The following is a 144,179-nucleotide window of genomic DNA, read 5'->3' as shown; positions in this document are numbered from 1 at the left end:
TATTCATCATAGACATCGCATTGCTGGTTTGGGTATATGCATTTATAGAGAATAAATCTTAAACAGATCATTTTCTCACACTGAAATCTGTGTCATCTGTCAACTGCTAGATGTCATTATAGTATTTTTACACATATGTCATGTACAGATGTAACACATTTTGAGAGCATTCACAGATGCAGTCAGAAGGGATTCTGCTGCAGCTGCAGGTAGAAATAAATGTGTCTTTTTTTAAACAGGCTGACAGGAAAGATGGAGTAATGCATAATTATAAAGACAAAGTAAAGAGAGGACCGAGGCGACAGTAAACCACATAAAAGTCAAGCTCTTTCACAGGTATTACAACATTCAACACATATTTCAAATACACGAGTTCCAGCACATCATGCTGAAACTCCACTGACTGATTCTGTACTTGATATGGCTGGCATACCAGGAAGCACCTGGCAAGTCACAGAGTAACATTAACATTCATTCGGTGACCAGTTTTCTCTCTTTTAGCTCTGTCGTGCTCTCCAGCACGTCCTGGGAGGGAATAGCTGTCTGGTGCTGAGCAGGTAGTGTATGTTGGGTTTCTAGAGGCAGGAAACAAGACGTGAGAGCGGTGAGATTGAACCAAAACAGCACAGTTGCAGCCATAAAACCGAAACAACAAGCTGAAAGATGCTAAAGCGCTGGTTAGAACTGCAGAGTTGGATGATAATTCTGTGTGTGTTCATCACTAGCTGCACAACACACAACACTGTTATTTGTTCTATTATGAAAATCATAGTTTAATGCAGCTTTAATGGTTTTCCTTTTATGTCTGAGAGCTTTAGCTGCAAATTCTTTCATCATTGCTTTTGTGGGATAAATCCTTTGTAGGGGCAGACATTGTGTTATATAAACTTGTCGTAGCTTGACATTTGTTTAAGGTTTTACCTAAAATGACAGAAGCTCAGGTTATATGTATTTTTAATGAAAGTCTTCAAGGTTGCAGCCTTTTCTCCTGTTATCGCTATAGAACAGGGAGTTGACAAATGTTTTCTATATTCAACCAGCCATGACCTTTATAATCATCCTTACCGGTGTGTGAACACTCAGTAGTAAGTAGTGCTGCAATGAAAGAAAACTTTTTGAAATATCAATTTTAATTAACCGCAGCTACACAGCTTGATGTGGTTGACTTTGAAATGCATAATGGCCATTTCTGTCTTACACCTCTAATTGAATGCCTTCCTACACCTGAGGGTTCCCGCCTCTGCAGGTACAGCAGCTGCAGCTTTAATGGCAACCACTTCTCTCTCAAACGTGTCAGGAGTGTCAGCCAGGCTAAGAAAGCCTTCTTCTTCAACTTGACATCTTCCTTTTCTGCTGGTTCCGACCTGGAAATAATGGGGTGACAAGAAGCACGGAGCTCCTTTTTTTCACACAGCCCTATCAAAAAACACATTTGAAAATACCATCCTGTGTAACCTTGGGTCCAGATTTATTTCTATCACACTTGTCTTAGCACATTTTAAACAGTCCTTAACGCAGTAATGTGCAGTATCCTTTTTTTCAGGTCAAACTCTTCATATCATATTGTCAGTTTATACTGACTTGTATAAAGCTGGCAAGAACCCAAAAACCAAAAAAATGCACCCATAAAAATGTGCAAATCCTTAGTGATAGACACTCAAAATATAATTATTGTTATTAAAAAACATATAATTCCACTTTTCATACGCAAAAATACTGCAGAAAAATCTAAGAAATAAAACTAAAACCACAACAGTGATTTTAATCCCACTCATTCTTGTGCTTTTTCATTGAAAGTCTCTGCCTGTAAATCCCTGGAAATAATGGCCCACACCAGCACTTTACATTTCTCTCTACATGAGGTAAAAATCAAGTTATGTTATGATAAGTAAAACATGCTCAGTGTATGGACACGATGAAAAAGGTCAAATGAAAATAAGAGAAAATTAATAAGAAAAATTTTCAAAAGCTTTCAACATCCCCTGAATAAAACTGCGTTACACATTACTGATACGTGCACAGTGCACAGTCCACTCTATGACAAAATGGATGAAAAAGAGGTAAAATGGCATGTCCCCCTGCCTTGGGCACTGATACTTCACACAGTCACTGTGTGACATGTCACTGTGTGAAGTGTCAGTCAAAAGGTCTACATTTAAGAGAATAAAACGTTTGTCATGAGCAGAGAGCAGTTCTGTCTTTGTACTCACTGATTGAGATATTTTATTTACAGCTGGTAGATCTAAGTCTCGATTTCCACTCAGTTCCACTTAAAATGTTTTTTTTCTGTGTCTTCCATCACGTTGAGATTGAAATTACCCCAAAATGTCAAGAGGAAAGATGCCTGACAAACATTTGTTCCCCCATTTTGCCCTCCTTTAGGTAAGGGTAGGAAATGCTCCCAGTATGAAGAGTATCCCTCAATAGCAGCTCTGCAGAGATATTGTCATCACAAGTCTTTTAACTGGGGCCAGATGAAGGGACATCATTACTGATTCATCATCACAAAAACGTGGAGGAGCACTCAGAGGAAAACTGAACAGCTCAAAGACACTTTCTTTCCAAGAAACTTTCTTAATTTTCTTCATTTTATCGACTCCACGCTGTCATTTTCTCAGGGTCCATGCGTTCACCCACTCATGCTAATCGAGGATTGTTATGGCAACACTGTGACCGACATTCAAATTCCTCCTTTCTTTTCACATTACTCTCGTCTTTGTTCGCTCACATCTTGTATATTACATCCATGGCACCTCAAAAAGGAAAAGACGGCAAGAGAAGACGACGTGCTAACGTGGAGCTGAATGCTCCCTCTGTTCTCTGGGCTCTCAGTCTAGCTGTGAAATCAGCAAGTGATTACAGCGAAGCGTGAATGCTACTATTTGGAGAGACAGGAAGAAGCAAACTGGAATAGCAGGATTGAGGACCACTGATATAAGGATCTATTTGTGTCAGAAACAAGGAAGACGACTATCTTAATCCAAGTCATTTGCAGCTCATGAAAGTGGGGATAAAGTGTGATCTGCTGCAGAAACTGTACACCAAGTGCTTTTCAATGTCACACTAATCTCTGGGTACAAGGAACAAAAACAGCTCTGGAAAAAGTAGTGACAGAAAGAAAAGCTTTTAAGCACTCAAGTCACAGTAACTTCACAATAAAATCAAAATGTACAAAACAGTCCTGAGGCCACACAATGATTGTGTACAAAAAGACACTGTTGTCTGTCCTGCAGCCATTACATCTTGTTTGGGGGGCTTTTGGCCTAAAGTGTGGTCTTCATTGAGTGAAATAAGCGATGTGCTCATTTGCATAACTGTCTCATCATAAAATCTCCTTGGGTGCCTTGTCTGTTGCATTGTCCTATAAATACATAAAAGGGCAGATCTTACACTGTTTGGGACACCCTCTTATTAAAACTGAAAGTCAGTGCCAAAACCTCAAAGTCAATATTTTCATTTAAATATCCATTTTCCGAGAGAGGTAACAGGTCTAACATTTATGCAAGTCACAATTGGAAGAAATATATTTTATTATTATTTTTTTTTTTATAAGTTTTTTCTTATCTTTTTTCTTTGTATTTCAATTAATTTATAATAATTTAATAATTTAATTAATTCATGTTATTTCATAATATCCAGCAGTTACTGAGCAACATTATCATTCAATTAGAGTTGTGTTTCTGGCCATTTAATAGCTGTAACAGCTATTCTCTCTCTTTAGCTGCTAAATGCTCAACTATGTTCACCAGCTAGTCACCACCAGTGTCTGTCTGCTGTTTGGAGCACAGCACGTATCGTGCAGTAGGTTTTTTTCCACTGAAACAGCTGCCTGCTGCAGCTGAAAACAACATGAGAGCGTGAGAGTGAAACAACAGCAAAATAAACAGACGGATAAACAATGAAGCTCGACATTAAGCGTATTGCTTCTTAAAGTGGTGATTTGTACAGGAGCCAGAAATTGTGACATCAGAGGGATAAGAATGAAATTTGGGTCAGCTGTTGTTTTGTTATCTCCCCTGTTTATATCAATATAAATACAACACAATATCACTGCAGATCACAGCCTCCAAATGATCATGAAGGTGAATTATGTAAAACCGAACATTAGGAAGGGAGGATTTATTGCAAGGCTGTTGTATTAAACTTACTTGGCTATTGGTGCACCTGATAATGACCAGAGAGTATATTTTAGCACATAATATATTATCATCAGCATAACAATAAACACCATTACTGTTATTACCAAAAAAAGTTAAGGACATGTAATGTGAAAAGAGAATCTGACCTAGGAGAAGGCTCTGAGGGACCCAAAAACCTTGCCTGTTGTCCTTTGAACGAGCTTGAAGAAAGAGAGGAACTAAACTACGCATGTCAGGATTGCTGGTATCGGTCCAACCAAACACTATCCATAGTCTGTAAATAAAGATGGACAGAGCCTCCGTGATGTCACCCATAGGTTTCTGAAATTTTAGAGTGAGCTATTCTGCCGTCGCCACCTACGTGGCCACTGCCAGATATAAGGGATTTGCCTCTCCATCATTACATGCACCAGATCCCCCAGATCACCTTCGATACCACAATGGCTATTGCGGTGGATACAATCGAAATCACCGTCCCCAACACTTTGCAGATGCTGGTAATCCGTCTCCATGTGTAATTGAAATTATATCATGAGAGGAGAAAACACAGCTTTATTTGCATAACATCACTCAGTGGAAAAACAGGCAATTCGCAATGTTTTGTTGACTTTTCAAAAGAAAAAAAAAAAAAGTCACTTCTATTTTGCACAAAACTGCGATGGAAAGGCTGGTAATGGCAGGTTCACCGAGATGGTGATGAGGGAGCTGCAATCAGGTGTGTGGGCAGGGGAGGGAAACTCAGGTGAAATGTGGAACATGTGAGCAAGTGGAATTGTAGACAGGAGAGAAATGCTGGTACATCTGGAGGACGGCTGGAGAATGGCAGATCTGTGGAGATGAAGGTGAGAACGTGGCTTAGGAGAAGTGAGCAGGTGTTTGGAGATGGGGGCTGAGGGAAAGTGAGAAGCAGACTACGACAATGTTACCTGATATTTAAGTAGTACTCAGTTTGCATTCCCGTGAGCCAGTGCTTTACAGTCCAGCACTCGGAAACCTGACTGTTTTTATATCCCAGCGCATCTAATCAGGGTCTGATTACAGCTGGGGTATTGAGTGAATGCAATTAGCAGAAAGGAAGAGAAAGCCTGCAGCCCTGTAGATCAGTGTACTGCTGCTGACTGGGAGCTTCAGTTAGTTAACAACAAATACCCGAGATAGAGATGACTAATTCAATACAGAGGCCATTACAGTGTGAAAGTGTGTGTGTGTGTGTGTGTGTGTGTGTGTGTGTGTGTGTGTGTGTGTGTGTGTGTGTGTGTGTGTGTGTGGGACGAAGAGAGAACTGCTTTAAAGAAATGAGCATATTCTAGTTTTTCTTTTCTTATTCCATTTCATGTTCTCTATGAAATACTGTTCAACACCTAATATTTACATTCACATAAATTTACCAGATTCATTTTTACTGTTCCATATTTATTATCATTGGATCATTATTGGAAATCAGCTGATCAATCCATCATCTGAACTGTGAATTGAAGGTGGGAGACATGACATTGTGGTTCAACTGTAGGAGGTCAGGAAAGAGGGAGAGAGAAGGAAGGCTTGGTGCTGAGTATAGTAGAGAGGGCTGAGAAGAGAACTGAAGAGATGAGAGAGGACCAGCAGAGAGTGTTAAGAGGAGGCAGGGGAGAGAGAGACAGAGAGGCTGGTGCTGTAGAGCTGCGATAAATGCAGACCCCCGACAGCGTGGCCTTTCATATTTCAACACCCCTGCTCCTCAGCTCGCTCCCTGGCGGACCTCGCTGTCTGGCCCAAAAGTCTCATAATCTCACCAGGGGGTCTTCTTCCTTTAAACAAACAAAGACACATACTAACATACACATAAACAGGATTTCCACACAGGCTTTTTCTCCTCCAGACATATTAGACTGTTCTAATAATATAAGAGTGCAAATTCCACAATGGCTGTGTTGGCAGTGACTTTTACTGTAATCACAACAATCACAAGAAATCTTGGCGCACAGGGTGTCACTCATTCTGGTCCTTTGATTGCAGAGCTCATATCATTACCTACTTCTTTGAATCTCTCCCTTTCCTCCGCCTCTTCTTAATCCTACACTGTCACTCAAGCTGACTCCACAGCTCTAAAGGTTTTACCCAGCAGGGCCTCCTCCTTTCAGTCTTTCAAACATGCGGCATACAAAGGGATGTTTTGTCCCTATTTAAACGTCTGGTTACATCAGAAATTGTCACTGCAACGTTTATTCATATGTCCTCACAGAAATAAGCGTTGCTAGAGGCTTGTTGATGTGGCGACCACTTGCACAGCTAGCAGAGGAACTACTCTACCTGGTGAGCCAATGGCTAACACATTAGCAAGCTGGCAACATGCTAGCACTATTCAGTCATAACAGTTCTCCATGCTGCTCTCTGTTTTCCCTGCACTGTGCCCCTTACCAGTCCTTGGAAAGGAGTGCCGGGGGGGGGGCAGCATCTGTGCCAGAGATGCCAGCAGGATCAATAAACTCTTTGGCAAGGCTGGGATCATTATTGCTCAGCACCTGGAGATGTTTCAGTGTTTCAGTCACTGAACAAACTGCTCTCCATTATGAACAATACATCCCCTCCGCTCATGACGCACTGCAGAGACAGTGGAGCTCGTTTTCTAACAGACTACTTCAGCTCCACTGTCACAAAAGAACATTTCAGAACATCTTTCTTACCATTCACTATTCACACACAGCTCACGCCTGTGAAGGTGAACACACCTTCCGACCATAGACAATAAATAAAGATGGACATAGCGTGGGTTACGTCACCATGTGTTTCTGAAGAGTGGTTTTGAAGCTCGGAGTGGGACGCCTAGCAGACAGCTAGCTGAACGTGACAGCACCTACTTGTCACTCAAAGGGGCCACGGCCCTTGATTATGCAAACTGAATAAAATATCAACGGGTGACTTATATTAAAATTCACCCCCCGTACAGTTGTCATGATGAGGGAAATCAGTTATAGAGATTATTTTTTCCTATCAGCTGTAAACATGTTTTTCAGTCTAGGCGGTTGCTGCCTGGGTGTTCACAAAAAAATGAGTGAGGGCTGTCTGTCAGGACTGCAGTTTTTCCATCATATGTGATATCATTTTGACAAAATCTCATATCATGGTCGCCTCAACATTTTACTGATTAATCCAGTTGATGCTTTATTGATGTTTTTTTTCATCTGACCATGACAGCCAATCAGTATCTCTGAAACCACTGATTGGACATCAATGAATCTTGAGAAAATCACACAGCTCATCATTGTAGCCGAGCAGTTTTAAAATTACACTGATTGGCTCAATAGCGGCTCTACCGTCACAGGTCAGAAAGAAGATGACTAGTTTATTGATTGGCAGGAAGGTGGACACCATCATCTGTAGAGGAAGACTACAAAGGGATGTGTTCTGTCAGTCAGCAAACATGAAGAAAGGAGAAATGAGGCCACAGGAGATGACTGGAGCAAATTCCCTGCCCTCTGTCTCCTCTCTGACAACTGCATACTCCCTTTGTGCAACTCGCTGCACACAGTATATCTTCATGATTATTCTTTTAGTGTCAGGAGAAGTGAACTGCATGAATAACACGGCCAAGTGAAGAGGTGGAGAGCGCAGGAAATGGAGAAAGGAAAAGCAAATAGTATAAGACAAGCTGATAAATGTGGGTTGGAAAATTGGCAAAGCTTTGAACTGAGAGAATAAAGGAGAGGAGAAAGGTAGAGATGGAAAGAGATGCAGTAGGTGTGTGAATCGGGAGATGACAGAGCAGAACCTTCCAAATAATACGACTCAATTGAAAACATAAAAGGAGGAGTAAATGGAGAGTTAAAATCAGGAGCAGAACAAACACAAATGACTGTGGCTGCCAAAGCATCCATAATACTGGCCAGATTCAGACGCACATGCAAGCTGCACCTGGCTGCCTGTGTTTCTCATTTCTCGTGTGGGTGAGTGTGTGTGTGTGTGTGTGTGGGTGTGTGTGTGTGTGTGTGTGTGTGTGCGTGTGTGCGTGCGTGCGTGTGTTTGCACAATGTTTACCTGCTGATAATGCACCGATCAATGGTTTATCAGCCCGTGAAGAGCCAAGCACAAATGGTCACTGCATCACTTCCTTGTCTCAGTCTGTTGTTTATACTCAGGAATAATATGTCTTATATAGATTCCTCTCACTGCTTTCTCTGTTGAAATTCATATATGCAGCCTTTTTATCTCTTACAGATGTCTCTCTCTCTCTTTCTCTTTCTCTCTCTCACACACATTTCATTCTCTCTCTGTCTGTCACCACATGTCTACAGGCAGCCTCAAGGAGCACAGTAACAGGTATAAAAGTATCAGTGTTACTATATGAGGAGGAGTCGTCCAGTGTGTGACCTGCCTCTCCTGCTTTGTGTGCATGCCTGTGCCTGCATGCATGTGTGGGTGTCTAAGCTTGTTTTTTAGAAAAAGCAGAGCCAAAGGTCAAGCGAGCCCAGCCCACAAAACAACTCATGGCGAGAGTCTACAAATTGGCCCTGCTTTGTATGAGATATTGATGAGACAAGAGAAGCAACCCGGACTGACATCGGTGAGATAATGTTTATCAGCAACAACACTGATTAGATTCTGTTTAGGTGACTGTTAGTCCAATTTTATCCTGTGGATGGGGTGTGTCATTATGGAAATACATTGTGATATCTCTTTTTGCCATGCTATTAAGTTGTTTTGTTTTCTCCAATTGCTAACTCACATATCTATATTTACTTACCTTCATACTATACTTCAGCTCACTTTTCACACAGTTCTCGTTCTTGCAGGTCAGTCAGCACAACAGTTAACCTCACCTCAACACTTCATCCATATTTAAAGATCAACTCTAACAACATGTACCATCACAATATGTGCCAGTGCCAGTGTTTATTTATTCATTCATTTGGCATAAACCAAGATTCCAATACAACTAAAATGTCATTTCTTTATTGCATGGATTGTGCTACCTTACACTGTATGTCAGAGTACTAAATCAGAAATGCTGCAATGTGATTCTGCAATTCAATGAGACACAAAGCCATATATACTATATACACTATACATACATGTACAGGAACAGCCATAGATATAGACATAAACCAGCGTTTGTCTCAGCTCCGTTTCCTTCATTTGGCCACGTGTTCTCATCCATATCACACCTTTTTCCCTCTCTTTAATACACCTGGCAGTCTGATCCATCCTTTGCAATCTTCTGCAGGTACTGTACATGGAGACATCCAGCATTCATTGTGTCCAAGAGAGACATCCGATCATGTGGCTGGCGGTCATAAACTTTTCACCTCCATGAGGAAAAGGAATTCCTGTGTGATGTTGAGGAATGGAGAGTAAAGTGAAAGGAAAAGAAATGGGCTGTATTGTGATTGGGAGAGAATGGTGAAATGCCACATTGTCTCACACAATAACAAAATTCTGCCTCGCCCACCCTGTTTTTTCTTCACCTGGTACAAGTTGTTCAACACTTGCTGGATCAGTCCAGTTCCATGACAACAGGACAACTCCATCTGTTGATGAAGCTCATGTCGTATGATCAAAAGCTCTGTAACAACTATGGACCTTGTAGTGAGATCTGGTTGTTGTTTCCAAGGTGAGGAATGAACTTCAAAGTTCAATATTTATGGACAATGTTTTATGATGTATCACAATAAACCTTCGATATGTCACATCTCGTAGTATCACCTGTTTGTTGATGCAACTGTTATATTTGAATGCTGTCTATGACTGAAATTATATGGTTTTAACTGACAGAGAATTGGAAACTATTTTGAAGCTCCACGTTTCTAAGACTAATGTTATTATTATAAAATATTGATTTCTGTTTTTTTTCAGCCTGTTATGAATTGAAAATATCTGTCTTTGGTGCTCCCCAGTGGCAGTGTCAAATAATTTGAAAGATGCGATCCCTATTCTACACACAAGGGCATTAACCTTAAAAGGTAAATTTGCAAGTCATTATCTATATTTATATATTTCCTGCTTTCTCTATAATCTCTTAATTCTCTCCTTCAGCCTTTTTCCTTTGCTCCTACTTAAGATAATGTCCATGGGGCATCGTCTGTCACTCAGGCAGTTAGCCAGTGAGTCTGTAGACAGATACACTGAGTGACAGTCCAACCCCAGGTGATTAACTTCATGTCTTAATCCAAAGAGAAAGCTTTCTGGAGAGGAGTATATAACAAGCTTTGATGGTCACTTGACTGACATATCTTTTATGTCAATCATAATCTTACACAGAAGGAACACAGACACTGAACTGATGGCCGGGTGCAAATGTGAGTTATTTGAACTGGAAGCTTGGTGATGAGTAGGATTCATCAGTTAGTATTTGTGAAGTACTTTCAGATGTAAATGTATCACAATGTAATAAGAACTGGTTTGGTTTGTGTGGGTGGGGATCTGCCATAATTAATGTGAGTAAGAACAACCTCTAAAGTGTGTCTGAAGTGTTAATTGTGTTGATGATCAGCAGGAGGAGTTTATAATTAGTCACTGTGTTGCAGTCTGGAAGGAACACAAAAGATCAATGTTAAACTCTCAAAAGAATCATTTGGGTCTCGGGCAGGATTGTGACTCAATACAAAATTTAAAAGTGGTATACTCGCCAAATAATTTTGTTGTAAACACTTCAAGACCACAGATAATTTAACATTTGAGAAGACAGGTTGTCGTTTCTTTTCCCTGTTTCAAATGTTAGGAGCCTATACACAGAATTTTACATTCAACTTTAATTAATAAGATTTGAGTAATACAACTGACCTCTGATACTGTCCTTGGTTGGGAGATACATCATGGATGGATTACTGAACAGTGCTAATGGGCGCAGGCACAGGGGTCCAAAAGATCTGGGAATCACAGCCTTTGTTTGAAGTGAGTGTTATCATCGTTTTCTGGGAAGTCAATTAAATAAACAACTGACAACAAAAAGATGCAAAACAACCACAAATGCAATACCAGAAAGGGGCAAAATTAAACCACAAAGAGACGCAAAGCGATAACAAGAGACATAGATGGACTACAAACAGAGGCAAGAGTATTAAACAGAGATGCAAAACCAACACAAAAAGCATCTAAACAACACAAAACTACTCTTTCACTTCTGGGGATTTGGCTCAGTAACACTTTATTTGGTAGTCTGCCTACAGAGAGGCTTGTAGAGTATTTCAAATGACTGAACTGTTTCGCTAACCCTCACCCTAACCATGAAATGGTTTATTAACTGTTGGTTGAACATTTGTATATGCAATGTTGAACATTAGTAGAGCATTTAAATGTTCAACAAAGATGAATGAAATGGTTGAATAATTGTTTACTGAATGTTTGTATATATGTTGTTGAACATTACAATGTTTGACAAAGATTAGTCAAATGTTCAAAAAACTGTGTAAACTCCCTGAAGGTAAAAAACATGTGACCTCTGGAACTATGCAGGAGGAATGCAATGGCCTTTTTCATTTTTGCCAGCATCACCACAAAGACATACTGTATATGAAATAAACACAAAGTCATGAAAGACATTCTGCATCACTTCTGACTACATGTCCCTTGCTGGGCCCAGATGACCACCACAATCTTACGAATTATTTCATGGTCAAGGGCCAGTGTGTCCACCAAATTTCATGTAAATGTATTACAGACTAATTAACCAAGATGGAAACCTTCTCAGCATAGGTACTTCATGCATCTGCTTGATGTTGCACAAAATATAGGTTTATGAATAAAGACAGTGGCCCGCTGCATGCTTTCCCTACATCTCTTTCTCCTCAAAGCTGTGTGTTTAAGATAAGGACGCGTACAAAGATAAAAAATCCATGTTCTGCTCAGAAAGTACACGTATGCACGTCTGTGATGTCAGTCTTAAGAGGATGAAATGATATGAATTATTTCATGAAATAATGTATCATTTATTACATTATGCTATTAACAGTGTGTACATTGCCTGTGTTAGTGTGTGTGAGGCTACATAAGCAATGAGGGAGAGTCAACCTGACATCCAGTCTGTGGTCATTACAGAGATGGGCCGTCTCTAAAGACCTTTCTGGGAAAGAAGACACACACAAGGACACACAGAGTCAGATAATGACACAGTATATGGATATGATTTCTGCCATTTCTCTCCTCTGAGTTAAATTATTGATGACTAAAGTTAAAATGGTGGTGCAACACATACCAATTTTCTCTCTCCTGTAGTTTTGTGCTTTCTCATCCCTCCGCTCTCTCCTCCTGTCACTTTATGCAGGTATTTCTGCCTCCGGAGCTAGAGTCTGGATCTGTGACTGCAAGCATACCGCCCCCTGATCCTGCTCAACACCTGCTACTACAACTATTATTATCATTATTGTTATCATTATTATTATACATTTCTATATGCAACTTGCATTGTGGTATGTTCTCTTCCCTCCTGCTCCCTCTCTCTCCCCTTCTATCTCCCTCCTCCAGCTTTCAATGGGTTCTTCCTGATAACCTAGGTTGAGATTTGGCTCTATATGAGCCCAGCCGCCCTGCAGAGGAAGCTCATTTCAAAATTTTGTATCTGTGATCTCGTTCCTTTGGTCACTACCCAAAGCTCACGACCATAGGCAAGGGTCAGAACGAAGATCGACTGGTAAAGGAAAATTGGTTGCAGGGGAGAGGCCAAATAGCGACCAGATGGAAGGCAATTTTCAAGACGGTGTCATCTATCCGAGATAAGGGAAACTGGGGCATCCTCCTGGAGCCAGACCTGGGAGGGGAGCCCGCTGGTGTGCATCTGGTGATTGGGCCTTGGCCCATGCAGTCCAGTGGGGTCACAGCCCAAAGAAATGACATGGAGCCACCTTCCTTTGGGCCCACCACCAGCAGGGACAGGCATCAGGTCAGGGTGCAATGTAAGCTGGGCGGCAGGCTGGATCAGGTGACTCTTGACCTTGGAGACATATCTGTGATAAAATATTGGAATGTGGTATTTGATATCAAATATACAGTAAATGACCTCCATGATCTTGCTACAGACTCCTGGGTGATAAAATAAAAAAGGTGACTGGGATATGATGACTGTCTTTTGGTCAAAAGTGTTACTTGATTTTAGAATATTTGTTTAAATGAAAATGTGCTCAGTATAATGTACTTCTTTACACTCTGAGACCCACATTAAGACTTTTCTGTTTTTGACTTTTCTTTGACTTAAAGTTGTAACTTGGTTTTACCAAGTACTACACAGATTCAGACACAACCTCAGCTAATAATAAGCATCAATAAAGACTTCTGCACGGTATAATAGAGGATAGTAGCCCATAAAACAGAAAAACAAAACAAAAAAAGAAAAAAGAAACCCTTGATTTTTTTCATGATATTACAGGTAAAATCAGTGCAAAACATAATAAAAGAAAACTTCAACACAGAAAGTTGCACACATTTGTTTGGATTGTGCTTGTGGTTATTTGAAGTTTCTGTCTTTATCTGTTCATGAGTTATGGTCATTCTTTTGAGCCTCTGCTGCTCTAAGTATCTAACTGGCCATATCTTTCTGTCTTTTTTCTGTCTCTACAATAAACTTACACCAACTCCCCCTCACTTTGAGCTCAGAGTATATTGCTTTCATTTAGTTTGGGTATACAAGCAGCTGACAGCCAAGCCTCTGAATCAGACGCTGATTGGCTGTGACAGCACCCCCCGGAGCCAATAGGAGTGTCAAATTCAGTGACATACCTCTAGACGTCACTAGCAAAGATGGCGGATGAGAATCGATCCTAAACTTAAGAGAAAGAAATCGGCAATGCCCCAGGCAAACGGTAAGACTATGTTTCGTAACTTTTCATAGCAGTTTGTAGACCGAAGTGACTCACATGGAAAGCGTTGATTTTCTAGTTTAAGTTGAAAAAAACGGCATGTCTCTAGCTCAAACCATGGCGGAGTTATGAAGCTCTAAAGACAATGTGATATTTGGGAGCTATATACACTCCCGTGCTGCTTAGCCCCTGAGAACTTCGTATGTGTGAATCAGTCAATCAATAGTTTTATTTCTCATTGTTTGCGTCACACAACTGAATCCCTGCCTAGTAATGTGACTGGCTGCTATGCACATAAATTGCTTCATATAGCGAGACATGACAGGATTGTTGACATGTGAGTTAAAGAAATGAGGTTATATCATCATGGTTATATCATTGTCTGACCGCAGCTCGGAGGAAGCGTTCCTCACAGAGCATACAGAGCTGGCACTGTCTGTCGCTCAGCCTGCTTAAAAGTGCAGACTGCTCATGTGTCTATAAATTTCCACAGAATGACAGTGACAGTTCGCGGCTGTCCGGGTGTGTTTGTGTGACAACAGCAAGCAGAAATGTTTGGTTTATGATCACACCATTTTATTCCAATATAACCCAACAAACATACAGCACTGAAGCATCTGAACAACTATAAATAATCTAGTAAAGTATACAACATAGTCTCTGTATTTGCACGAAAAAGCCTTTATTATTAAAAGCCTTGTTTTTTTTTTCTTGACAGCTTCCATTAGTTTCGCTGACATCGCCTCCACTCATTATATTCACCGGGTCAGCTTACTCGTGCCGCTGATGAGTTTTTCTTTCTCTACACATATGACAAGTGGCTGAAAAAAAGTATAACCTGAACTCATACTCACTCTATTACAGTATGTGCTACTACAATAAACACATTGTTTGATTCTAATTAGCTTTTACTGAATAGCCTTAATCACAATGACTGGTTTTATAAAGGGACTGGTTGTGTGGTGACAATATGGAGACCAGAAAATAGAAACATAAGCGATACTACTGGAATGCTTTAGGTTCACTAAAATACAAAAATAACAGACGAATGTGTTTTTCTGCTCCGTCACTTACTGTACCACAAAAGGAGAAGCTGTGCTCAGATTGCCATTAATTTATTGTGGGTTTATAGTTTTTAGTCTTTGTTTAGGTCTGTTTCACTTGTCAGTGTTAAATGGTGACGTAGCATAAAGCAGAAATACTGTTTCTATAGTTGCCTGCGTTGCTCAGTATGACTGACCAGAAATATGTCTGAGGTGTCCTGTTATATGATTTTAAAGGGTATCTCCCAAACATTCAGAAACAAGTATTTTCTGTGCCTGTGGTATAATCCTCTCCATCCTGTCACAACACAGGATCTTTGATAATAAAATCTCAAGGGCTGACACGGTTGCAATACAAGCAGTTCAAAGGCCAAAGCTAACAGAGGCTGTGAGAGCTGATAATGTGCTGCCAGTCTGATCACAAATAGCATCTACTGTACAATAAACATGGCGCTCATACAGTAACACTTGCAACAATACGTGCTGCTGTAAACCCTGGATTTAGCAGCATCGCGGCTTCTGCAGAGAAAACATATACACATATTCTGTACATATGCCACAAATGTACATGTACACACACACACACACACCTACATGACACACAAGTTTATAAAGACACAAAGTAAGAGGCGTATATACAAAGAGGTCAGAGGTTTTGTTTTCAGAGCTGGCTACATGTTTGCAGAAGGTCACTGAGCAGGCGCAGAGTCACATTTCCTGTGACTGGGAAGCTGACAAACAGCAAGCAAGCTATTTTTTACCAAATACAAACAATAAACAAAAAGGATTACAGAAGACTGTTTCCACAAAGCCGTACAGATGTCAAGTTCATTGATCACAATACGCCCATTTAATTTGAGTAAAGTGAACAGCAGTGAGTGGGAGCTTGAAACAGAAAAATGCACTTTTAACACAGAAAAAAACTTGATACTGAATTAGTGCATTGTGCTGTTTAGCAGTTTCATTCAAGCTGTAGTAGGCCAAGATTTTTATCTGAAAATACCTTCATCTTTCCAGCCTGAATCACGTATGTCTATAATAAAAGAACCCTGTAATGCCCAGTTTACCAAAATAAAGATATCAGGTACCTGCGGGAAGTCTTCTCCACTGGCTTTAAATATGTCCTTGATGGCATTTTTGGTTCTTTAAAGTTAATACATTCTTACATGTTATCTGACAGACTAACAGGAAGTGAGAGAAGTAAGGTGTGAATGTTTGTGTGTCTTTAGGAGTCGTGGTGATTGCTGAGAGTGGCTGAAAAGGCACTTATGTCAGATGGCTGGATGGAGAGAAACCCAGGGCTTGGTGATTCATACAGGTGATTCATACATCGAGGCATGAAAAATATTCATCAGGTTGTTTCACTGATAGGGCCCATCAATGCTACAATGCATTTAGAATGAGTGTGCATGTTTTACATTGTTACTGCTGAGAAGCATCAGTGTTTTCCATTTTTCATCAGCTAATCCAACTGTGCTCCCTCCTCTATAGTCTCACATCATCACGTTTTTTTTCCTCCTCAGCTCCTCTTTTCATTTCCTAAAACACCTGACATCCAGAGTTTATTGGCTAGTGTTCCTGTGGAGCTATGGTGGCTGAGGAGGCGGGCGTAGTCAGGGCAGTGGTGGTGGGAGGTTCAGCAGTGGTTACAATGTTGGTTACCATGGAGGCTGCTGTGGAGGTTATCGTGGTAGTGGTGGATCCGATCCCTGGACAAGTGGAGGGAGATTGATAGGTAGGGCTGAAGCGGTGCAGGTCTGCTGCTGTGTGCGAGGCAGGCGAGTCTGGAGCCTGAGGAGAGATCTTCATAGAGGAAGAAGAGAGCCAGAATCATAGGAAAGCAGAGGGAGGAAGCATCAAAAGCAATATATTGAAGCAAGAGAGAGGCGAGGTTAAAAGTACGAATGAATGTAATCCAGTGTAATTTTATTTCACTGATACCAGACTTACTATTTACCTTTTCAGTAAATAATTTACAATTCTCTGACCTGTACAATTAAATGCACTTGCTGTTAAAACCCAGGTTTAAAATACAAATGCGAGTTAGTAGTAATTTGCCTCTCATTGCATTTCTGGTCACATGAAGATGAAGAGATATGACTTGAACTTACATAAATTCTGAGAATAACCAGCAGATCCATACATGAATAATTGAGCATTTGGACTCTAACATATTCTCTGTGACTTACCGGGGAAGTTTTGATAGTTTGGATAACCTTGATCCAGCTGAAGGGGCCGTGGGAGAGTCTCATCAGAGCTGCTCTGTCAGTCTAATGCACCTCGCTGCTTTTGTACAAGTTATCTAATTGGACACTATGAAGCCCCCATGCTGCAAAGACTGAGTCAAAGCTTTTTCATTCCCTGACCACCCTCCTGTTTCTAACGCAGACACACACACACACACACACACACACACGCTCAAACTCACACAGAACTAATAATCTCATAATCTTGCACTCCCGCCTTCAGAGTTTTTCCTAATCATTGCCTCCACAGCAGCATTAATCTACCATCCTTCTTCAATTAGCTGCTACACACACACACACACACACACACACACACACACACACACACACACACACACACCTGCCTGTTGATTAATTCAGATGTGTTGGGCTGCCAAAGACTCATTGGTGATGCAGAGAGTTGGTGTGTGTGTGTGTGTGTGTGTGTGTGTGTGTGTGTGTGTGTGTGTGTGTGTGTGTGTGTGTGTGTGTGTGTGTGTCAACACACCTCTATCATTTTTTTCTGTAATGATTTTGTTTTTCCTTGTCACTTCATTTCCCATTTTTTGCCCCAAAAAACCCTCTGCCTACACACAACAACAGCAGGACCAACAACAACAACAACACACACAGAAAGAGAGAGAGTACCTGGCTGCTCTGGGGATCATGGTAGACTTGGTTTCGAGGGGAGAGCAGGACAAGGTCATGTGCTGTGGTTTTCTCAGTACGTGGGGCACTGGGGTCACCATCATCTACACCATTGGCCTTGCACCTCATACTCTTCACACACAGCACCTGCAGGACCACAACAACAATTATCTGTGGATGCTTTCAAGCTACATCAGAAATCTCCAGGAAGCAACAGTAGCTACTTACTCGACTCGTGTAGAAGTGGAGCATTGTCTGCCACACTGTAATACTTGATACTATCACCAGATGGCGCCAAAGTAAAGACTTTTCAGATCCTACACATCGTGGCTTTAAGTTAACCTAAAATAAAAAGAGGCTGACTGTGGCTAATAAACAACAAGGCAAGATAATTTAGCAAGTGAGTCGTGCTATTCAGATGATTTAAATTTGAGGCGGTTACTACTTAAACTCGGGGTTTGATACAAAAGAACTAGATTGTACGACGTGACTCTGACCACATCGGAAGGCACACCAGAAGGCTGAGTGAAAAGCCATGTCATAATAGCGAGGAGGGAAATGTGATAATCATTTAAATAGAGGGATAACAGCATACAGTTTAGGACAGTCTTGTGGAAGTCACGTGAAAGGAATTCATAGTTTTGCACATAGTTGTTCGCATGAAAAGTGACAGAAAAAGGTGTTTGAAGAACAAAAACGAGCTTGAGAGAAACCAAACTAACTCCACCAACGCTGCAGAGCTGGCCAACTGCTGTGAGGAGTGGGTGTGAATGTCAGATTGTCAGTTTTGGAAAGTTGGAATGCATAAAAAGTCACAAAGCTTTGTAAGTTATAAGTGTAGGAGTGGCATTTGGGACCCTGATTATAATATTTGAGCAGAGCAAATGAAAATTGATAGATATGCTTGCAGAAAAAAAATGCATCTTTTAGTTTGTGAGGTAAGTAAGTAAATTAACCCAAACCAAACCTCCCTTTAACTATACTAACTTTTAAATTAAGTATGAGGTTTTTGCAATGTGGATCATGTTTACTCACTACCACTCATTGTCAGATGTATTATTGATCAAGTGATCAGTCAGAACCTAGGCAGAAATTAAATATTTTCACACTTTGACATGAGTCATGAGTTTACAAACTCAATCAGCTGCTCTCAACTGGGGCCTAGTTGCCAGAGGAAATATTTCACCATCTGTTCATTTGTCCTATATGTAGATGCTCTGCGATCCCTCTGACTTGTAGTAGAAAAAATATAAATATATATATATATTGTATATAGATACAGACGGGTGTCAAATTAAAGGGAAAACTTCCCCCATCTATAGGAGACAATAAGTGTGAGGAGTCTGAAAAACATGTGAATCATATGCTGTGAACTTAAAAGTCACCAGAACTCAACCCAGTTGAACACCTATGGGAGATTTAGGACCTTTAGACAGCACTCATCACCATCAAAACAATAATGAGGGAATATCTTTTGGAAAAATGGTTTATCCCTCCAGTAGAGTTCAGGGTCTTGTAGAATCAATGCCAAGGTGCATTGAAACTATTCTGGTGGCACAGGGTGGCCCAACACCTTACTAAGACACTTTATGTTGGTTTTCCCTTTAATTTGTCACCCGTCTATAATGTTTAAAGATGTCTGAAAACTCAAAATATATGCATATATTCTGATCTTTAGATGTCATAATGTACTGTCAAGCATGGAAGAGGCAACCATGTCTAGACTGTATGCCCTTCTTCCAGTACAGAACAAAGAGGGAGGAGAGTGTTTCAAACTAATGCAGTTTACTTTGACATTTTACCTTCACCTTCAGTTAAGTCACTGCTTGCAGCCAAGAAATAGCCTGGCACATGATGTAGAACCACAACTTGTTGTTTTTTGCACTTATGTATTTGTAAGGTTTAAACAAGTACTCCTGTGCCTTTAGGCAGAGTCAGGCTAGCTGTTCCCCCTTGTTTCCAGTCTTTATGCTAAGCTAGGCTAACTGGCTGCTTCATACTGAACACATGATGAGACGTGGGAGTGGTTTTAATCTGTTGATGTAACTCTTGGATTAAAGCAAATACTTGTATTTCTCAAAATGTGTAATTATTTCTTTACGCCTTGCCTGTACACAGCGTTGATAGCCAGACAATATTCAACTTACTTTTCTGAAACTCTGTTTGAAGTTGTCTGACAGGAAGCCGTAGAGCACCGGGTTGGCGCAGGAGTTGGCGTAGGACAGGATGACAGCAAAGAAGTAGATGCCGGCAGTGACGCTGGACTCTGGGATGATGACAACCAGGTTGACCATGTTGATGATGAAGAACGGCAGCCAGCAGAGCACAAACACCACCACGATCACCACCACCATCCGCGTCACCTTACGCTCCGAACGACGACGCTTGGTGAAGCCCGCCCGCGCCCCCGAGGACTTCACCTGCAGGGAAAACACCAATGATAGTTTGATTATGATGATGGTAAGGAGGATGAATATGAGAGTGATAATGATGATGATGATGAAAATGAGGGAGAGGGTGTTGAGGATGATGGAAATTATCCTGATGTGGAAGCAGATTACAGTATGAATTTATACATGAGCTTTTTTAATCAGCTTCATATACACACTTACACACCTTGATGACGATAAGTAGGTAGCAGAGGCAAATGATGAGCAGCGGTCCAAAGAAGCCCACCGTGGCAGTGTAGAGGATGAAGGCTGTCGACCACACGTCATTCGGCTCTGGCCAGATCATGTTGCAGGAGTTGAATGTTTCCTAAAGAGAGAGGAAATAAGCTGATTGAAATTTAAATATTAAAGGAAACCACAGCAAATTAAAAATCCAATCGTCATCTGCTCAGTCTGACAGTGAGTAGAATACAAGAGGTAAACATTGCACTTTGAAGAGTTTAATTGCAAAGCCCATAAATTATGCAGAGAGGATGTTTGGAGAAATGCAAATGACATTATCTGCTTCTTGGGGTTTTTTAAGAAGCATGTTTTGCATTGTGGAAGACATTTCCAGACATTAATGTGTTTAGTTTGTGTCAAACCGACAATTCACTTTAACCCAGCACAGCTGCCTTGCCTCCTGTTGTTATCAAACCGATGTCCTTCACCAGCAAAACTGCCGCATTTGTCAGAAGTTAAATTTTCCTCTTACCTTTTATCTATTCAAAAGCTTTGCTGTTTTCTTGCTGTTACAGAAATTTCTGCAATACTTTTCTTTCCATGCACATATAAAAGCCTCTGCTAAACTTCTGAACAAAAGACACTGAACAGTGTGTTTTAACTCAGTTTGCATGTCTAGCATCTCAGCAACAACTTGCCTGTTTTTTCCATTACAGCCCTTCAAGTTCCGTAAATACCAAGAGATACTATAGAGAGGAAAAAGGCATTCTTTCCATCTAGACACATACTTCTGAAGTTTTAAACCTGCTTTATATTTCATTTATTTGCTTGGCCACTTTTGGACAGCACAACAAGCTGTAAACCCAACACACACACATCCAGCAGGCACAGAGCAAGATTAATATTAATTTGGAGTTGTGTTTCTGGCCACCCAACAAATCTAAGTCTAATTCACTCTCCTCTTAGTTCTGCTTTTGGTTTCCACCAACTTCTCAGAGAAACAGCTGCTGCTAAATGGTCCATTATGTTCAACAGCTAGTCGCGAGCTTTGTCTATTTGTTGTTCGGTGTTGGGCAACTAGCGTACGGTGAGTCTGTCAGAGCTTTTCCACTGAAAACAGTTCCCTGCTGTTACTGGACAATAGGTTTTGAGAACAGTGACAGTGAACATAAGGTTTCAGGTTGTAAATCCAAAACAGTCAGCTGAAAGAAGGTAAATCAAGGGTAACTGCAGAGTAGGTTTGACACTAGAAGTGAGCGCTTTCGCATTAGTCATGATTTATCCATTGGTAATAACAAAAGTATTGATTAGAGCAGCTTAAGAGTTCTAAAGAGAAGAGTCTGACACTTCGGTCTGGTGCCTTCATCCGGTAACATCATTCCTGATTGTTTTTGGCAAGAATTTGGTTGTTTGTTGTGGTATTATGCCATTTGGCAGGTTACTGTATAAATCAATATTGACAGTTTCTTTTGGCTACACTAACAATTGTAAGGACAGGTTTTTAAAACACTAAATGATTTTCGAACACATCCAGGCTATCCTATTTATGGATCTTTGTGCTAAGATAAGCTAACTGGCTTTAGCGTCATGTTTAGCATACAGCTGAGTGGTGGGTCTTCATGTCCTCATTTTCTGACATGATGTATTATCTTTTTTGTTGTTAGTTCTTATCTTGTTTACGATATGACCTGTTTTGGCAAAGATCCACTTTTTCATCTTAATAAAGCCTGTTTAAACAAAATGTAATTTTGAAATGATATAATGACATAATGAATAAATGTAGGTACTGATACAGACAATTTGTCATTAATGAATTAAAATGCAGAACCACCACTGTGGCTCTTTGAATAGTTGCCTTATTAAATGTAAATTTAAGAGGGACCTGCAGGGGTCACCTCGCTGTGTTTTGTGGTCCTATCTAACGTTTTGACCTCTGGCACTGGGACATAGGCCTTCAAAGACATAACGTTAACCAGGACTGGGTTTTCTACCTGGACATCAGAGAAGATGACCACCGGCAGGACCACCACAAAGGACACGGCCCACACAGCTGCGCTCACCACCTTGGCCACGCGGGGGTGTCTCCACTTGGTGCTGCGGATGGGATGAACCACAGCCAGGTAACGATCGATGGACATGACCGTCAGGCAGAAAATAGACGTAAACTGGTTCATAGAGTCTGCAGTCATGACCACGCGGCACAGGAAGGAGCCAAAGGGCCAATAGGAGAGCACATTCTGTGTGGTGAGGAAGGGGAGCCCGATGATGTAGAGCTCATCAGCCACAGCCAGGTTCAGGATGTAGATGTTGGTGACAGTCTTCATCTTGGCGTAGCGCAGCAACACGTAGATGGCCAGAGTGTTGCCAGTGAGACCCACCATGAAGACCGTGAGAGAGATGACCGCTGTCACCAGAGTGCTGCTGCCCTGAAAGGGGACACTCTGAGTGGACAGGTTGGAGGAGATGTTGAAGAGGCGGGGGTAAGAAAAGAGGAATGATGAGGGAGTTGCTGCAGAGGAGGAATCGAGGTCTGATGAGAGGGGAATCCATTGGGTCTGGTCTAGAGGCTCCATTATAGTTGAATAGGGAAGATCGTGCCACACGATCCAGATGTAATTTTGTTTCCTCCTGTTTCCAAAGATTTAGAAAAAAGTATTCTCTTCTACCCTGTTGGTTTCCATGCTTTCTTTGGAACAGATCAGGAAGAGGAGAGAGTCAGCAGCCACCACACTATAGGATATCGGCTAAAAATGAAGAAAAGTGGTTTAATGTGTCTGATTTACAGTTTAGTTTGTCTCAAATTTAAGTTTGATTGTGTGCACCAACTCCAAAGAGGAAAGTTGTGAAGCTATTCATCCTACATTCTAACATAACATTGAAGTAGTTTTCGCAAGGAGTCGTATCAGTATTTACGCAATACAAGCCGCTGAGCTTTAGTATTGTCGTTGTCACCTCTCCGGTGTCTCTGGGTTTGTCACAGCCCTAAATTATTTGCCTTCTCCTTCTGCCTGACATCGCAAACACATAGCCTTACAAGTCATCCGTCGTGCGTCGAGGGAGAGTCATTTGGAACAGCGCCACTGCTTTTACGCACGGCAGATCTACTGGACTATAATCTCTGTAATATTGACTGAGTATGTGCTATAACCTTTAAGTAGGTTATGTGGTGCCATAACGTCATGCACTCCGAATGCAACGACACAGTTTTAAACCACCCATTTAGTACACTCGTGATTTATCAAGAGCAGACTTACTTTGGCGAGCAGTGAAAAAAGTCCAAGTATGCGTGAATTCAAATTCAAATGAACAGATCCCCCAAACCAAACTTCTGGTGTTAATTCAGTCCTCTGATTTTCCAATAATGCAATATCGATGGATAGCTTGTGTCCGATTTTCCGATCGATCGCTGTCCGTGGTGCTGAGCAGAGTGTGTCGGCAGCAGCTCCGCCGCCTCTCCTTTAACTTTCTGCCCACACAGCTCTGCTGTTTCTTTGATATGATTTGTTAAGAGATAGAGAGGGAGGGCGAGCAAGAGAAAGAGAGAGAGTATAACACTCCTTCATGAGACTCAGCAGACACAAGGAACTGAGGGATCTTCAGTCTGATCATGGGTGAATTCAGTACAGAAGAGAACAGATTTACTGTTGCTGTACAATTTTAGTACAATTTTAAGGTGCTTAGGCTACTTAAGTAAAGTACTTGAGTATTTTCATTTCATGCTATTATATACTTCTACTCCACTAGATTGTAGAGGAAAACTTACACCAACAATTATCTGACAGCTATGCAGATTGAGATACATAAATATGTGAATAGTGTCTAAATCATGATGTAGTGCTACTTAACTAGATCTGCCTCAACCATCCACAACAAAAAAAGGCTGCTTACATGTTGATGTGCCAGTGCTAATGTAATACTATTAATTATACAATGTGACACACTGAAAGGGGGGATTCTGCCAAGTTTTACTCATATATTTTTTCGTACGTAAGATTTTGAACGCATGTTTACTTGGAACATTTTTCTATTGTGGTATTACTGCTTTTATTATAGTAAAATGTGTGAGTATTTCTTCCTCATACAGTAGCCTTGGCTGTTTCTGATTGATGATTTAAGGTTCTTTGTATTATTTTTGCAGCGATACAGAAATCTAACAGTGACAATATATTTCCATGGCCATGTTTGAATCATAGTTTTTTGCAATAGTGGTTCTGGTTTAAAACTAAAATGAAAAAATATTGTTATGTTATGTTAATATCATATTGAAGGGTACACGCCTGCTATTACAGCCTGTGTGATACAGACCATCTGTCAGTTCACCACATACTGCTCAGTGTCACCCTGATTAAGATGAAGGTGCCACAGACAGAAGGCCATTTTCACTAAGAACGTTCTTGTCCATATATTTTTTGCTAAATTGAAACATCTCTTTCTCCACACACAGGTGAAATCAGCTCTATCAGGTATGCAAGGTGTGTCTGTTTAGTATCACATGCTAACACTGGCTAGTATCACACATCAGAGTCCGTTACAACTTCATGACTTCAAAACACCAGGCTGGGCATCAGAGCAGTCTGTCATGTGGGCATGACAGAGAAGTCAAGTCAAGTCAAATTTTATTTATAAATCACAAACCACAATTTTCCTCAAGGGGCTTAAAAATCTGTACGGCATTACAACACCCTCTGTCTTTAGACTCGGACAAGGAAAAATATGGAAGAAACTTCATGAGGAGCAACAGAGGAGGAATTCCTCTTTCAGGATGGACATGCAATAGATGTTGTATAATAGAGCACCAAATACTGTAAGCATTAATGAAGAATATGGTCTGGGAGGAGCAGCTTCCAGGTGCAACCAATAGATAAGACCTGAGACACACAACCTCCTCCACCGTGAAGAACTAGAAAAAGGACTACATAAACATGCAAGAGGTGAAACCAAGCACGTCATTCACACGTCTAGGAAAAGGAAACAAACACAGAGAGACAGCGAGAGAGGGAGAAGCCAGGGAATGAGGGAGTGAGGTCCCAGAACGGCAGATGATCCAGAAAAGAGAGCCTGAGTGAAAAGAGAGGACAGGGAGGAGGAAGTAGGGGTTGGGGGGGGTGTGTTCCTAAATTCGAGGGAATAAACAGTGGGTTAGAGAGATGCAGTGGTTTCAGAAAGTTTACAGCAACCTCATCAGCAGGACACCATCGACTATGATGGAAGTCCTAGGTTTAATGGAATAATCAAGAGTTTTAAGTTTGGATTTAAATGCAGTCAGAAAGTCTGATGTCAGCAGGGAGGTTGTTCCAGAGGGAGGGGGCACGATAGGAAAAGGCTCTGCAGCTTGCTGACATCTTTTTAAGTCCAGGGACAGACAGGGCCCCTGCACTCTGAGAGCAAAGAGCATAGGATAGAATATAAAGTTTAAGGAGATCAGACAGGTTGGAAAGGGAGCCAATGAAGGGAATGTAAAATCTGTGTAATGTGGTCAAATATTCTGGATTCAGTTAAACTTCTAGCTGTAGCCCTCCGAACGATTTAGTTCTACTATCTGGCAGGCCAGAAAACAAAATGTTACAATAATCCAGTCTGGATGACACAAAGATGTGGATTAGAGTCTCAGCATCTGCAATAGACAGAGAGAAAAGATAGAATCAGGCGGTCTCAGTGATTTCCTTAATGTGCTGATGAAAGATGAGGGAAGGATCAAAAGTAACATCATGGTTCTTGGCTGTCATATTCTGGGAAATTACATAGTTGTTGAATTTACTGTGCGTCTGTGTCGGGCCAAGCCAATAACCAGCATCTCAGTTTTATCGGAAATTCGGTGCAGGACATTTTTTGACCTTTAGCTTTTGCCAGCAGACAAATGACTAATTTGATCAGGGTCACCTTTGAGAAGGGTCACCAGCTTTGACAGTAAGATACAGCTAAGTATCATCAGTGTAGCAGTGGAAATTAATTACATGAATTTGTATAATTTGGCCAAGAGGTGAAATATATAGATTGAAAAGTGACACCAAATTGGTTTTACAATTGGTCAAGGACTATGCAGTGATCTATCATATAAAAAGCTGCAGCTGAGATTGAGTAAGAGTACACAGGTAGAATCTGAATCCATAGTGAGCAAATAATAATTTTACCACTTTGGTAACTGCAGTTTCAGTGGAGTCAGCAGACTGAAAAGGTTCAAAAAGACTACTGTTAGATATGTGTGTCTGACAGCTGCTTAGACACAACTGTTTCCAGCACTGAAAAGAATGAAAGGTTAGAGACTGGTCGACAGTTCTGAAGAGACCCTGAATCAAAGTGTGGTGTCTCAAGTAGCAGTTTAACCACAAATGTTTTTTAACTAGCGGCCACAATGCCAGATGCAAGTGACAAATGAAGAATATTTAGGATTGTAGGTCCCATAACTGGCCAGAATCCTTCGGAAAGTTTTGCTAGAGGGTCGAAGAGGCAGGTTAAGAAGCTCACACCATCTTAGATAATGATTCCAGATATATAGTCACAGAATTTGTTAAAGCAGAGATTATCTGGGATTCAGCACGATGCTCAAATGATTCTGCAGAAAATGCTGGAGTTGAGGAACTAATTTCGTATCTAATCTCATATATTTTACTGCAGAACAAGTGTAAAAAACCATGGGAAGTAAAGGAAGAGACAGCTGCTTTCTAATATGTTTGCCTAAAGGAATATAGGATTATGTATATTGTTACTGATTAAGTGAGAGAAATATGCTGCTCTAGTAGTGGAGATTGAGTGCTTGTAATTCAAAACACACTCATGCCATTGGAGCTAGAAGACATTTGCGCTCTCTTCTTAATTCTTCTATAAATTGTGAATAAGGGCTCAGGTGGTCTGTAGAGTACCACAAGTTGGGATGGTCGGAGTCTGTTGTCCTAGACAAAGCTATTTATAGCTGATGGAGATGGTTTTAGTGCATGAGCCTCAAAAGAGTTCAAATTGATATAGACTTGCAGATTAAGGCATCACCCCCACTTTGTTTAGTAGGCCAAGCAACATGGGCATTGACATACTCAGGTAGGGAAGTTTCACTCAGTGGTAAGAAAACATTTGGTTTAAGTCATGTTTCACATAAACCAATCATATCCAGATTATGCTGAACAATAATATCATTTATATTCATTATCTGATATTTATAATACCAAATTTGAGGGTCTTGTTGGGGTTGGCATTTTCAGTTATTGGCCAATCTGTAGAGCTGCTAGTAGATTATGTATTTTTTAGAATGAGATATTTTCTGTTTTTAGTAGAAGATTTTGGTGCCCTGCACTCATGGCGGTGTTGAGAGGGATTTTATCAGGTGTTTTGTGGCACACGTCACCACCACCAGTGGTAGGGCTAAACCAGTCTATGATACAATCAGACTTATTTTTGCAACCAGTGGAGTCGCCCCCTGATGGTCACTAGATAGTATGCAGATTTAACACAATTCCGCATTGGCTTTACTTTTCAGACCTGGAGTCTACGACCATTTTTATATACAGTCTATGGGCTAAAATAACAGGACAGGAACAGGCTACCTGCTAACACCAAGACTGTTTTAAAGTAAAGAGTAGTAAGTCGAGAGAGTAAAGTAAGAGAAGGAGCAGACAGCAGGTGTCGTTATCACGGAAAATCGCCATAAATCTTACAAAGCATCACCAGTGTGTCCTTGAGTCCTTAAGTTCTTATTTGTGTGTTCGCTTTCAATCAGTCGTATATGCAGGCAAGGCATCTGAGGATAGACCACAAGGTAAACCTCAGTATCCCACAGAAAATGTCTGGTGGATGAGTGTGATGGAAACAGACAGAGCATCCAGACTCTACAATAATTCCACTCAATCCCACAATCTCATATGAGCTTCACACTCAGCATAAACACACTGAAACAGGAACAATATATATATATATTATATCTGGCTCCATTGAAATACTGTAAGACACTGAGAATACTATAGCCTGTGAAAAATGCAAAATATGCAGAGCTGCATACATCAGGCAGTATTATTTTAAATGTCAGTCCATGAACTCATCTCAAATTGCTGTACATACAGGTTAAAAGTCAAGACTGCTTCAGAGGATCATTAAGCAAACATAAACACACTTTCACAAAAAAGAGTAATTTCTTCTCAATGTGTTGTTTTATGTTTCTCAAATGCAATACATTTTCCAGTGCAGTCTGAGCCAGACAGATGAAAGGTTAGGAAGTATTCATCTGTTTAGCTCCATGACATCCAACACAGTACAAGGCAACATCAAGTACTGGTACCATGTTCTTGAGACTGTCATAACTGACGTCTCAGATGTAGTGCAAACCCCTAAGTGTGGTTCTTCATGCCCTGCGTGGCCTGACTGACACCTCTATTCATGCCTTAAGGCAGATGACCTGTGACAGTGAATGTGAGGCCCTTCCTGCACATATATACATCCATCAACATGGTCATCCCTCAGTGCCACAGCCACTCTTCACCGAGCCCAGCTGCGCAGCAGGGTGATCAAGTGTTGTACCTGGTTCCTCACCTTCAGGTAACAGAAGTTATGGTCCTAACAATTTGTTCCCTTATCAAAGCTAAAAGCAGTGCATTCTTGTAAATTTCATATCCACAGATTCAATAGGCTCAATAGGGGACCACATAAAGCCTCAAGAACCAAAGCAAAATCCTATGAAGGGACACTGGATTTAACTAGGCTCCTCAGCTGATGGACCCCATTTAAAAAAAATGAATGGCAATAAAGTGAAATCTTAATCATGGAAAAGGAGAGACCCTTAGCCAACAGCTCCTGAAGAAACATAAAAACATCAACAATAGAGCATTGAAATGGGAGTACATTTTAGTCTTGTCACCACTGCTGAGACGCCCGCCATTTATAGGCCTCGAGTGGATAACGCCCTTGCACTCTGGATTGTTAGGCCATTACTACTACATACACTAGTGTATCCATTCCTAGAACACACTGGCCTGTCAGAACCAGACAGAAATGCTTCAGAGAAAAGAAAGTTGCTAGCAGCTCCAGGTAGTTGATGTGAAGCTTGCATTGTGCAAATGTCAAGACCCTTACATAGCAAACAGGGTTCCCTCTAAGGGAAGAGAGCTAACGTGCAGGAAGGGTTTATTGTCAGCCCCCTCTGGAAGTGACACAACACACACAGCTGGTGATACCAAAGGTTCACTTCTGTAACAGCCTGAGCGGCACTACATCAATCATAGAAGCCATCATACCTATTAGCTGTATAGTCATCCAGAAACATGGCCTGTGTCTCAATTAAAATTGAGCAAGGCAGCGGAGAAATGCAGCTGACTCTGGGGTCGCAAACTCTTCTGAAAGTTCACTGCTTGAATGTGCAACGGTTGAATAAATTGTTAACCACTTTTCCTTGACCTCAGTGTTATGAGGTCAAGGAAAGATTTGAATGAGAATTCATAAGGATTTAGGAAGACACAACCGTTGTGCAGAGAGTGCACTTGCACTAGAACTGTAACCTGTAACCCATAGCAATGGTTCTCTTCACCCACTGAGAGGGAGCACATGCACAACATTGAGGGAGTTGAACCACTATATGACCGACTTGCAGCAGTGTAGGGGAGGGGCTGTTGCCCTTTGGTGTGCTAGAACAGAACTTCTCAGGCTCATGGGCGGCAACAGATAAGGGGAAGCAGTGTGTCCCTGCTGCTGCTCAGTCCTACAATTACGAGTGTGTTTTCTTCATCCTAGGCATTGAATCCTTTTGGAGGCTTGGAGGTGGAGTGGCCAGCTCAAGCTGAGGCTGGTTAGTGCTCTCAAAGGCCTCAGACTCAAAGTTAGCTAACCCCTCAACATACTCTATGTGGTCAGCCGAGTTACCAGCGGGAACTTTGATTGAAAACTCCCCAACTCAGACAAAGCCAGGTCCCTCAAACCAGAGAGGAGGGAGTCATGCCGTACAGCAGTAGACTGTCCCACCGCTTTCTCCACAAACATTACCCACCTTTCCAATGTTGAACGCCGTAGCTGGTGACAACACACACAGGCCTTGGGCTCGGTCAACACTCCTGGTGTGGACAATGCCCAGACAGACGGGACATGCCCTATATCGGTCCTTGTTGTGCAAAGAGAGGCCACATTCCTAAGGACATGGGTAGACAGAAGACTTCTTCTTCGGGTGCTTAGGCTTGGTGCTCATTCCGAAACAAAACGAAAACTCAAATATAGCACTCCCCGGACAGCCACACTCATCAGTTGAGGCAGGACCTGGCTGTAGCTTGCTAGCCCAACTCAGTGGACGTGTTCTTAGGGAGGTGAAGAGCACAAGAACTGAGGGATGACCTTGTTGACGGATGTATACTGATCAGCCACAACAGGTAACTGGTTGTAATGTTGTGAGTGGTTGGTGTGTTTCTTTTACTTTGTCAAGCCATGAAAGAGCTTTTAGCTTTAAGCCATGATAATTGAAACAACGAGTTTTAAATTCAAATTACTGATGGTTCAGAAAGAATCAAAACCAGCTAATGTTTAAATGTTTTTGCTGATCAGTGTATATGTGCAGCCTCACATAATCTGTCACAGGTCATCTGCCTTAAGGCGAGAATAGAGGCAACATCAGTAAGGCTATGCAGGGTGTGATATCCCATACTTTATGTGTTGTATGGAGTGAATCAACTGAAAGGAAACAGATGAAATACATTCATTCTATTACAAGCATTATCAAAGAGGATGCATATGTTTCACGGAAAGCTAGATGGAGAACTTTTCAGAAGAGTGGATGCCATGAATATGAGTCAAGAGCTCCATTTCACATCTGTCCCTCTGAAAGGCTTTGGTCAAGGGTTGTTTAACATCACACATCATGCAGTATATATACAGTATACTTACAGGCAGTAGAGAGATATAAGTAGAACCAAGAAAGAATCAGAAAAATTGTTCAATAGGAAAAATAAACACAGTACTCATATGTTAATAAAGAGAGCAATCAATACTATAAACAGATTGCCAGTGGCTGTGGTAAATCATTGGTTTTGACAAACACATCTCAGCATAGGAATGTAATTATGGAAATATGGGTAGAGGCTTACACATGTTTTATTCAAGCACATTCGTGAGAAAATCTCAAAGTAAACACAAGGAAAAAATGAACTCCCCTGACTATCTTCACCACTGAGATGAAACACGATAACAAAATTGCTTCAGTTTCAGAAAAAAAAAACGAGATGTTATCAGAATGGAACAGAGCTGCACTACAGGTTTGTGTACATGTTTGTATGTTCAAGGGCAGCTATATTTGTAAGGGTCAACAGATTGAGAGCCTATTCTTTTGAGAACATTTCAATCTGTGGCTGCCGGTCTGGATGAAAAAGCTGGTTTTGACGTCAGCTGTTAAGGTTAGGATCAACAAAAGTGTTATGGATGTGGTAAATGCCCCATAACCTCATCACCTCTCCAGAGTTTTCTTGTAAACAAACAAAAACTTATGTTTACATTCAGTGGAGCGTGTACAAACCTCCACGCACATGTGGACTATATTAAAAAAAAACAAAAAAAAAACAGGGGGACCCACTCCTCAAAACATTGCTCCATAACACTGCTCATGGTTAAATACCTTTAATTATGTATGTGACAGGTAAGTGTTTTTAAGAGGATACATCGTCAGATGTAAACCACAGCTGATCCAGCACAATTATGCACTTGGATGAGCTTGGATAAACCTGAATATAAGTGGATGTTCCACTGTAGCTGCTCCCATATCCAGACAAAACTGGCTGCTTATGTACAATATTATTCAAGTCAGACATTTCTCTGCACAAACATCGATATAAAATCATTACTGTGACTTTTTACCTTCACATCTACATTATACCTCTCTTCCCTGCTTAACTATGATTCCTCATTGCTATTTGCCTAAACAAGACACATGCCTGCAGTCTTTGTGTGAATGAATGTTGTCATCTAAATACAGACAACCACATATACCATAAGGTAGCTGCTGTAGTAGTAATTTTCAAAATTCTATTGTGTTGAGGATATTAACTGTTGTAATATTAGGAGCATATCAGCAAGTCAATACGTATATTTATGCATTTTGCATTTATTAGACCACAATAGGGAGAAATAGAGGAAATGACATAGAACAAAGGATTGCTGGCTGTAGGACATTGAAGTTGATTATCAAAACACCCCAGTTTAATGTGTTGTGACCTTTACTCATACTCCACCCTGACCTGAGAAATAAGAGGGTTATGGCAGGTAGATGAGGGCAGCCCTTGCTTTATTTCCTAGATAGTGATATAGTGGTTATCTAGAAATTGGCTGAATTCCAGAGGGGCCCCTCAGGAAGGCTGCAGGGACCTTCCAGGACAGACCACATGACCACATCACTGGTTTAAAGAAATAAAAGGAAGAAAGAAGGAAGTGGAGAGGAAGATGAGGTAAACAGTCCAAGCCTGCAAATGTTGCAAATTCTAATTTTTTTGTATCCTTGGTTGTCACTGGTCTCAGAGTCAGTTTCCAGAAAATACGGTTTACCCCTGCTGGCTGTGTCGAGGGTTGGCTCTAGTCTATTATGTCAAGCCGCAAAGTCCATGGACAGACCTACAGACTTTGGCCTTCAAGTGAAAGCAAAGGTAATCCAGCAGTAAGTACTTGAACCTTATTATGAGCATCTTATCCTTGACAATGGTATGTTTGTCACGACTGAAAACAGGGAAAAGGACCCAAATGCTGTCACACAAAAGGCAGGCTGATGCAGTGAAGATGCTTTAGTAATGAAAAAACAGGCTTACAGGTAGATGGTGGCTAACCAGGACGATGACTTGCAAGGCAGGTAGACAAACAAAAAGGAACAAACAACAAGTGACTGGCAATCACAAAGGTGGGAAAACACAAGGGCAGGAAGTAAAATAACCATGGACACATAAGCTTAAGTAATTTCAGAGTCCAGATAGGAAGGCATGCAGAGGGGCAGATCATGACAAGCTGAAATCAAGTTTACAGGGAATTCGTGGGAAAGTCTGAGTGGGAAGGATACAGAGGGGCAGAGTCCATGTAAGGTTGGTAAAAAGGCTAACCCTCAGCTACTTTGTTTAGAGTTGTCTTCGCCTTCATGAGAGGCAGATATCCTGAGATGAGGGCATGTGAAGTCCTTTGAGAAAGCTATTAGGGTAAACGCTAAAGAAATCAACTTTGTTACTTTCTTATTTAGTATTTGAATCCCCTTTAGATGGCCGATTCTTTCTGGTGTCTGTGCTTAAAAAAAAAAGAAAAGAAAAAAGAAGTAAATAACTGGCAAAAATCACAAGAAAAGTGAAACAAGAAAAACACACAAACCAACTGATACTGCAAATAAACATAATCCTGTCTATCCATTATGACTATTACTTTGTCAGCTGGTTTGCTGATAATACAGTTGTATATATATGTAAGTATATGTTTGTGCTTGTGGAGTTACAGAAGGTCCTCATGAATGAAAAGATTTGATTTGAAATGAACTTTGTTTAACTGCACAAAGCTTGAGTTGTTAGTTTTGAGTTGTAATATGTGCCCCGCAGTGACACGCAGTGTCCAGCTGATGCAAGGTTGAATTGCTTTGAATGATGCCTCATGAATAGCGAATAAGATTTCTAGCACATTCACACAGTCTCTCCTGTAAATGGCCTTCCAAGCACAGACACAGAAGCAGACAGACATGTTAAATCCTCAACTTATATTAAGCAATTTTGTACATTACATTGAAAATAGTACATTATGTCCTGTTTGCATGGGTGAACAGTAACAGAGTATATTTACTTAGTACAATAGTATCTGTACTTTATTTGAGTATGATTTTTTTTGGACTATTTGACTTTTACTCCTCTATACTGAAAGACAAATAATATACTTTCAACTCCACGAAATTTCAAGTACAAGTACTCTACAAGTACTCTTGACTTTGAAACCTGTGTTTACTACAACCAAACTTCATCACTGCCTAAAAAAAAAAGAAAACAATAATGGACATTTCCACAGGTTTTGAATCATATTCTCCAAGCTTTTTATTCTACAGGTTCTACAGTCCGTCAGTCAGTAAGTTGTTTCAGAGTCATTAGGTTCTGTAAATGTGGATCATTACAACAATGTGTTGACATAAAAAAAATTACTTTTGAATACTTATTAATTATTTCTTTAACTCAAGTAAAAATCTGACTGAACAACTTTCACTTGTATTGGAGTAATATTTGACCAGATGGGTCTATACTCTGACTCCAGTAATAGAGCTGTGTACTTTGTCCACCTGTTTATGATATTGTCACATAATTCAGTTCATGGGGACGTGGTGTAACATTCACATAACTCTTTCCACAACATAGAATCTACATCCTAAAGCTCATTGTCATTTGTGTGCACGTCATGTGTGTCTGCATGAGAAGTGTTTATCTGCGTAAGATGATTCAGTATTGTATGTCATTTTACGTCATTTCTCAAAAGCATTTCACACACATTCACACAACAGTAGAGTAGTAGCAGACAAAGCATCATAATGTTTATGTGCTTCTGTAACCATTACATTTATCCCTGACTTCCACTGTTTCATAGTCTTCCATGTTACATCCTTTTCTATGTATTTCTTCCTTCTCTGCAGGGAATGTAGTTGCAGGAAGAGGAGGACCCTACCCCCCCCCAACCCCACCCCCACCCCACCCCACACCCCCATCTACAACACACACACACACACACACACACACACACACACACAAGCAGCCTTTAGTTAATATCAGGTTGGGTAAAAAGGAAAGAGTTTATGCCCATCTCCACAGCAATGCCCTGGAGTGAAGCTATCACGCAGCCCGAGGGTTGACCTTACCAGCCTGTCAAAGGACATTATTGTCCTGTGGGCAGTGTGTATGTGAGAGAGATAAGTGGAAAACAGGAAAACATGGCTGCCCAGAAAACAAAGCATGAATTACAATACAAGAAGACAAGGAACTCTATACTATTCTACTCAAAACATTAACATAAAAGAGAAATATTATTAAAATAAATGCAACCATCTTATTTTCGCCAAGAGGCTAATTCACTGAAGTTAATTGACAGTTAATGACAGCAGCAAAATCCTGATGGGAATTATAGCCTATTGATTAAAGGTAATCAAGAAAGGAGTTTGTACTTGTCTTCCAAAATTTGAGATGACGAGATTTATGAATCAATCTGGAAAAAAGACTGTGTGAGCTGTGTGATCCGTGAGAACAGGAAAGTGAGTCCCATTTCCACTACATTGTGTATGCTATTGGAAATGTTTTAAAACTCTAGTAACTACTAAAGGAATAATTTGACACTATAGAGTCTCCTTGGAGTCCCTGCATCCAGCCAAAGAAGTAGACACATAATCCCTCAACTTGTCGTTTTCACCCTTATGTGCGGCTTAAAGAAACAAGATATAACATGTTAATTAGTGTGCTTAAGAGGTGCAAGTGGGTTGTGTTACCTTTGGACAGAGCCTAGCTTAGCTGTTTCAAGCCTAGGCTAAGATAAGATAGACTCTTTTAATTCTTTTGGCTCTGTTTTTGGTCTCCTTCAACCCCTGAGGAAAATACCTGGCTTTTTAGCTGATACATGCTCCACTATAGTCACCAGCTAGTCTCTAACAGTGTCTGCCTGCAGTTTGGTGCAGAGCAGGTACTATACTGTAGGTTTTAGAGCTTTTTCACTGAAAACAGCTGCCTGCTGCAGCAGGAAACACTATGAGTGCAGAGTGAACCAAAACAGTGATGTTGTAGCCAAATGGCTAATCAATTAGCTGCAACTCTATGAAGCTCCTTGAGGCCATTGAGCGCTGTTGGGTCAGGTGACAATTATAGTTTCATTAGTATGACTGACCCTTTTCACATTGTCATTTGATACATTTTTATTGTAACAATATCAATTTCAGACACTTTAAGTATATAAATATAATGAGTAGAGATGGCTGCAAATGTAACGGTTGTTTAATGTCGATGTTTAGCTAACTGTATCTCAAATGCCTGGAAAAGGAGGCAAGATGAAGTATAAACATGGTCTTAAACCTGATGCTGCTCATATGTTTTATTTATATGCAAACCTGATGTTATTTTGCGTGAAAATCTGTATTATTTATTCCTTTGAGGACTGTTGTATCATGTGTGATGTCTTGTACACCTACAGCAGCTGGGTATAGGCTATTTGTATAAACTTCATCAAACTATTACAAAAGTCATCAATACTATTAATGCTATCAATAAGTACAGTATCAAGCAGTTTTCAGAAAAAGGAGTGCAGTTCAATGTTCTTGCCACAAGAGGCTCACTAAGTATTGAAACATCTGTATTTCTGCAGTATCACTGAAGCCGGATGATGAGCAAATATTATTCTCTACCTTCCCTTTCTTAAAAACTACTGTCAGACTTTCAGCATGGCACAGAATCCTGGACTGTGACTTACATTTACTTCCTCCTATATACACACACACACACAGTGTCTTTGCATAAGCACACTTCAACAGGAATAACTGGGGATTAAACCTCTAACCCTGCAATTAATGTCCAACCTGCTCGAACACCTGATCCACAGCCACCCCTGCATCTGTAGATGAGCTGACATTCATAGGCGTGGCTGTGTGAGGGATTAGCAACTGAGCACCTAGTTAAAGAGAGCTGTGTGCTGTTTAAGGAGACAGGTAAGAAAAAAAGAAAAAAGGAACCACAGCAGGCAAGTTGAGAGGGCTATACATGCAGGTTCCTGGCAGAGCAAAGAAGTGTGTCCTCATTTAAACACAACACAGTGTGACAAGGAGCACAGAGAGAGGGTAAGAGCTATATTTGGTCTTTGGTGTTAATTAATGTCACAGAGAAACCACTGTGTCACTTACTAAAAAAATAAACTGCCTCTCTGCTTCTCTCTTTTCTTAAAACTCAAAACCAAAAATAAGCTGCTGATAGTTCCTCCTTTATCCTTTCACCAAACCCAGCCTTGATTAGACTAAAAAGATTTTTCCATTTGTGTTTTCTCTTTTTACCATCATTGGGCATGTCAGCATTGTTGTCTATCGTTATGTGTATTCTGATGCATGCTTTGGACCCAGGTGCAAGTATCTAAATAATTTTCTATCATTACAATAACTCTTTAGATGATGGTCTTGGTGAAAGTATGTGCTCTCGGAGTGATTTCTGGCTGACTCTTCTTATTTGAGTCTCCATATTTCTCAAGGCTGGACATGAGTGCTGGCTGATTGGATGTACTGTAAGGCACATGAAGAACATTGTTGTCTGGAACACAATACGTCCAAGTGTCTGAATGAATCAGAACTGCTTTCTCTTCTTTTCCTCATGTTCACTATTTTGTTTGTGCAGCAGAAACTGGCAATATTCTCACAGCCAACATTTGAGAAAAAATGCCCTGTAAAGTTTTACATTACAGTCAATACTGTAGCACCTTTTCAACCTTCAAATATTTTTTTGTTGAGATTTTTCTGTTGAGAAATATCAATTAGTGGTTAGTGCAGGTTAGCAAAAGTAATAGGCCTTACTATGTATAAAATAAAACTATATTCATCACATACACTGAGTGATCCTGAAAACAGAACCTTCTGTACTGTAATGTAAAATTCCAGTTTTAAATTAAAAAAAAATTGTAATTATTGTTGATACTGTGTCAAATAAGGACTCATTCAACTCTATGGTGTAAGTGGTGAGGCTGTACTTCTTCTGCTTAACTTGTATATCTCTGGAACGTATGAATAGCTGTGGATAATGTAATGTGTTGAACAGATATTGGATCACTGTGATTTCATGGTGATCAGCTGGATAGATGTTGAAGGATCAGTCGATCCAAAAGTGGCATAGACAGCTCCAAAATATATAAGTATAAGTATATGTTCATGTTGATTTTAAACAGGAAGTTAGATTGTGAAAGTATCATTGCATGAAAACAGAAATTATAGACGGTTTATTAGTAACTTAGAAACACCAGAATTCACAGAGTGATTAAAAGCACTGCTTACACACAGATTAATGCATTGTCTTTAGTGCTACTAATACTTCTCACAAATGATTACTACTAATACTGACGAATGATTGTCACTCACAAATTGCAGGTAAATTTGTGAGTTCTACAGGGATCTTGAGCATGGGCTGCAATGATGCTGTATGATTAGTGCAATGTGTCAAAATTAAGGTAAGAAAAAATTATCTTCATGCTTTATATTATGTATTATGTGTATGTCTCATGTAAATCACAGCTTGCAAGGCCAAAATACCATTTAAGCCATCCATAAATAATATGTTTAAGTTTAACTTTATTCCAGTTCGATCAAACAAAAGTTATTTGAATTAAGTGTCCTCTTGAATGTTTTACCTTTGTTCAAAGAATTAATGTTGCATCTCATTTCAGCCACATGCCATTGTTCTGTCACTACTGCGTATTTTGTTTTTACTGTACTGTTACTACTTTGCTGCAGGTTTTTCTAAATGTAATAATCCAATTCACAAGATTAGTGGTGGAAGAAGTAATCATTCATTTTACTTAAATAAGAGGAGACAGAGAGTATGAAAACAAGGTGCTCTTTACTTTTAGGCATTTCCTCAGTTTCCAGTATAATCTTACTGTCATGCATTTCCTGTCTTCTTCCTCTTACCCTCTCCTGGTTTCTATCACTACGATCATTTCTGCCACATCCTCAACTCTCTATCCTTCAGCCTTTGACAACAACTCTCATCCATTCCTCTTTACTATGTGCTCTCGTCTCCCTCTCCAGAACCTCCTCGCTCTCTCCTTCTGCATTCTCTCCTCATCCCTCTCCTTCCTCTCCCCTCATCTCCCCCTTTCTTCCTGTAGCCCTACAATAACACAGACAGAGGCCTTAGTAAGTGCTGTTTTCCTGGCTGGGCTGGAGGACCCTCCCCATAACTAAACAGAGCCAAGCTCATTTTATCTTCACCCAGACCAGACTGGACCAGTCGAAGCCAGACGAATACAAAATACCACTACTATTTCATACATCAGGACAAACTGGTTCAGTGGGACAGCTGAAATGTTCAGGTCAACCCAATGTCCTGTCCATCCATCACCACGTCAAAATCTTTTTTTTCTCTAATGCCAAATGCAAAACTACAGTAGTTGCCTTAATTTCCTTGAAAATAATTGATATATATTTTTAAATTCACTTGTTACTTTCAGTTAATTCTCTATAATTTGTGTCAAACATTTTTCTTTCTAGGAAAGTTCTTTGTTAATGATTAGGAAATTGCAGTAAAATAGTGTTAGGTTCATACCCATGATCCTCAGCTGTACCCTGTGTTTAGTGCTGATTAGCAAATGTTAGCATCCTAAGATACTAAGCTAAGACATTGAACATGCGTTGTCAACATTATACCTTCATTGTGCTTTGTAAACGATGCTGATGCTTGTATTTAACTAAAACCACTGCTGTGCCTGTGTACAGCCACACAGAGCCACTAGCATGGCTGTAAACTGTTTGGTACAAAACAAAAGGAGGCAAAACATCATTCATTTGACGGAGTTCTGCAAAAAATAACGTGATTCCCAGAACACCAGATTATTCCATTAGATCCATTAACCAAGGCAAACTAACTAACGTTTCCTCTTCAGGGAGCGCCCTGATGGCTCACCAGTCTGAGGTTTTCTGTTTGCTTGACTCAGGTGATAGTCCCTGTGCGTCTTTGTATAATGTGGGTCTGTAGTCCTTTGAGACTCTAATTGTAAATTCCCTCCCTGCTTGTCTCTGTTCACTGTAAAAACACAAGAATATTTGAAAAGTTCCCTGTGTAAATGTGTCTCTGTATCTTTCTGCAAGGCTGCACTTCAGCTTCACATGGGTTCAAGAGCTCAAGTTAAAATGTAGGACTGTCTGATGAGAAAGTATCTAGCATTTGTGTGAAACAATTGCCACCAAATAAAAAGACAAGCTCCAAAATGAAATGTGCACGTCATGGTAATCATTACTGGCATCAGAGTAAAACTCATTACCAATGTTATATTCATTTTTTTAATAAGAACTATTTTAGGATGTCAGATTTTACGATTTTTATATTGAACAAGAGACATGAATTTTTAAGCTACTATGAATATTTTCTCTGTAATGTTTGTCTATCTTTATCGTTTTTTGTTTTTTTTATATTCTCTTGAAATATTTAACATTTCTTTGTTCAAAGCCATGAAACTTTATTTTTTAATTGCAGTACAGATCTGAAAGTTTACAAAGATATGAAATATACCGACCTGAGTTTTGCGGAAATGGAGATAAATTATGCACAAGACATACATGGAGTCTTGGGTTTCAATTTTCACTCTCACTCTCTCACTAAACATCCTACAGCTTCACAAAAGACTAATGCAGAATATATAGGCTACGGCAGTGTGAAATAAGTCGATTTTAATGACCTTAAAGAAGAAACAAAAGAGAAAAACTATATATCAATAATTTAACATTGTTATGTACTCTTGCATAGTATTTTTGATCATTGTAGAAATCATTGGCAGGGCTGTTATTCGTTTTGAAATGTAAGCATTTGGGTTATTTGGCCTGATCTCTTCCACTTGCACATATTTTGCTTCTCAAATATGAACTCGGCAGTGAAATGCTGCCAATGAGGATAAGAGAGTCTGAGGGTCGTTGTGGAACTCTTCTTTTCTTTGTACAGAGCTCCAGATGCCTGCAGGGAGGATGGGTGGGCCTCGGCCAAATCAAATACCCAGGAAACACCTCTAACACGTGCCCTGCACTGCCTCAGGAAATACCGCAGAGAGATGGAGGGGTGAGGGGGTGTTCACCATATTCTTTTTTTTTTTTTTTTTCCAAAAACGCCATAAAATATCAAGTTTTGCAGCTGTCATTTCACAAACAAATCATAGCAAAGCTGTGTCATTTCAGTACCTCAGTGAGATGACAAGTTTCTGCAGGTGAAGGAGGCCAAACAGCATCATATCAAGAAGAAGCCTCAAGAAGAAGGAATCCTGAGTAGTGACTTCTTACTATTTCAGCGAATTTATACTTTTTCTGTATTTTGTACTGTGATACTTTTTTTTTTTTACCTTTTAAATAATTTCAGAACCTGTGCATGCATAGTGGAGGTTTTGGTAATACTGTACAGCTTTCCTCAGCCGACACACAGCTTCTCCTCTGCAGAGATAGACAAACATGTATGAACTGGGGTTCTTCATGCTGCTTTGGCAAAATTAAAGCATTAGTGTGCTTAACTGATTTAATTTGATGTAAATTGAGTTTAAAGGGATTTTGTGTTCGCTTGGCTCAACCTCATGCTGAGCCTTTTAAGTAACACTGGCTGCCCAGAGATAGACTTTCTGAGAAACATCAAAAGAGGCCTGCCAAGTGAAAAACCTCCATCACCTCTCCAAGACACTTCTGAAGATGAGCTGAGAAGAAAGAGCTGAACTAAATTGTTGAAATATACATATAAGCCCTGGATATGTCCCCTCATCTGGCCCCTGCACCAACCTCAGAAAGACTTATAGTATATAAAGACATCAACAGTGTCTTTATATGACAACAAAGCTTGTGATTATAACCAGTGAAAAATATTTCATTTTATTTCCATGTCCATTATCATCTTGGTTGAGCATTGATATTTCCATGATTTAATGGACCAGACCCTCAGGGCCCCAGGAGCCCATCAGTTGGATGTCACTTTCTAAAGTAATCAGTTTGTTATTACCTAGAAATGTGTTTGGGAACATTAACACTAAAGCAGATCATCAACTGAAATGGGCCTTCGCATCATTGTCTGTCTTACCAGACAAATTTAAATGATAGCCTATATATTCCTAAATAAATGTGTGTGTTTTATCCCCTAGCAGGTTAATCCAACCCCGACTATGATGACAGAAAGAAGACCACAAATATTATTATGTAGACTTGATTAAATATGGATATTTTTTTAATTTTCCTCTTTGGAATTATTTCTATTTCAACAGAAATAGAAATAATTAATACTTTTTATTTAATACAAGAACAAATTTCATTTCCGATAATTATCTATCGTTTAGGCTATTTGATATTTAATGCAAATGCAGTAGAGGATAATATTGGGATATTTAATGCCCTAATAAAGCAACAAAGCTGTGTGCCAGGTCTCAGCGGTGGTTCAGGGAACTGCATGAAGTAGAAGGAGGAGGAGAGAGGAAGTTCTCCAAAACTTTTTTTCCCCTGAAAAGGATTCTGGAGAAGCTCCGTTAGATTTTCAGAGGAAGGGGACCCGACCATAAGACTGAGGAAAACACAGGGGACATAACGGTGTCAAAAAGTCCGTCCCTTCTTCTGTGTTTGTCTCCTCACATGAAAGCCGTGAAAAAAGGACGCGTGTTGTTTCTGTGTATTTTGTGCCTTCCCAGACTGAGAGGACTTACACCATCAGAGGCGATGAGATGTGAGTGAGCTATGCCTTGTGGAAATGGACAGACTTTATCCAAGCGAAAACATGGCGTCTGCGTACCGAGGTATAGCTTCTTTTCCAGTCTGCTTGTGGCGCTCTGCTGCCTGGAGGCATGGGGCTCCGGGCCGCAGGGAGACGGCGGCAGGAGCTGCAGCCCCTGTCCCGTTAACTGCAGCTGTGCGCTGGCAGGGCCCCAGCCGTCCTGCGTCGTCAACTGCTCCAACATCGGGCTGGAGAGGGCCCCAGCGGCGGCAGACATCCCGCTGGCCACCAGCGTGCTGTAAGTAAAACAGGTTGGGAAGGAGAGGATGTACAGTGGAGAGTGCATTAACTCCGTTTAACTAGGTTTTAATGCTTGGAAAAGATTCAACACACACTACTGAGGATATAAAACACAACAATTTCTTCTACTTTTTCTTTTTTTTTTTTCTTTCTTAATTGTCATTTCATTTGTTTTCATGGTGGAGTACAGGCTGGTTTACCATGTTGTTATTTACAACACATCCCTATAGGCCTATTTGTTTGCATCATCCAGAATTGAGAGAATACTCTCAGCCCATCTATTGTTTTTGTTGTTGTCATGCATGGACCTGAAACAATTAGTAGAGGTATGGATGGATCCAATTACAGAAAGTCCATGCAACTATTTAATCATTTTAGTCACGGATGAAGCAAAAAAAAGTGCCATTTTAAATAACTGGAAATTGATCATCCTTGTGTTCAGCAAACTGAGTGTGTCCCCTTTGGTTCTGGGAGTGATTAGGTTTTTTTCACAATTTTCTGACATTAGACATTATGATTAATCGATAAAAATAAGTCCTGGTAATGCTTAAACAATGACAGGTGTGGTGTTTGGATTACTATAGCCGTGAAAACATAACATCAAGCCTGCACTGTGGCCTAGTTGTTAAAAACAAAAGATAGATAAAATAAACAAAAATATTTCAAGAAAACCCATCAAAATTTGAATATGCATAATGCAAAAACAGCATTTTCTCTTTACTTCAAGGTTACCTTTTTTTGTGGCCCAGGCCTGCATCAGAGGCCATACTGCTAGGGACTCTGTTTGTGTTTGTGTGTGCATTTGTGTATCTCAGTTTGGTAGTTTAAATGGAGCTGGTCACCAAAGAACCAATGAACCTGGTGTTTGAAGTGCAGATCAGTCTTTCGCCTCTGGTTCTGCTGCAGCGAGAACATTCTGTTCTGCCCCGACGGAAGCCATATGTTATCAGTTATTTGTTTCCCCTCTAAGTACCCTCTTTTATTTAACTTAAAGATTTACCCTGTTTACAAGGCCAGCTATCAATGCACATTATTTTGTAACTTTCTTATTGTAGAGACGTGAGTTAATTATCATATAAATGTTGTTTTATGAGGTTTTCGGAAGCAGGGTAAACATGTTTCAGCTGAAATTCCTCTCAACTAAAAGCAGCACGCTTATTGAGAATATTTGTTAACCTACCCTCTCATCTCAACAGCTTTCCTTAATATCGCTTGACATTTATAGTGATTGTATTTGCATAAGAGAGGAAAAGTGCTCTCGTAGGTGCGACCCAAATTAGAGACAGATCTTGTTGCAGGATCTGTCTCTAATCATGTCCGACTCTTTTGGAGCCCTAATTGCATCAGTCTAGATAAACCTCCGTGGTCCTACTGTACCAGCAGAAGCCATATGTAGATGTGACCGGCTGTTGATATACAATTCTCGCTAATTTGGCCTCTTGGTTCCTGTTCCCACCCTATGAGCAGAAGTATGGAATTAAAATCAGATATTTTGCTTTTAATTAACTCTGATTTCATGGCTGACTGTGGCAGGGCGAGACATCCAGCCTAGATCCAGTGGAGAACTTAACAATATTCATTTTAAAATGCTGCAGGCAGTGCTTGGCCTGTTACCTATCCACTGATTATTTAAAGAATAAAAAAGAAAAGATCATATACCTGCATGGACTTGTCTGGGTAATGGCCTTCAGACTGCCTGAGGCAGAGAGAGATGAGAGTGTAGGACTCAGAGATGTAATGTATTAGATAGTTAGCCCTCCTGAAGTCACCTTGATCCCTGTCTCATCAAAGAACTTAGTTTGCCTGATCATCAAGACTACCATAAATCTTTACAAGGTGTATTCACAGCATGTCTTGCAGTAAATAATGTCAAACTGTTGTTGTTGGTATGAGAGGAGGGAATATCATCCATCAATATTTTTTATACTGGTAATTATATAAAAAGTTGATCCATGTCAATGGATATGTCATGACTATAAAATGTTTACAGACATGGCTTAGAACCTTTGGAAAGGTCACTTCAATCTTCCTTTCCTGTCTCTTTCGCTTCCCTCCAGTTTGTTATTGGCACTGTTGTGTGTGAATTTGAGACCTTGGAGGACTAAACAAACCCTGGATCGCAACTTGATTAGTTGTTAACGAATTGCTCACAGAACAGGGCTGTCCTTTAATCATCAACTAGGAAAGATGTAAATGAATAACAGGCCAAAGGGGGTGTCCATGGCGTGGCCTGAGCATTATCAGTTCTGCATTTATTGCTTTCATTTCATTCTGAGGGGATGGCAGACAAAGCAAATAGGCTACTTTATAGTGTATTCAGTTATCCTGCTATGTTATGTTGTTTTGGCTGACCACCACTCCAAAACACAAAGATATCATATACATATATTTAAAAAGTAGCGGCAAATTGCTGGAACTAACAAATGTTTTCTCGAAAATTTACTTAAACAATTAGTTATTAAAATATTTTATTTAAATAATTGACTAATTGTTTCAGCGCTATTGCACACATAAAATGAAACATAGGCATTCAGATTCTAATGCATCTCACCTTGACAGATAGAGGATGGTTTAAGCAATCACCTCACTCATTAAATACTTGGTCTACCATGTAATGTAACTTCACTGCTCATTTCCCCTGAAGTTTAACAAACCATTTCTTCAGGGTTCCTCCACTGTAAAACAGGAAAACCTGGTATTGCTGTCAATATCACAACCATTTGAATAATTTTAATGCAGATTTATTTTGTCATTATTTTTGCAACAAATGGACAAAAGGAAACCAGCATGGTGCTGTGAAACGTGTATCTGGCATTAGTGTGGCATTTCTTCAGATGCATTAGCTCTGGCAAAATGATGGAAGCTAAACAGAAGCTATGGGATGTGACCTTTATCTGTTGCTATGACTGGCTTCTATTGTCTGTATGAGAGAGACAGAGAGGCATAAGAGGATGAGGCATGGCTGAGTTACTGCTGAATATTCTTGACCTTGTTGTTGTTTTTATAAAGACATTTAGACCACTACAGTGAAAGCTGTTTTGGCAAGGCAGACAGTTCTGACTCTGAATTTTTGTTCTAAGTGAAATAATTAGTTTAAGTTTTCATGGTGGTTGTGAATTTAGTGTCATTTATTACAGCTGTCAATCTAAATAACTGTTCTGATTAGGAAAATCTTGACTAGAACATTTGATCAAGGCTTCAGCATACTAAGATACATACTGTATATTGAAATGAAAATTGTTCTAAATAATACTGTGAAAACATGCTGTCGGCCTCGATGGATTTTGTGCTTGTTTGCTGTTTAATGTCAAGTCTGTTGCCAACCACAAAATCATTGCACTTTTCTTTCAGTAAAAAGCAACAGATTTTAATTTGAAGGATAGATGGCAGTGCATTTTTGCCTTCAACTGCTCCCCTGATTTCTCATAGGACAGACACAGCATTATTACTGAAGCAAGAACATGTCACCTTATAGGAAAATAACTAAATTTAAATGACACCAATGTTGAATCCTCTGTTAAATACCAGCTCCTCTCCTCTCAGTCTGTGCCCCTGTTTGGCCCCAGATCTAAATGCCATGGACTTGCCCCTGAAAAAGAAAGTCATCCAGTGGTAGTGGAGCATTTTAACATATTGCAGTGTGCCTTTGGAGAAAAGCATTCCCGTTACACACCAGTCCATCTGTTCCAACCCACACACACACAATAAAAATCTCTTAACACTTCATTCAGACAGTTTATGCAACTCTGAAGTCACTTATGGGAAATGCTTGTGGAATAGGTGCAGGTTTTTTAAAGTCTCTATAGCTTTTGTTTAGTATGCAAATTGCTGTGACACAAATCTTCTCTGCACTGTGTGTTCTGGGACACTCAACAGAGAAAGTCAATAAGAAATTCAGTCAACATCTGTTTAAAAGTACCGCACACTGAGATGAGTTCACAGTGGAAGACGAGTGGCTGGTGTGACACAGCACAGTGCACAGATTTCTTTGGCCACATTTTATTTAATGTATTGCTTCTTTACTTAATGTGGCCACTTAGTATTTCAAATGTCAATTTTTTTTTCACTTCTTTTGTAAGCTTGGTCACCATTGTCAGTAGGGTATAAAAGCAAATGTCCTTACATACAGTGGAGTTGTTTTATTTGCTGAATCATTTGACCCTTCACATAAACAGTACTTTCCACAAGTCTCAGGTCAGCATGCTTTGCATGTGATTTGGAAACTCAAAACTGAAAAATGTTTGATTTTATTTTATTTCATATCAACAGTACAGCAGATAGGAATTATTTTTATTATTCGATTCGGTATTTAAGTCATAGCTATACAGATAACCATACATCTGCAGCCATACATGCTGTTTAGCATGCTAAAGTTAGCATTTAGGACAAAGAAATGCTGTGCCTAAGTACAGTTCAACAGAGCTCCTGTTCCTGTTAGATGTAGGGAAATGGAAAAATACATAACTTACCAGTAGTAAAGAACTTTGTTATTATTCATGTCAAGTAACAAAGAGGAGTAAGTATTTAGTTTCAAAATGAACTTTCCGTAACTTTGTTGAACACTGAGGCTGTCTTGGACAGTACACCGTTTACCTGAACTGTAAACACACTCATGGTCTCACAGTTTCTGGTCCTATCTGCCCCGCTCAGGAGAATTTTGTGGTGTTACCATGGCAGCGGGATGCATATATATACACACACACAGAGACACACTGCAGGCATGGAGATGTGCTTTTGTGCTATTTACAACAAGCAGTTTTGGCTTCACACTGGGTCATGAGGCTTCACAGCTGTCAGACACACAAGACTCAATCTGAATTTCTGCCTTTTTCTCGATCACTCTCTGTCTGTACTCTTCTCCTCCTGCAGAGGTGGTTATCATCCACACACACACACACACACACACACACACACACACACACACACACACACACACACTGACTTTAATGAAGTGGGAAAGGAAAGATTGAATGTACGGACCATATGTGAGGGGGAATTTGTTGTGTTACCATGGCGATAGTTACTAGTGACATCACTCACAGAAGCACAGACATTCCAGAAAGTCATAAATAAGAGGAGGGAAGAAACAGGAAGAAGAAGAAGAATACTAGATAGCTCCCATCGTCTCCTCCTCTCTCTCTCCCTCTGTGTGTGTGTGTGTGTGTGTGTTGCTTACAGAACTTTCTTGGTTCATTATTAACTCACTGAAGTTTGTTGGTGGTGTCGGTGGTTACATGGCAGACTGAAGACGGGTCTCATTTTTGTGTTGGTTGGTGTGTGCGCGCATGTAGGTGATGCAACATTCACTACACTGGAGTTATCCTTTGTCTTTGAAGCATTCTTACACTCTTGTTTAAAGTTTGTAGCACTGCAGCTCTTTTTTAACTAACAACTTCCAAACAAAATACACATGCTGTGTCATACTCAGAGACTCATATAGTTAGCTGTAATCCTTCCTGCCAGACCTCTGCCAGATGTGTTGTATTCACAGATGGAAGAGCCAAAAAAAGAAACAGATAAACAGACTGGTAACTAATAGGGTAACACAGAGGATAAAATACAAGTGTTTATTTTTGATTTTATTTATGTGCCAGTTGTCTTGGCTTAACCATGCTGGAGATATGAGGGTTCGTTTTCATATCTACACAGGAAAGTCTTATTTTTAAACTGTATGAAACTAAGTATGAAACTTCATACTTGAAACTTGCCTACACTGCTTTTCCATCACGGTAACTATCAAGCATCACTTTTCAAGAGTCTGTTATATTACAAGTTTATTGAATTGTCTGTTTTTGTATCTGTCCTCTAATTATATTACTCTCTGTGTGCCATCAATCAGCCTATGCAGGAATAAATTTTAAGCTTAGGTTTGACAGCGAGAAATTGACACAATTTAATTGCCCTAAAACACATAGACGAAATGTGTAGTCACATCAATCATGCTGTCCATGCTCTGCAATATGCCAAGAAGGTTTGACAGAAATAACAGAGCTAAAAATAAAAAAAATGACACTGATGCTTTATAAAGTAATTGTCCGCTCAAAATGTATTCTTTGAGTATTAAACACTTAAGCACTGTGGATGGAAAACGTTTGGCGATTGTTCATGACAGAGAACAGCAGTTTGAATTCGGTCAGTAGAGTGGCTCTCAGTGGTGACAAGTAAAACAGCAAAAAATGTCCATAGAAACTAAAACAAGACAAAGATAAGTTTTGCAGCATAATCCACCACTCTGAAGTCCATCCAACACTCAGTATGTATAAAACAGCCAAATATACGAGCTTTGAGGATTTTGCTGCATTTTGGAAAAACTGGACGGTGAAGAAGGGGATTATGCTGCACTGAAACTGACTGAGGTCAAGCTACTTTTACAGCCAGCCACCATTTACAGCTGCCTCCAGAGTGTGAGTGTTTGACACTCAAAACATAGCTTTTGGGTGGAGGTAAATGGACCTTTGATTTGTACAGAGGGACAGTGTGACCCACATGCAGACTCGAATAGAATAGACAATACATATTACTCTTTGAGCGCATTCAGGCACGTGTGCTAGGTTGAGTCTTGTTATGCGATAGAGAAACATACTGTGATAGAGCAGAGCGACATGTGTTAAGTTCAAAAACATGTAAGATGGTGCTGGGAAAAAGGGAGGGAGAATCTGAGACCGACTCCACAAATGCTGTAAAATACCCTTAATACCATCGACATGACCACTTAATTAAAGTAATTCATGATGACAGCTGTGAATGATGTATGTGGCTGTGCTCAGTACAGCTAATGTTTGTCTTCTGAACTGAGGGCTTTATGATAATGAAGTGGTCCAGGGCTTTTTACATTAGACCTGCATTAGTGATTCATCTAGTAGATTGGCAAGCGTAGCAGACTGGTGGATCTTCCTGAGGAGAACACAAACAAGTGTGCTCACAGTTGCAAAGACTGGCTGGCATATTTTAAGAAGCTTACCCTTACTCCCCTGTGTCAAGTCTAATCAATTCAGTCCATTATACTTTATTGGCATGTCAGGTGAGCAATATTGCCAAAGCGTCAAGGATAATTCTATTCGATTATGACTTGAGAAGAAAAGAATATAATTCATTTAGTAAAATGTAATTAATAAATAGAAAAGAAAACAGTAAGCTGTGTGTTTGTGTGTGTGTGTGTGTGTGTGTGTGTTTGTGTTTGTGTGTTTGACATAGCCTATGTCTAATAGGCTGTGTCAAGATATGCCATATTCAGTGATGTTGTTTTAATTATGTGTCCCTCGGTTGTGACACGCAGTCACATATCGTGCAGCTAGGTTTGCTGCATGTCCCTCCCCTAACAGAATATGATGCTTTTCACTGTCATCTGGCTCTGTGAACGTTGGAATTAACAAATCAGATTGCTTTAAGTATGCCACTCTGATAATATTATATTTGTCACATTTTAAGAGGAAGTGCATCTCTGTCTCTACGTCACCCGTTGTGCAATGAGCACAGACTCTTTCCTCTGCTGGTATCCAGAACTTCTGTGATCCCTGTAATTTATATTCTTGGTTTAGGGCCAGGTAGGAATTGAGTTTAGTTTGAGTTTCGGTTTGATTCATCCAATGTTCCAGATAGACATCTTTTGTTAATTTAATAAACCTCCCCAGGTATACTAAGATAAGTGGCTGGAAAGCAGTGCTGGTCTGAGGTTGAACAGTATTGGGCGTTATTTGATCAATAAGTCTTCAGACTCTTTTAGAGGTTCAGCTTTTGGGTTTGTAGTGCCTGAAATCTTAGTGTGCCTTGAGGGCTCAATTTGAGATGTAACCAAAGTATTCTTTTTTTCATGCATTGGTTGGTGTTTTTTATTTGGATGCTTAATGCTTGCTGGACCTGCAGTATTCTGCATGCAGTGCCTCTATGGGATATTTGTCCCATTTTGTGTGGTCCTGATGACTGAGCAGACGTCTCTACCACAGATGGTCATCAGTTGGATAACACTGTCAAACACTTTAGGACAAATTTTAATTGGTATGTCTAGTTTGTAAAATAGTCTTCTAATAGCATAAAATGTTCTACATGCTTTTTGTCCACTGCCACACCAAAGTTACCTGAGGTACAGATTTTGAGCCCCAGGTAATCATGATATAGGATGTGATCTAGGTGGATTAATTTTAATTGATACTTGGTTTCCTGAGATCTGGGCATCTTTTCTGACAGTACTGCTCCAGGAGATCCAGGTGCTGCTGAAGTCCTTGTTGTGAGGGTGACGGGAACCATACGTCATCAGCGTGGAGCAGGAATGAATCCCTCTACACCCATTTGGAGAATTTTATAATATTACCCCTCTTACCAAAGAGAATCAAAAGCCTTTTTAGTAAAATCAATAAACATGCAAAAGCATTAGTTTTAATTTTTAGTTGTTTTGGGGTACGTAATGATTAGAGTGTAAACATGGTCAGTAGTGCGGTGATTTGGTAAAAAGCCAATTTGACCTGCAGGGCATTACGTTACATAAGGAAGGCCAGCATTCGGGCATGGATAATGCTGCAATAAACCCTCCACAGGTTACTGCTCACACAAATGCCTCGGCAAATGTTAGACTCTAATTTATCTCCACTCTCATGTATTGGGAAAATAAGCCCCCGGCTCCAGATCTCAGGAACGCAGTCTGACTGAAGAACGAGCTTGAACAGCTGAAGCAGGGCCTGTCTCAGCTCGGGGCTGCTGTGTTTTTGCATCTCTGTCCTGATGCCGTCAGGTCCACATGCTTTAGAAGATTTTAGTTTTTTGTGCTTTTTTTCTAATACTTTCATAGTGATTAGACAATCAGTGGGGTTCTGGATCTTTAATTGTCGATTCAAGGATTGTCAAGTGTTTGTTTTTTTTTTTTTTTTATTTCTGTTCGTGATTGAGCTTGTTAGCTAAAATTTGCTCATTTAGTTTTTCAACATGATCTTTCCAAATGTTACCATTTGTTATTTAAGTCGTTCCGTTGCTCCCAGGCCTGATTTTGATCAGTGGACTCCTCAATTTCTCTTAGTTTCTAATTATGAAGTAGATTTTTCTTTTGTCTTATTATCTGGATGTATTCTCTCACATGTTTGCAGTCCTTGTTGTATCACTTTAAATTTTTCAATTCATAGTAAGACCAGCTTTACTGGCGGATTTATGATAAATATAATGTCTTTTTCAACATGTTTAATTGGTTTGATTGAAACTGCACTGAGAGGAATGTATTCATTAGATCAGTGATTTCAGGTGATACAATTACATTCTTACGTTTAACTTCACTCTCAGGAGTACAATGATATTGATCATTTTATGTCATTTACAGGGCTCAGGTTATGCTACTGTGTGACATACAGTTGGTTTTTTATATATACAATATATATATATATATATTTTTTTTTTTTTTTTTTTTTGGCAGTGATCTGATACTGGGGTCTATGGTTTGACAGTGAATGCACTAATGAGAGAGGGGTCCATGTCAGTGATGGCATAGTTGACTACACTAATCCCAAGAGCTGAACAATATGTGACCCTCCCCTAGTCTCTGCTTTGTATTTTGATGTGAAGATGAAGAAGAATAGAAAAGGTTCAAGGACGAGAGCGGAAACCTGTAGAGATTCAATCTTGATTATAAAAGCTCAAGACATTTTTTTTACTTGTTAAAATTCTAAATAATCAATGCCCTGTACAGGAGCTTCAGCCAATTTAAAACTGTATCCTTTGGACTGGGTTCTGTTAGGCAGTGAGAGAGAGCAAGACAAAGTGAAACAAACTATGGCTGGTGTTCACTGCAGAGGAAACATTTGACTTTTGCTCCAGCACGACAAAACAACTTAATCTGTTGTCTCCCCGTTGTTACTTTATCTACAGAAAGAACTGGAGAGAATAATAATTGGATTTTGTTCCCTGCATTTAGATATAAACAGCCAAGACTACAAACTTGCAGTGTCTGTTTGTGTAGCCTGTTCACTGGGTACAGAGAGTCGCAGACATAAAGATATTCCAGAATAACACTCTGTCCTGCTTGGGCTAAATGTTAACATGGGTTTTTGAGGGTGAAAATGGAAAACTGGATTGTTAGCCTCTAAACTGTGGAATTACAACCTTGCCAAAATTCTAATGACATGTAAATCAGAAGTATGTAAAATTTTCATTCAATGTCATGATACCATTTATATTCATAACAAAAAGCCTGTTTTGCATCTCAGTTTTCAAGTTAAGGAATGCATATTTGGCAGCCAATACTAAACAGGGAATGTACATGCAGTCCATGTCCCTTGTCATTTTCTGATGCACAATTAAAAGAAAAATGGAACTCAATCCTCCCATTTGTAAGTCTACAGAGGATCCATGTCTCTGGATCTGTGAGGGAGGGAAGCCAAAAAAAAGTCTCATTTATTTCATGCCAGTGAACCTGAAAGCCACAGAAGAAACTGATGCAACAAGGAACACAAGCAGAACGAGCAGAGAGCACAGTGAACTGATGAAGTGCTGCATGCTGTCTCCGAGCTCATGGTGTGGAGGAAGCTGAACAAGTCCTCATCTTCACTACGGATTTTGCCGGCAGCAGCAGCAGACCTCTGTGCTTCCAGGGTGAATGACGCTCTGCTTGTCTCGATGATGTTGGAGGCTTATTTAACTCCTATATGACACACTTCATTAATGTGCTCTCTGCTTGCTCTGCCCTTTCTATTTCACTTGTTCATTGCATCAGTTTATGTTAAGCTTCCCACTTTTGCAAACATAAGATAAATTAGATTATATAGTGCTGTTTTCTACAACTCCCTGCACACGCAGTATGATTGCTTGGGGCCTTTATGCTTATACTCTCCTAATGCAATTCGTCGCATTTTATAGTCATGAAAACTTGTGCAACACTTGTCTGCGAAGTTGCAAAATGATGACGATATATAAGTGTTTGAAATCTAAATGTACTCCTTACTATAAACTACTGAATGTCTTTTGAGTAATGACTATGGGAATTAGGAAGTGATTTCAGACATGACCCTGGTAAACATCTAGCTGCCTACATGTTTTAAACTGTTCTTGCAAGCAGCTGAGTTACTATGGCACAAAGGTGACAATCAAATTCAGGAGGATTGGCACTGTTTTGCATTATCATTTTTCAGACAGTCACATATCTCTCCAGCCAAAGATCAAATGCAAATAGCAGCCCTCCCCTAACATTTTTATTTTTCAATTCAAATGACCATGGGACAGATGTATAAACATTACAAACACATAAAAACCAAGCATATATAATTTTCTGCTCCAAACCGGTATTTATAAAAAACAAAACATAGGGTGAGTATGAGTGCAGCTCGTACAGTGCTTTGACAAGGTGAACATATGATTTTGAAGAGGAGAATGACAGAGAGAAGCTAATAACCATCAATATTCTATTTTGTTATTAGCTGATTTAGATAAGTACCGGTAGCCTATGTGTGGCTTTTTTCTACACACTTAATTACAAAGTGCTTTTGTGTGCTCAATTTTACTGTCCTACTTATTTGTGCTATCTATATATATATACTGTATATTATTATTATTTTAGTCAGCTTTTGGTGTTTTCCTTTTAACAGAATATTATTACCCAGTCTATGTCTTATTTTCACTTTTATCTTTTATTGTGAAGCACTTTGTGACTTCTGTTTCAATATGATGGTTGATATTGATCGAGAAATCTCAGGTGATGACAGCTTACTGGTGCTTGTTATATTCTGTTACAGTTTTTGGGAGACACTTTTGTTGTTGTTGAGTGCCTTCAGTAGACTGCAGCAATGTGCGGATGATGCATCCACGCCGTCAGAAATAAAACAAGACAAGTAGGAGTAGAAGCAGGTCCCACTACGCCATTGTTTATTCAAAACATTTGTTTCCATTTGCTGCCAAGTTGTGAGGGATCTTTACCAGTTTTTTTTTCCTGGTATTAACATTCAGTTGTATTGTGTGTAAATTGATAAAAACAAGTGGGAAAGAAATGTCAAACTTGACTTTGGTATTTGATTTTGAGTTATGTTAAGAGTTCTTCCAGTTTAACGTCAATGAAATATAGTTACTGATTTCCATTTTCACTGAAATTATGCTTCACTGAAATAATAACAAGTTGTTTTTTTTCCTTTTTGTAATCACACCCCAGAAGTGCTTCAGGCCTAAGACCCATTTTGGTTTAAGCCCACAGTTTATGACTTCAAGATAAGTGAAACTCACACAAAGTAGTTTACCAGAAAAAGAGTGAGCAATGAGTGTATGACAGCATCACAGATTTTTTGTTTTTCCTTTATGCATTGACAGCATGTAAAAGTGTGTATATGTGAGTGCGTCGTTCTTTGAGCAAGTGTGTTAAACCGCTGCACACAGCTGCCCTTCACTTGCCAGCTGGACACCAGACAACCCAGGCAGCAGCAGCTGGAAAAATGGACAGAATGTTCTAAAGAGGAGAGGAGAGGAGTGTTTGTGACCCAGCCAGCCAGACTGTGTAGCAAAATGTTAGGCTTTTTAGACCAAATCTCTTCAATCAACAACCCCGTTCTCCCTAGCTCCTCGCCCCATTCCCCTAATTTCATTCTGCCTCTCTCCTTGCAGTAGGGAAAGTACCCAGCTACTCCTGAGATTTTGTCCACCCCCTCACCACTGTCTCAGGCATGAGGTGCTGGCTGGCAGCCCACAGTAGGGTGATTGTTCTCCAGTCTTGGCCTGTGTCACTCACTCCCGGTCCCCCCCAATTTCTCCTCTGCTTCCTTTTCACACCTGTGTTCTCCTCTAACTCCATCATCTTTAACTCCTCTTATACTTTTGCATTGCTCCCCTTCCCGTCAGACTCCTATAGGTCTGCCCAGCCTCTGGATATAAACAAAGCAGCAGAGCAACAGGGAGAAAATAGGAAAGAAATTGAGTGTGTGGGGAAAGGAGGGAATCAGGCAGCGTTGCTGAGGGGGATGAAAGCGACCACAGAGCAGTCTGTGTTTAGTGGGTTAGTGGAGCACTGGCCTTCACTTACAGGGACTTGGACCACCTCACCACCACGATGCAGCAGATACCAATCTGTCCAGATACAATCAGAACTACATCAGAGTTTTCATCACCAAAGTCTCTCCTTTTTTTGTTCTTATTTGGAAATTGGAGACGGATGAAATCAAACAGATATCAGTCTTCTTGAGTGACTTTCTTTGTCTTTTTTTCCCCCCGCAATTTCTGCAGATTTATCTTTTCCTCAATTCATATTTTTTGTCATTCCCTCTGCCCAAGTAGTCAATGAGGACTGTGTGTGTGTGTGTGTGTGTGTGTGTGTGTGTGTGTGTGTGTGTGTGTGTGTGTGTGTGTGTGTGTCGGTGTGTGTGTGTGTGTTGTGTGTGTGTGTGTGTGTGTGTGTGTGTTCTCATCCTCCAGCTCAGAATAAGTGGCACCAGACAGGCCTTATAAGGAGTGGTTAGATCATTGGCCACACCGTCAGTAAAACAGAACCATATGTGTGCTCTGTGTTTGTGTGTGTGTGTGTGTGTGTGTGTGTGTGTGTGTGTGGGTGTGTGTGTGTGTGTGTGTGTGTGTGTGTAAGTAAAACCATGTGTGGCCAGAGGTAGCTGAGAGAACAGGAGCCTGTTGGTAATAGACATGGTGAAGGTCACATTATATTGTCATGTTAAACACACGTACACACACTCTTTCTCTCCCTCTCTCTCGCTCTCTCCTCTCTCTCTCTCAACTTAATATCCTCTGGTCTATGCAGTGTTGCCGATTTGGTCAGAAAGAAAGTTTTCATATACAGTTGAGTAGTACACACACACACACCTGGAATAGATGTGGAGAGCATTACATAAGAAGAGGTGTCACCCTAATGTGTGAATGATCAACTTGTGGGTGGAGCGTCTTTCTGCTGTCCTGTTTCATCTGTTGATGGATTTAGCAGAGGAGGACTCTCTCTCTCTCTCTCTCTCTCTCTCTCTCTCTCTCTCTCTCTCTTACTCTCCATCTTTCTTACACAGCTTGTCTGGAATGTACAGATGTTTCCTTTTGGGAATGGGCGTCCTGCTCTGTTCACACACACACTCACACACAAAGAAAGAGAGAGAGAGAGGAGAGAGAATTGTGTGTGTTGAATTGTGTACTCCCATACACTCAAACTCACATACACATTTCCCCGATGTAAATTGTCGATTTTTAATTAGTTTCTACTGAACACATGCTATAAGTAAAGATATGAATCAGCATGGTTGTACAACTTTTTCAATATTAGATTATTGCTGTTCTTCAGGCACTATCTTGTTGCCTCACACACACAAACACATACACACACACACACACACGCACACACACACATGCACAGTGCTTTTTGTCCTCTCACAACCTCTGGCTTCTTGTCATCTGGCTCCTTGTTTTTTTTTCTTCTTCATTTCTCCTATTGTCTCATCGTTCTCACGTGCAGCTGAGGCTTTGCTGTGAAGGCTCACAGAGGAGACTGAGGCCACTTAACAACGCTCAGCTCTGTCCTACTTCCTCCTCTCCTCTCCTTGTTTGTCTTGGCAACTCATCCACACAGCTCAACCAATTCAGTTTTTCTCACTTCCTGACTCATTTATCTTTTGGTTTCACACTGACTTCAGCTAAACTCTTGTTTAGTTTCTGTATACTCTTCATACTGTTAACACTGTGTATGCAATGTACAGTATGGCAGCATGTATACATATCATTAGAGCCAGACCAATACATCAAGCTCATTTGTCGGCCGATATTAGCTTGTTAAAGATACTGTTTAGTTTTTATGGCATGAATCTTGCCTGATATTAAAGTAAAGCAACAAGGAACTGTTATACAGAGAAACAGAAACAATTTACTTTTCAACCGTAAAATGTCCCACTCAGTACATATGTTGGTCACATTTCTTTACTGATCAGATTTAACGGATCCTTATCAAAGATATTTGTCTTAAACAGGCTGATATCAATTGATCAAGTTCTAATGTGTATTTTTGACATTTTACAGCAATGCTAAAAACAATCCTATATTGGAATTACAGGGCATTACTAAAAAAATAGAAGGCCATAAATGCAGTAGAAAGAAAGTGTCGCACATGAAAACTGTGTGTGTCTATGCAATCGTGCAATAAATGTCCTGAACTTTTACTCCCAAATTTTTACTCACTCTCATCTGCATATTTGTTCCCCAAAGTTTGCATTATAAAAGTAGCTAAAAGTTATACAGAAGATTATTTGGGTAATTCCTGAGATCATGTTGAGTTGCAAAGTAAACCCTGTAATCTGGTTCTCACCGTTCTGCTTGTCTTTCATCTCTTCTTCTCTCCTCTTGTCGCTGTGAAAGGAGGAGGAATGTGTGAAGGTGTGCATGTGAACGATTATACCTACTGTGTGAAAGAGCAGAACTGAAAAGCAGAAGGATGAAAGACAAAAACTTCCGTCATCTTGATGTGTTGTTTCGACTGAATAAGGATGACTGTGATTTCCTGAAGTGCAATACGTGTGTGAACAACATGTGAATCTGACCAAGTGACATTTACGATACAGTTTTCTCATTAGCCGTCCTCTGCTGCCTTTCATTTGCAGCCCGACACACACGGGTTTATTTCATATCGTTTGATTAAAAAATTAATCTCAGTAACTCATAAACTCCCAAATGAAACTACTAATCACATTATTAGCCATTTCACATGTCCTGATTCTAACAGTAGATGTAAAGCTGCGTGGCATCATTTCACATCATGTGCTCCTCATGGGGAGTACTACTAAGCCTGTGACACAATAACATATTGCCCTCTGTGCCTCTGGAGAAGCTTTCTTTCTTAAGTTTGAGAAAATGACATCATCAGGGTTATCTCTGCATTGTGTTGGAGACTTTTAATGTTTAACAGGAAGCTTGAATCATAAACTGGGGGCACGGGGTTTGATTCAGGTGATTTTCATTATTCAATTTTAGTAAAAGAATTACGCATTACTTGGCATGTCCCGGTGGCTTTAGGGTCCATGCGAGTGTCATACCCCTCTTGCTCCACACAGTTGACGTCACTCTCTGCTAGCTGCCATCCAACAAAAGGCAATTTTATAAGTTAGGAAAGTTCACTGAACCTTTGTCAAAAACATTGAGTGGATGAACTGAAAAAGTCAAAGGTCACCTATTTTGAACAAAACTATTTTTGTTCTTCCTAAAACCTTATAATAGTTATGATGTAAGACATTTTTAGCCGACAACAGCAGTTAATGTGTCATCGCAAAGGCAGTATTAACCAGAAAATTCTCCATTGTTTCTTCTTTGGTATTGTGTTGTTTGGCACATCCACTTACATATTTAGAGTGTCTGGTTTTATTTATCTCCTCCCCTTTTCACATGAGCTAAATGTTTCACTTTCTCCCTTCTTTGCTATTATTACATTTGGTTTCCCAGCACTTACCCAATCACATTAACCTTCAATGATACTGTGTGTAAGTCAGTGTATGTGTATGCAATCACCTTGCCCTAGAATTCATTTTAAGTATGGATATGTTTGGTTTGTTTCCACAGAGATCTTTCCAAGAACCACATCTCCTCCCTTGATACCAGCCTGTTAGTTCGTCTCACCGGCCTCCGAGAGCTGTGAGTACACACAGCATTCTGTGTTTGAGTGTTCATACAATTTAATTTATACCCAATCGATCTATCTATCTGCACCTCTGTCAATCCATCTAACTACATATGTACATCTATGTATCATCTATGTGTCAGGTATCTTCAAGGGAATAGGATCAATGTTCTCCCCAGAGGGGTGTTCTGCTGTGGACCACTGTCAGTCCTGTGAGTACAAAGTCTTGAGAAGATGAGGACCTGGCAATGTCAAGGTTGTAAGTGGAGGAAAGGAGAGTAAGGGAGACTGAGGAAGATGAAAAAGAAAGCAGGAGAGAGAACGGCTTGGTTTAGTCTGGATTTAAGTAGGCAGAAATCCCAGGAGTAAGCTAGCTAGGCCAGAGAGCATTCACAAAAAACACACACACACACATACCCACACATGCATGCACGCACACCAATCACTGCACGATTAAGTTCAATTACAGCTTACTGCTCCAGGCTCCCACTACCTCCGTCTATCCCTCTCTCCATCTGTCCATCCCTCCCTTCCTCCATCCATTACCTTATTTCTTCCACCCATTGAATGGGTGTTTAAGCACATGTTTTGTGTGTGTGTGTGTGTGTGTGTGTGTGTGTGTGTGTGTGTGTGTGTGAGATGAGAGAGGACTCTGGTGGTTTCCATCAGTTCCTTCCAAAACCACCACACAACGGCCCCATTATGTAGCCTACTGCATGGAGGAGAGAGGGAGGGAGAAGGAGATCATGAGTGGAGAAGGAAAGGGAGAGGAGGGAGTGAGGAGTAAAGGACAAGAAATAGAAGCATGGAAACAAAGCATGGAGAGCAGAATGGTAGAAGCATCAAACGTTTGAAATGTTATCTGTTACTCTGTACTTCAATTTTTTGGGATATGAATTATGTTTTTATTCAATCATTCAGTCGTGTGTTGTGTTCAGAAAGTGTTCAGACCCCTTACATTTTTTGACAAAAAAGAAAAAAAAAAAGTTTTTTCCTCATCAATCTACACTCAATACCACATAATGACAAAGTGAAAACAGAACTGCAGATTTTTTTCCAAATGTATTACCAAGGAAAAACTAAAATATCACATTGACATAAGTACGCAGACACTTTGCTATGACACTTTAAATTTAGCCCTAACCCTAACCCTATGTATATCAGAGCAAAAACAAAGCCATGAGGAGGAAGGAGCTGCGTACAGAGCTCAGAGACAGGATCGTGTTAAGGCATGGACCTGGGGAAGGTTATAAAAACATTTCTGCTACATTGAAGGTTCTTCCCAAGAGCACAGTGGCCATTCTTGAATGGAAGAAGTGTGGAACAACCAGGATTCTTCCTGAAGCTGGCTACCCCGCCAAACTGAGACAAACTTCCAGAAGGACAACCATCACTGCAGCACTCCACCAATCTGGGCTTTATTGCAGAGTGGCCAGACGGATGCCTCACTTCAGTGAAAGACACATGAAAGCCGCTTAGAGTTTGTAAAATAACCCTAAAGGAGTGAGAAACAAGATCCTCTAGTCTGATGAAACCATGATTGAACTGTTCTGCCTCAATTCTAAGCGTCGTGTTTGGAGGAAACCAGGCAACTCATCACCTGCCCAATACCATCCCACCAGTGAAGCATGGTGGTGGCAGCATCACGCTGTGGGGGAGACTGATCAGGGTTGAGGGAAGGCTGAACAGAGCAAAGTACAGAGATATCCTGAATGAAAACCTGATCCAGAGCGTTCAGGATTTCAGATTGAGCCAATGATTCATCTTCCTACAGGACAATGACCCTGACCACACAGCCAAGACTACACAAGAGGAGCTTAGGAACAACTCTGAGTGTCTTTGAGTGGCCCAGTCAGAGCTCTGACTGGAACCCAATCGAACATTACTGGAGAGACCTGCTGTCCACTGACGGTCCCATTCCAACCTGACTGAGATTGAGAGGATGTGCAGAGAAAAACAGCAGAAAATCCCCAAAATCCAGGTGTGAAAAGCCTGCTGCATCATACCCAAGATGACTTGAGGCTGTAATCGCTGCCAAAGGTGTTTCAACTAAGTCCTGAGTAAAGGGTGTGAATATTTATGCCATTGTCATATTTTAGTTTCTCCTTACATTTGCCAAAATTTTTAAAGTCCTGTTTTCAATTTGTTATTGGGGTATTGAGGGAATTGATGAGGGGAAAAATTATTCTTTTTAAATATTGGCACAAGACTGCAACATAACAAAATGTGTGAAAATGAAAGGGGTCTGAACACTTTCTGAATGTGCTGTATATGCAAGTGATATGAGTCATTTTTGTGTAAAGAGGACGTGAGAATGCATGAATTTCTTTGATAAACACAAATATAAAAGTCATTTTGCATAACTGCATCTATTAACAATTGGATAATTCATTCATCTAATGACTCAGTTATTGGCTTTTTTTAGTCAATGACAAATTCACACTGCATCGATCTTGCCGAAATATGATATGTATCATGGTCATTGTCACAAATTAGCGCATTAAAAAAAAAAGTTTTGTTTTAATGTCAACAGTGATTTGTCTGTTTTGTTTCCATCAGCGATTTGAGCAAAAACCAAATCACCACCATAGAAGAGAGAATATGCGACAATCTATGCAATTTAACTCAAATGTAAGTAATCACCATTCATTGTTAGTCTCCCTGTATCTCTTTGTCTTTCTTCTCCCCAATAGATACACAAATATGAAATGATGAATCAAATATAATTGGAACCTATTTATACACACACACACACACACAGCATATGTACAAACACATACATTCGATCACACATGCTTAAATAAGCAGCATTTTTCCAGTTAGCTCGCCTACACACAAGATGAATGAAGCTTTATTTCAGACTGGAGTGGGAGGTAGTGAGTAGTAATTATCCCTCGCCAGGTCTTTTAGATGAGAAAAGATTTGTTCTTGTGCAAAGTCTGGAGCTGAGCGCAGCTAAACGGGCAAGTCGGTAACAAGCTGTAAGACATGTTATGTAATCTTATTGCTCTCTGTCCTGTCTTCCTTTGCTGCTTCTATCTCTTGTTCCATATATTCACCCCCTAACCCCCTTTCTCCCCATGTTTCCTCAATATTTTTTTTCTCCTTTTCATCTGTCATTCCCATTGCTGCTGCTTCTTCTTATCCCATAATTTCCTTTCATACCTTGTGTCATTTTGCCTCCTTCCCCTGGCTCTTTCTTTCTCTTACATCATTTAAAGGAATACACCTTTTTTATGGCTGACATCTTGATAAATCACAGCAGGAAAAGCACAGGTTTTTGATAATGACTGTTGTCCATCAAGTCATGCAAGTTTCAGAGGGCCAGTAGTGTACATACTTGTCACTGTCATGACTTAGGGACACTTCATTGGAGCAGAGCAATAATTAATGTTATTAATAACACCTGTGTTTTTTTTGCCATGAGAGGTCAAAATGTCTGCTGAGGAAAAAGTCTGTGAGCGAGGGGAGAGAGCTAGCCTAGTTCTGCCAAAGGTGCCATATCTAACTACACTTTCTATCTTCCAGTATTGACATAATGCTTTAAGTAACAGTTTTACACATTTACACATTGGAGCTGTAATGCTGCTTAAAGTAACTACCGCCAGCTGCCTGCCCTCCAGATGTCTGCCGTTATTGTGGCTAGTGTGCTAGCTAAAGAGATACAACATCTATAATTTTATTTTTGTTGAAAGGTATCTTTCAGTCAGCAAACAAGTGCATTTTGTAAGATGTTGGAGTATTATTTTAATGCAAAAGATTTGTAACTTTACTTCATCTCACACACTATTTTATGTCATTTCAGCACTTACAAATTATCTAACAAAGTTAATCACATTTAGACTGCCATCTTTGTTGTGACTAACAGTTCAACTATCATTTGAAGTACCTGATATACCTGTTATTTGCACCTGCTAAAGTGAATCATGTGCTCCAGTATCTTATTTAGGTTTACGTTGTTGACAAGTGGCCAGTTGAGCTGTTTCAAGTACCATTTACCAACATGTTGCTGAAAGTAATGTGAGCTTTAATGGTTTATCACAGTGACATTAGCACATACAGTATTATTAACACTGGTGTCAGTGGGACTCAGCCCCTTGTGTTTCTGTGAGCGCCGCCATATCACACCATTACTCATCCAGTCAATTCTTCCACCTTGTCCCCTCCCCCAGTGACCTGAGCAGTAACCCCTTTGAGTGCGACTGTAAGCTGTTCAGGTTGGTCAGCTGGCTCCAGGAGAAAGGTGTACGAGTTCGGCGTCCGGACGCCATGCTCTGCAAACACCCTCCTGAGCTCCGCCACCAACCCCTGTTGAATGTCAGCCTGCTCACCTGTGGTATGAAACAAATACACACTAACACTTGTAAATTTTCCAAGTCGCAAAAATTCACTTATGTATTCACCAAGGAAGAGATAGTGTGGGAACTTTGTTGCACTAAATGAAGTCTCTTTCGCAGTTATTAGTCCCAATAAGATGTGAGCTGCTTTTGGGCCAGAATATAATCTGATGCCTGAGAGGCTCAACTCGTGGAGAGAAAGACATCAATCAAGTGCATGTTTGATGATAAGCAAGCAGGCTTAATACTTACTAGTTGCTTTTGGGTTTAAAACTCACATCAAAGGACAAAAATAATGTTACTGTATTATGCAATCATTGTGAAATTCAGAAATTAGAAAAATAAACCATTCATTCATCTGTCAGAGATGGTCTGATGCTGGTTAAAGTTATAGATGACATATGAAAAAATGTATGTATGTATAATGTATGTTCTAAAGTTATATTAAGTAAGCCCTTAAATTCTCCGTCTCGTCTTCAGGTCTTAACTATGCAGGTTGTCTTGAGGACAGCAGCAGTGGAGCAGGGGGACGGAGTGAGCTTGTTATCTTCTCTTCCTCCACACCCGGAAATTTTACACGTGAACAGTGTAACAGTGTGTGTTTTGCTGCATCACACCGCTATGGGGGTTTGGGGGCAAGGCATGAGTGTCTCTGCAGCACAAACTCTGAGCCCAATTTCATCAGTGAATCTCAGTGTTCTGCTGCATGCACAAACCCCCATGTTATGAAGGTACGTAGCTCAGCAAGCACACCGTGGACCCAAATAATAATCATTGCAATGCAAGAGCTTCTGATGTTTGGTGTTTGCATCGTAAAGAGCAGCTCGTAATGTAGACCTCCCTTTGTGTAGCCTCTTTCTCTAGGTTTGTTTCTTCGTGTGTAAACACATCATTCAGGATTTCCTCTAAGTCTTCCTATAATCTACCAACAACTTCCCTCTGTGGCTTGAATGACTTTTCTACATCCTCAGATTCAGTTTCCTGCAGGATTGCTTTACAGAGGAACTCAAGAGAAGTTATTCAGTACTCCAACTGAAAATTAAGATTTGTTTATTTTGAATTGGAGCTGTTCATAAGTTTCATTAAAACCACATTTCTATTTAAAACCATAAAAAATAATAGTGAAACCACAAACATCTTAACAATTAACAGTAAAAACCATTTTATTTTACTTTTAAATACTTGTGCATTTTAGCACAAAGGCCTACTCTTCCTCACATGGTTTCCTTCGATTCACAGAAATGTGGGTGGACTCTGGCTCATGATGTGTTTGCGGTGGACTTCTCGATCTCACTGAAGCGTCTCCCAGTGCTCAGTGTTCATGACCACATCAGTCTGGCCGCCACTTCCTCTGTCACTCCGGTGACGCTGTCCTGGGACTTTGGTGACCTTTCATCTCGGGTCAACACTACAGGAACAGGGGTGACCACAGCAGCTCATAAATATGGACTTCCAGGTCATTATCCAGTCAGTGTGATGGCCTGGGCTGGACACAAGGAGGTGAGAGAGAAAAAATAGGAAATCATTTTTTATTCTTCTCAACGATATAAAAGAACAGGTATTTTTCTCAATGTTTGAAGTATTATGTTGTATATATTTGTGACTTCTATGCATGCTCAGGCCTCTGCACGCGGAGAAGTGATCGTGACAGTTCCTCCTAAACTGGAGCTGCGTTGTCCACCTCTCGCTGTGGCCAATAAGAGCCTAGAGTTCACACTTGTCAGCTGGGGCTCTGTTGACATGGCTGTCGACTGGAAGATCACAAAGGATGGTGTCCAAGTTGCCAAAGGTAAGATACATCAACACTCTGAGCTCTGAGCAGCTGATGGTCAGCTCAAGTTTTTTGAAGGTCATCTTTTTAGTAATAAAATAGTAATTGCATCTTTCCGTGATGTTGCAAGTGGGACTTCAAAAGATCTGGGAAATCATGTGACTCATGTCTGTCGTCCACCAGCCTCGCCTCACTGTCCAAAAGACGGGGTGTTCCAAGCCGAGTCCTCACACTGTTTCCAGATAGTTCCAGGGGAGATGAGCTGGACCGACGCTCGACAACAGTGTTCTGACCGCGGCGGGGATCTGGCAACAGTCAGGAGTGATGCACTGCGTAACCTGTTGGCACACAAAGTCACACAGTGAGTGTTTTCTGCCTGTATGGAGAGCAGAAGTGGGGCCCCAGCATCTCTCTGATTTTCTGCTTTACTGTTGTATGTTTATGCATGTTAATGCTCAGTTTTTTTCGTACACTTTTTTCTTACTTTTTTTCTTTTCCTGCTCAACTCATAAATAGGTATACACACATATATATAGATAGATAGTCAATATTCATATGGTATCAGTAGAAGAGACCAGGCCCTGCAAAAAGTTGGCAGGTACAGAACAGATAACCTGCCAGCTCTGTGACACAATGCTTCATCCCTGTTTGCATTACAAAGTTAATAGTTCTCACCATGTTGCAGTCTGTTTGCAGAAGCGACAGCCAAAGAAACACTGAAACAGACAACAAATACTCAAAACAGATGTTGAACTTTCAATCACTGACAATCTCAAAAGTGCATGGTTTGGATAGGGATGTGTTGTTAAAACGTGTTTTTCTTGCTTCTCTCTTCATGTCTGTGTGAACCTTCAGGCTTATTTGATTGAATGTGCCTCTTTTTGTTTGTATGTTTAGGCATGTGTTGTTCAGGCATGAGGCTGTTTTTAAGGGCAGTACTTGTCATTATTTATTATTCACTGTTTATGAATTTCATACCTTGAATTTTGCTGCATGGATTAAGTGAGTTTGTCATCTAATCATTTGTTTTTGTTTATTCTGTGACCGTGTAAAAATGCTTTAACACTTTTTTTCTCACATAGTATAGTGCATATTCACATGCACACAGATCGTGACATCAGGCTTAGCCATAGGGCTTAGCCTTGACTTCCACAAATACTGTAATGTTTCTTTGCTGTATGTACTGCACATCTGTATGATGCACTATATGTGGACGTCACTCTGGCTTTGGCTTTGACTTTGTTACAACAAAAAAGTATCTGACCTTGCGCTGGTCTGCAGACCACCAGTGTTTGGTGTTTAGGTCAGAGAAGGTTGCAAAAAACACATCTGTAAAAGCACAGCTGCATTGTAACTTTAACACCCTGGGAGGAGGAGTCCACAGTTCATGGTGTGTGTGTGTGTGTGTTAATGGGTAGAGACCCTGCCCTCAAAGTGGATGAGGGAAGAAAACACCTGCTGCAGATGGAGCTTATCCCGTCTCTCCTCCTCTGCTCGTGTTTCTCCACCCCCTCACTTATATAAGTATCTTCTTTTTTTTAAATCAGTCCTTGTGGGGGTTTTTTTTGGGGGGGGGGAGGGGGGTTCGCTACAAAGACCCTTTTTCCTGTTCCCCCTCTGCTGGTATTTTTTAACCCTTGTCCACTCTTTTAGATGTCGTTTTCTCAGATATGAGTAGTCGGCCAGTGTAGAAAAGTCTGACAAAAAAGAAAGAAAGAAAACAAGACAGAGAAATAGCTTGTGAATTTTTTGACATGGACTTGATTCCATTTTCTGCCATTTGTTTGTACATCATTGTGCACACACAGCGACTTTCCTTTTGGGGGGGGGGGCATTTTGTTTTCAGTTAACAGCTTATGACAGAAAGAAAAGTGGGAGCAGGGGCAGGGGGTGAGGGGGGGGAGTCCATTAGTGGACTCATGGAGTGAGAATCCAATCTTGCAATCACAGGGACATGCTAAATATCTGACATCGCCTCTGTGACATCCCATTGGGTTCAATCAGATCCCATTTTCATGCTCTCTTTCCTGCAATCATTGATTGTTGAAGGCAAGCTGGCACATAATTCACTCACTTCATTGTCACTTATTGAGACCTAATTCAAATGATTGAAGAAATGATTCAAGCCTGGGTGTTGTGTAAGGGGGTTTGTGTGGAGTGTTGTTCCTTGTCTGACAGGAAGATCATATTCACAAGGACATGCAAGATGTTTTTATTATTATTATTGTTTACCATTGAATTGCTTGTATGTCCTTAGATAGTCTCATGTGGAATTTGTCTTTTCTTACATTTGGTAATGTTTGTTTCTGTGTCTTTCTCTGTATGTTTCAAGTGAAGGTGCTATTTTCCAGATCTCAGCAGCCACAAAGCGAAATGTCAAGCAGTTGTCGTTTTAATCTGTGTGTTACCTGTCCATTGCTGCCGCAGGGAGCGAGGTGTGTGGCTGGGCTTGAGTGATGTCAACTCTTCAGGCAAGTTGCACTGGGTGAACGGCTCAGAGGCACAAGAGGGAGAGGAGGGTCTGCCACATCGCAATGCCAAGCGTGCCTATGTCTGCAAGTACAAGCCTCAAGGTAAGCTCCATACATTCACAGTGACACAGTGACACATGCACACGAAATGTGAAGCTGTTCACATACCTAGAAATCCACACTCAAAACTGAAGAAAACTGAGGCACAGATTCAATGCAAACACTGTGTTCCTTAAATCTCTCTGCGCCTAAGTTGTTTGGGGCAAAGACCTGAGATTTCAGCTTTCTTCACTATCAGTTCTATGTAAATTAACTGGCACAAACAAGCATAGAAACAAAAAGCAAACAGCCTTTTTCATAACTAATCACAAGCACAAGACTGAATCCCTGAAGCACCATTTATAATTGGAGCACACTTGGCATTGATACAAATTGCTCCTTGTGAAAGAAGCATCCAGAGACCGTTCTCCATCATTTTCAGCACTATGATTACATCAGAATAATATTCTGAGACAAATTTGTCTCTGTGATTGATCACATTTTCAGACTAGATGGATAGGGAGGAACAGAATTATTTTTTATCTGTATAAATATACAGCACTTGTCAAGGACTAAAACATTACCATTATTAAAATTTCCATGTGCCATACAATTCTGAAAGCTGTAGAAAATAAGCGCCCTTCATAGCCTAATTCTTTAAAGTATTTATATGTACTGTTGTACTAGAAGTACAAATCATGTTTGATTGCTGCAGTAAAATTGCTGCCATTCTGAATATCCAAACACAAAATAAGTGTTTACCGCATCTAGGTGTTAAGTGGACAACATAATGTTGGTGAGTCGGTGTTAAACACATGTTAAGACATGGGAACAATCTCAGTTTGAATAAGTATTGCTGAATGCAGACAAAATAACCCACTGCAGTGCCAGGAAAATCGAAAGCCAGTGACTTTGTTATCATCTTGGAATAGAACGTGTTCTGCAGTTAACTTAAAACAACATTTGATGTAACACTTCATTTGGTGCTGACGTAGCTCAAGCAGAAGTTAAGCTGGACTGACGACATCAGCCTGCTCCATAGGAAGGGCCTTGATGAGGCCGAACTCCTCTCAAAATATGTACAACAGTCGTCAGAGAAACCAGCACTGTCTAAAACTGCCTTCAAAGCTTAACAGGAATTCAGTGCCATGGCGTTAAATTCATTGTAGATGTGCGGCAAGTTGTAGTTTGTGTGTGTGCGTGCGTGTGTGTGTGAGTGTGAGTACTGCCTGCCTGCCTGCCTGGTGGTTTAATTGCGGTTCTTTGGTCGTGTCCCTCTTTGATTCTGTCTCTGCGTTTGTGTCAGTCTGCAATGAGAAGATACATTCTAGCTCTACCGAGGTGTTCTTCCTTTGGCTTTGTTTGGCTTGTTTCTTCAGAGGGTTGTTCTCTCTCTCACTTCTTCCTCTCTCTACTCTTCTCAAGTCTGTGTCGACTGCAGTTGCTCCATCATTTCTTATAAATTGCCTCTGCTGCCTCTTTCTTCTCTCCTCTTTTTAAATCCCTCAATCTTTCCTCCTCTTTTGTCACCTTGAGTTAATTCTGATTCTGCCACTACAGTTCATGTTCCAGATGCAGGGATCTACATGGTGGGACTGGCTGTGTTTACATCCAATAATCCTTTACTGCGTGCCCCAGCCGCTCTGCTCTCCGCTCCACAACCTCCCAGCAGTGGCATAGAGGTGAGGAGGAATCTCAGCTTGTTCATTTAAGCATCGTATTGTCTTCCTCAAACCTTCTTTAGTCAAATTCTTTATCTGTTTTCTCTATTTTCCCCCAATTTTTTTCTCAACTCAGATGCTGTTGTTCCCATCTCTGAGCTTTGTTCAGGCAGGTCGTCTGTCCTCCCTTGAGTTCGTCACTCAGGAATTCAGCTCACAAATCCACGTCCGATTCCAGACCTACAGGCCTCACTGTCATTATCCCGGCCTGCACCTGCTGCTACCCAGTGAGTCACACACAAAAGCACAGAAACACACTCTCACACACACACTAACACTGACTTGGCATAAAAAAACATCTGCACATTTCTGATGAGTGTCAGCAGGTGTTAAAAAAACGTATAAGCCACCTGCACCCACACCTCCTGTCAGACAAAAACATCCACACACACACACACACACACACACACACAAACATACATACACACACAGACCAACCAGCCTTGTCTAAAGTTGTTAGGTAGGTGAACATGAAAGAAGAGTTTGAATGGAAAGTAGGGCAAAACAGAAGAGGGAAATGAGACCAATCAAGGTCACCTCCCCTCTGAGCTCCTTCCTGTCCTTGTCCAGATACAAACACATTACTGCAACACTGCGTGGCACATGGCACAAAAGACTGAGATGCTTTCTGTGTTTTTTTTTCTGCATCTCCACTGAGACATAGCAGCAAAGATGTGCAGAGAGCAGATGCACGTGAAAGATGTGAGAAACAGAAATCCACAGAGAGGCGAGCAGCTTGTTAAAGATCTGGGTGCACGTTTTCTGTAAACCTTTGTGACTGCAGCAGTAGGAGACAATAAAGATAATGAGATTATGCATCTGGATTATTAATTATACAGAAAGCAAGTTTGCCCTACCCCACTTGGAGGTGGATATCAGCCCAGCACATTAATTATCTTCTGACTACAAACACACAAAACACACACACTCAAATCTTTCACACTCACATTACCCAAGTTACAACTTTTTGGCATTGTTCTGAGGAGATTTGCTTGTTTGATTTAATCTTCATCCAGTAATTCATTGCTTTTATCTGCAGTTTTGCACCATAACTTTGTTAGATGTAAAGTGGCCACATTGACACATCAGCTTTAGATCCAGATTTGTTTGTCTGGTGTTTTTGTACTTTTCCTTAAGGTATCACTGTGTGTTTTAATTCAATTTGTCTCACTTTATTTACAATATAACTATTACTATACATCAAGAAGAATAAGGAATAAGCATATATGAATAGGCTACAGCAGGTGGTGAAAAGAAAAATACTATTATACTTTTACTCCACTAGATTTCAGAGGAAAGTATTGTGCTTTTTGCTCTACTATATTTATTCAACAGCTATAGTTACTTTTACTCACAAAACACATGAAACAATTTCCTAGAGCAAACTACCCAAAAGTGTATGAAATAGTTATCTGCTTATTAAATAGTAATAGTTATCTACATATTAAATGGGTGGAGATAAAATTAGCTCCACTTCCACTAGATACAATATTAAAATCCTGCTACACGGTGATGCATCAGTAATAATCCAGTAATTATAATATGACATTCAGGGTCATTCTGCAGCATAATGAGAAACAGAGAGTCAAGGGAATAGGAAAAGTTAACATTTGGTCTGTTCTGTATTCTTTTGTGTGTTATGTTCTAACTTCAATAAAAAATGAATGATTTAAACAAAAGGCATCTTGTGTCTCAGGCTGTGGAGGTCCAGTGTGCGCTCCAGTGGCCGTTTGTGTCCCAAATGACACCAGGACTGGTGATCCACCCTCTTGTCCCCGAGCAGAGCAGTGGTGTCCTTTCCAACTGCGATGCTTGGCCCTCTCTAGTCCCTGCCAGCCATCCTCCTGTCCTAACTGCACCCACGCTCACCGCCTGCCCCCTGGGGCGCTGAGGCCCCGTTATACCCTACAAAATGAGGTTGTCTTCACTCTACCAGCAGGACCAGCTGCACATGTAGTGGTGAGGAGATTTACTTTTTTGCCTCCACGCAAACAGGGACAGAGTTTTTAGTGTTTTTGCTTTGGAAATACAGAAATCCCAGAAGAAATGTCCGATGACTGTTTGATGATTGCCAGCTTTAGTTTGAGGGTGTTTACAGCCGGATAGGATAAACAATTAACGGACTGCAGCTGTTGTGCAAGGTCTGCCATTTGACTGCAACAAAAAGAAGCAGATTAAGTTTTGATTAAATAAAGAAGACACTTCTTTTTTGCAGACAGAGTTGGTGATGTGCAATATTATGTTCATCTACCTGACTTTCATCTGTAGTTGCCTGTAACTTACACTCTCTCGATCCCTCTTGCTCCCAGCTTCAAGAGCAACTGGAGGACCTTCTGGTTTCCCGTGGTGATGTCATTGCCCTGCAGCACGATGCTGGACCCGCCTCCCTACTCCGCTGCCAGTCCTCCCCACACTCACCGTGGCGACAACCTGTTTTAGCCCTCAACCAGTCGGAGTGGTTTTGGATCAACAACACAAGACAGACAACAGATAGCTTGGCTGACCCTGACGCTGACCCTCTGCCTGACCCGGAGCTTGACATGGAGGTACTGGTGGAGGATGGCGAGGGAGGGTGGCTGGAGGAAGTAGTCTGCCCCGTCAGAGTGCTCTATGTGGGACACAGTGAGACCCAGCTGCAGGGAGCACAGCTGTCTGCTGGTTTATCCCAGCCTGGACTCTACAGCCTGCTGGTAAGACATCAAAGCAGCATGTCATATCCCAGCATGCATCTGGCAGATATCAACATACATGAGGAGGCCACATAAGACTGTAAAACATGTACTGTATCAATTTTTCTGTAAAAGTAAAAATGCAATTAACTTTGCATTTAAAATTTTGCTTTGGAAGAAATTACATGTAATAGGATCTTTCTATGTTTAAATCTGTCTATAGAGATTAATATAATTTGGAGATAAATATTTTATATTTATTTTTATATTTATCTCCATTTATCTCCATAATATTTTTGTCACCACATGCTAATCAATCAACACCCATCAAGTGTCTGTAAAATTATTTGTCCTATATTGGTACATCTGTTGTTTTGACCTAGTAACTGAGACAAAATGTAATTTGATCAAATCCAGGTGACTTCTGCTGAGCCATCATACCCAGCCTCAGCATCATGCCCATTGCGGGTGGTGCCCCCTCTGGGCTTGACGATCCTCCACCCCCTTCCTCAGAATGGCACCCTGTACCTGCAGCCCAACGACACCCGCCTGCTGCTCTGTGTCCAGTCTCGCTACGTAACAAAGGCTTCTCGCCGGGGCAGTAATCGGAGCGTGATCTTCCAGTCAGAATGTCCATCAGAGTTTTCGTCCGGCCCGTTGCTCTGTCGGCCCGGGCCGAGCGCAGGGCCTGGGGTCAAAGCTGCAGAGCCCAGCCTGTATGCAGTGCTGGACCTGAACCTGGGAGTAGAGGAGCAGAGGAGTCCGGTGCAGGTGGAGCTGGAGGCCCACAACAACGTGACAGAGGCCAGCCTGATTATGGTCGTCCACCTGGAGGAGCCCCTCAGAAGACTGGTGGTGCAGCCACACCCTGCACACAGGGTGCTGATGGAGTCAGTTGTGGTAGGTGTTTTCTCCCAAGTACATTTATTTGGTGTGAGGTTATGGTATTAAGAATTCATATTTGATATTGATATGTCTCTTTTTTTTTTTAATCACGTCTTTATATCTAAGTATATATGTTTGTGTGTGTTTTAGAGCTACACAGCATCCGTGCTTGAAGGCTCCAGTCCCACATTTAAATGGACAGTGGATGACAAGCCCTACTTCACCTATTACAACACTGTTCTCAACGTCATCTACCAGCATGCTGCAGTCTATAAACTCACAGTGCGTTTCTGTCAACTCAACTGTGAATTCAACATTAGTCAAATTGCTTTCGTACTTGCAAACTGTCTCCCCTGTTGCATGCAGGAATATTAATTGTTTGGATTAGGTTTATATGTGACAGGTTTGTTTTTAATATCCAGCTTTTTAATGGGACATCCACAAACAGTGACAAATTGTGTGCATATTAAACAACTTCAGCTGTGACTCTGCAGCTTTTTGTTTTGTGCAAAGAATTTGGACAGTAAGGTTTAACTTGAAGGTTTTCCATTTGTAATCAGACAATTTTTAATTTAAGTAATTACAAGATTAGATTTTGTTAATTACATCTGAAAGAAAGAACTCTATTGCACATACAAGCCCGAATTGATTATTCTGTAGTAACACAGTTGTCATATGTTAGAATTGGTCGACACAACACTCTCTGTATTACTCTAAAATCACCAAAGTTATTAGCATTTTGGTTTTCTTGAAGACCTTCCTGGATCATTGATTATGCAATCTGCTGATTATTGTCAATTAACTGTTGGTGTACAAAATGTCAGAAAACTCTGAGAAAGTTCCCAGAGTCGGAGTTGATGTTTTCAAACCTTTTCTATTGTATTAATCAATTATCAAAATAGTTAGTGTGTAATCAACGAGAGACCTCAACACCAACAACACTTTTTCAAGTTTTTATCCACTGCCTTCAGCCATCTTACTGGTTGTGTGTCATGTCTTCCAGGTGACGGCCATGAACCATGTCAGCACCCTCACAGAGCATTTCAACGTGACGGTAGACCGCCTGCAGCCCATGGCCAACCTCACAGTGAAGGGTGTGCCAGATGTGGTCCCTCAGGGCTCCACTCAGACTCTCACCACTTCTGTGCTCGTGGACATGTCTGTGGCTGCCACCTTTCGGTATGAAGACGGGGGGGACAGGGGGGACGGATGGGACGGGGGGGGGGCAGATGGAAAGAAGCATTGAGCAGATAGTGTCTAGTGTTTTTTGAAACAGAAAGTATAATAAAAAGCTGCCTCTTTTTCTCTCTGTCTCCTCTTCTATTTATTTTTAAGACAAAAACAAGCGCTGCATCTGTTTGTGTTTGGCTGCTTGTTTCTTCTCCTCTATCTGTCTCTCTCTCTTTCTCTTTGCTCTTTTCTCTGTTTTCATCTTCCTGTGCGCCATAATAACACTGCAGCAGTCATACCATGCAGAGCCTTGGATTTATAACCGTGTGGTTAAAGCAGATTGCTGACAAGAATTTTCCCTTCTGCTCGGCTGTTTCCCCTGTACTTTTTTTTTTCTTTTTTCTTCCACTCTTTCTCTTTTGCTCTTTTCCCTCCCTCCCTCTTTCGCATTCCCACCCTCCCAACTGTGGTGCACTCTTTCACTTAGTTTCCTCCACTCTCACCATTCTTGGTCCAGAGAGGCTTCCTGAGTTTTGAGTTTCCACTTCTCCTCGTCCAAACCCTCTATTGCCTCGTCAGAGAAGATTCCTAGTGACTGTGTGTGTGTGTGTGTGTGTGTGTGTGTGTGTGTGTGTGTGCGCGTGTGCGTGCATGCGTGCGGGGGTGGCTGGGCGGAAATGGTTATCAGTGCATCTATTGATCTAACCTCCATGTACGGTATTTCTCTGAAGCTCCTCTACTAATGGTTTTACATTGTCTTTGTTACGCTGCAGATGGTCTTTTGGTGACGGAGGATATAAGGAGTTTGAATACAAGCCTCCCTACGACTCCGCCCTCCTCTGCCCAGACTCCTCCAACCAGGTCCTCCTAAGCAACAATGTCACCTATATCTACTCTCAGCCAGGTAACCCCTCACCCATCTACCTATCAGCAGTAGTAGCAATGAGTAATGTAGCGGCAACCCATTTGTTTCAATTTATGCAATGTTGAAATGTCTTAAGAGTGTGGGTAGACAGTGGCATATAAATAATTTTACTTCCTTTTTCTTGCTCTCTCTTCCTTCCCTCTCTGTACAGGAATATACACCGCGCTGGTGTCCGTGTCCAATCGTTATGACAACATTAGTCAGAGCATCAACATGAGTGTCTACAGCATCCTCACTCGTGTTGATATACAAACAGAGCCACGACTCCTCCTTGCTGGCAAATCAGCCGATTTTGAGGCTCACCCTCTGCCCTCACCCTATGGAATTCACTATGACTGGCACTTTGGAGACGGTTCAGCTCCGCTGCAAGGTCGCCGTGTGGCACACACCTATGCACATAGTGGCGTCTTTAATATCTGTGTATCGGTAAACAACACCATCAGTTCTACAGAGGCTTGCGCTGAGATGTTTGTATATGAGGAGATTGAAAAACTAGTAGCCGAAAGCTCTTCTCCCACCGAGCTTCACAGTCCTACTACAGTGTGGGCACGCCTTGCTTCAGGTAATAACATCACATGGACATTCTCCATGGGTGATGGCGCTGTCTACTCTACATCTGAACCTAATGTGTCACACAGCTACAACAAAGATGGCAACTACACAGTGAACGTGACTGCTGCGAACGCTGTGAGCGTTGGTTGGACAATCCTAACGGTGCAGGTGTTTGTGTTCCAAGTTATAAGGATGGAGCCATCCGGGTGTATCCAAGAGCAGACCCCTGTCAACTTTCTAGCCTGGGTTTCCGGTAACGAATCGGCTCATCTCTATGAATGGTGCTTTGGGGACGGAAGCCCCAACGAGACACACCATGGCAACCCCAGGGTCTCACACACCTACTGGACAGTTGGGAACTACCGCCTCTCCCTGCTTCTCTCCAGTGGTGTCAACAGAGCCACCAAGGCCAACCATCTCAGCTGGGTGTGTGTGCAGCCAGCTTTGACCAACATCAGCCTTGCCCTTGAGAAATCACACTACGCTGTTGGAGAAGAGATCCGGTTCCAGGTCAGAGCTGAGCCAGAGTTTAACTACAGCTATCAGTGGGACTTTGGCAGAGAGGAAGAACTTATGCTCATTCATGGTTCTGGGAATATTGAGACAATGTATAAAAACCCAGGTCATTACATGGTGACAGTCACTGTCTTCAATAACATCTCCACCAGTAATACCAGTGTTGTGATTGAGGTTCTGATGCCAGTAGGACCAATTGTTATTCAACATAATGGCACTAAGTTCAACAACTTGACGCTTAAAGCACCATATGCTTTCACAACTTCTTCCTTGGCCTCCAATGTCACTTACACCTGGAACTTTGGGGATGGAAATGTGCTTACAGGCCAGAATACGCACCATACCTACAACATTTCAGGAAACTACAATATCACACTGACAGCAGCCAACACAGTAAGCAGAAACCACACTACTTTACCTGTTGCTGTGCTCGAACCAATCCGTGGGTTAACTGTCAACGCCAGCTTGATAAATGTCCCTCTAAATGCCTCGGTTCACTTTGAGGCCCAAATGGAGGAAGGAGATGGTGTCCGGTTCTCTTGGATCTTGTGCGACCGCTGCACCTCAATACCGGGGACCCACACCATGTTCTACACCTTTCGCTCTGTTGGCACTTTCAACATCATTGTGACAGCGGAGAACGACGTAGGAATAGCACAAGCGAGTATCTTCCTGTTTGTCCAACGTGAGCTTGAGGGACTGCAGATTTTAGCAGAGGACGTCGGAGGAGGTGGAGGCACAGGAGTGGACGGTTGCTGCTTTGCTACAAACCGCGTTCTCCACCTTCAAGCAGGATTAAAGGAAGGAACAAACATGACTTTTACCTGGAACCTCATCAGAGAGCACGACCCAGTCAGCTCAAGCTTCAACATAAGTGGGAAAAGTGTGGAGGTGAATTTCTCTACGCCAGGTCCATGTGACATCTTTCTCCGGGCTGCCAACCTCCTGGGCCAGCTGTCTGTCAACAGAACCATCCACTTCCTGGAACAAGCCAGAGGCGTGTACCTGCAGATCAGCAACAACCCAGTTGCAGTCAATGCTCCAACTAACCTGACAGTCTTGACTATGGAGGGCTCGGACCTGCAGTACCGCTGGTCTGTGAATGGGGATGCTCTGCCGTGGAACAAGCCCTGGAACACCCACACCTTCATCAGTCCTGGCCAAAAACTAGTAACTGTGGAGGTCTTCAATAAAGTTAGCTCAGAGATTGTGTCAGAGATGGTCAGTGTCCAGGAAGTAATTTCTGGACTAAGGTTCACAGCTACCAATGTGACAGAGCAGAGTTACGTGGCAACAGGTGTCAGTGTCTCACTCCAGGGAGAGGTCCTGACAGGAACCAATGTGACGTGGACGTGGCTGTTAGAAGGAAGAACAGACACAGGAAGGAAAACTTCTCTGATTTTCCAGGAGCCAAAGTCAGCCATTGTTACTCTGAATGCCACCAATGATGTCAGTGTGCAAGCGATCTCCAGGGAGTTCTTTGTTCAGGACAAGATTCAGGGGTTGGAGCTGAGGGCAAGTACAAAGATTGCAGGAGTCGGTGAGAAGGTGGAGTTCACCATTTCCATGGCAGCTGGCTCGGACGTTTGTATTATCCTCAGCATCAGTGGAGATGCCACTGTCACCCTTCAGCCCAACCATACTTATGACCACATCTTCACACATGTCCACAATTTCACTCGAGTGGATAACTACATGGTGAATCTCACTGCTCACAACCAGGTAAAGTGAAAGGAAATGGTTAACGTACAATATACAAAATAAGAGAGTACAATATAGATGCTTTGGCTGGTCATTTTTTTGCTGAAGAAAAAAAGATACATTTTACAGCCATTCCTACAAGACTATCACATTAACTATTCCTCAGCTTTCACTCACATGTACAGCTTGTGAGAGCATTTACCAATGAAAAAATCATTTTCTACTTATGCCACTCTCTGTGTTAAAACACGAGGTTTGCTATCACTGCCTAACATGGGCGTGTTTACACATTTATGCTGACAATCCAATGACACTATTCTTGGCACACACAGTAGATCCCTCATAGTCTGTGACTTTAATTATCTGCATTCTGCTCCTCACAAAGGGACCTTGAGTCAGTAGAGCATGTGTAAAATTGAAGGAAAAATGTGTTCTCTGAAACATATGATTGAGCATATTGTTGATGTTTGTTGTCATCCTCCACTCCACTGCGTATTTAAGCCCAATTTCACATGAGGCCTGTATGTTGAGTGTTTGAAAATTGGCGGCAGCAAATTTTCTACAAAAATAAACAGTATGTCATCAGAATAATTAGACAAGTTAATCACGCCTCTACACAAACATTTAATATTTTAAATCAAATCATGACTACATTACTCTCTGATGTCAACAAGATGAAGATAATATAGTCGAACTAATACAGAGCACTTCTCTTTATGTGCTGCAATGTGACAATCCAGGTGAGCTCCAAGAGGCGGCAGGTCCAGGTTAAGGTGATGGAGCCGGTGCGTGGACTTTCCATCTTGGGAAGCTGCACAGCAATCCCTGTTGGTGTGAAGAAATTGTTTGTGGCCAACATCCAGACGGGCAAACCTGTTAGTTTCTTGTGGACTTTTGATCTGCACCACCTCCATCAGGCGTCATGTATCGGCAAAGAGGTCAGCTCACTTAGATATTACAGCCTTTGAATATCACAAAACTGTGTTAAGGTGCACAAGTGGTGATGTATGTCAATGAATCACCCATCCTCAGGTGTCCTACATGCCAGAAGAGGCAGGTTTATTGACCATCTACCTGAAGGCCTTCAACAACCTGCACGGTCAGAACATCACCAAGCACATCCTAGTGCAGAACCGGCTGACGGCTGCCGTCCTGTATGCAGCTCCTCAGGACACTTTCATCAATAAGACCATAACCCTGATGGCCTCTGTCACACCCAGGTCTAATCCTGTGGAGTGTTTGTGGGACTTTGGTGACGGTTCTACTCCAGTTCACACCAACACCACAACTGTGGGTTATAAGTACAGTCACCCAGGACACTACCGGGTCCAAGTATGTTCCTTTGAATCACATTACTCCATGTAGATCCATTATCTATTTGTTGATCCTTGAAACAAGAGATAAATTAATCGGACAGATGCTGTATGTGAAAGCTTTCCAGTTTTGTGATTTCACAAGCTTGATTTTTTCTCCTTGCTAGGGCAACTGCAGTAACCTGGTGAGCTGGGTTTTGGCCCAGGTGGAGGTAAACATCAGTGTATTAGAGTGTGAGGAACCGGAGGTGCAGGTGGTTCAAGCCCCCCGCCTGGCCATCTGGCGATCCCAGCCCACTTTGGTGGAGGCCAGTGTGGATCTGAAAGGCTGTGTACGCTACGGAGCTCAGTACCTCTGGCAGATCCTCTCAACACCCTCCTGTGATAATGACCAACATGGCCGGATTCCCTCTGGAGTGGTGACTCAGCCCGCTCAGTCTTTGCCTGTCCCAGTAATTCGCCTTTCAACTGAGGTGGATGTGCGGCGGCTGCAGCTATCATTGCCTAAGATGGCTCTGGCAACAGGGAACTACAGCTTGGTGTTTTCTCTGTCATATGAAGGTGTGCCACTAAGGAAGGCTGCCTGTCTGCAGCTGAGTGTCATGGCTGCCAGGTCAGTAGAGAAACACAACATTTTCCCTGTAGAGCTGTTGATCACATACTTTCCCCCCTTTATTTTTTTGTGCTAGTGATGCACAGTTTGATGCAGTGTAACATTAAAACAATGATCCACCAATAATCTTTGTTAAAATTGGCCATCACTTTGAATTCATGCCAGTTACAGTGGATTCTAATGGTGAAGTATCAAAACATCCATAGAAACTTCTCAAACCAGTACTACAGCGTAATCCACCTCTGTGGTGTTGGTGCTTACCTTCCATATGTCCCTAACACATGTTTTTCGTCAAGAAGTGCGTAAACTATCATTTCAATCCCAAGATTTATCGTGTCTTCAAGAGGAATTTAGTTTACCATGCTCTGCAAGAAGATCACTCCTCTGTGAGACCATGTAACCTAACTGCACACGTTTGCAAACATTAACTGTGTTGATTTGTTGAATAATACGTTTTTGGGTATAACAAGTTGAATTTGAAATTTGCACTGCTTTTTTATGTTAATTTTAACCGGTTTTCCTTGTCAGGCTGATGCCAATTATAGAAGGGGGCACCTACAGGGTGTGGTCGAGGACTCAGGACCTGCAGCTCAGTGCGGAGCAGTCCTACGACCCTAACTTGGACCCAGACAGCCAGTCACTACTCCACTATCACTGGGAGTGTCAAAGTACTTCAAAGGTAAGGGCAGGCATGAAGCAAAAGATGATTTCACACATTATAACTGAAAAATTGCCTCTTTTTGTTAAATTAGCAGTTTCTGTTGTTCTCACAAACCGTGACATTACACTATATATCGTATAATCAAGCCCTCGCCAGGAGTGTGGATTGTTTCATTCTGTTTTAAGAGGTTTGATTTCAGTGGGTGACCTGTTGAAGGTCATGCTATCATTGGGTGTCTAAAAAGAAAAGAAGTATTACATTAAAATGTGGCTACGTTATGTAGCATACATTATGTAGAATTTACTACTTTACAAAGTCCATATATTCTGAGCAGATTAGTGAATAGTGAATGAACAAGTGGTGTCTTTAAAGTACAAGTACAGTAGAAGCAGAGTACAACAGAGCTCTGTGCTGTTCTGCTTTTGCTCCTGTGGTTAGACAGGATTGTCTCTCTCAGTCTCTCACTGTTTCCTCAATATTTGGCTTGAATCTAGTAGAAATAAAAGAGTGTTGAATTGTCAAACCAAACTCCACTTTCAAACTTTTTAATGGTGAATTCATAAGACAGAGTTTGGAGGACAGACTTGATTCTGCAAAGGAGATTGTGGAAAAATTACGTAATGGTCATCTGGTCCTGACTGAGTACTGTAACTGCCTTCTGAGAGGCTTGGCAGCATTGATGTGAAGAGAACTCAGTTCAGCACAGTTTGTGAGTGTGCCTCTTTAATGTTGAGTGTACGCTTGTGTGTGTGTGTGTGTGTGTGTGTGTGTGTGTGTGTGTGTGTGTGTGTGTGTGTGTGTGTGTGTGTGTGCGCGCGCACGCGCGCATTGGGAACACATTCTGCCTGTACAGCAAAAGACCACAATATAAAATGCAATGGGATGGGTGTGTCCAAAAAGACATTTTTGGTGTGTGTGTGTGTCAGTGTCTGCACATCTAAGCGGAGAGACATTTAAAGGGTTATGTAACTGTTTAGAGATAAACTCAGCATTCCACAGCTGGCGCTTTGCTCTCCACCCTGACAATTACACACTTGAACGTAAACAACATGCACACATTACACACACACAGCTGTGCGAAGCTGCTGATAAAGAGAACTGCTAATGAAGAAAATGTACTGAGACATGTTGAAGGGCGATAAGTTTGACCACAAAGAGTCAAACAGAGTTGTATATTCATTTAGAAGGACTCAAAGTTGAAGAGATAGAAGCAGACAGAAACACAGTTTATCAAATGTCCTACACTGTCCTGACCTTGGATACAAGTACAATTATGAACACAATAGAGTTGGTTAAAAAAAGAAAAAATATTCAATGTTACAAAAGGTTGACGTTTTTCTCTTTTCTCTGAAGGAGAGCTGGGCACTGCCAACAAAATGACATCATTTGTGACAGCCTTAATTTACGACTATCCACCTTCATAAGATCTTCACAAACAAGAAGATTTTAAGAATATTAAGATATTAATAAAAACATTTTGATTTGTTGTGTATAGTATATTTGTGAAGGGGAAGTAAACATTTGTCCTGTACCGTGTACCGTTTTTGAGAAAATAAACATTTCATTTTTAATCTTAGGCTCTCCATTAACATCCAAATGTTCTAAAGTAGTGACTCATTCAACTGCAAATTTTTGCAATTCACAAGTTATGTCGGATAAATAAATTGCTATAATTTGAGAATTAATGATGCCCAGATGTTTGTTTTGTGTGAACAGATGTGCACAAACAATGTACAACAAATGAGACCACTTGGTGTTGTGTTGCTCTTCATGTGGTGCTGAATTGAAAGGACTATGCTTAACACTGTCATATTTAATTTCTCACAAACTTTTATTTTGTGTTAACAAATGTAGTATTCCCTACAGATGTCAATGATTTGTTATACTCCCCTACTAGCTCTTTGATTAGATGCCCAACCTGAGTAGTTAATGTGAAATGAGGTATTGGGGCAGTGTACAGAATAGGCTGCACAAAGGTGTTAATGCATAGCCTAATAGGATTAACGAGTCACCATTTCGCTCTGTTTGGAACAACCACGTTGTAAAAGTATAAAGACTTTATATTAGCAGAGGTTGGGGGTCTACCTTGTCACCGTATCCCACTGAGCCCGAGTGAAGTGGCTGCTGCAGGCGCACTCTGCTCTTGCCTATTCTGGACTGTAAAACAGTGACGTTACTGTACGTGTGTGTATTTGTTTGTGTGTGTGTGTGTGTGGTTTGTTTCATACCAGTCCAGAGAAGGGTCCAGCTGCAGCCTTGCAGACTCTACAAACCACGCCTTCGACAACCACAGCCCCTTCAAACCACACCCATTATCATAATTTCATCGTGGCCCTAACCTTTATGCCTTTACTGAAATGACAAATAAGTGCCTAGTAGTACATAAGTAACAGTCAAATGTAGCCACATGTATGTCTTTTTCTTGTATTAATATCAGTGTTGTGATAATAGTGAAGTTATATCAATATTGATATAACCAGATTAAGTCTCATTAAATCTTATTTCCCATTTCTACAATTATCTGCTACATTTATGGTCTCATTTCTCCCTCCCAATTTCTGCTTGCAGGGTCCAGAGCACTGCTCCAGCCTGAACTTTGGCCTGGGCTCCAGCGGTCCAGTGCTGGGAATCTCCGGCTCAGAGCTTGAGGCAGGTGTCGAATACACTTTCAAACTGACCATCAGCAAGGACGGCATGGCACCAGAGTCCACCACACAGACTGTAAGTGTACATAGGCTTCTCCACACATGAATACATGCATGCTTTAAGTCAGTAGTTTCCAACCTGGGGGGCAGAGGCGCTCCACTAGATCACTATATTAATGTTTAGGCTCACAAACTAATAGATTGTATTAAAAAGAATTAAGAAAATGTTCTGCTACACAAATGTGATTTAACTTTTGGGGATTCATCTGTAGTCGATGTTTTTTTCTTGTGAAATATGAGGTAGTTTTACGTCTTCAGGCTTCTAACAGTTATTCTAATAAGCAATCTGACAAATTTCAAGGTAAGAAATCATTTTATAGTAATCAAGCTGTGATGTCACAAGGAGTCCCTCTTTCATTTAGAGGAATTATAAAACAATTATACTTATCAAACAGCAAATAAGAAATGAAGCCCTGCCTCTGATGAAAGCCAGCCTCAAATAAAGGCCTCTTGCCTTCGGCAGTTGAGGTAAATAAAGGTCTCGGCCACATTTGTGGAGTACAGTATATGATTGTCAATTTTGGGTTAGGGTTACAGGAGAGCTCATATATCATACTGTCAGCAGTGTTGTTGAGCATGTTAGAAGTGATTTGTCATCAGCCTTACACTCATTCTTTGCCCTCAGCTACAACAAGAAACTCTAAAATCGGGAAGTCAACCTCTGCTGTCCATATTAGGGCTCTGTAATTTGTGACTCACACCAAGCAGGATAAAAATCAGAGTGGAAAAAACTGTTCATGGTGGAACACAGGGGAAGATGTAGTTCAAGCAGTGGTCATGGTTGTTATTGATTGTCCCAGTATTAATGTGGTGAGCATTTATCAATTCCACAGTGAGAATGTTAAATATTTTCAACATCTATTCAGTCGTGCTTAATTACAAATGCACACCGATATTAAGCATGTACATGTATTGTCACATACTGCCTGTCTGTCTTATATTTGGAGAGATTTCTCTAGGATGGTTGTGAGTATATCAAAAAGTTTTGCAGAACATTTTTTACTCGTTTCATACTAATCAATCACATTATTCACTGTAATGAAAATAATTAGTCTCTTTCATGAATAATTGCACTCAAAATCTCCAGTTCTCGGCCTTCTCCATTATCTATTTATTCTCCAAAATGTTTGTGATGACATCTCTGGTTTATTGATTAACAATTCAACATCTTGGCACTGAAGCTGCTCCCAGCAAAATACAGTGAGCCTTTAGTCTATTAGATGAGAAGAAACAAAACATAACAGATAAAACAGGAAATGGCAATTAGACTGAGAGAAGAATAGAAAACATAAACCAGAGGCAACCAAATGTGGTGTAAGTAAGCATAACAATGCATGACACATAGTGTGTAGTAGTGGTTTTAATTAATTAGAAACAACACATAGAGCAGATGAATGCTTGCTGTTTGTTTTTAGGTGGTTGGGAAGATTACTTTCTGTTTGGACAGACTTAGCCCCATGCCATTGTTTCACATTGCATGTATGTATATGTGTGACAGGTGCTTGTACAGAGCGGTCACATTCCCATGGTGTATCTGGAGTGTGTGTCCTGTAAGGCCCAGTCGATCTACGAGGTCAGCCAGAACTCGTACGTCTACCTCAGAGGAACCTGCACCAACTGCCAGGGCTTCCACCGTGGGGTAAACACGCACACACGCACACACACACACACACACACACACACACATACACACACACACACACACAAACACACACACATAGAGAGAAAGGCACAAGCACACAACCCAGCTAAATCTGTGTCTCAGCAAAATGAGGTCACTGCACCACAGAAGTGACAGTGGAGTCAACATTTCCAGATCCTTTTCTTCCCTCTCCTCCTCCTGCTCCACCTTCTCTCCTCCTCCCTCCTTTATTCAGACTTTCCCTGGGATTTGTGATGCAGGCAGTGTGTGGGTGTGAGAATGAGGTCATTGTACAAGTGGAGCCAGAGAGAATATGTTATGTCCTTACTAAAACAGGGAAACAATTTAAAAGACAAAACACTTGAGTTGAGTCACTGGTCCTCAATTTGCACATGCCAGCTGACTGACTATGACTCAGCTGTACACTAACCTAGCTTACTTTTTAAAATAATTCCACTAAGTTTCCATACTGGTTCGCTTTGCATACAGTGGAATCCAAAAGCCTGAGACCACTTCATGGGAAAGTGGTCCGCCATGCATATATTTCAACAGAGGAGTCAAAGAAGAGCCTCAACTGGAAACAAGTTCAGTTTCCATCAGGTTTCAGCCTCTTTAATTCCATGTAAAGCTTGTATGGATTCAAACATCCATGAGACACTGGTTAGCCAACCTGTGAGACTTTAAGTTACAATATGAACATATAAACTGGTTATAACCAACGTTTTGTATTGAATCCTAAGATCCACTGACAGCCAATGGAGGGAAGCCAACTGCAGCATTATACAGTATACCCCGCGACAACATAAAAGTTTGGAGTCATTTCTCAACATTATTCAAAACATAACAAGTCTGACCTTAGAAATATTTCTTACTTGGGAAAGTAAGTTTCTTAATATGTATACAAAAGACTCAAATGTGTCAAAATTCTCTGTATACAGCTGCAAGGTCTTTTCAGGTCTCATTGGACCAATAATAATTTTTGTTTCACATTTTAGAAAATACACTCATGTCAGTATGCTAAATTTGAAGCTGCAACCAGCAGCTGGTTAGCTGATCTTAACACAATGACTGGAAATAGGGGGAAACAGCCAGCCTGGCTCTGTCCAAAGAAAAGAAAATCCACTTACCAGCACCTCTAAAGCTCACTTATTAACATGTTATATCTTGTTTGTTTAATCAGGACAAAAGCCAACGTTTCATCTCAACAAGAAAGTGAATATATGTATTTTCCAAAATGTTCATCTATTCCTTTAAAGCTGCTTAGCACCCATTATGTATCTTTCGTTCCCAACCCAACCCCCCCTTTTTCATAACCCGCTACCCAAAAAAATGCACTGATCAAGTTGGATTAATCAAGTTAGGACCAGTATAACCTGGTTTCTGGACCACAGGAACCATTCAGGTATCAAACTGGCACTGCCTTTGAGTTCTGGCTACAGATATTTGGTGCGTATTAAAACAATAGTAGTATTATATTATTGTTTGCCACAGTAAGGCAAATAATAAAACAAATAAAAAAAAGAAACAAGAAGTTGTCCTTACCTTTACTGAAAGTTTTTAAGTTGGCTACTTGACTTTATGCTTCTGAGGAAATTACAAAGTGTATTTTACCAAATCTCTTTCTCTCTTTGTCTCTTAGCGCTGGAGTGCCATGACTCTGCAGAACGAGACTCTGGTCCTGGACTCCTCCTCCACCACCACAGGAAGTGACGGCATGAACCTGGTGCTGCGGCAGGGTGTCCTGCGCCACGGAGACTCTTACATCTTCACCCTGCACGTGACTGATGGCAGTCTGGATGGTGAGGGCGTTGCCTCCATCACGCTGCATCACAATATGCCCCCGGCTGGTGGAGAGTGTCACCTGAGAGGGGGAGGGGAAGCAGGAGTGGAGTATGGGGACGGGGACGCTGAAGGCTGGAGGGTACGCACACTGTTGGACCGGGTACACTTCAACTGTTCAGGTAGGAAGAAGGAAGGTGTGACCTCCCTGCAGAGCCGGCCCAAGCCTTTATGGGGCCCTAAGCAGAATTTAATTTGGCCAAGGGCGTAGGTTTGGTCTCAACATTGGTAGGGATGCAACAACCCCACCACCTCTCCAAAACAAAGAGATTGACTTTTTAATGCCGTCAACCAAACAGTTTATTAACATATAAGATCAGAATTTACATTAAGAAATGCCCATACACAAATGTAATATATGTACACATGTTGAATCTCCATATATGAAATATGTGTACACACATGAAGGAAAATCATGTGTGTATACAGTGAATATATATATATATATATATATATATATATAGACATATGTTACATAAATGTTATATAAATATATATCCATCCTGTCAGTATATGTTCGTTGTTTATGAAAATATAAGAGATAGAAATGTATGATTAAATTTATTAAGAAATTATTGAGAAAATCAAATACAAACATAAAGAATTATTATAAGCATGTTGTTTTAATAAAGTTGCATTTTACTAAGAGTATTTCATATATGTTATGAACTTGTATCTTCATATATACAAAGGTTGTATATATGTCATAGTAATATATCCTCTTATGAATGAGACATCACTCTTGATATAGGGACAATTATGTCATATATGTACATAAAGTATGTAAAAAAGATAAAAAATAAAACGTTATAGTATAGTGAGGCATAAAAATGTCAAATGTCAATTAATCTAATGTGCATTGTGGGTGGTAGCCAGAGTATTCGGAGAAAACCCATGCAGGCTTAGGGAGAACACGCAAACTCCACACAGAAGGCCCCATGCCTGAGATTCCTGGGATGCCTGGGATTCAACCCACGACTTTTTCAGTTTAAGGCAACAGTTCTAACCACTGTACATATGCATAAAAATGTGAAAAACATCATAGTGTAGTATATCAAAATATGTCATAGTATAGTAAGGCATAAAAAATGTCATAGTACAATAAGGTATTAAAATTTCAAAAAAATAAAGCTATTTGCCAGAAATTCAATTCATACTTTGACTCCTGCTAGCAACCTGACTGCTGGCCCATACCTACAGACGCAGCCACATCACAAACTTTATTTAATGACTACAAACTAGATCTTGATCTTGTAAATAGTAAGCCTATAGGCTAATAGCTATAACTAGTAAGCAACAATCACCCTCATTGTTGATAATGAATAAGGATAAAACAGCCTAATAAATCTCAACAGGGCTGCCGGCTGCTGTGCAGTCCAGCCACACCAGTCTCTGAGAACTTGTGCATCATCTCCAGGTACAACAATTGTAAAATACAAACACCAACACACAATAAACAAAAAATAACAATCCAATAAATCTCAGAGAAAACAGCAACAACGGCTCTTGGCATGAGAGTGCGCATTGTCTCCAGATGCAGCTGTGTGCCATAGGTATGGGCGTGTGCAGCAGGTGTGTTGGGCAGTTTTAGCCATCATATATATAAATAAATATTAAAACTACCAAACAGTTTCGAGGCCAAGTACAGTTTCTATTTTTTGCACTGCTTGAGCAGAACTGCTTGAGAGCCCAAACGATGTAATTATATATGACGGTGTGGCGCCTAGGGGTGCTAATATGCTGGTGGTCCTAATGTTAAATAAAATATATGGTGGGGCATTTCAAGAACTCTTGAGGGCCCCCTAGTGGCCACGGGGGCCCTGAGCAGCCGCTTAGTTAGCATATGCCTTGGGCCGGCCTTGCCTCACTGTCATACGCCTGACACAATATGTATGTATGTGTCTGTTTTACATTTTTTGTAAATGTACTATTACTCATCACCTATTTACCATTGTCATTTTTTTCTCTCTATTGTTCTTTTTGTTTTTCTCGCTTTTCTGCCTCCAGGTTACAGTGATCTGGGGGTCTCAGAGACTCCCCTGCTCTACAGTCTGCTGGTGACGCGCTGCAAAGAAGACTACTGCGAGGAATTCTGTGTGTACAAAGGGAGCAGTCCAGAGCACTCGGCCTTCCTGCCCCCGGGCTTCAGCTCAGCCCGACACCGTGTAGCTGTGTCCATCACAGTGGAGGACCATCAGGGAGCTGCCATCACTGCACTCAACAAGTAACCACAATTTACTTTGCTATTTAGTTCAGTTAGGCAGAGAAGTGTGGCCAATTAAATAAGATTCAGACCTTCAACTTTTCTTTGTTTACATCCCAAGCTGCTGCAGTCCGCTAAACCTGCACATTACTGAAGTTTCTCTGAGAGGTACAATAAATCCCCACCATCTCCGAGGTTTTTGTTCTGTTGCTCACTTCTGGCCCAAGAATTTCACCATAGAGCTCAATAAAGTTTAGGCCTTTGGCAACTAATGGCAACAGTTTAGTGCCTTGCATCAGAGGGTGTTGAACCGTGAATTTAGCCACTCTTAGCTGTCATATTATTATGGGATCAGCAGCTCCTGTGAAAGACAGGAATATCTGGACAATATCATACGGCCCCAAAGTTGGATCCTGCTCAAATGTTTCTGTGCATGTGTGTCAGAAAAAGTATTTTAAAACAATATTGTTACAGTAATTAAATTTGGTAGCCCTAGGTTAAAACCCCTTAATATAATACAATTTTTCCCTTATTTTTCCTCAAGTAGTTCTACGGTTGTTGAAATAATTTTTATTTCACACTGACAGACCGTATCACATACCATGTATATTCTGTATTAATTTGCGAGTTAAATAGTCAAAGCCAAAATCACAGTTTTTTTAATGGTTGCACTTTTCCATTAAATAAAAATATTCTACATTTATTCAGCTGCACATTTCAATTAAATTCAACCTGACATATTTGGTATCTTCAGAGACTGACTGGGAGCTTAATTTCACAATTCTAAGCATTTGAACAATGTTTGGCTGCAGCTAAAAATGTGCTGCTCAAGAGTAGCCTCCAGTATTATTTATGTTTGCACTATCTGCAGCAAGTTAAACAGGCCTGCTAGGGAGCAAACCACTCGACAGGATTTCTGAGGTTATGCTTATATTGATTGTCTTTTTTTATATATCTAACTGGAATTGCTTGGAAAGCGGTATTGATTCTCAGTGCATTATCCTCTTAAAATACAGTAAATTGAGCATGATTAGCCCACCAGCCAGTCAGTGCCCTCTAAGGATTAAAAAGCCCAATTTATTTATACGTCAGCACTGGAAAAAGTTTATTTCTCTGCTTTTAAGAGGAGCTGCACAAGATCCAAAAATCTTCATGAAATCAAGCTAAAGAAGGTAATTTCTCAGGCTCAGCAGTGCTTTGAGCTAAATAGTAATTTTAATATGGCAAAATGATCACAATGACAATGCTGATGTTTAGTAGGTGTCATGTTTACCCTGGTGGTAGTCTTTTTATATGGCATTATGTTTTTGGGATGTCCGTACGTCCCATTCTCGTGAACGCGATATCTCAGTAACGCCTTGAGGGAATTTCTATGAATTTGGCACAAACATCCACTTGGACTCAAGGATGTGGCCATTAGTCAATTCTCTAACTCAGGAAGGAGAGGTTGTAACCATTTCCTGTAACTTGGCTGATAGACGGAGGGATACAAGCGTATGGCGGTAATTCTAGTTAGCGTGCTAATGTGAAAATTTAAGGGATGACCAAAGTTATTACAGTTCATCTTGAGAGGTAGCCAATCCAATAGATGTTAAAACATTTCACTGAAAACCACAAATGTGAACATCATGATGTCTTCAGAAGAAAAGTCAGGTGACCATGGAAGTCATCTGGATTTGGGAACCACATATGTCTTCAAGAGAATTTGTGCCAGTCCAGTTACAGTTCACAGTTAATTTCAACAGTTACCGAGATAATTCAGTCTGGACCAAATGGAAGACCAGCCCACAGATGCCATCCAATATTGTTATGTTTGAAACACAATATTCAGTAGCAGTGCATTTTTTGTGTGTTTGTGTCCAGGTCCATGGAAGTTGTGATGCCAGATCCACCTCCTGAGTACAGAAGCCTTCCTCATTGGCTGTCTGAGCTGACAGACAGCAAACTTAAAAAGCTGCTGGAGCAAGGAGACTCCCAGAGGGTCAGAGAGTTATCACTGGCTCTTATTACAGTCCTAAATGAGGTACGAAAGGTCTAATCACCCAACATCAATTGATGCATCGACAGGATCATGAAGCATACTTATACCTGTTTATACTCCCTTTCAGTATGAGCAGAGCAGGGGGTCAGCATGGGTGTCCCGAGAAGAGCGCAGTTACCGAGTCAGAGTCCGCAGCAACATTACCAGAGCTCTGACGGCTCTGGACCTGACGACTGTAAACGACATCCAGCAGACCTCTGCTGGTCTGGCTCAGTGCACGGTGAGTGAGCTGAAGGGAAAGCTAGAAAAGATGGAAACAGTAAGGAAAGCAAAGAAATGATCAATTCTGTTTGTGTTTCCCAGGCGGTGAGTCGTGAGTTCATTTGTGAGGAGTGTCAGAACAGCACTCTGAACAAGCTGGAGTCCATGCTGGAGATTTTGCAGACTGACACCAAGCAGGGCACCGTCACTCCTACTGAGATAGCTGACAACATCCTGAACATCATGGGTAAGAAAGAAAAATTGGCTGTGAATCCATGAGTGTTTCCATCTGTCAGAACAGTGCTGGTCTCAAAATATGAATGAAAGTAAAGTGTAACATTAATTAGGAGCTATCAACCTCTCATTTATTCATGTATGTTTATTGCAAAGTGGAGAACAACGCCCTCTCACTGGTGTTGCTTATCACCAGATAACATATAGAAAAAAACTGAAGACCGAAATAGAGATGCATAGATCAACTGTAATACTTGCTCATGGTGTTACTGTATTTATGCTACTTGTTTTGTACATGATCATTTGGTTAACCTTTGTGTTCTGTAGTTTATCCTTTATTTCCACTAAAGACATTTGTGGACACATATTTAGGAAAACAGTGAAAATCTACAGTAGATCGTTGATCCAAACCAATCATCTAATTACAATCCATCTGTCAGTAATTGGCTCACTAACTCTGTTTCTCAAAAAAGCCTCCTGCACTCCAAGACTGAAAGATTTATTGGCGAAAACAAACTACAGTGAAGGAAACTGGGCAACTGTAACTTTTTCCCCACTTTCTTCTTTTCCTAATCTCAGCTATTAACCTCATCTCATGTCTTCTCCCTCCCTCCAGGTGATCTGATCCATCAGGTCAGCCAGTCAGCCTCCCAGTCTTACCTTCAGACCGCCTATGTCGATTCCCCCTCACCCCCCTCCACCTCTTCCTCCTTTGGTGAGGAGCAAGTTGGCACCCTGTTAGACCCCTCACCCTCTTCACCAGAGCCGCACCCTCTGCGAGTGGCAGCGAAGGCTTACAGCCTGTCCTCGGTCCTCATGATGATCCTGATGCACGCCCGGGTGCTCAACGAGGAGCCACTGATGCTGAGGGGAGCTGAGATCGCTGCCACAGGAAAACTGGCCGACCCCCAGAGCCTGCTCTGCTACCATGACAACAGTCCAGGTGGAGGTGTGTACTTACTGTCTCATGAAAGTTGTGTTTCTGTAGGTGATCATGTTCATCACCTCATAATCTATAGAAAGCTGGACAACAGGACCGTGATGGAACATGTGTTTAATCTTCTCTTCTTCCCTTCCCCTCTCTCTTTCCAGAGTGTCAGCGTTTCTCCATCCCGCGAGCTTTGAACGCCAATCTTGTCAGAGCTGCTGCAGGAAACGGCATCGTGCAGCTCCTGTTTCAGGTAACATCAGAAAACATCTAATCTGACAGAAAACACTCAATCAAGTACAGAATGCTCGTCGTCTTTGGATGTCTGTCAAAAAACTGGGCAGCATGAAAACTGCTGTTGCTAAAGTCTGTCATGAGCAAACACTGAAATGACCTGCCTGAAGTGCACTTGTTTTGTCTTACCTTTTTCTGTTTCACCCTCAGTTTCTATAAGATGTCAATTTATCCACTTCACCTCCTCTTATGATTTTCTCTCCCTTCTTCTTTTTTCCCCAAGGTGGAGTCCAACCCCTTCCCCTTCAACTATGTGGAGAACTACAACGTCTCTACCGAGGTGGCGTCCATGGAGTTTCGCACTGAAAATGGCACCCAGATCCCAATCTCAGGCCTGGATGACAGTCAGGCCATCACTGTTGCCATTAGCAATGGCAACAGTGATGTTGGAGTTGAGGGTTCTGGTAATGGAGGGTTGCCCACAGCTGGAGCCGTTAACATCAGCCACTGTGACTCCGTCATCGTCAGGGTCAGCATGGGAAATACTAACAGACAGGCAGGGCTGTTTGTGCAGCTCAACTTCACCTCTCTGGAGGGTGAGCTCTTGACGTTCATCACATGTCTAATCTAATACAAAACATACTCATTGGCTTACCTTAGAAGTTCAATTTTTGTTGACACTGAGTGAGGAAGGTATTTTGAAGCTGTAATTTAGTAGCAGTGTTATTTTTGGCTTTATTTCAAAATCAGTGGCCCCTTGCAGCCTTTTCCTTTTTGTTTGTACCCTCATCATGTATCCAAGCAGCTGTGATGGTGCAATTTTCTCACAGGGATTAACAAAGAATTATTCTGTTTTGTTTTGGCAACCCTTGCTCTCTTTATAAATGAAAGAACATCGGATGTTATTATATTGTATGATATGTGGTTATGAATCTTTTCAGTATTTAAGTATTTATTCATGAGAAAGTGGCAGTGTGACTTTTGAACTGGCTTGCCAACATAGAGCTATTACATGGACCAACTAGGGAGATAACATACAATCTATAGCTGCATTAACATAACGAGTATAAAGAGGTTAAACAGCACTCATTGATCTACTTTGTTAATTGTATACAGTTTTATAATTTTATTTGTAATTGTATTGACTCAGTTTAAGTATGCTCATTCATCATTATGTCTGAGGGCGACAGTCCATCCCTGTATACGTACATCCCATTCTCGTGAAGGCAATATCTCAGTAACACTTTGAGGGAATTTATTCAGATTTGGCACATACATTCACTTAGACTCAAGGATGAACTGATTAGAAGTTGATGTTCAAAGGTCAGAGGTCACTGGGATCTCACAAGACATGTGTTCGGCCATAACTCACAAATTCATACGCTAATTATGACACAATTTAACACAAACATCTAATAGGATAAAATGAAGTATTGTCATTTCATATCCAAAGGGTTAAAGGTCAAATTCACTGTGTAAAAATGCTATAACTCAGGAAGGAGACATTGTGACCATATTTCCTGCAACTTGGCTGGTTGGTGGTAATTCTAGTTTTCCTTTTCTTTCTCCAGATGCCAGAGAGAAGGATAAAAGAGAAGAGGATGAAGAGGAGCTGTACATCACAGCTTACCTTCATTCCCATGAAGAACCAAACGAGTTCAACTGCACAGACAGAAAACGTATCACACCTAGTATGACCAGGGGGCAAGATATGGACCACAGGGAATACACCTTCTTCCTGTCACCAGAGTACGAGCCCTTGTTCATTCACTGCACTGTAATATGATGTGTACTAAATATGTTAGTTTAGAATTTAATACTCATGTTTGCTGGGGGAGGTCTATAGTGTGGCCATAAAACCTGAGGCATGTTTGTTTTGGATATTGTTTCCTGTCCTGTATGACTACAGCAGACAGTGTCCCCTCTGTCCCGTGTTACACAGGTCCTACGACACCACACTGGACTACTACATCAACGTGAGCACGCCCTGCAGCCCTGGCTCTCAGCCTGGGGGTGTTCGTCTGGAGGTTGCGGTGTTTGCCTCCCTGTGTCAGTATTTCAGTGAGAGTGAGAAGCAGTGGCGGACAGATGGCATGGTGCCCCTGGCAGAAACCAACCCCAGCAGGATTGTTTGCCGCACCAGGCACCTCACAGCCTTCGGTGGAAGCGTGTTTGTACCAATCAATGCCATCAGCTTTAAAGTGCCAGTCAGTATCATACAAAAAAAAACATGCCTTCTTTTTGTGCATATTCGCCAGATGAACACACACTTAAACCGTTTCCCCTCTCCTTCAGGAACGTTCTGGTGCACCAAGCCTGGTTGTGCTGTTGGTGTGTGTATTGGGCTTACTAAGCTATCTTGTAGCAGCAGCCATCTTGCACAAGTTGGACCAGCTGGATCTTCGCCGGGCTGGTGTTGTTCCACTCTGCGGCCAAGACGGACTCTTCAAGTATGAGGTTCAGGTTAAGACTGGCTGGAGTCGAGGGGCAGGTGAGTTAGGGTCACTATTACTCATCTTATGTCAAGATGATAAAAAGTGAGAAAAGGTGTTGTTTATATAGCTTAATGAGTGTGTAACTGTAAATATTAAGGTTCCACTGTACTACTGTAATTATAGGACAGCATTGATTAAAAGCAGCAATTCTAGTATCTGAATAAAACAATCTAGCTAGAAATACATCTTTGATGTTTTATAATGTAGTTACATTTATATTAAATTAAATAAATCAATAGGGTAAATATATATAATAATGATTTTGAAATAGTGCTTCAACTAAAGATTAATTTCATCTTGCCTCATCGATTCATCTGCAGATTATTGTTTCAATAACTTGGTTAACCTGTTTATTTGTAAAGCATCACTAAAACATTCAAATAACAAAAAACAATGAAAAGTGTCCATCGCATTTTCCCAAAGTCCAAGGTGATGTAATTAAACGTCTTACTTTGTACAAAACCCACAGATATAGATAGAGTTTACTATAATAAAACAGCATATTCTCACTTTTTAAAAAGCGGGAACCATCAAATATTAAGCTCTTTGCTTGAAAAAAATACTCAACCAATTTAACAATTATTAAAATAGTTGATTAATGTTGATCAATTTTAAAATTAAGTAGTTTTTTGTAAAGACAGGAAACATGGCAGAGTAGAGAAGAGAGTTTGTAGATGAATGACCCCACTTTTTCAGGGGCAATTTAATGATGAAAATTTCCAAAACTATGTTAATCCAAATTAAATGTCCATTAAAGTTGATATAGTGAGTTTCTGTCTGTCCTTCAGGCACTACAGCCCATGTGGGAATCAATTTGTACGGGCGTGAGAGCCGCAGTGGACACCGCCATCTTGACAGCAGAGGAGCCTTCTCACGCAACGCGCTTGATATCTTCCACATTGCCACAGACACCAGCCTGGGCAGCATCTGGAAAATACAAATTTGGCATGACAACAAGGGTATAGACACATGCACACACACATAACAGAGCCCTGTAATCACAGAGTTTAAGTAGCCGATGTTTGAGTAAACCATCGTTTCATGACCCTCCTTCAGGTCTGTCCCCAGCATGGATGCTGCAGTATGTCTTGGTGAAAGACCTGCACACAGGAAGCAGCTACTACTTCCTGGTTGAGGAGTGGCTGTCAGTCGACAATGAGAGAACTGACGGACGTGTAGAGATTGAGGTGGAGGCATCAGGTAAGAAGCTATAATCCAATCATCCATGATGAATATGGCTGTTGGTTGACGCCAGTCTGATGCCGGTACCACTTTGTTTCTTTCCCTTTCTTTCAGAGGAGGCTGTGCTCCGTCAGCTGCCCCGCCTGGCGCGGTGCGAGCTGCAGAGGGCGCTGTGTGAGAGCCACCTGTGGCTGTCACTCTATGAGAGGCCCCTCCGCAGCCCTTTCACCCGCCTGCAGAGAGCCACTTGCTGCACTTTGTTGCTGCAGCTCTTTCTATTGGCCAACACACTGTGGTACAGCATCGTGGTGGATAAGAGATACAGGTACAGGAATGTGTGTCGTTTGTGTTTTTGTCCTCTCTGCCTGCTGTCTTTGTGAATTTCCACATTGCAATTGGTGATTAGTTCCCACATTTGAATGCTATCCTGTGCTTTAGCCCGCAGGCCGTGTCAAGGCTTTCTTCATTAAATGGAGAGACTGTGGCAGTAGGTGTGGTGACCTGTCTGATTGTCTACCCTCTCTACCTGCTCGTCTTCACGCTCTTCAGAATGAGCCGCAGCAAGGTAACTCAAATCTCCCCAAAACTAAAACATGATCAAGGTTTCAGTGCTTCTCAGAGGCCACTTGAATATTTTCTCTTTGTGTGTGTGTGCGTGCGTGCGTGCGTGCGTGCGTGCGTGCGTGCGTGCGTGCGTGCGTGCGTGTGTGTCTGTGCATGTGTGTGTGAACATTAGTGTGTGTCTGTGGAGCAGGTGCCACAACAAGTGGACCAGGAGTCTGTGGAGATCGATGACTTGGAAAACTCCATGGCTGGAAGTTCCTTCCTCTTCTTTAATGACGAGGTACAGTCTGACGGGAAAAGACAGGGACTTAAAATTGATTGGTGCCTGATATGATTATAGTTAAAGTTCAGATGCCTTTATGTGTTTTTCAGTTTATTATGGAACTCATATTAACTTAAAATCTATCTATCTATCTATCTATCTATCTATCTATCTATCTATCTATCTATCTATCTATCTATCTGTTTCTCAGACCAACTCAGAAGAAACCAATGTGGATTTACCCACTCCATCAACCAAAAGGTGAATTACTCTGTTGCCAAGGCAGTTGTTTTAGATAATGCATGATTTCATTATTGGAATACAAATACCAAGTATAATTGCCAGCTGTCAGATGAAGTGAGAATAATAAAAAGAAAAGGGGAAATTGTTTGTGATTTAGAGAATTGCACTCTGAAAGTGCAAAAATGTCCTCAGTTGAAAATCAAATGAGAAAAAAGGATTTTTCTCATCACTTGTCAAAACTATAAACTCTAATGCCATAATTGTCTCAGCACTGATTCCAGTGTTATAACAACATCATTATTGTTCTCTGAAAAACAACTTGTTGTTTGGTAGAGAGACAGAGAGGAAAAAGACTGTTAAAGTACCTGAATAATTTGCTGAAGTCACACAACATAGTAAACATTTCTCACTGTGTATTTCAGTGTGGAGAGCTGGGGCATGGCAGAGGAGGAGACGGAGGACAGGGATTGGTCAGAGCTGTTGAGTGACGTGTCTGTGGTGGGAGGGGCAGGGCATGGAGCAGGAATGCCAAGGCTGAAAAGGGGTCAGGGGAGCAGGCACTTGGGTGTTGACATGACCTTTAACCCTGATGACGAGGAGGGAACTGACCAACGCAACAAATATTTCACCTCTTCAGGTAACCACAGTAGGAAGCCTTTTTTTCTGCCAGTACCAATAACCTCAGTTCTTTGAGTACATAAACATCTTTTCACTCACAGATGAGGATCTAATCAAACACATCCTGGCAGATAAACAGAACTTCTTTCCTCAGGCTGATGAAAGTGAGATGGCTGACCTGTAAGTTTCACCTCCGACACAAGAAATGCAAAGAATTACCTGCATTACTAGTAACATTTACAGACCTGCTTATGTTTAATTATATGGTGTGTCAGGTCGAGCATTTTGGGAGATAAGACTGAAGTGATTCTCCTCCATGAGCCTCTTCCTCTCGAATCTGACAGAAGGAACCCACCAAAAACTGCTTTCACCTCAAATACAGGTGTGTGTAAAGTGAGTCAGTGTGTGTGTGTGTGTGTGTGTGTGTGTGTGTGTGTGTGTGTGTGTGTGTGTGTGTGCGTGCGTGCGTGCGTGCGTGCGTGTGTGCGCGCGCGCGTGTGCATGTGTTTGGAAGAAAAAGTAATTTATCAAGCAACAAACATCTTACTTAAAGCAATGTGATTGCAAATATTTATACCTATTGTTCCCCTTTAAGATGTCCAGAAGTATGTATGTGTTAATATTGGTTGACTGTTATCAGACCTTTACAAAAACAATTTTCTTTCCTTAATTGAAAAATTTCAACGGGACCTGGTAAGGTCGTATAGTTTGCATATTACCACTGCTTGGTAAATTGCATTGAAATGAATGTGCTCATGCTTTTTGTACCTTTTTGTCTTTTTACCCAAATCTTCTATTCGTGGAATAAAAAAACAAACGGCTTGGCACTTCCTAACCTAAGAAACTATACTATCGGGCAATCAGTATACAAAAAATGGATCCAGAAACCGGCATTAAGTTGATGTGAACTTCTATCTAGACTGACCAGCAAACATGACACACATGTTTTGGTCTGGACTGGTCAGCTCCTTTCAAACACCTTGCTCAGGCTTTAATCATGGCGCTGCAATAATGGCCACACAGCACACAGAAGGATATTGTTGAAGTGGAAGCCACCGCTTACCTCTAAAGACTTCATGATGTTCTTAAACCTGGAGAAAATCAAGCAAAACTTGAGGGGGGCATCTTAAAAATTTGAGTCTGTTTGTCGCCCTATGATTAATTATATTATTAAGTTAAAGACACTACAGGACAAATGAAGCACCAACCACTCTATCAATCCAATCAAATCTCTTACGGTGCAGCTATTTTGCATATTCTTCTAGTCCTTTTTTATCATTGACTTAACCACCATGTGAAAAAAAAGGTTTATTTATTCATTTATTCAAATTTTATGTGGGACCATGTTGGGGTTGGGAGAATGTACAAATGTCAGAAATGAGTCTGTTAATGTTCATTGTACCTGTTAGATGAAGGAATACATTTAACAAAGATAATAATAGTTATACATATTATACATATTGCTTCAGATGGCATATTATTTATTATGACAAATTTTGTCCAAAAACTACAAAACATCAACCTCTGGTGATCCCTTAAATTTAACAGCATTTTAAGTTATAAGAAATTTGATAAGTAACTTTTTAGCTTGTTTGTTACTAGGAGTAAAATCAATGGATTTTTACTTTCATCTTTCGCTTAAGTTTACTGACCCTGGTCCGTATTATTTCCATCAAAACTGGTTGTTCTCTCAGTAGACAAGATAGCTTAGCAGAAAATGTTAGAGAAGTCTATTATGTCCTTGTGTGTGCATTCCTACTACATTGGTTCAGGATTATTTTGTCGAGCAAAATGACAAGGTCCTTTTTGTCGATTGTACAAGAACTTATTTGTGCTGCCTGTTACATAAAATCTGATTTACCATCACAACAACAAAGTCATTGTAAAAGATCTCCAAATTGTACTCCAAAGGTCATCTTAAAGTTATTTGCCTCATGGATCAATTATCTGCAAACCGTTCTGTTGTTACTCTGCTGGTTTACTCTTTGGTCAGATAAGTGATACAGGAAGACATGAACCACCCCAGTTTCTTAGGATAAAAGACAAATTTAAAAGGCACACTTGTTTCAGCATGGGGTCCAAAGATATTGGGACACTATTTATACAGCTTAACCTGATTGTTTTGTTAGTTAGTTATTTAACTTTCAAAGCGTGAAACCTTCCAATCTTATCTTGTATCAAACAATATAATTAAAATGCAAATTCCTTATATTTAAATAGTTGATACTGTTAATTAGAAACATGTATACTCTCAGAAGTCCCTTCCTTTATATTTTAGTTTTTATTGACAATCATTCGTCTTAGTTTCATCTCTAGGGCCTTTGTTTCCTCTTTGGTCTTTTTATTTTTCCTTTTCAGTATTTCCTTTCACAAACCGTTCTTTATGCAGTTCCCTCTCTCCTCTGGCTTTTTCTCTCCACTCTCCAGTTGTGACAGACGTGTGTCGTCCCAGACGGTTCCCTCCCTGGTGTGGGCGTGCCGCCTTGTGGGGCAGCTGGGCGGGGATCGCTCTGGCGAATGGCATTTCGATTTGGGCAGGCCAGGGGTTCAGTCAAAGCATGGCCATGATGTGGCTCATCTCCTGTTTTGCCAGTTTCCTGTGCTCGTGCCTTCTGTTGGAGCCAATTAAGGTAGACACACGAACACACATGTTTATGTTCAGTGATGCTTGTTTTCCACACACTTACTGTTTTCTGCTTTTACATCAAGTTGCATGTTGCATGTTGCTCAATGTTTTGGTTTTACTGTCAGTAACTTTAATGTTTTGGTTCACTCTCACCAGTTTCAGCACCAAACAGCAGGCAGAGTTAGCAACTAGCTGGTGAACACAGTGGAGGAAATTAACAGCTAAAGAGTCAGGTCTTTCCCTCAGGCGTTGGTGGAGCCCAAAAACAGAGCTACAATTGAGTGAATATTGGAAGGCCAAAAATATGACTTTAAATTAATGAGGATTTTTCTGTGTGTGTAGATAAGCAACACAAACTCATTTGCCATAACAGCTTTTATGAGTTGATAATATTGTGCTATGTTTACAGCTTGTTGTGCTAACCCCAGATGGCCCAAAAAATCAGTTGCCTCAACCAGTTGAGGCTGATTTAAATAATTTATGATTCTGCCACTTTGGCACCCTTGAAACAATTAACTAAGTTCCCATATTTTACATTTTACTTGTGATTTGATGATTTGAAGTGTTTCTATCCATAAGAAGATATATTTGTGGTTTTAATAACCAAAAACTCAGTGTAGTTTTACATCTCCTCTCTCAGGCTTCCCTCTGGAGCTCTAGTTACAACAGGTCAGTGAGCCAATCAGAAGAGAGGGGGCTCTGAGAACCAAATATTTGAGAAATATATGAGCTTTGAGCAACCAAATCCTGCAAGGTTTGGATGGTGGGTCCGGGTGGCCAGGTGTCTTTTTTGTGACATCACAAAGTTACAGAAGTCCTGATGGCTCGTTTTTGAATACAGGCTGTGTGCATTTCTCTGTGGACTGAGCACTTTGATACTTTCACAGTATTAATATAGAACCTAGACCTGCTTTATAATCAAACAACACACGGACATCTACCTTTGTACTATATGGGACCTTTAAGGACTCAACACACAGACATCAGGCTGAAAACAATTTTTCTTATTTATTTTTCTTTATTCCGGAAAAGCTGGAGTGCAAGTGCACACACCCAAAATTTCTTTTCACTAAATTCCCATCTGGGTGTGGTCCTGTTAACATTTTGAGGTTTTCGTATTTTTATTTTCACACAATCCTCTGTCCCACAGGTGTTGTGTGAGGCAGTTTACTACGCAGTGTGTGTGCGTCGCCTGCGTCCAGAAGATCAGGATGTGCTTGTGGAGTTCCCCCGTGTGGAGAGAGTGGTCCAGCGGGTCCCTGAGGTGAGACCACCACACGGCTTCGCTCTGTCCCAAGCACGGCACCAGGCCCGCAAGGTCCACATGCTGCACACCATGCTGAAGGTGAGTCAGTAGATATAGATGATGCTGGAGGCTGTTTTTATATTTGTACTGTGTCGTAGATGTTTAAAGCTCTATGTCTCTTGTGATAACAAAATATTTGGTTCCCATTTTCAGAATTTCCTGGTTTACATGTTTTTCCTGTTGGTGGTTTTACTTCTCAACTACTCTGACTCGGCCAAAGACACGCACAGCCTAAGACTGCGCACTCAGCTGCAACAAGCCCTACACACACCTGAGTATCACAACATCAGCAGGTACACACACACACACACACACACACACACACACACACACACACAAACCTCATAAGATACTGTGCTGTTTCCAATAGAAATGTGTTTTTTTTAAATGTTGACCTGGACCTCTTCTATTAGTATGCTCCTGTGAGATTAACATCTCATTTTTCAGTGACCTTCTAATTGTGTGCTTGTAATACTTACTTTCAGAATTTCTTTGGTAAACATACATACAGTGTGTCAAGCTATTAAAAAAGATTTTTTGGCAACTTCCATGACTGAGCACCACAGGAGAAATCCTGTGGGCTTTTGAGACTCGACCTACATGTGCTATTTTATTCAAACCAAGAGAGAACAAATTTTCAAAAAGTGTCTCAAGTGTCCATGAATTTAGTTTATTTTGAAAAGAGCAGAACTAGAGTTTCTTCTAGTCAAATGTATGGTCATCCTGTGCGCACACAAACGTCCTGTATGATTTTCTTTGTATGTTTGACAGCAATGTGTGTGACAAATACCCTGATTTGTCTTTTAGCCGAGATAATGTTTTGATGTGGCTGAATGAGTCCCTGTTGCCACGGCTAGTGGATGACTCTGTCCTCTTGCGAGACACAGGAAGTGTGTTACTCGGCACGCTGAGGCTGCGACAAATCCGCGACACACGGGGTGAGACTGAAATGTGGTCACTGAGGCTTCATTGATCTGACAGAAACTCTCTCTAACTTATTGAACCATACACATGAAAAAAATCTTTTCTTTATTCCTTTATGTTTTTCTTTCAATTCTATTGAGTAAAATGCATCAAATGTTTCATGTGTAGCATCACAGGTACTCCAGTTATTTCTGAGCATCTGTTTACTGAACTCATTCTCTTCCATGTTTGAATGAACTTTTCAGGGGGGTGATTAAGTTGGGCAAATTTGATCTCAGTTTGATCTTGTTGACAATTTCTCCCATTTGCAGGTGGTGCCAGGGCAGGAGGCAGTGTTTGGGGAAAGGGCTGGTTTACCTCTCCAACTAAAGACGCTGAGGATTTCACTGCTTCTGGTGCTAGCGATGCGAACTGGTAAGAAAGGGATTGAACACCTGGCTGTAACAAAGCAGCCGTTAAGTTAACTTTTTGGCCAGATTTAGTGTTTGTTTAACATCTGGTTTTCTTTGATGTGTCATGTTCTCTTCTGCGTATCCTCCCACTCATCTTTCTAGGGTGTGGCGTTTGGGTCAAGCGAGGGTGTATAACAGCATTGACGAGGTCCACCAGCTGAACAGAAGCCTGGAGGAGGCCGCTTCCTCCTTACAGCAGCTGCAGCAGCTGCACTGGCTCGACTACAGGTAGTAAACAAGGAAGGAAAAAAATCTGGAAATAGGAAAAAAAAAACTTTTAGGTTTTAAGAAATTTTAAATTAAAGTAGAAGACAGAACTGAGCATAACAACTTCATAGTGCTCAGCCGGATATTAAATGCATAAGTCAAGGCAATAAAATCATTAAAAACATGATTTAAAAGAGGAGTTGACCAGATTGTTCCACAGTCCAGGGGCCAGAAATAAGGGAGTAGAGATGGGGACTTGATGTGCATGTGCACACAATTTCACAATGATTGGAATAAAACAGAACCATGCATACTCAAGGCTTTATAAATCTGGAATGGAGTTTTAAAGTCCCTGTAGTGCAATTGGCCCTATGACTTAGTCATTAAAAAGTTGCACGAGAAAAATTATAAAACATCAAACATTGAAATGAAAGACAGAAAACAGACAGAAAGAATGTGCTAAGAATGTGGGCCTGATTTCAACAACTGTTCTGAGAATAATAACTGATGGGAGAAACAAACCTCTAATCCTGTTCATACCACAAAACTGAAATAAAACTTCCTGTAATGGAAACACCCATCTTAAATAAGATAAATAAAATATTAAAGTTGGTTCCAAAACAGGAAGTGACTTGGCTCCTGATCTTATCTTTATGCATGTGTTCCCAGGACTCGTGCTGTGTTTGTGGAGTTCTCGCTCTACAACATCAACACAAACCTCCTGGCTGTCTTCTCCTTCCTGTTTGAGTTCCCGGTTTCTGAGCGTGCCCAATCCAGTCTTGACCTCCTTGTCATCACTCTGTGGCCAATCACAGGCCTGGATCTGCAGCTCCTACTCACGGTAACCCCTGGCAACCCCTCTATCACTCCCAATAATTACGATAATAATAACTATTATTACTATTGAGCCCTTTGGTGTAACTGAATCCTTCCCCCTGTCTTTGGCGTCATTGTTTTGCCGACACATCTCCAATGAAACTTTGTGATTCCTTGTTTTCCAGATCGTCCTCCTCGTCTTGGTGTTGTATTTCCTGGTGCGGGGGATCTTGGGATTCCTCAGAGAGGGCTACAGGTACCTGCTGTCAGCCTGGAAACTCCTGGGCATCTGTAAACTGACTCTGGCAGTGTCTGTGTGCGGGCTGCACCTGAGCCGCTGCACCATGGCCACGCAGCAGTGGGCGTCGTATGTGATGCAACCGCGGGACGCCTTCACAGATTTTCACCCCCTGGCCAGGCAGAGTCAAATGTACACAGTCATGTCTGCATTGCTGTTGTTCATACTGGTGCTCAAGGTAAGAGAGAAAGACAGAGGGCTGATTATAAATATATTAAAGGATAGAGCTTGTTTATTACAACTTTGGTTCTGTTTAGTAATTCTGGTCATCAGTTCTGTCAGTAATAATGACAATGTACTTGACAAGTTATCACTAAAAAGAACAACCATAACAGTTTAAAGTATTTATGTCGATATTTCATATTTTTACTATTGTCACTAAATTCCATGAAAAGAAAAAAACCAACAACGAATTGATCCAGCCAGCAGGTTTCATCTGTGTGTCTGCAGCTTGATAGAACTTATTCCTCTGTGCCATAGCGCTCCATTGTTGTCCAAAAGCTGCTGAAAACACATTAGTGAGCCACATAGTTGCACTGCACTTTATTTGAAATACTGCTGGATCAAATGTGTATTAATCCACAGCTGAAACTAGTCCCCAGCAAATATTTACTCTTGTTTGAGTAAGATATTCTTAAAACTACAGTACCCAAATGTTGCTTTCTTTTTAGAAAATAAAACTGTAAATTTGTGAGACATTATTTAAAGATTTGTGTCGTCAGTAGAACCAATGGGCTTGGTGCTGAGAGTCACAGATGAGGGAAGTCGAAGGGTACTGGGTATTATTGAGAGACTCTTACCATTACAGGTGTGCTCAGTTTGAGTTTTAACTCCAGATAAAGTAATTTAGCTAATTTGGCTAAACTGTAAGGTTGGTGGTTTGATACCCAGGCTTTGCTCGTCCTGTCCACGTGTCCAAGTGTCCTTGAGCAAGACACTGAACCCTTAATTGTTCCCAATGTGAGTCTGTGCAGGATTAAAGTCTTTTGACAAAAGCATCTGCTGAATAAATGTTATATAATGTGTACAATGTTATCATTACAGCTAGAGGTGATAGTCATGACTATGAAAATAAAATTTTTCATTTATTACCATTAATACATTTTTTATTTTCTCTCACATATTTTTTTTCTCTCTATCCCCCGTCCCTCTCTCGCTTGCTCTATCTCTCTCTCGCTCGCTCGTTCTCTCTCTCTCTCTCTCTCTCTCTCTCTGTCTCTGTGTGATCATGCAGGCATCCCACCAGTTGCGGTTTCTCAGAGAGTGGGCCGTGTTTGGCAGAGCTCTCCGGCGCTCGTTCTGGGAGCTGCTGGGAGTCGCCCTGGCGTTACTGCTGTTGATGCTGGCTTACTCACACACAGGACACCTGGTCAGACTTTTTCTCATGTCTGTTCCTTCTGTTTCTCTCACTGAGCCTCTCCTACACACACACACCAAACATACTGTAAACTTGTACATTGAATATTATGTACAAGTGTACAATTGTGTACATAACCTTGTGGTTGTTTATCCTTTCATGCAAGGCTGTGTTTGATTCTTATGCCTCCAGTTCACTTTCTTTACAGTAGATGGAATTTCCAATAAGCATTCACTTTAGTACAGACTGAATAACATGGCTTCATCTTTATTACTAGACCACAATAACAGCCTCACTGTTGTGACTGCCAAATATCTTTTCTAAAAGATATGATAATATTTATGCAGTGTTTACCAAGTCTTGTCAAGTTTCTAAGTTTGAAATATATAATACCAGAGGAAGAGTCTCCGCTGTGTACATGATAACACAATAATACCCAACAGCTTGTTTTTTTTTTCTTTTATTGGACCTTTACTTAACTAGCATGTTCCACTGAGATATAATGTGTGTTTTTGAGACAGCCCTGCCAGAATGGAAGCATAACTGTTGTAGTAATAATGTTACATGAACTATGACTAACAGAGGACAGAAGACTAAAAAGCATGTAACAATATAGTGATTTGATAAATAAATAATAATGATAGATGATGGATAATGATAAATAGAAAAGAATATTTCTTCAACAGAGAACTATTGTGTCACTGTGAGCACCTCCTCTTTACCACAGAGTATCACAGGCCTTACTTTGCTCCTGAGTGATTTTAAGCAGGACAGTGTAAAAAATGGTTTCAAAAAGTGGCCTTGATCCATCGATCCACGTCTGTAACAGACCTATTTCCAAGTGTAGCTTTCCAAAATTCAGCTAGATTCGTTCACCGGGAGCTTGAAGAAGAGGTCAATACTGTATCTTTACAATATACCGCCACCATCAGGTCAAAATTTTGTCCATATTAGACGTGGTCACAGAGAGAGTTCTTGCATTTTTGTCTTCGTACCTGACATATCAGTGTTTTGCTTACTTGCTGGAACACACTGTTTTTAGTCCTGGATTTCTGTCAATTTCACAGTTCTTATTTTTTTTTCATTTTATTTCCTACAATTTTTATTATTTATTTTTCCAGTATTTTTTGAAGCACTTTGAGGAGTGATCTGTTTGAAACTTTTTTCTGCTCTCTCTCCTTGACTCCAGCTCTTCCACTCTGTATTGGATGGCTATGGCAGTGTGAGCTCCGCCTGTCTGTCTTTGTTGGGTGCTGGTGGGCTGTTATCGTGGCGTCCCGGCTGGACGATAACCGGTCCCTCTAGCACCATGTCTTCACTGCTGTTCCACGCGAGCTTCTCTGTATTTCGGCTGGTGTTGCTTTGGTTGGTCACTTCTGTGCTACTGAGGAACTACCGCCGTGCACGAGCAGAGCTGTACCGTCCGGCTGTGGATCTTCAAGACTACGAGATGGTCGAGCTGTTCCTCAGACGACTCAAAATGTGGATGGGACTGAGCCGGGCCAAGGAGGTACATTTCCTGTTTCATCTCTATAACAAGTGTTCAGGAAAGAAACACAATGAAGGTTTTAGAGATTCTATTGGGACAAAATATGAAAAGATTGATGGTAGAACACACTCTATTAACGTCTTGAGTTTCTAGTCCTATTTAGAAAGAAACACATCAGTTCCCATACTTTTCCCCTAATCTTCCATCTTCTCTTTCATCCTCTTCTTAGTTTCGTCACAAGGTGCGTTTTGAAGGCATGGAGCTGCCACCATCGCGCTCGTCCTCCACCAGCGACTGTAAGTCCCTGTGCTTGCCACCACTAGACGGTCCGGACTCTCCACCTACACCAGACAGCGTCGATGCCGGCTCCGAGGCCTCATGGCGTCCGGCCTCCTCCAGCCCCTGCAGCCTGACAGAAGCCCCGGGGGTCAGCTTGGGGCTTGGGTTGGGCCTCGGCCCAGGAGTGGTGGTGGGAGGTGCCAGTTGGAGGGAGAGGGAAGAGACTGAAGCCTCGAGGCTGCTTCCTACTCTTGATGCCCTGCTGCAACAGATTGACCGTGTCACCATGGCAACAGAGGATCTGTACCACATCGAGTGTAGACTGGAGCAAGCCCAGAGGAAAAGGTGTAGAGGGAGAGAGAGAGCAGGCGGTGGTCAGGCAGGGAGGAGTGAGGCAGGACAGAGGGGAAAGGGGGACGACAAGGACTCTGCTGGATGGAGAGAGCGAAAGAGTGGCAAAGAAAAACACAAAGGGATCAAGAAGGTGAAAAAGGTGGCTAAAAGTGAACTTTCAAAGGACTGTGGAAAGACTGCTGCCAACCCCAAAAAGACTCCTGTAGCCACACCTATTCCCTTTTTAAAGCCCAGACCCGTCTCTGCCTCTACACTCACGCCCGCTCCTCAGTCATCAGCCAAGTCTTCAGTCAGTGCACCTCCACCCACACCAGTCAACAATAAGTCTGCTTGTGATTCCTCTCTCCCTGTCTCATCAGCAAACACTCCCCCTACCCATGTCCCACTGCCCAAAACACCCACCGCACCTTCTTTGCCTTCCACTCCTGCCCCTCCCACAGAGAGAGACACCCTCCCCTCCTCCAGCCTGTTTAACCACCCTGCTCACACAACCACCATTCCCACACGCAAGCGAAAACGCAAGCCCCCACCCCTCAAAAATAAGGTGCACCCCAACTTAGACAGGCACGGCACTGGACACCCCAAATCCTGAGGACTCTGCATGGAGAGAAAAACAGAAGTGAAAGGCGGAAGAAAAGAATGTGGGAGTGAATGTTGGGTTAAGGACGAGAGGAGGACGGGGACAGCAGGTTTTGTCCCCAGGTGCCCCTCTCTAAACCCAGGGGAAAGGAAGAAAACAAGAACAATCACAGAGACTAAGTTTGGGGAAATGAAAGCTGAACAGAAAGCAATAAAATAAGACTTTGCAAGTTTACAAGAAGTGATCCGTCCAAATCCCAGTTCAGTTCTCTCAGAAACAAGGTGCAGGCCACCGGATGCTAAGTGAGCTGGTTTAAACACCCATGTAAAGGTCAACATTTAAACCAAGAAATACACTTATTCTTTATTTCCCACAGACCCAAACTGACCCCTGACCCCACACGACCCTGGAGGTCGCGTGGGGTCGCTGACAGGAACACATGAGCGTGTTCACCAGAGGACTTAACGAACTGAAAGCAGACAATGCAGTCAGTCTTTTTGTATATCTCAGAAAAAAAATTGTTGATTTCTCAGTTATGTTGTTTGTCCACATATTTTTATATTTTATATTTCGGTTACCATGGGTACTTGTGGCCTGTCTGAAAACAGTCATGTTTTATGGTTTTGAACACGAATTTGCATATGGGCACACACAGATATATACGCACATGCAGGTTAACATGCATAGAAATAACACTGTAGTTGCAGACACGCTAATGGTAATGTGTCGTACACTTCAGCCCACTGAGCAAGAGGAAACAAACACACACACACACACACACACACACAAACACAAGACTGTTGGGATCCCAGCAGCTAGTTCTTCAGGGTGCAGATATAACCACCTTCTCCATACTGATCCAGGTGAAAGGCAGATAAAAGGTGACGGGAAGCCATGAGTAGTGACAAGAGGGAGTAGCAAGTGGTCGTAGCACAGAACAAAGTAGCGTATAGTGTTCGAAATAGGGAATAAAGAAGAAAAGAAGAATGGTGCTCAGTGGAGAAGTTTGGTTATAGATAAAAGTTAAGGAAAAAATAGGGTTTTGCCTTCACTTATTAACAGTACTGAACATTTACACAAGTTCTCCCATCATAAAGCTATATTGACTCCCAGTCTGAGTGTCTTCTAGAAATGTTTTTTATTGTGTTGTGTTCGATATGGTTGATTTAAAAGCACTTTTGTTCAGAAGTAGATTGTTTTCTAATGGGGTGTGGTGTAAAGTAATAAGCTTGGTATCCAAACCAATAGAAAAAGCTTCACTCATACTGTATCTTGACTATAAACGTTGCCAAAGCTTTTGCATCATTTATGCATCCTGAATTGTTACCATGCCGAGTAATTCATTCATTCATTTTGTACTTAGCACTTTATTTTCCAATGGAGCTGATATCCAACGCCATATTTAACTCTTGTGTCAAGTTTTCATTTAATACCTTAACAGCTACATTATAGAAACACTCTAGTAAGTATTATCAAGGTATTAATAGTTTGTAGTTGTCTTGTGCTTTTGTCTGGTCTTTGTAGTGTTGTTGTTTTTGTCTTATTTTGATCAACGTACATATGTACTTCCTGTGTGCAGTGGGCAGATCTCAGGGAACCCACCCTTTCCCCGAAACCTGGAAAGATAACCAGGAAAACCAAAAGGAAATGATGTATTTTGTGGTTAAATTCTGCCACTGACGATGACTTCTAGCCTGTTCTAGACTTCAGCACCCTTCTTCTCTCAGCCAAAAAGTGGGACGTTACGTGTCAGCTCCATTTTCATGGGATTTTAAAGGATATGAAAGAGGACTGATTTTGCAGAGGTACTCATAGGTTTACTAAAGTGTGATTGAGGCTCTTTTTTCTCCCTATTCCAAACAGACCCCATCATTACACAGCACAAAGCATAAAAGGGTTTGATTTTGAATCTTAATCTCACCTATTTCTTGGCAAATAAGTTGCACAAGATTTTCAGAGTTTCAGGATCTCACTTAAAGGAATGAAAAAAAGGCCCATCTTCTTCTGTGTGTGTATATTTCTGTATATATTGGTGCTTTGTTTTGTATATATTTTTGCTTTTCATGAGCAGTATTGTTTATGTGCTGCAGCGGCGTATTCATAGGTCAAGCACTGGTGTTGCAAACCCAAACGTTTTACATTTCTCCAGTTTAACTGAAGCACTACAGCCAAAGCTATCAATGTATTTAATATAAATCTTTGTTCACAATTTGCCAACTAGAAACAGGAAGCTCAGCAGTGAACAAATAATGCCTCCACTGGCCTTCATAGTCCTGCTCTGTGTGTACCATATGTAACAATATAGTGCCAAAGCTCACCTGTGTGTCTTCTAGCTGCCTTTGTGTTGTACAATGCATTTTGTTATAAAGCAGTGTTACATATTTGTCTACGCCCTTTTTTGTATCTTATATCTGTATTTTGCAGTTGTAGCACTTCTCATGCTTTTGCACTTGACAAAGTCAAATAAAGAGTTTGACAGCTGAACTGTGCATAATGAAATGGTTCTGGTGCTAATTACAAACATCACTAATACTTATTCTCCTGCCCAGTGCTAAAGGTTTATGGTCTGTTATTGAGTGGCCACTAAATGTTACATAAACATCAACATTATATCATGAGCTTTTAGTTGATATGGTGAACGGTTGCTTATTTACACATCCAACAGTTATGGAACAACAATATCATTCATGTGGAGTCATGTTTCTGTCCACCTGATTAATCTCAGTCCAACATTCACTCTCATTCAGCTCTGTTTGTGGTCTCCACCAACTCCTGAGGGAAATGTAATAAAAAATAAAAAAAGTTGCTAACTGTGTCTGTCTGCTGTTAAACACTGATCTGGAACTTGGTGTGAAGCTGCAAATTTAGGTGACAGTTCAACGCAGTTTCATACTGTCACATTGTTATCACATCGTCATGATCAATTGTTCTAAAAACAATAACAATTACAGCTGCTTTAACCAAACATAGCACAACCCCACATTTCCAATCTTTTTCATGACCACTTTTTATTCCTCACACATTAACACACAAACACGCCGTGTGTGTGTGTGTGTGTGTGTGTGTGTGTGTCCCGTCTGTCGGGATAAGAAATGTAATCAAACAAAATCAGTGAAATCATCCACTGTTGATACAAGTCTTTTCCTCTGCCCAGACGCTTCTGGGTTTGAAGCAGGAGTGCTCTGCTGAAACGACTTGTTCTGCTGAGTGTGTCCTTGGGTCAGCGAGATGCCAGGAGTCGAGCGAGACTGAATGTCTTCTTGAGCCTTTGAGTCAGAGCAGAGTCAACAAGATGGATGAAATTACGTGAGGAAATTGAAAACATCAATAAGAGTGACAGTGATGGATTAGAGCCATCTCTTATGTTTTTGTGTGCATTGTTCTTACCCTGGTCCTGATCCTCTTAATGTGTCGTAATCTCGCAAGCCACTTAGAGGCATAAGCATCAGAGGGGTTTGCTCTGTACTGATGCACCAAAGAGGCCATCTACGGAAAAACAAAGAGTGAACTAAGTGTGTGTATGTGTGACTAGTTGGGAGAGACAGAGGTAAGGGGAAGACTTACATTGGCATGCAGAGCCATCTGTCTGACTAAGAGTGGAAGGTTGCGGTCTGAAACGATTTTTGCCACCGTTGTGTCAACTAACCCCTCCAGGTCTGAAAGAGAGAGCAAGAGAAGGAATAAAAGTAAAACAAAACTGACAGCAACAAAGAGCAAGAGCAAAAAAAACACAGTGATCAGCTCACCTTTGCGGCACTGGAGGGTGACCAGGTTACATTCATAATCCAGCGGTTTTATAATGACTTCTACAAAGTTAAACTGACCCTAAAAAAGACAAAAGATTGGAGCTGAAGCACAAATATGTCCTGCAGATTTCAGATTTTATTTTTTTGCTTGTGTGTGTGCATATACCTTAATGGTGCCCAGTTTGTATTCCTCTCCAGAGTCATTGTACACCACCATGACAAAATCGTTGCCAATGTGACGCTTTTTGTTGCAGCAGCCCTTGTCACTCTCCCTGTTTGGCATCAGTGTGGCTATGTGGAAGATAGCTGCAGAGACACGATTTCATTAATAACAAGCAGAGCAGACCGGCTGTGGAAAACAAATAATTACCATAAATGTCACTCTTCTCTCTCTCTGTCTCTCTCACACACACACACACACACACACACCCACACACACACACACACACACACACCCACACACACACACACACACACACACAAACCCTGCATGATGTCGTCGTGCCAGCAGTAGGTGAACTCTCCGTCATCTCCGTACTGGTCGAGACCTCCAAGGAAGATCTGGTCGGGGTCGCAGTCTTTCAGATGGATTAATTTTCCGAGGCCTGTTAGGAAGGCAGCGTAGCGGTTCGAACCGTACTCATTTGACAGGATGGAAACCTCATTGTTAACCTGAAGAGAGTGAAAGTCAGAGAGCAGGCTATAGGAATTATCTGGCAGTAATTATCAATGAAGACAGAAATCAAGGTGAATGTCTTCTCACCTGACCAGCTCCAACAAACACCACTCCAATCTTGTGGGTGTCATAAGGAGGCATCTGGTCGAGAACCTTCACAGCGCGGTCGATCACCTACCAGAGAGAGAAAACATTGTAAACACCACTGTGCATGGCCCTGGGGCAGAGTACAGGTCAGCCAGGCATAGAGGTCAACTTACCTGAGTCTTGGGCAACAGCAGCGGCTTGTTGGCTTCATTCCCAAAGAAAGGAGAGTGGTACAGCTGGAGGAAGACGAAGCTAGAGGAGACAAGGAGACAGTGACAGAATGAGAGAAAAAAAAATGTTGGGCACAAGCCCAAGAATTTTAAAAAGGCTCATAAACCACATGTTGATATTTTCCCTTGTCTATATGAGTCATTTAAAACACAAGAGATGTGTGATTCATAGTCTGGGTATTCATGAAGATCTATTTTGTATAAAAATACAAATAAAGAAATGCAATGAAAATGTAAATTGAGGTTTTTATAAGAAATATTAGCCAACTATGCATTGATTATATTCTAGGAAGAAGTTTATAACCTCTCACTGTAACAGATTTCAACCTGCAATTTTTCATCATCTCAAATAATATTTTCGATTTAAATGTGGGATATAGAATGTCATTAAACTTTTCTGCACTGGCAGGCTGCCACTTGCTGCCACTGGATCTTGCCAGTGGAGCAGAGATTAGTTCACTGACTTGATACACTGCATCATTGACCTGGCAGAGAGAGAAGACAGACGCTGCGGTAGTTTCTTGTGTAAATTGTCGTGTACCTGGGACTAAGTCCAGAAATCTTCTCCGTGTTACCGGGTCCAGGCCGACTGTGGTACGAGTCCCTCTCTGTCCTCCTCTCCCTCCTGGAGGAGGGGGCCGATACCGAGATAGTGTGACCCCGGGGTCGGTGGCCTCCGCTGGGAGAGATGGGTCCAGGTTGTGCTGCCGCCGCTGGAAACTCCAACCTCATCCTCGCCCCTCCACTTTGAGATGATGCTACACCTGGGCCTTCACCCCCTTGACTTTGACCCCCTGGTCCATTAACGTCCCCTCCTGTGCTTCCCTCCACCTTCTCTTTCTCAAAATGAGGCTGCTGGGGCTGAGGCTTGCCATCTGAAGGCGCTCGGGGCCTTGATGTGTCTGCCAGCACAGTCTCTGACTCCATAGCAGCCTTGGTGAAGGCTTCAGGTAAGGTCTGGAGCTCCGGAGAGGAACTGGACTTGTTAAGCCCATGGCCCTGGGACTGAGAGTGAGTCTGAAAGGGAAGCTCAGGCCCCTGGCTGCCTGGAGTGGAGGGTCCCATGGTCGGCTGATCGATGGGAATGGCTCCCTCACTTACTTCCTCCAGAGTTGACTTTTCATCATCTTGACTGGAGGTGGAGGAGGACTGCAGGGGAAAGATAAGTGGAGCTGATTTCAAGCCCTTTAAATGACCATTCCAGTGGGTTTAGCATGTTTTAGCAGATTAGCTTGTTCCTAAAGCATGCAAATCCACAGTATGGTCCTGTGAGGACAGAATACAAACACTGGTAGGTGTGCCATCAATGGCTGTGCTGGCATGCTGCTTGTTGTGCAGCAGCAAAGGTGGGGAAACCTGCAGGCGACATTGACTCTATCAGCTGATAATCAAACAGCAACAGGTGGTGGAGATGCTGTGATAAATTTCAATTTAAAGCTTTTAAATGTTGGCAGGAACAATGCAGGAACAAGGCAGCACAACAAGCCACGTTGAACATGTATTGAATATGTTGAATATGTATTTATTAGTCTGTTACAGCTACCATGCTGTAGTTCATGTGGTATTTTCTTTATTTGCCGCACAAGCCACCAAGTCCAGTGGACATACGCATCGTGTCTTATTTTGTGTGTGCAAGCTACCCACCCTGCTGAGTGTTCCAGGAGGCGGAGTCTTTGTGAACTTGTCAGCTGACATGAAGATGGGATCAGAGGTCGTTGGCTCAAACTCCTCACTCTCCAGCCAATCAGACGGGGTGTGTGCCGCACTGACCCCTGACCCCTCCTCCAGTACCACCACAGAGTCTACAGCAGGACACAGCAACAACCGTGGGTTATAGGTGGATATATACACAAACAAAAACTGAAGAAACACACACATCCCAGTGCTGCCCGCTATTAGTTGCACAATCAGAGAAACAGAGAAGCATACGCAGGTGTAAGACTCCCGACAAACATCAAAGATTTCAGCACAGTCGTGAGTAGCGAATTTGACTTCAACAAATCACACACATTCTCTCTAAAATCTAAACTCTAGTAGATAACAAGTCAAATGAATCATTGCCACATGAAACAGAATCTGATGCAGCCACATGATCAAACAAACTCAGAGGCAGTCAGGCAAACACACACACACACACACACACACACACACACACACACACACACACACACACACACACACAGACACGTGCGTATGGACAGAGATTAAGATCATGACCTTGAGTGAATCAGACCTACAAACACTGAGATCAGAGACACAGACAGATCAATTCAGTAAGCAGCATCTATCCATCACTGCTTCTTCTACTGATTTCCATCAAAACACATGCATCTGTTTGGTTCAGCTTGTTGGTTATAGATAGATAGATAGAGCTCTATATTAATCCCAAAGGGAAATTGCAGGTAAAACACGCTGCAGCTACTACAACAGCATCCCAGACCAGGCCCTCCAGTCCTGTATCTCCCCTATAACACTCTCCCTACATTCAAAAAGGAAGAAGAAGCAGCAGCAGCCAACACAGTCAGGTCTGACACCTGAGTGTTGGCCTTCAAAACTGCAGCGCTGAAAATGTCTTCATCGTCCTACTGGTCTACCAGTAAGGCTAGGAAGAGTGTAATAGTTGGATGAGGTCTGGGCTTTCCTGTTGACAACATCAGAGAGTCAAAGGTTAAATGGTCAACCTGGGAGTACATTTCAAAAACACAAGAGTTAGAGAAGATGATTAGAAAACAAATCATGGAGGGGGTCAAAAAATCTTTGGTGTCATTGGACTGATTGATCCGAGTGCAGGCATGTTTTCAGCATCACTTGTAGAGGACCCTCCCTCCCTCCCGTGTTAATAGAAGACTGATGGGTAAAGCAGAAATGTTGAATTCCTTCACTTGCACAGTTTTTGAGCATAACAGTAAAAAAAAAAATAACAAAGAAATTCCTACACACCATCTTTAACATTTAACATTTTGGAGAATAATAAATTATTCTATTTATTCACTTCCCTGCTGAGAGTTAGATGAGAGGCTCAATACAACTCTCATATCTGTATGGAAAATATGAAGCAGGAACCAGGAGACAGTTAGCTTAGCATAGCACAGCACCACATAGCATCCCAGCCAATAAATAGCCCCGTACACAATCCTCTGTAAAACTGCAACCTGTCATTTTTACACTTCGATTTTTGGATTTTAAAAAAACAAAACAAGCGATAACGTATTAATTTGAACTTTAGAAGAACTGGTAGACAAACTTTATTAACTTTGTACAGAGCCAGTTTAACTGTTTCCCCCTGTTTCAAGTCTTTATGTTAAGCTAAGTTATCTGTCTTCTGGCTGTAGCTTTATAAAGAACAGAAGTATTAGAGTGGTATCGATCATCTCATTTAACTGTCCTCAGAAAACAAATAATCAGGTTTTTCCAAAATGTCAAACTAGTCTCATCATTTTATTATGAAAATAATGTTTTGATCGTTCAATCTTAGACTTTTAGCAGCAATGTAAAATAAAATGTTTAACTTTCATATAATATAGATATAATGAAAGTCATGTGATGATCAAATGTCACTACAGTTTGTGTCAGCAGACTACTGTATTGCACTGTACAAGTGAGAAGAACTACACTAAACCAGGGGTTTTCTGGAGGGGGTGGGGGAGATGTGGGGTCACACATGTGGTGGACAGTACCTGCCCAGGAAATGCTCCTGTGCAACCTGCCAGGGGCTGGAGGGCCTGAGGGGGCAGAGCCCAGACCCAGAGACCAGAGAGAGCCGCCCACTGCAGGTGGGACGCCAGAGGATAGGTAGGTGGCGCATGACGCCACATAACAGACCGCAGCCAATCACAAACCATCATGGTGGTGAAGATGAAAAAAACATGAAAACAAACCAATCAGAATGAGGGGAAAAAATCTCAGAAGGCAATGAGAAAAGAAAAAAAAGAAAAGAAAAATAAAGAATGAAGAAAAAAGATGAGTCCAGTGAGTAACTGAAGCAGGTCGAGACCCAGACTGAGAGAGAAAATGAACAAATGCACAGGACTCTGAGCACCACTGAAAATGCGACTTCTGCAAAAAAAAAAAAAAAAAAAAAAAAAAAAAAAAAAAGACATTTGACTTCTAAAACAAGAACATGTCAAAGCAGTCATCTTTGATGATCACTGACCCGAGCAAATCCATACTTGCTCATTGATCACCGTCTGGTTCAAATAAAGTATTTACAGGCAATTTGGCACTTAGCTCAGTCAATTAAAGGGGACCTAGGACAAGCAGTCAGGCGGACAGGAGGGATGCGTTCATGCGTAGCATTCAATTTCCTAGTACATTATGATTCTCTGTTCTGTAGCTAACTATTCTGGATGTGACGTTGTATTTATTTTACGGATGTCACAATGACATTTTTATGATCCTTAAATTTTGGGACACATAACTCACCTGCACAGATCAATTACAACCACCAACAGGATAAAAACAAACCACAAACTTCCTGATCTTTCAAGCTTTTTCTGCCCAGACTCCTCAGACTGTTCCTCACCAGTGTTGGAGCGCTGGATCAGGTTTGCCTTGCCTCCGACACTGCTGTGTGTTTGGGTCAGGGGCTCGGAGACGGACGACGGTGCAGGAGCAGCAGTGCTGGCAGGAGCACTGGCTGTCTGGGTAGGAGGCTCCTTCACTCCCTCCATCGCCATCAGGACACTAGAAAGCTCCTGCAGCGGCATGTTGCCAAGCTCAGAGGAGAAGGGACTGGGTGGGTTCTCCAGACACATCAGCCAGCTCGTGTTACCTGTGACAACAGACAGAGACAGTCACTAATCTACTGTAAAAGGACCTTAACAGGGATTTTTTACTGTTTCATCACATTAACGACAATGAAAACACATTTGCTTTAAATTAGTGTTGACCATTTAACAAAGCACGTTGTAGGGTTTTAGATGAATTTCCTCCAGGCCCCCACTCACAGTAGTTCAAGTCATTAGTACAGTATAAAAATCAAAAAACAATAAACATGCTTGAGATAGACAATCCACTACAGTAAACACCAAGTTGCCTTAAAGTTTTTTTCTTGTATTTTTTTGTGGTACCAGAGCTGCAAGCAGGGACCCTTGAGGGACCCCCTCACCAGAGATCCAATTTCTGTGACTCCTCTGCTAAAAAACAGCCCATCTATTGTGAAACGGGGTGTTACTTGGTTTTTAAAAAAAAAAAAAAATATTGCTACAATCTCAGATCCAACAAAGCTTAACAAGTTTGTTCCTATATTACCACACAACAGTAACAATAACAAAAAATAAGGCAGACAACATGTTCACTGTGATGGAGTAGTAATCATCTGCAGGATTCAAGTCTCTGCAAATAGATTTTCCTTTTCTCCTGAAACTTAAAAGACATGCCTGAGAGAATCTATTGAGAGGTATCTGGTCTGCTTTAGAGAATGGCCTGATGTACTGTTTTATATAACTAATAAGTAGTTAAATGACCAACATGTGCTAAACCACTGCTGTGGTCTGGTGTTAATTATAATTAAAAAAAAAAAAAATGAAATGAAGTCATCATCATCAACCACGCAGCTACCAAATACCAAGCCTCACAGACTTGGTACTCATTCACTTGTGGCTAAGTGTGTTCTGCATACCAGACGGCCTCCGGATGAAGATCTCTGCCCAGCCCTGTGTGAGTATGGGAACAAACTCAGCCAGACTGGGGTTGTCTTTGAGAGGTGGGGGAGCAGACGGGGTGGCAGAGGTGGAGGAGGGAGGACCCAGGCTGTCCAGGGTGGGACCAGAGGAGGGCGAGAGAGGAGCGGCTAACTCGCCCTCAGAAGGGGACACGAGAGGACTGAGACTCTGAGCAGGACCGGCACGTAAAGCGTGGCCACCTGGAATATAAAGTCAGACAGTCAGAGGAAGGTCATCATGATTATTTATTAGCTCTTCTCATTGCATTACTCACATTATGTTCAGGACAGTTTGAAACAGAAAGCTTATCTGATAAGATATTAAGATTCAATGGGGGAAAAAAAAAAAAATCACAAAGGTCAGCTATAATAAGACATCAGACACAACATAATAACACACAATGCACTGGGCAGAAAAAAACGGAAGGAAAACATATTTAAGTAGACTGACAAAGCCATCAATGTTAACATGAAAATATACACTTGAATAATATACAGGCAGCTACATCTTGTGATGACATTTCGTATCTGGCAGATCCGCCAACACGTATTCAAAAGCACACCGAGTACAGACGGATGTTAATGCGTGAAGGATCACAGCAATGAAGTCTAATTTTGCATCCCATTTTCCTTTGAATGTACTACAACCCGATAAAGAGTAATGATAAATAATGTCACTGATCTTCATTTACATAACATGTATCAAGAGTAGACAGGGGGAAGAGAGGGTTGCCGTTTAAAAGGGATGTGATAACACAGGCAGGCAGAGATAAAAGTGTGGCTGCAAATCTGAGGAGGATAAAAGCTACTTGATTATTTCTCAATTCAAGACAGCAGGAAGGATCACGACTCATTTTACCTGCTCTATAAAAGCTGTCTCAAAATGCATTTTTGGAAAATAGCACTAAACAAATGATGGTAGATCTTGGCCACAATTATTATGAAAGAGTGGTATTTTAGCATATCCCGCTAACATTAGAAAGTTCTCTTCAATATAATCAGTTGTATTCTAATAATGAGGGAGAGGTTGCTCTATCATGGAACGTACTGAAGTGTTTACCTGTCAAGCACCTTAATATTTATTACCTGACATAGAGCGGACCCGTATGCGTGTGGCTCTATTGTGTTGCTGGCTTGACTGTGACTCCAGTTTGGCCGGAGCCTCTTTGGTTATTCGGGTGTGTAGTGATGGATCTGATCTGCAGGATCAGGAGATGGAAACAATGATTTAACAAAAAAATTATAATAATTCAGAGGATTCATCCTTTTTCAGTGTGTGTATGTGTGAATGTGCTTCACCTGGTCATTTCCCCTCCTCCTCCCAGACGTTCAGCCATGTCCAGGCCTAACAGTGCTTGTGTCCTGACCCCTCCGCTGGTTGTTATGGTCACCAGCTTGTTGCCAACAAGCCAGGTCATACTGCGACCCCCTGCCAACAGGAATTCTGCGATGGGAGACCTAAGAGGGCAGTCACAGGCCAAATTCATAACTGCTATAGCCTCTCTCCATTCTTTTTCCAAAACTTTACCACTGTTAAGTGCCACCCACACACACACATACAGAGAAGAAATTTCTTGCCAACCTCTTGGGCAGTGCAGAGAAGTTGGAAAACACGTATCGTGCCATCATGTCCAGACAGGTCTCAGTGAGCTCCAGGTGAACAGTCTTCAACCCCTCGTCTGCCTGAGTCACCGCATTTTCATCAGCGGAGCCAAGGCTGCAGGTGGTGGTCGAGGTGTGCATCCTACAGCAGGAAACAGGGAGAAGGTTAAACAACAGCGAGACGGGCAGAGGAGCGAGAGGAGAGCACACAGGCTCCTGCTATTTTTTTTAACATGTAATCAGTGCAAACAGAAACATGCAAGTACTGATATACAGGTGAAGTATAGGAAATGCACAATATCATTAAAAAAAATGTTTTAAATCACACAAACACACCTGTGCACATCTCTGTTTATATCACATGCAAAACAAACATTTATATGCACACATACATCCACATGTGTGTGTATATAAGAAAACGCACCATAAGATAATCACATTTTCCCTAGCACACAAACAGACACACACTGGGACATGGCATAAGTGGCTGTGATATCACATTGGTTATCTCCTATAATGTCAATCAGCTCTGTGAAGGAGGCTGAAGGGATCTGTGGTGTAGCATGTTTTATGCTCACTAAGCCACAGGGATGCACAAAAACATCTCAGCTTAAACAAAATCTCTCAATTAGTATTCACTGAAGAGTGAGCAGCGTCTCTTTCTATCCACAACAACCATTAGTGCTTGTTCTATAGCCAAGTCAGGTTAAAAGCACATTTACAGATGTTGACATCACTCTCAGTCGGGATATAGAGATTCCCAGATTTGAACTGAAAGCAACGCTACCTGGTTGCCCAAAAGTAAACACACTCAAAATGAGCGATTCACAACAACACTCTGAGGATGACTGTGCCCAACTGAGATATCTGTTTATCCCAATGGGGAGTATTGAAGGCAGGCACTGTTTTCATGAATCATCCTGACAGGAACATAAATAAAAGTGAAATAAAGGATAAATATTAAAACAAATTGGGGAGAAAACAATTATGGGAAGAATAAAAAAAAGAGAGAAATACAAAAGGAGCATCTGTCCTTGGTGGATCCATCGTGGTAACTGCTTTAGCTTCATTTTATTGTTTCAGCTTCAAAGACGCTACAATGGTTCAGAGGAGCCTATCTTGACAGGGATGCATCTCAGCTGACAAGATGACTATTGTCAAGGTTTCTGTATCTACAAGATTATATCCTTGGTATAAAACCCAATTCAGGTATCTGTAGAAATGCAAAGTAAAATGTTTCAAAATGTAAATTTTGGCACACAGTTAGAAAAATCTGTGTGAAAAAGTCTGAGAGGTTTGCGCATAAATCTTTAATACTTCCATCAGGGGGAAAAATGTCTTTCACTCAGACCAAGTCCCAGTATGTGAATAAACAACTCTTCCACACATATTTATACTTACCATTCTTCTATTGACAATTATTAATTTTTCACTTCAATGTCTAGTGGACACGTACTCCAGACAACATGACCATGAAATGCTCACAACTGAAACAGAGTGCACTGTCTTCACTGCTTCCTAATATTACTTACCACATCGCTATCCATTGTACTTCATTTCTAACTAAAGATGAATTTTATGGCATTTATAAAAATTGAAGGCTTTGCTTTTTTAGTGTAGATACAACGGTCAATACCTTTGAATGAGTGGCAAAAGCTGAATCATTTTAAATCCTATGTGTATGTGTCACTTTAACATCTAAAATACAGCTTAAAACACAGTCATGTTGTCTGAGGTGAAACCAGTCTCCATCACGAGGCAGGCTTCAATCTAACATGTCACTCAGGTGTTACCATTCAAGAGACAGAGACAGAGAACACACTGGTTGAGAAAGAAGCAGATTTGGCAGCTGAAGCAGGTTAAACAGATCTACACTGCAGTTGTTCAGCCTCATTAAGTTCCATGCTTCACTATGAAATTAAATGCAATACAAAGTGATTTCAAACTTTCCAGTGCAGGACTTTTACTGCCATCTGTTGGGCATGAGGTGGTATGACATATTTACGAGTGTGGCAACAGAGCCACATCTGCCAACTGCAGTGATGGATCATACATCTGTCAGTCACTCAAGCAGGTCAGCCAAGCAAAGATAAGCATAAAGGTATGAACATAAGTGAGGCAAGGAGTGTGTATATGTGTGTGTGGTGATATGAATGGTTTGAGTCTGTAATCAAACTGTATCAAAGTTCACACCAGCCCAGCTAATCCTAAAATCCCACACTAGGAGATTGCCATGGTCATAGCAGCACAGTGTATGTTTGTGAGTGGAGCAAAACAAAAACAAAAATATGTCAAGCAAGCAAACAAAGCTGTTGTGCTGCTGTGGTCCCTGTCACTGGCAGAGGAAACAGTAGTGCCCTCCCACCAGGAAGAGGGAGGCAGAGTTGTTGGTTGCAGTTGTTGTCAATCAAGACACCATCACTTTGGATACATATGCTTTGCACCGGCCCCGCCTGCCATTCATTTCTTGTTAGGCCAATCAAAACTTGTCAGCAAAACACACAAACAAACAAAAACAAAATCAAAGTCAAACCACAGACAAATAAAAATAAAATCAGTGTGTTAGAGCAAATCAAAAAGAAAAACATCAACATGGATCAAGATGTTTTCAGAAGTCTTCTGCAAACACTGCATGCAAAAGCAAATCAGAAAACAAAATCTAGAAATAGCACGTGTATGATCGCAGCCCAAAACAAACCAAAAAGGTTGACACACAAACCTTCCTCCAGCATGCACCACCCACTCCAGGTATCCCTGGCAACAAGCCACCCAACGCCCGCCCAACGTACCCGCATGACAATGAACCTACACCCCATCAACCATCCCATGGAGGAAGCAACAAGTGTTTGGGTTGTTTTTGTTTTTTGTTTGGTTACCCAGAAGGCTCTTCTCTAACCTGCGGACCGCATGTTCGGAGACACTGATGCTGCGGGAGCGGAAAGCGTCCATGGCTGACAGGTCCCTCAGCTCTTTAACAGGAGAGCTGCTGCTATTGGCTACCGCCGCTGCTGCCTTCGCCACTTTTGCCGCCCGCAGACTGGGCGGTGATGAGTACCCATGGCGAAGGGTGAGGGGAACGGGCCCGGGTTGGCAATACAGTGGCAGTGGGCAGTAAGGGGGTGGGTCATCGTGACGGTGGAAGTAGTTTGGTAGTGTAGGGGGAGAGTGTGGTGTGAGGAGGTATATCAGGAGACAGCAGGAATCGTCACGAGCATCAGAGCAACATGAGCAGGTCACCACGGGGCGCACACCACGCAGAGGGGAGGGGAGAGGGAAGGGAGGAGTAGGGGGTGGGCGCAGGGTGCAGAGGACAGGGCCACAAAGGTCAAAAGGGCAGAGGTCACAGGAGGAGGAGAGGGGTCAGGAGCAATGTAGGATGGATCCAGGATGACACGACCACCCCCCAAAACCACAACCACAACGCAGCACCCAATCGCAGGAGGCAGGGGAGGGGTCAAATGAAGAATTGAAAGAAAAACAAAACAAGGTGAAAATTAACAGCAGTGAACACTATGAATCAGATTACAGGAGAGCGGAGTAAGAAAAAAAGGCTAAACATCAACTAAAAAGGAAAACAGACAAGCTACAGCAGAGGGTAAAACAGCTTCTGCTATTCAGAAAAAAAAATACGCACAGAAAGTATTCAGGAGAGCAACAAAATGACATTATTTCACACAGCAGGTACATAGTGAAGCCAAGAACTAGTACAGGAGAAGTAAAATAGTAGGGATGGACTCAGCACAGGCCTGACATAATGGAAGTTAAAAAACAAGAAAAAACACAAATCCAACTGAAAATGAAATGCTGGGTTAAACCTGAGGGTTGGAGCACAGCAAGTCTGGATGTAATACTACAGATTAGATACATCTCTAAATATTGTTCTTCTTATAGTGTACTTTTGGAGACCTCTGAATTTAATCTTGACATCATATCCCATAGTGTTATGCCTATGACATATGACCAAACCTTTTGACCTACATGAAATAACCCATGTGGACTCTGACATGCAGAGCTCCAACCCAACAGTGGGCAATGAGCAGCACAAGGACAGATGACTGGGTGAATGATAACACAATATGGAACACTGAAAGTGGGTTCATACAGAAGATCAGTAGAAACTGATGTTAGCAGAGGCACTGCTGTAACAGGGAGTATGTTTGATTGCAACGGCAGCAAGAGCGTTATGAGGTTTTTTTTAAATAAATCATGAAGTGTGGGACTTAAAAGAAGACGTGTGTACAGAGGCTGCACTATTTCCTCAAACATATTTAATTGAGCAACAGGGGAGGAGAGGGAGATTTAATAAAAAGCTACAATGAATCTCAAAAATCAAAAAAATAAGAAATCATATGAGGGAGGATTGAATTATTTTTTAGAAAGTGGCAGCTTGGTCTCAAACAGTATTGGTTACTTTTAATAGTTATTTTGGGTCTTCAGAATATTCACTGTGAAACACTATGGAAATACTGGCTTACCTAGGAGATGCAGACACAGCCCAGTTAATAGCTGGTTAAACCTCTGTTCAGTTACCCCTCCTCTCTGTGATCATCTATACTGTGTTTTAATTAGTAACTTTGGATGCTTTTTACCATACGATGTTCACGCAATTAAAACACGGACAACCGACAGACATTCACAGCATGTACAGATGAGCGTGACGCCTTGCTGAGAAAAGCTTCCTTAAACCTCTGTGTGAAAGACCGTCTGTATTTCTCTTTGTGTACATGTAAGGCCTGTATTTTTTGTGCTCATAAATAACAGATGGAAAGATGTGACAGTGGAGAAAGAAAAACAAACTCTTCTTTCCCCATGCTATCACTCTATGTGCACCATTATAAGCTAAAAGTGGTGGGCACAGTAACACAAACATCTGGACAATGTAATACAATCCTCTACAAAAAATAAATTTAAAAAATTCAACAGCCTCAAATATTAACAGAGTTGAATCTAAATCTCGTTTTAGAATAAACTGCAGGGCTGTTAGCTTAGATGACATAATAATATACAGGTGTTCATGTTATTTTGTCCACCCTGTGTGCCATTAATATGAGAAGTGGATTTAAAAATAAACATAAATCGTGGCAGAAAGAGAACAAATTTTAAGACGTGAAAAAGCATAAACAATAAATAAAATGAACTAATGATCACCATGGCAACCTGAGAGGAGTCATTGCAACGATCACGCCACATTACCAGTCATGCTGAGTCCCCTGCTACCTTGGCAACCCCAAGCCTCTTACACAACAATGGCCACATGGGCAGTGTGTGGTGCTGCTGGGTTGGTCGTCAGCATTTTTGCAGCTGTGTATGAATGGATGCTTTACCTCTTGGGTCTTTCGTTGAGGCTGGTGCTTCGGGCGCGAAATGGACTCTGCTCATGACCATCATCGAATGGCAGCAGGGCGTTGGAACGCAAACCCTGGAGAAAGAGACAAAGACGTGAATATAAAGGCACAAAAACACCAAACTGAAGAATGCTGTAGTTAAGAGTGAATACAGGGTCTGCAGCAAATCTCAAATAAAGTTAAAACATTTAAGCATAAGGCTCAGGTAATTTAAAATTTTACATCACATAGACTAGGTCATAAAGACCTTAAAAGATTCTGGGCCTGATGGAGATGTAGGGGAAATGAGGGTATGTTAGCATTGTACATGCACTGTGGACAAGCCCAAAAAGTCACTGAAAGTCACAGTTTGTATTCTGTCAAAAATGTTTTGGTTTTCTAAAATGTGTATTGCTCATGTGTTTGGGTGGGTGGGAATGAAGAGCTGAGGAAGTTGTGAGTTTGGCTGCATTTTTTTTCCAGAGATACAGTGGTAATGTTATATTTCAGAATGAAAATGACAAGTCCTAAAACAGTCAGTAAAAGGTAGAAAGGCAAACCAGCACGAACCTTTGTGATGTACTGAACAAAGTCTTTGCGGAAGGGGAGTCTGCAGCGTATAAACCACATAGCAATTACATGGTGGGCCAGGGACACGATGTACTGGTTGAACCTGATGGGAATGGAAGAAACAAAAAGGTCAGAGTGTGTCTGTGCATCTGACAATACCCATGTTTTTGTGTGTGTGTGAGCACTCACTTGGAGGGATTGGTGTAGGGTAGAGAGATGGCAAACACACTGACATACTGCTCAGCTACAAAGTTGGCATACAGATGGGGCAGGCGCACCAGAGCTACGAAACAGAAATGAAGAAAGAGCAGATCAATCAAACAGTCTCTTATTTTGGCCTTTCTCTGTGAAAAAAAAATCCAATGTGACTAACTGACCTTGAACATTCAACAATATCAAAGAAACAATAAACTGAATACATTTTGAGAAAAGCTTTTGGGACTCACTGGACAGGAATTCAAGCATAGGTGATGCCATGGCAACAGTGGCAGAGATGTGGGTGAGCTTGACGATAAGAGCGGGTAGGAGCTTGATCATGATGTCAGGCATCTCCACCGTGCACATTGTAAGGGCCACAACACACTGCTTGGCACAGCGGTAAATGAGGCCAGTCTCAAGGCACTGAACCAGCTCTCTCTGCAGAGGGGAAAGGAGAATAACTAATGTTGATTTAGTTGTATAGGCTGATTCTGTGTGTCTGTCTCCATGTATGTGTGTAGGGTGGCTAGTAAATCTGAGAAATAAGGTTATGCTTGGTATACAGAAATCAGTCACAAATGGGATGATGTTGGCCAAATGTAGATCTTCTTGCTGCAAACTTGATGGTCAGTAAACCAAACCAAATCAAGCTTTAGAACATCCAATTTTCTTACTTTCTACACACTATGCTTTGTACCTGTCTCGACTGCTCCAGGTAATTGTGGTAGGAGGTGATCGCTGTGAGGACAGGAACCACCGCCAGCTGGACATCAGTGCGGGAAAACCCCTCTGGGGTCTTCTTCAAGCGCTCTGAGATCAGCCGATCTGTCACCTACAAGCACAGAGACAAAGAAATGAGCAACATATAGTGGCATTTAATTATATGCACAGTACAGACTTTTAATTATAGATTTGTATGCATGTGTTTTTGTTTGTGGTACCATGCAGCAGAGTGTAGAACAGAGCTGGTCCAAGCTGCACGGCGATGTCAGCAGCAGCACTTTGTACTGCAGCGTCCACGGCAGCTTGTCGAGAACGAGCTTTAGCACCTTCCAATCTGTTTCCTGCCAGAGAAAATCAGAAAATCAAGCCAACAACTGTCTGATATCTTTAAGGACAGCAGGAATCTGTGTGTGTGTGTGTGTGTGTGTGTGTGTGTGTGTGTGTGTGTGTGTATGTACCATCTTGAGGCACTGCAGGAGGACACTGAAGGCAGGTGCGTAGGGCAGGTAGGCTGAGCGTATTGAGGCCGTTGAAGGGGGAGGAGCAGCGGGGGGAGCTGGGCTACCAGCAGGAGGAGATGTTGAACCTGTTGGCTTCTTTTCACTGACTCGCTTCTCTGGCTCCCTGCAACCATGAAACACACATAAACAATTTTCTTATCATTTAGTTGACTGAACTATAATGAGCAAAGCAGCTGCAGGTAAGAGCTGTGGCAAGAGCGCTATGTGTGTGTCCTCACCCTGCGTCACAGTAGCAGTAAGGGCTGAACCTCATGGCTCCGTCTTTGTTAGGGACTCCGAGACGGTGAAGAGAGTCTGCACGCATCATCAGGAAGAAGTCAAACACCTGAGAGAGACAGAAAGTTAATAGGAAATAAGGCAGACCGTATACATTACAAATGCAGTAAGAGATACACACATATGCACAGAAAAATGAATTACCCCTACCTGTAGTCTAATACTGGAAGCAATAGATGAACAGTACTTGTTCTTGTAGTGAAGCTGCAGGTGGCTGATAAGCAACTCATAAACACGACTAGCATGGGTGGCTGGTAGGCTGTAAAGCTTGCTCTGCCAGGAGGAAAAAACAGGAAGGTTAATACCAGATTCAATTGACTTACGTCAGACTCACTATAAACATCTTTAATTGCTTTTTTTTCCCATAACTTGATAATCTCAAGTTAAAAGTTAAAATTCAAGAAGAGAAGTTGACAATCATCAATAGTTAAAGATATAGTTTATAAGAGAATATAAGAAGGTTTATAAGTGTTTAAACCTTAGATCCTTCTTACAAAATTAAATTAAATTATTCTGAAATAACATCCCCTCATCATCAACTTTAAAGAATAGCAAAACCAGGCTCTAGATTTTCAGCTCATGTTACATTGCTCTTTAATGTCACTTAGGTGATTCTAGCCCTAGTATGTACTCCACCTGCAAGATTTCCAGCAAGCCCAGTATAGCAGTCCTGACGTCCTCCATAGGAGACTCTGCTGTGGGGTCTCTCTCAGAAAGCTCCAGGGGCCCTGAACAAACCAGAGAGCGACTGGCCACCTATAAAGAAAACAAACACTGGAATCATCTCATCTCGGCTAAAATGGAGAGAACTTGAGGGTAGAAGTGAGATTGTGTACCCGCTCAATGATGTCCAGCAGACTGGTGAAGTGGTGTGTGTTGCAGCCCTCAGCGAGGTCAACAAGTAGCTGGGTGGCCTGCTTTCTGACGGCCAGGTCCCGGTCTTCAGCTATCCCACTGAGCTGGGGGATCACCACCATTTCAATCAACTCATCCTGGAACAAATCAAAGAAACAAAGAAAACCACAGAAAGAATTTCGATGTGAGGAATTTTAATGATCTATTCACCAAAAATGCATCAAAACAAACAACACAAACATTGTACACAGTGCTCGACAGGAATTTTCCAGACAGATAAGACAGACATACAAAACAATTATGTTTATGATGACTTCAGTGGTCAGTAGTTTAATAAACACGTCTTTAGCTATTGCATGACTGATAAAACAGGAAATTTAATAGGCCTGTATCTCAACCGTAGAATGTGCATACAGACTGGCTAACAGCAGACTTGACAGTAAGGATGCAAATGTGTGTGTGTGAATGTGTGTGAGTGTACAGACCTCGTACAGCTGTCGGTTGGTACTGAGAACGAAGGAAAGAATGTGAAGCACTTTGATCCTTATTACACTGCGAGTCTCGTTCCTTTCAGAGAGACAGTGGGATACCAGAGATGGACAGGAAAGATTCCAACACAGCGAGGATGGGAGGAGACAGAGATCAAGGTTATGACTAACAAAGTGGAACGCAAAGAAAATACCAAAACCTGCCCACTGAGTTATTAGATATCATCACCACTGTGTGTGTGTGTGTGTGTGTGTGTGTGTGTGTGTGTGTGTGTGTGTGTGTGTGTGTGCATCCTACCTGAAGAATTTCTCCATGAGGCGGTGAAGGCTCTGAATCCAGCTGTCCTTGGCTGGCTGGATAGACTGGGCCCTGTATGAGATGAGGGTCAGCACTGATGCATCCTGTCACACACAGAAGAGCAGGATTAAAACAGAAGCAGCAGAATGTACAAGGACTAAATGTCAAGACAGGATGGCATAGAGAGAGACAGATACTCAGAAGAACTAACAGGTCTCTTGTCAGCACATTTCTCCACCAGACTGAAGAACTTCTCTGTGGAGCCGTGGTAACCGTTCTGCTCATACAGCTCCTCTACTGTGGTCAACAGCTCATAGACGATGGCCTTCAACTCCGCACTGCCTATTGTCTGTAAAGACAAATGAGAAAGGCCACAAGGTCAAAAAAGAATTGCTATTTTACTCTATGTGTGTGTGCATGTGCAATATGTATTTGTGTGTACCTGGATCTGCTGCAACAATCGCTCTATGATACCCAGCAGGATGTCCCAGGTGACCACCTGCAGCTCCTTGCCGTACTTCTTGATCAGTCTTGTGATGGAGAGGACGATTTCATAGGACACCACCTCATTGGCACATGACATAGCCTGAGGGGCAGAGGTCAGACACCAACAGTCACCGTAACTAATTGTTTACATTCACAGCATCAAGTATAGTCTTGCTTTTTCAAACGACCCTCTATTTAGTCATTTCTCATGCATCTTTACTCATCAGTTGTAAGTCTCAGCTTTTCTAAATACAGAGCTGGAGACGGGGCAACAACTGTTCCACTCGATACTGCTAGACAGAAAATACATATAGCATTACTTACTGTAATAAAACAAATGTGCATCCAGCCTACTTTTCAGTGACAATATTAGAGGTAAACAATTAATCACTAAATCATTAAGTTGCTCGAGGTGCCAAAACCCTCTGGCTTGAAATGTATTGTTTTGAAATTTTTTTCTGTGGTAGTAAGTTGAATATCTTTTGGTTTGGACAAAACTACAAGTTTTAATATGTCAGCTTTGGCTTTAGAAAGGTGTGACGGACATCTGCTTTGGGATATTTTGTCAACCAAATGTTTAATCAAGAAAAATAATAATCAGATTATATGACAATGAAACTAATCATTAATGCAGCCCCAGACAATGCAGGGGGTTGTATATAAAAACAAAAATGTTATTTGTGGCTTTTTCTGCCAATTGTGCATTACTTCTGTTTTCATGTAAGTACTAAGAAACCTTTTTGACCAAGATATCTATATTAGAGAGAAAGAAAACTGTGTCCCTCGCTTTGTCTGTCTGACTAACTGGACCATGATGGAGACATTTTGGTGTGTGTGTTTTACCTTGTAGAAAGATGGCAGAACCAATGTGGGTGTGTTTTTGAGGGCGGGGAGTCTGTGTGCACCCCACAATGCCATTCCAACAAAAAATACAGCTCCTCTCAGCAATGGTGCATCCTCCATGTACACCCTGGTGAAGAGTGCACGTAGTTAGAGAGACACACAAATAGGGACCAACAGCCCCTCCACAATAGTATATGTTTATTAATGCACCACATGGTCAGAAATGTGCTGAAACCTGGGACAATACCTCTCCTCCATGATGCGGCACATGGTGTAAATAGCACTGTGGCCAAGGTGAGTCCCCAACACCTTCCTCATTAACTGCAGAGGCAGACCGCACCACAAGAGAGAGTATCAACAGAGGGGAAAAAGATCAGAAGATGCAAATATGAATTATGCTCAATCAAAGCAGAGACTTCAGACAAAAGGCAAACATGCGTATGTAAAATGTGTTTTTGTGTGTGTGTGTGTGTGTGTGTGTGTGTGTGTGTGTGTGTGTGTGTGTGTGTGTGTGTGTGTATATATGTTCTTCTCCCACCTTCCAGCAGGATTCACAAAACTCCTTGACATTGACTGTACGACAGAGTGTGATGATGAAGACAGTGAGAGAGTCTGAGGGCAGGCAGTTGTAACACACCACTGCATCCAGGACTTGTAGTGCTACCTGGACACACAGACCACACACACAAGTAGGTGTCACTAAAGTGTTAATTATGTAGTTAATGGGTATTGATGATGTTTAGATAATCTTTGTTTGTTGCATTTTTCAAGGTCGTAACAAGAGGAAATTACAAACCTCTTACACCAGACTGTCAGTTGATTGTTAAACATTAAGCATCACATATTCACTTTAAAAACTTTTTATGTCGTCTTGTTTATTATTTTTATGTGGATGTAAAATGCAAGTTCCTGTTTTCCTCCTCCATGGTTAAATGTATAGGTTCTCCACTTTAGCATACATATAGGAAGAACTATATGAGTCTGTAATGCTGTTGCCAATTATAAAACACAGTGTAACTTCAATATTTCTGCACAGTTCCCATTGGTAAAGTGTTCTCTAAGCTTGGCAGTTAAAAGCATGTTACTGTACATTCATAAATGAAGGCCCACAACTAACTCTCTCCTAACATTTGAGAATCAGAGAAACACTGGTGAAATAGGACTTCTTCCCTCTGCGCCTGCAGGTTTCTTAAAAGGACAGTCTGCTAAGGCAACATGGTGCCTATAAATACACATTTAGCAAACACTATATACATGCTGATAAGTAATTCCCACTCAAGCTCTGCATCAATTACCACAAGATCATATGTTTTAGTTTTCCTTGAATATGGAAAAGAATGGCGCTTTTTTACATTCAGTTGTGGATCAGCGATTTGTTCCGTGTTTAATGAAAACTTGGAACGTTCTCATATTATTTCTTGGATCTGTGAGCCTCTAACAGAACCACTGAATGACACGAGGGCTGCAATGACCAAATTAGGTGTCTATTACCAGTAAACAACAGCTATGACTTTTGAACAGGGCAGCATGTACTGTTGAATGCTAACGAGATGACTGAACAAAGAATGTGTTGATTGTTCCTCAGCTGACACTTGAAAACATGTTGCACGGCAGTTACAGTTGCTCGAGTGTAATGACAAGTAAAGCAAAGGAAAAACAAATACTCGCCTCAATATCTGTTGAGGATGTTGTTCTATTGCACAGGAGACAGATTTTCCTGCAGAAGGCACAACAGAACAAGCAAGAAAAAGCAAGTTATAAGCATTTCCCAAATTAGAGAGAAACAAAACTATGTCTATCTCTTTGTCTCTCTGACTTACTGGACCATGATGGAGACATTTTGGTCCAGGTAGCAGCTGTTGAACTTCACCAGATTTACGAGAACATGGAGAAAGTCAGAGGTAAGACCTATGTCCATCCACAGGAGGACAAAGCGTGCTGGGGGAGAGGAGAAAACAGCGAGAACATACCAATAAATAAATTGTAAAAGACCATTCATGCCTTTAGAAGTTATAATTACAAACATAATAACAAAGGTGGCTCGTATCAGCTTGAATATCAGTTAGCAGGATTTTCAGCTACCACAGAGGGATCAAATCTTCATAAAAATTCATCATATCTGTGCCCAAATTGCAGATGTATTGGAAAGAAACAAACTGCAAAATTAGGTGTTGTCAACACAGAGACCATCTATAAAAAGGGAACATTGATCACAAGTTGAAACTAATCAGCAGAGACTTGACAAAGACGTACATACAGTATGAAGCGTTGGAAAGTAGGTTTAAAGTCTGTATTTGTTTTGTGTTTGACACATCACTGAAAACTAGATTTTTGATTTTACCTATGTCCTCCTCCAAGTATGTGATGTCTTTTCCATTTTCCGTTAAGGCCTTGAAGACTTCCAGCCTATCGGAGAGGTCTTCGTTGCATGGTTGGTAGTCTCTAATCACCTTGAAAAAGTAGGCTCTCAGAGGGCCGAGTCGCTCTCCCTTCAAATAAACAGTGAATATGCTTTTAAGAAATTACAAGAACTGTATTTCCATTGCCTGTGTGTGTGTGTGTGTAAATTGTGTCTATATACTGTACCTGTCCCTGTATAATGGCCCTCAGCAGCTGCAGGACAGCATGTCTGGCCTCAGGTGGCTGCTCTGGAGTCAGCATGTCCTCCACAGCTTTCCATACTGCCTCCACTGCATGCTGAAAAAAAACAACATATGTACATGCGCACACACAGTTTTACTAATACAGGTGATTGCATGTACTGTTGTTTCACAACATGAGACATGGTGGAGACTTACCTCCTCAAATTTTTTTGTTTTGGCAAGATCACAGACGTGGTTCATCATGCGAACGCGGTTACTCAGACCACAGTCTGGGTGGAGCTCCTGAAAGATACAGAGGTGAAGAGTAAGGCCACACAAAAAATGATGGGTAAATATTCAGAGGCATGAGGTGAGCTTGAGTGTGTGTGTGTATGTGCACAGTCTCTTCTGCACACCTTGATGATGTCAGTCGTAATGATAAACTCGGACGGTTTGGTGTCACTCTGTTTGCTCGGTGGGCGCGGAGGTCCCAGCCCAAAGATCCCCTTCACCTTGTCCTTCAGACTCTCCTTGCTTGGTTGTTTATTCATGGCCCGGCCGGGAGTGGTGATAGACTGCACAGACTGGGACTGATGGCTGCCTAAAGAAACAATAACACACGTATAGAAATTTTGCAACAACCATCACAGTTAGCTTCAAGAATTACATTGCAAAACCTAAAACCTTAAGTCCAGAAAATACATTGGATGTTCTCTAAGTGGACTTGATGTGGCTTGCCAGCCAGCAACTGGATGGATGGTAGCAATAGGACATAAGTGTTGTCAACCAAAACCCACTGCAATTGCTAAATCACTTCGCAATGAGCTATTAAAGAGATGTATAGAGGCAAAAAATTATGTCATTGTACATGACAGTACAACATTAACTATAGCTTAGAGTTATACTATTAACATGTTGACAATGCAAATCTAGCATCAACAATAAGCATCCCTGTGATTAAGCACATAGACTTGAGACTTAAAGGGTCAGTTCACCCAAATAACAAGTTTTCATTGTAAATATTTAGTAGTAAGAAGTTCTAAACTGTTCACAATGAGCTGTGTAGATTATCCAGGGTAACCAAGACATGTACTGTTTCATTACAAACAAAATTCTGTTCACCACCTTTATTTTGGGTTGGCAGCAAGACCATGAAACATATCTCTGCACACCCGAATGACAGGTTTATCAAAGACCAGCACAACCTAATTACTATATCAGACCCACTCAGATTGGCATACTTGAGTATATCTCTAATTTCTACTTTTTTGTCCTTCATTTTTGGTCGCTATTTCATGGGTGAAAAAATGTATAAATATAATACGTGTTCACTATTTGTCCTCTTCTTTGTTGTCTTTCTGTAATTGTTTGACATTTGGACAGTGTGAGATTTCTAGACAGATGTTAAAGTTATCATTTCATCTTGGTGTGGCAGATATATATCAGCATATATAACTCGCTGGCAGTGACTGGGGAGGGATTATTTTCGTGTTAATATACATACAGTACATATACTGTACATCCTGTGGTTTGTATATTTCCATTGATGTTTTGTTTATATGTTGGCATTTGTGCCATCTGCTGTTATTGTATACATTCACATCTCTCATTTGTCTTTTGTTATGCCCTGTAAAACTTCAATGAAAAGATTTTGAATAATCATTAAATTCTCATTTTATGCATGATTAAATAAGTGACACATTTATGATGAATATTGGCATTTTTTGTGTCATTTACCTTTTGTCTATTTCTAAGCTTTTGACAGTGTGAAGTTTCCCAGATTTCTTAAGAAGAAATCTGAATATTCACCAGGCAACAGTGAAGTGGTCTGCCACCCAGATATTCACACATCAGTTTAGTCAGACAAAAGTGTATTTATCTTTTATTAAGTTTGCAGAGGTGGTCTTTGATACAGACGAGGTGGCAATCTACAACACTTGTGGCAACCCTTTTGACCAATTTTCATGAATGGCAATTAGTGTATGTCCACAGATATTTTTGAACCTGGTCAAATAAACCCCAAACTAGTGTAGTGGTGGAACATAGGAGGCTCTGTACCTCTGTGGGGATTCTCTGTCCTGGGATATCCCTTTATAGCGGTTATGAAATTTGTATCAATATAGAAGTGTATATCATTGTTCACAGTGCACTGCTGCATCAGGATGCCGCAGTTACATAAAAATGATTTTATGTAATTTTGGTGAACAGTCCCTTTAAGACTCCCACCTACAACTATCCAGCAGTGAAGTTTGGAGTCCCAGCCTGTTAATGTGTAAACCCGGGGGGAGGCAGGTTTGAAGAATTTGCTGTCATGAGGACTTGACAGAGACAGAGACAGAGGGGAGGGGAGGTGAGCAGACAGACAACGACTGTTCTGTTTCAGTTCAACAACAACAACCACAGCGGTGCAAGGTAGCCTCCGACCAGAGCAAATGATATCTGTGAACACTACACAGCATAAACAAGGCAGAAACAGGAGAGATGTACAATGGCGCTACTGAACCGTTAGCGTCGCTTTACATTGCCTTCTACTGTGGCATTCAAGGTCTGGTAGCTTAAAAAACAACGCCTCCCCCTCCTACCCTCCCTCTCTCTTCTCACCTTATAAAAGTTGAGTCGCTTTCGGTTTCATTCAGTCACAGCTTCGTCCATATGCAGCCAACCGAGCCGCCTCCGTCTGTCTGTGCATTCATATGACTGTGTGTATGCAGCTCAAAGCTTGTTCTCGTCCAAGCTCAGTCCTCCACTCCTCAACCGGATGGCACAGTAATGCTGTGACAGGGGCATTTCCTACAAAAACACGTTTGCCGCGCTCGCTGATGGGAAATGTAGTTGTAATCGAGCTAACCCCATAAACTACGACAAAGCCCGTTTGTTAATTTGGTTTTCTGTGTTATAACAAATTAAAAGCAAAATATCTACACAAAGGTTTTTCCCCAACAGCCCACTAAAACCGTTTGACAGTCGAATAATGGTAATTTATACATGTGTATATTACTGAAACTAACGTTACCCAACGGTAAAGTTGGCTAGCAGCTAGCTAAACCAGCTGACGATGCTGAAGTTGGTTTCTCTTTGGGGTGAGTAGCTGCACCTTCGTCATGCTGCCTCTGAGTGGAGCCTTTGGATAACAAGTTCAAGCTACTGCGGTTTTATGGTTTAAAGAATTAAGCTTTCATTGTGTTACTGGTTTATACTATCATGTAATTATAAACAAAATCACTGAAGGAAAATTTTGGATGTTAAGAAAGAGAAAAAAAAGTAGTAAGTCATTTTCTGTACATTTTAAGTACCTCCCTGGTGTTGACACAACATATGAATACATCTTTGACTCTCCTTAGCAGAGGTGGACAAAGTACACAACTTTATTACTTGAGTATAGATCCTCCTGGTCAAATATTACTGCAATACAAGTGAAAGTTGATCAGTCAGATCTTAACTCCTAAAGTACTGGAGTACTTGATTTTAAAAAATACAGAAGTATTCGAAAGTACATTTTTTATGTCAACTCATTGTTGTATTGGTCCACATTTACAGAACCTAAAGTCTGTGAAGCAACCTACAGACTGACTGTAGAACATCTTGTATATATAGCAAACATGTAAAACTAAATTAATCTTTCTTTATTTCTAAAATTTCAAAGGTGGACTTCAGATAAGGCTGTGGTCTCTGGTGGAGAATCTTCTGCCTCATCTTTATCTAAAATAGCACTGCTTCCAAGTAAAGAGTACTTGTAGAGTACTTGTATTTATACCTGCAATGTGGTGGAGTCAAAAGTACAATATTTTAAATACATATCTTGGTATCAGATAGTTATAATTCAGGTTTTAAATATTTATAAAAAATATCAATCTTATATAGTAATTTGGAACTGCTAATTGTCTATAATGTCATGATTGCAGCATAATTTAAATTGGCTGAGTTTAGAATATTTTTTAATTATCTAAAAAATATATATTTATGTTTTTATTTATCAATTAATAATATTGCGTTATTTGTTTACACAGGGTGGTGAACTTTTCTGCTTCCCTCGTGACCAGAAATCTACAAATATGAAACCAACTTCAGCTTCATCTACATGCCTCACGTAAACTGCCTCACGTAAGCTGCAGCACGAGGATCTGTTATGTAGTCCCGTGTTTCAAAATGACTTCTCCTTACTTCATGCAGAGCAGATCTGTTGTCACTCGGATTCCTGGCTGTAGACCCGCGGCCTCTCTGGGGTCCAAACTCAACAGACGGAGGAATGTGGATCCAGTTCCCTCTGTGGCGGTGAAGGTAGAGGTGGAGGAGGCGAGGATCTCTGAGCAAAGACCCTCCTCTGCCCCTTCATCGACGGGTAATGTTGCACACAGCTTCACTCAGACATCAATAACAATATTTAGGAACGAATGAACCATCACTCATTAAATTAGTTTCTAAATGTCAAAATTCAAAGATTGTGAAAAGTTGCTACGATTGTTTTGATTTGTTGACTGTACACTTGGCGCTGCTGCATGTTAAACACAACTGACACCACCACTGCCACAGAGAGCAGATCTGAGCAAGCCAAGCATGCCCCTCAAGGCTGCTGAACGTCTTATCTCACCTACCAACGTAACCTTTGAGAGGACATGTAAGAATAGTCCATAAGTACACAATACACACTATATGGCCAAAAACATATGGACAGATGCAGTTATTTTTGGTCTGGGTCTGATTTTCATGGGCTTGGCCGCTTAGTTTGATAATGCGACATCATACAGTAATATTCAGGGTCCCAAGACATATAAAGGGACATGAGATAAATAAAAAGAAAGGAAAGCAGAAAAAATCTGCAGCATTACATTATGTTTATTTTTCAGTATCCTCTTCCCATTGTTTTCTTTTTGTTATTATCAAAAATGTCACTCTTTGGCCACTAGACATTAATGCAAGCAGTGCATGGGGTTCACAAGTAGACATTGCTTCGATTGAAGGGGTATCCAGCTAAAAGTGTTGGGAACCACTGTTGAAGATAATAGTATGTTTCCAGGTTTGTGGTAAGAGTTTGGGGAAGATCTTATCACAATTCAAGGTGTCAATGCCCCCTGTGACTGAAGCTAGGTACATAAAGAAATTATTTTTTCCCAGTTTGGTGTGAAAGAATTTGACTGACATGCTCAAAGCCCTGCTGAATGGGAGCAAATCCCATCCAGAGTAAAAAAAAAAATGTAGGAAGCTTTTTGTTTGGTCATTAATTGGTTTTGAATTTCTTTTAAATGCAGATGTTTTGTATTCCCACACTGGGTCAAGTGTTTTTCATTCTCTCTTCTCTGTGCTCATCCAGGTGGGTGCCATGAACTCCCCCAACATGCTCCTGTGCAGCCAAAAACAGAAGCAGACACTCTCCCGCTGTCTTCACACAGGCGCAGGAGGAGACAGCTAAAGGTGGAATATGACAAGGATGAAGGCGTTCCACCGGTGAAGACAGAACACTGGGAACCTCCCGACTGGAAGAAACAATTAGGATTCATTCGTGAGATGAGGAGCGGCCGAGACGCACCCGTAGATAACATGGGAGCAGAGAAATGCTATGACACAGGAGCTCCTGCACATGTAGGTGTGGTTTAGATCATCTTCTTTTTGGGTTTAAAATAAGTCAATAGTTCAAATAAATCCCTTTGTTTCTTTTTGCTGGCGGCACAGGTGAGACGGTTCCAGGTGTTGGTGTCACTCATGCTATCCAGTCAGACCAAGGACCAGGTGACAGCAGCAGCTATGCAGAAGCTCCGAGCACACGGCTGCACTGTGGAAAATATTCTCAACACTGATGATGAAACACTGGGAAAACTCGTCTACCCTGTCGGCTTCTGGAGGGTAACTCTCTGTCCTTTTATGTGTTACATCACTAAACTTTGATGAAAACAGTTTGCGGCCACACTTCCACCTTCGCACCCTCTGTCACTCATTCTTTTGACCATAGTTTGCACCTGAATGAATCTCTCCTGGTTTGTCCCACCCACTTTCCTCCAGAATAAAGTGAAGTATCTGAAGCTAACGTCAGCCATGCTGCAGAAAGAGTTTGGAGGGGACATCCCAAAGAGCGTGGAAGGGCTGGTCCGCCTGCCAGGAGTTGGCCCCAAAATGGCTCACCTGGCTATGGCCATCGCCTGGGACCAGGTGTCCGGAATAGGTAGGGGACACACTGCTGAAACCACTTACCACTGCAAGCACAGCCACTTAGAAATCAAATGGAATAAAATAAATACATGATGTCTAGCTGAGCAGCATGAATTCACATAGTTTGAAACTTAACTACAGGCAAAAGCTGTTGCTTATAGATAGATAGATAGATAGATAGATAGATAGATAGATAGATAGATAGATAGATAGATAGATAGATAGATAGATAGATAGATAGATAGATGTCTCCTAGGGGAAAGTCATGTGTCCATTAGCTCATTGTGGATAATAATAATAACAGTTAATAATAAATAAACAATAATAATTAGATGAGTCCACTTCCTTTGGCTGAGGTGTTCTTCAGCCTGATGGCAGTGGGAACAAAGGATCTCCTGAACCTCTCTGTTCTGCAGCGCAGTGCAATGAGACGTTTGCTGCAGCTGTAGCTGCTTCTCTGTCCTGCCAGAATGTTGTGGAGAGGATGGTTGGTATTGTCCAAGATGGCTTCCATCTTACATTGCATGCGTCTCTCCACAACAGTCCTGAGTGAGTCCAGACTCCTGCCAAGCACAGACCCAGCGTTTTTTACCAGCTTGTCCAGTCTCCTTGTGTTCATGTCAGACTGCAGCATAAAGAAGTACTCTGGCCACCACTGACTGATAAAACGTGCAGCATTTCACTGCAGATGTCAAAGAACCTGAGCCTCCTGAGGAAAAAGAGCCGGCTCTGCCCCTTCAGGTAGATGGCATTCGAGTTCAGGGACCAGTCCAGTTTACTGTCCAGGTGCACACCTAGGTATTTATAAGTGTGCACCACCTCAATGTCCTTCCCTCGAATGTTGACTGGCTGAAGGGTGGGCCTAGACCTCCGAAAGTCCATGACCATCTCCTTGGTCTTGGAGGTGTTCAGAAGGAGGCAGTTCCTGTTGCTCCATTCACTGAAGGCCATCGTCAGATCCCTGTACTCCTCTTCCTGCCTGTTCCTGATACACACCACAATAGCTGTGTCATCCGAGTATTTCTGGATGTGGCAGGACTCAGAGTTGTATTTGAAGTCGGCCGTACACAGGGTGAACAGGAACAGAGCCAGAACAGTTCCCTGTGGAGCCCCAGTGCTGCTCATCACTGTCCCTGAGACATAGTTACCCAGCCTGACGTACTGTGGTCGTCTTGTCAGGTAATCCACAATCCAGGACGTGAAGCAGGGATCCACCCCCATCCCTTCCAGCTTGATATTATAGATATCTGTAGAGACTTCTGGTAAGGAAACATGTCAGAGCACCTCCGTCCCTGCACACTATTTTACCACAGCGTTATTACCATATTATGTGATGAATTTAGTATTTTCATATTAATGAAGCAAAGTAATATTTGCTTTGTTTGTGCAAGTTTCTTTAAGAAATAAAAAAAAGAAAAGAAATCAGAAGCCTTTTTATTGTCTTTTGCTTGTGAACTCTTCCATACACCGCCTACAGTAGATAAGCACTTAAGGCCGCAACAGATGATTAGATCAATTGCTTTGTCTATAAAATGTCAGAAAATAACAATTTTCAATTTAATAAACAATTTCCTGAAGCCCAAGGCAATGTCTTCATAGTGCTCGTTTTGTAGACCAACATGCCAAAATCCAACAAAAACAGTTTTTATGTAACATTAAACAAAGAAAAGTAGAAAACCCTCACAACTGATTAAACTGGAATGAGGTAATGTTTGTTGTTTTTGCATAAGTGATGATTAATCTTCAATATAGCTATAAAATTGATTTTCTATTTTGATAACCTATGATTATATATAATGTTATATGATTACTTCTCTGTTTCCAGCTCTATTTGATACATTACTAAAATCAGTAGCTTGTTAGACTGCACTGAGGCCAATGGTGTTGTTGTGTCGCCAAGGAATTTACAGTTGATGAAGTTACAGCATAGAAAAATACCAGATTAAATAGAAAAAGTAAAGCTACTGCATATTTGAAATTGTGTGAACAGACTGAGTTTGTGCAACATAGTGAGTCCACATTACATTTACATTTTTTCAAAATTACAAATGTGTGTGTGCCTGCTCTGATTGATGGTGTTGATCTTTCGTTTAGGTGTGGACACACACGTGCATCGCATCTCCAATAGGCTGGGCTGGCTCAAGAAGCCAACCAAAAACCCGGAGGAAACACGCAAGGCCCTGGAGGAGTGGTTACCCAGGTAACAGCATGACTAATTCACTGCTGCTGACCTGCACATCCTGATTAGCAGGGGCCAACAAATCTATAAATATCAGAATCACCAAGATTGACCTAGAAACATACAGTAAATCACTGACTTTGGTAAGTGACAAGAGCTCTTCATCACGTGATGTGTTCACTGATACTAAGTAACTCTTACAATTAAAATCAGGAAAACTTACAACTTGGTAATTTAGTAGTTAATGGTGAGGAAGGGTGAATCCATCACCTGCAAAATAATTTTCAGCTGTACTGTATTCATGTCTGTCCCTGACAGCTATGTTATTATCCAATTAAAACATGAGAAGTAGCTTCTGGTTGTTCAAAACACTATAGTTTACAATAGTTTGTGTAAATTTGAACAATTTTCTTCACCTAAATGCAATTTCAGCGTTATTATTTTTGCTGTAGAGCTGATACAAATGTAATTTATTGAAATTATTATATGAAAAATCGAGCATCTATTTCTTTAATTAGCCATCTCCAGCAGCTATTGACTACATGCAATGAGATCTGAAGTTCTCCTCAACTCTACAGAGTTTTTTGGTTTCTTTCATTTCTGTTTGATGGTTTTACAGCCAATAAAAAGTTTAAACTTTCCTTCAGGAATCGATTGCCCTTCCCCTGAGTGGTTTAAAAAGTTTAAAGTTACCTCTCATACTCTTTTGCAGGGAGCTGTGGAGTGAGATCAACTGGCTGCTGGTGGGTTTTGGACAGCAGGTTTGTCTACCCGTCAACCCGCTCTGTTCAGTGTGTCTGAACCAGCACAGCTGTCCGTCAGCCCACAAGAACTCTCCTACAAAGAGGCCTAAAGCTAGATCCCCACGCTCCCCGGACCCAACTTCCTCCCTTAAAATAAAAACTGAATCTGGACAGAACTCTGCTGCTAAAGATGACAGGACAAAGGAGGAGTCACTGCCCACACCTGTTTCCCCCACCAGACAGAGAAGGAGGCTAAAAACTAAGGTTAACTATTAATTCAGCCATCACATAAGTTTTTGTCTGAGCTGTGAACACATGTTTGACACAAAGACGCATATACATTGAAAACACACATATAAGCTACACATTATGAAGATGGTTAATTTACATTTCATATTAGATTAGATATTTTTGTACTGTTAGTGCTAAACTTTTTTTTACCAATTAAAAAATGTATGTTCTGAAACTGAATTTAAAGGTCTTTAATTTCAAGTCTGCCATTGACTCCAATAGAGGGACTTTGCCTGTTGCATATTGAGGAAAAATAACAAGAACATGAACTTCAAAATTATGTTATTTCAGTGCATCACCAGCAAACCCATTTCTGTTAGTGTTTTATGCACCTGGAATGTACTTTATTATACTGCACTTAAAATGAAACAACATGAACCAAATAAACAACATACAAATATACTAAAGACAGTAAGTAGTCTCAATGAAATATTTCTCATGGAAGCTGGTTGTATTTATTTTTTGTATTTGGCCTAAGTCAAAAGAACTGACCAAACACATTATCAACAACATTATCGTGTTGGTTCAAACACACCATCTTTTTATAATGACATGACTGCATCTGTGCAGCCTGATTACCACTTAAGATATTTCACAACTGCTGGTTACATGATA

General features: G+C 41.2%; 4 protein-coding genes across 6 annotated transcripts; 2 read left to right on the top strand and 2 right to left on the bottom strand.

Moving 5' to 3' along the window:
* Nucleotides 1–16,515: 16,515 nt before the first annotated feature.
* Nucleotides 16,516–23,004, bottom strand: LOC111229453 (somatostatin-like receptor F_48D10.1). Its single transcript, XM_022755786.1, has 5 exons — nt 22,423–23,004; nt 20,436–20,576; nt 19,967–20,239; nt 17,820–17,966; nt 16,516–16,737 (listed from the first exon to the last, which is right to left on the bottom strand). Exons 1-5 carry the CDS (start codon nt 23,002–23,004, stop codon nt 16,516–16,518), a joined length of 1,365 nt encoding a protein of 454 aa, XP_022611507.1.
* A 19,796-nt stretch (nt 23,005–42,800) lies between these two features.
* Nucleotides 42,801–111,768, top strand: pkd1 (polycystin 1, transient receptor potential channel interacting). Its single transcript, XM_022755617.1, has 56 exons — nt 42,801–43,075; nt 59,563–59,634; nt 59,764–59,832; nt 62,180–62,251; nt 63,793–63,956; nt 64,438–64,688; nt 65,197–65,457; nt 65,578–65,746; nt 65,912–66,089; nt 68,156–68,301; nt 69,799–69,920; nt 70,036–70,186; nt 71,656–71,918; nt 72,269–72,649; nt 73,046–73,528; nt 73,664–73,795; nt 74,517–74,692; nt 75,457–75,587; nt 75,760–78,398; nt 79,118–79,315; nt 79,410–79,709; nt 79,858–80,303; nt 80,832–80,982; nt 83,533–83,685; nt 85,168–85,308; nt 86,951–87,272; nt 89,158–89,374; nt 91,217–91,376; nt 91,462–91,614; nt 91,698–91,842; nt 92,446–92,772; nt 92,922–93,010; nt 93,275–93,587; nt 94,572–94,740; nt 94,934–95,198; nt 95,287–95,482; nt 96,275–96,445; nt 96,543–96,686; nt 96,783–96,993; nt 97,107–97,233; nt 97,405–97,512; nt 97,706–97,755; nt 98,160–98,374; nt 98,457–98,535; nt 98,631–98,737; nt 100,783–100,985; nt 102,132–102,326; nt 102,441–102,580; nt 103,095–103,225; nt 103,523–103,625; nt 103,766–103,891; nt 104,540–104,711; nt 104,872–105,162; nt 106,219–106,353; nt 107,531–107,851; nt 108,060–111,768. Exons 1-56 carry the CDS (start codon nt 42,801–42,803, stop codon nt 109,053–109,055), a joined length of 13,905 nt encoding a protein of 4,634 aa, XP_022611338.1. The 3' UTR covers nt 109,056–111,768.
* Nucleotides 111,769–112,101: 333 nt separating this feature from the next.
* Nucleotides 112,102–136,884, bottom strand: tsc2 (TSC complex subunit 2). Of its 2 annotated transcripts, XM_022755408.1 has the most exons (41): nt 136,812–136,884; nt 134,627–134,811; nt 134,427–134,513; nt 134,215–134,325; nt 133,970–134,117; nt 133,449–133,566; nt 133,297–133,345; nt 132,167–132,292; nt 131,876–131,949; nt 131,629–131,755; nt 130,742–130,885; nt 130,511–130,648; nt 130,300–130,403; nt 129,999–130,080; nt 129,495–129,650; nt 129,295–129,414; nt 128,809–128,931; nt 128,601–128,707; nt 128,320–128,485; nt 128,080–128,202; nt 127,836–127,970; nt 127,387–127,576; nt 127,130–127,223; nt 126,941–127,043; nt 126,371–126,465; nt 123,943–124,083; nt 121,027–121,188; nt 120,744–120,902; nt 120,531–120,643; nt 119,403–119,645; nt 118,305–118,553; nt 115,427–115,584; nt 114,324–114,931; nt 113,726–113,804; nt 113,553–113,639; nt 113,275–113,461; nt 112,956–113,095; nt 112,790–112,868; nt 112,608–112,699; nt 112,431–112,529; nt 112,102–112,309 (listed from the first exon to the last, which is right to left on the bottom strand). In XM_022755408.1, exons 2-41 carry the CDS (start codon nt 134,759–134,761, stop codon nt 112,142–112,144), a joined length of 5,619 nt encoding a protein of 1,872 aa, XP_022611129.1. In that variant the 5' UTR covers nt 134,762–134,811; nt 136,812–136,884; the 3' UTR covers nt 112,102–112,141. The 2 variants fall into 2 exon arrangements, with proteins under 2 accessions (XP_022611129.1, XP_022611130.1); XM_022755409.1 differs by lacking the exon at nt 123,943–124,083.
* A 1,333-nt stretch (nt 136,885–138,217) lies between these two features.
* On the top strand, nt 138,218–143,739 carry nthl1 (nth like DNA glycosylase 1). Of its 2 annotated transcripts, XM_022755412.1 has the most exons (7): nt 138,218–138,297; nt 138,381–138,549; nt 139,519–139,787; nt 139,878–140,048; nt 140,205–140,364; nt 142,446–142,551; nt 143,243–143,739. In XM_022755412.1, exons 1-7 carry the CDS (start codon nt 138,289–138,291, stop codon nt 143,547–143,549), a joined length of 1,191 nt encoding a protein of 396 aa, XP_022611133.1. In that variant the 5' UTR covers nt 138,218–138,288; the 3' UTR covers nt 143,550–143,739. The 2 variants fall into 2 exon arrangements, with proteins under 2 accessions (XP_022611133.1, XP_022611131.1); XM_022755410.1 differs by lacking the exon at nt 138,218–138,297 and having other exon boundaries at nt 138,304–138,549.
* The last annotated feature ends 440 nt before the right edge of the window (nt 143,740–144,179 follow it).

Source organism: Seriola dumerili, unplaced genomic scaffold (assembly GCF_002260705.1).
Source record: "Seriola dumerili isolate Sdu_G_001 unplaced genomic scaffold, Sdu_1.0 BDQW01000230.1, whole genome shotgun sequence".
Taxonomy (NCBI): Eukaryota; Metazoa; Chordata; class Actinopteri; order Carangiformes; family Carangidae; genus Seriola; species Seriola dumerili.
The sequence above is the reverse complement of the archived record's forward strand: the minus strand, read 5'-3'. Positions and strand labels throughout refer to the sequence as shown.

Excerpts from the sequence above, each read along its gene's own strand:
- LOC111229453 (XM_022755786.1), bottom strand. The coding sequence starts at position 23,004 with ATGGAGCCTCTAGACCAGACCCAATGGATTCCCCTCTCATCAGACCTC. Across the intron at positions 17,967-19,966 it reads TCAAACAGAGTTTCAGAAAA|GTGCTGTGTGTGAAGAGTAT; the intron begins GTAAGTTGAATA and ends GTGGTCCTGCAG. Across the intron at positions 16,738-17,819 it reads ATGATCCCCAGAGCAGCCAG|GCTCCAGACTCGCCTGCCTC; the intron begins GTACTCTCTCTC and ends ATCTCTCCTCAG.
- pkd1 (XM_022755617.1), top strand. The coding sequence starts at position 42,801 with ATGCCTTGTGGAAATGGACAGACTTTATCCAAGCGAAAACATGGCGTC. Across the intron at positions 63,957-64,437 it reads TGTCAGCCTGCTCACCTGTG|GTCTTAACTATGCAGGTTGT; the intron begins GTATGAAACAAA and ends TCTCGTCTTCAG. Across the intron at positions 73,529-73,663 it reads TGCTGATGGAGTCAGTTGTG|AGCTACACAGCATCCGTGCT; the intron begins GTAGGTGTTTTC and ends TGTGTGTTTTAG.
- tsc2 (XM_022755408.1), bottom strand. The coding sequence starts at position 134,761 with ATGAATAAACAACCAAGCAAGGAGAGTCTGAAGGACAAGGTGAAGGGG. Across the intron at positions 131,756-131,875 it reads TGCCGCATCATGGAGGAGAG|GGTGTACATGGAGGATGCAC; the intron begins GTATTGTCCCAG and ends ACTCTTCACCAG. Across the intron at positions 112,869-112,955 it reads ACAAACTGGGCACCATTAAG|GGTCAGTTTAACTTTGTAGA; the intron begins GTATATGCACAC and ends TGTCTTTTTTAG.
- nthl1 (XM_022755410.1), top strand. The coding sequence starts at position 138,357 with ATGACTTCTCCTTACTTCATGCAGAGCAGATCTGTTGTCACTCGGATT. Across the intron at positions 138,550-139,518 it reads CTCTGCCCCTTCATCGACGG|GTGGGTGCCATGAACTCCCC; the intron begins GTAATGTTGCAC and ends GTGCTCATCCAG. Across the intron at positions 142,552-143,242 it reads CTGGAGGAGTGGTTACCCAG|GGAGCTGTGGAGTGAGATCA; the intron begins GTAACAGCATGA and ends ACTCTTTTGCAG.